General features: G+C 39.6%; 2 protein-coding genes and 1 pseudogene across 3 annotated transcripts; 1 reads left to right on the forward strand and 2 right to left on the reverse strand.

Moving 5' to 3' along the window:
* Positions 1-27746: 27746 nt before the first annotated feature.
* NDFIP2 (Nedd4 family interacting protein 2) lies at positions 27747-99598 on the reverse strand. Its single transcript, XM_080661740.1, has 8 exons — positions 99179-99598; positions 69861-70026; positions 65994-66127; positions 56935-57028; positions 48583-48707; positions 35075-35141; positions 32141-32246; positions 27747-30944 (listed from the first exon to the last, which is right to left on the reverse strand). Exons 1-7 carry the CDS (start codon positions 99455-99457, stop codon positions 32143-32145), a joined length of 969 nt encoding a protein of 322 aa, XP_080517866.1. The 5' UTR covers positions 99458-99598; the 3' UTR covers positions 27747-30944; positions 32141-32142.
* On the reverse strand, positions 78466-80335 carry LOC308243269 (speedy protein C-like; annotated as a pseudogene). Its single transcript has 2 exons — positions 80315-80335; positions 78466-79253 (listed from the first exon to the last, which is right to left on the reverse strand). The product of its transcript is annotated as a speedy protein C-like (transcript).
* LOC308244620 (large ribosomal subunit protein mL42-like) lies at positions 88862-89257 on the forward strand (the record flags this gene model as incomplete). The annotated part of the gene is made up of 1 exon (XM_080660765.1): positions 88862-89257. The coding sequence occupies one exon, from the start codon at positions 88862-88864 to the stop codon at positions 89255-89257; it is 396 nt and encodes a 131-aa protein (XP_080516891.1).
* Positions 99599-144179: the final 44581 nt, after the last annotated feature.

Below are 144179 nucleotides of genomic sequence, written 5' to 3' on the forward strand. Positions count from 1 at the left end.
GTTCAGGCAAAAAAAAGCGCCCAGCCTGTAGGCTCCCTCATCACAGAGCAGCGCCCAGCATGTGAGTGGCCTGAAGAAACAAAGGTGTGGATGTGGCGCTCGTCTTTAACAAAACCCTCAATAAAGGGACCAGAGAGTGAGTGTGGGTTGGCTAACAGGTGCACAAACTATTAGAGTCGGAAAGGACTTAGATATCGTCTACAGTCATCCTATTCATTTTACAGCCAAAGAAACTGATGTGATCTGTCTCTTGGCTTCCTTTCTCCTTTGCCTCAGTGAGATGCAGATGGTCTGTCCTGTCTCAGGCAGGAAGTCTCTGTCTGGCTGTCACCCTGAATCATTCAACTGGATCCTGGGGACGGGTAGGGATTTCTTCCCAGAAAGATGGCAACTCTAAAATCTACTTATTCAATAATTATTCTAGGGTACCTACTCTGTAAGTCATATGGGAGAAGCAAGAAATACAAACTCCTGTCCTTTGGAAACACACACTCCCAAATGGGAGATTTCACATTTAAACAATAAGTAATAAGTTAAACGGGAACATTTTTTTTTTAAAGTTCCTTGGGTTAAAACTAAAGACACAAACCAAGGCAGAAGAAAAAGAAACTGCACAACAGTTCCATTAGTGGCATTTAAAACAAGGGCAGGTTTTTGGTAAAAACAAAAATAAAAATATAAAACAGAAAAACAAGGCCACATACACACACACACATACAGGCACACATACACCTACTAATGGTGTTGAGAAACTACAAAAGTAGTAAAAACTTGAGAGGTCAAGATCCTTGAAAGAAGGAAAATTAGTTTAGAGGCAAGGCAGAAAGTGGCTGCTGACGGTCAGAGAAACAGAGCAAAACTTTGAGCAGTCTCATGGGACAGGAGAGTCAAAACTGGGAGTTCAAGACTATCAAGAGACCCAAGATGAGAGAAGCCAAGATCCTAGAGAAAAAGGAAATACAAGAAAACAGCCTGATAGTCCAAGCCACTTTTCCCCTTAAGAGTCATCCATTTGAGCCCTAGCTGGTTTGGCTCAGCGGATAAAGCATCGGCCTGTGGACCAAAGGGTCCCGGGTTCAATTCCAGTCAAGGGCACATACCTTGGTTGCAGGTTCTTCCCCTGGTCGGGGCACGTGCAGGGGGCAACCAATCAAGGTGCTTCTCTCACATCACTGTTTCTCTCTGTCTTTCCCTTTCTCTTCCACTCTCCCTCAATATCAATGGAAAAATATCCTCGAGTGAGGATTAACAAAACAAAACAAAAGTCATCCATTTGTCTGTGGTACACACCAAGACATAGAGGAGCTGAGCCAAGAAGAACCTGCTAAGAGGCTGAAACACTGTGCTGGGGAAACTTTTTAAAAAGGGGGTGGTCAGGGGTCACCAAAGTAGAGGTGCCCAGGCAAACACTCCAGGGTTCCATTTGAGACTTTCTACATCTTGGAAATAAGGGCAAACCCAAAATAGTCAAAGCCTTAGACTCAGACTCAAATCAGTTTGCTCCCTAATTGCATTAAGGTGGCCTGCTCCTCCACTAACTGCCTTCCAGATGCTAAATAATATTCTCTCTGGAAAAAAGAAGACCACCACCTAGATTTATACAATTTTTCTTACAGGAGGTCCAGCCTTCCCTGCAAGATTGTCGGACACACCCAGGGAGAGGATGAAGAGAAATACACATAATAGAACCAGACCCAGTTGTGAATCAGTTACTGAGATTATGAGACCCAAACTTTTAAAGAAGAGCTGACCCACCCCCCTCCCCACCAATACCACCACAGTTAGTTCATAAAGGATCACAGACAAACTTGGAATGCATGACATTAGAACTGGCTAGGAATCGTGCTAACTCAGAAATGCTGTGGTTCTGTGTGAGAGGCCTTTTGTAAAAGGAGAGGACTCAGACCATTGCCCGTATCTTTACCCCTTAGTGGTTGGTCACATAAAGCCAGTACCCAAACTCCTGCAGTGTTGAGCTGGTGCACAGTACCTGAATTTCTAAACAGTAAAGCTGAATTGCGTGAGGACAGAATACAGGGTGGGCTGGGTTAGTGGTCAGGTGAAGAACAGGAGGCCCAAAATATCACCTGAGTGTTTCCTATGAATTGCAGGGGGGATCAAATTCTGACACAGACTTTGGGAAAAAAGAAAATGGAGTCCCCACATAGACTTAATTAATACCCCTTTATTTTTATTAATCAGAGGTTAAGTAAGACCGTAAGACAGGGGGTTCTGAAAATGTTAGTTCCCCCTCGTACCTTTGCATGGCCCCTTGCTCGTGAAGTGGCAAATTAAAGCATAAAGGCCTTCCCGTTACCTAATTCAATGTACTGTCTTTGGTCTTCTCTCTCTCATTTCTGCTTCCTGGGCTCCCTCCATGGATACTGCATTTTATTCTCTTAACGTGCCCTGAAAGCTACACGCTGCCCCTCCCTTTCCCTAAGTCCTGGCACAAGACTGTTCCTGAGGTCACAGTTTCTGGGACCCAGACAATTGTGAAAGGAAACTAAGGGGACACCCCACTTTCTCCAATGGCAGCATCAAGCATGCTTCCGGCGAAGGGAGAGTGCTGCCCCTGACAAGTGCACGCGTGGAGTGAACATTCCCTCCACTGTACCAGGACCCATGGGACTGCTCTGGTCCCATCTGTGCTCTGTGGTTGCAAGCTGCAAACAGAGGAGAGGGTTTTCACCCTCTCTCTCCCTTCCCGTCATTACGTTTAGTGGTGAAGCAGTTAATGCGGCATTCCTCCTCTTGGCGCGGAGTGTTCATGTTTTATTGGCACCGTTTTATCCCCGGAGACAATAGCAGATTGTTTCTGGTGCGCGGAGAAGGATCTTGTTCTGGCAGGCAGGCTCTCAGTCAACACGCTCAACATCCTCTGCAAAGAACGTGCGCACGCCCTGTTCCAACCTGACTTTCAAGTGTCTTTCATAAAGACAATCATCCTAATCACAACCTGCAACTGCCTGAGGAACTTGCACAAAACTGAAACCAAAAATACTCTGAAGAGTCTGAGGGAGAAGCCAAGGAGAGAGAGGACGCCCCAAAGAGTTAAGGGAAGGAGGCCGCTGCTGAAATCCTTGGGCCAAAACGCTCCTGACCTCAGACTCTCTTCATGTTACCCGATTAGAAAAATCCCTTCTTTTCCTCATACCTCTGGCTTGGTTAATAGGCCTTAAAATGGCTATATTGGGTAATCTTCACTGCAGCAATCACCCATGATGAGGAGCTTTCCTGGCAGGAAGGGGAGGAATTTAAAATAAAGCAGAAATCCTTCGTGGGGCGTGAGAGTCTGTCCTAAGCCAGCAACCACCAGCTGAGGCCATAGTTCCTCTCCCACTCCCCAGTGGCCAATCCATTGTCTCTGACTGCCTGGGGAAAGCACCCCCTAGATCACCTCCAGGAACGCCAGGGCTGAGAGTGGGACAGCCTACTCAACAAGAAATCTGATTTACTAAGACCTTCGTCTAGTCCCAGTTCATAAAGCACAAAGCATGTTGGTCTACCATGTCTCAAAAATGTATGTGAGCCCTGGCTGGTTTGCTCAGTGGTTAGAGCGCCAGTCTATGGACCTAAGGCTCTTGGGTTGGATTCCCCATCACCTCTCACCTTAATACTTCTCTCTCCCACCTACCTCCTCCCCTCCCTTCCACTCTCTAGAAATCAATGGGAAAAAAATATCCTCAGGTGAAGATTTTAAAAAAAAGTATGTGAAGCCTGGCTGGTGTGGCTCAGTGGTTGAGCTTCCACCCATGAAACAGGAGGTCAAGATTTGATTCCTGGCCAGATTGCAGGTTCCACCCCAGTAGGGGGCATGCAGGAGGCAGCAGATCAATGATTCTCTCATCATTGATGTTTCTATCTATCTCTCCCTCTCCCTTCTGCTATGAAATCAATAAACATATATTTTAAAAAATGAAATCAATAAAAATATATTTTTTAAAATGTATGTGAAGACACATCTATATATATAGAAAGCCCAGCGACCTGAACAGTGGAACGACCAGAACGACCGGAAGACTGGTGGCTATGACAAGCACTGCGACAGTCAACTGGCCTGATCCATACCCCGATCAGCCTGCCCCCCTGCCCCCAGCCGGCCCGCCCCCTGATCGGCCCCCAACACCCCAATCTGGGGCGGGGCCGGCTGGCCAAACGCCCTCAGCCCCTCCCCCTGGCCAGCCCCACCCCCAATTGGCCCCCATCAGGTCAGGCCAGCCAGACCCCACCCGTGCACGAATTCGTGCACTGGGCCTCTAATTTTAAAGATAAGAACAAACTTAGCAAGGTAAAGCCACTTGTCAGGGGTTACAGGGCTAGTAAATGACAAAGCTGGTTATTAAAACAAACTTTCTGGACAAATCTGTCCAGAAAATTTTCAAATAATTTATAGAGATGCTCTGGCCTCAAGGAGGTGGAACATAACTCCCCACTCCTTACATGTGAGCTGTGCATAGTGACTTCCTTCCAAAGAACATGGCATGGACCCGTGGGGGTAATTCACAGTGGAGGAATGGAACAAACACAACCTCAGACAGCAAGCAAGGCCAGCATCAACAGTGGTAAGTCATGTTGACAGTGTGTACCCTTGATTTGATGTGGTAACAATGGCACTTTCCCTCTGTGACCTTCCTCCCCAAAACCCATAACCCCAGTCTAATATGAGAAAAACATCAGCAAAATTCCAATTGAGAGACATTCTACTAATACCTGATCCAGTACTCCTCAAACTGTCTAGGTCATTCATCAGTGAGGAGGAAAGTTTGAGAAACTGTCACACCTTCTAGAGGAGCCTATGAGACATGATGACTAGAAATAACTGATATTCTAGATGGAATCCTAGAACCTGAAAAGGACATTAAGTAAAATAATAAAATTTGAATAAATTATGGACTTTAAGTAATATGAAAGAGATTTTAGAGACAGGACAGGCAATCTATCTATATAATAGAGGAATATACAAATTAGCCAGGATGCTGTAACATCACAACTGAACAGCAGGGAACTGAGGTTGCATGGCACCTGGCTGGGGCAAGGGACCTCAGGCCGCGCCCCCCTCCCCAGAGCTGGTCCTGGAGACCTCATGCTGTGTCGCCCGCCCCAGTGCCAGGCCGGGGGACCTCAGGCCATGGCCACCGCCCAGCAGGACTTGATGGGGGACCTCAGGCTGCACCCCTCAGCCGGTGGGGCTTGACAGGGGACCTCAGGCCACACACCCCCACCCGGCACTGGGATGCGGAACCTGAGGCTGTGCCCCCCGCACTAAGGGGCTTGATGGGGGTGGGGCCAGTTGGGTCTAGGTCTCACCCAATGGGGGTGGGGTCAGCCAGGTCTGGGTTTCCTGCATTTTCGAAGCAGGTGCGGGTGGTGGGCGGGGACTTGACTCTAGGTCCCGCAGCAAGCCCCAGACTCTGACAGGAGGTAGATTTTCATATACATTTTACTAATTTTCTTTCATCTCTGACACTTCTATTATAGAGAAAGGGCAAATAGCAATATTAAAATATTTCCTCTAATTAATTCCCTTTTAATGTGCACGAATTTCATGCACCGGGCCACTAGTTAGGAAATAAGGGGGCGGTCCATGGGAGAGGAATGCATAGGTGAAGGCTTGGAGCCACCAGAATACTTATCTTACATTCACAGGGGACAGAGAAATGTTACAAAATAAGGGAAATAGGAAGACGGGAACACCAGGTGGGCTTTGAACTTTGGAACTGATACCCTGCAAAAGAGTGACCAAATAGGAAAGCATGGGGTCATAAAAGGGGGAGGGGGTCCAATTAGAAAGGGTCATGCTCAGAAGAGTTCTATAAACTGGAGACAAAGAGACTCAGAACAGGATTAGATTTTTTCACATTTGAGAGAGAGAGAGAGAGAGAGAGCAGGCTTTTCCCAGTTGGGGACCCCACCCCAGGGAGAGTTTGTGTATGCTTCCAATAAACTTCCACATTTTAGTTCTCAAATTTTATTCTTCAGACTTCATAGGACAAGAACCCACAAGGAGAGTCTGCACCCAACTCCACGTATCAATGATAATGTGTTAAGTGGTATATTAATTTTAACACATGTGTCCTACTAGTGTAAAATTTTGATAGGAGAAATTGGGCACTGGGTATATGAGAATGCTCTGTAGTACCTTCTCAATTTTTCTGTAAATCTAAAACTACTGTAGGCATTGGGAATAGCACCAGGTGTTAGATCAGTGGGGTCAGACCCGATCTGGGTTCAGCAACTTTGGTACTTGAGTGCTGGCTAGGAAAGAATTCAGAGCCAAGACTCAAACTATAAGAGAATATTTATTTGGTAAATCACAAGGGTAGAAAAGGTAATTGGTAGAAGAAATGGGCTTAGGAAACAAGTTATACAGGTAAAGGAAGGGCCCTGGGAGCTTGGGAGTGAGGAAGCTAATGGTAACAACCCTGAGGGAGGGGGGTCTGAGGGAAGTGAAAGGGAAAAGGAAAAGCTCAGGCATGCTCCCAGGAGGAAGAGCTCACTGGGTGCTCCATACTAAGGGTTTTAATGTTGGAGATTTTAGGGGAGGTACCAGGGGAAGTCTCAATAGAATATTCAGCAGCTTTTCATCCAAGTGTGTCCCTTCTGGGTCTAGGTCTCCACTGATTGATTGGCTGGCACCAGGGCAGGAGGTCATTATTCAGTACAGCTGGTCCGAAGGTCAGCCATGGCTGGTTTTGTTACTTTTCTGGGCCTGGAGCTGAAATACAACTGAGGCCTAGATGTTATCTTTACGGAGAAAAGGTCAAAGGTCCAAACCGCATGACCAGTGATATGCTAGGGGAAGAAAGGTCACCCTGGTGGCGAGGTCTCACCCTATAATTGTCCTTTGCTAGACACCCAGGGCTTTCATCCCTGGTGACCTTCTGTGCCTGGCCCATTGCCCTTGCTCTGCTCATGTCTGTCTAACTGCCTACCACAAAACTATTCAAAAATTAAAAGTTCATTTAACTAAAATATCAGGTTCTCTGGTCCAACCCATAACAACACTGCTCTACCTCTAATTAAGTAAGCATTTTTTTTTTTGCCTGAAATCCATTTAATGTCTAGCTCCCCTACCAGACACTAGATCCTAAGAAGGCAGAGACCATGCTTGATTCTGCTGGGCATTAGGCCCCGTAGCACTTTGCACACTGCCTGGCACATACATGTAGGTGCACAATAAATATTTATTTGCTGAATGACTGAAACTAAGTCCAAGGGTGTATAAAACTGTTTTTTTTTTAGCCCTCGTCAGTTTTGCTCAGTAGATAGAGAAGCAGCCTTCGGACTGAATGGTCCAAGGTTCAATTCCAGTCAAGGGCACATGCCAGGGTTTTGGGCTCTATCCCCAGTAGGGGGTGTGCAGGAGGCAGCGAATCAATGATTCTCTCTCATCATTGATGTTTCAATCTCTCCCTCTCTCTGAAATCAATATTATAATAATAATAATAATAATAATAAACAAAACTGGTTTGTTTAATTCAAAAATTCAATTCTAGGTAAGAAAGAATGCTAAAATATTTAAATTATCAAGGTAAGGAAATAAGATCTCAGAGCCTATTTCATTTGTTAAAGTGTTAATTCTAGTAGTGGGGTTGAACATGGACATTTACTAGTAATAACAAAGCATAAATTAGAGCAAGGTTACAAACATGAGTTGGAACCCATGTTACTAAGAAGAGGAACAGAAAAGTCAATGAACTTGAAGACACATACAACATGGTCTCACATGAAAAGTCAGTGTTGTCAGTGTATACTCACATGTGTAGGACCACAAGTTATCTTTTCACTCTCTTGGCTCCTTGGCTTTATTCAAAATACTGTGTACAGTCTGAGATTCCCTAGAGAGAAGACTAAATATCAAAATGATTACAGAATACACAATACCCCATGAGAAAAAGTTTAAAAGTTGAGAAAGTTTAGCCAGAAAGGGGAAAAGCTAATAAGTGACTTAATAACAATTACTTAATATATAACAAGTTTTTGTAATGAAAGAACTGACCACTTCTGTGGCTTCACAGAAAACCAGAGGAGAGAAAAATGAGCTTAAATTGCCATGAGGCTTTATTGCCATCGAAACTTCCTCTTTTGTATCCTAGATAGTTTGAAAATTAGAATGGTCAACCCTCTGGTCGACATGGCCTACCAGGAAAGAAAGGTGGCCTTCACGAAAAAGTCCTTTATACTCTTATCAATCTATCATTCTATTGTTTGTCTCTGTGTTGACTTTGAACATAAATAAAACAATGGTCACAATTCTTTCTTCCATCACTAACCAAACTATAACCTTCACCTGGACAGAAACTATTTCTGTTTTGTTCACCTCTTCCTTCAGCACCTAAATGTAGTGCCTGGCAGTTGGTGCTCAATAAATACTTGTTGAACAAACAAGTTACTAAGTAAATCACCCTAGAGTCATAAAAAGATAACCAATTATATTCTGCTTTTTTAGACTTATGAGAACATGAAGTAGAACAAGAACAAAAGAATGTTACTATCATTGATTTCTATTCAATCAGCCAAAAGAACTTAAATACTCTTTTTTTTAAAGCCTAGAAAAAGGCATTAACACAGTGCTTGACACATTAAAAGCCCTGTGGCAAAGGCATTTTCCAAAGAGGGCCACATTTAATATATAACCCACCTCACATGCTCTTCTTACAAAGTGCCATTGACATGCCTCCATTAGGGTCTATGTTTCCTTTCCTTGAACCTAGCCACATTTTGTAACTGTCCCAGATATTGCAAAAATGATGCTGTGTGACTTCTGAAGCTAAGCCATACAGGCAATATTTTGGTTGCTGCCCCTTTCTATGTTCCTGTTGTAGGATGCTTACTTTGAAACCCAGCCGCCATGTTGGGAAGAACCCCAAGCCACATGGAGAAGTCACATGTGGGGTGACACCAATATCAAGCACTAGATATGTGTATGAATGAGCATTCAGATGATTCCCGCCCCCAGGCTTCAAGTCTTCCACTTGGGGCCCCAGTCATCATTAAGCCATCTGTCCTGTGTTTCACCTGAATTTATCACCCACCAAATTGTAAAAGACAATCTATGATTATTGTTGTTTTAAACCACTAAGTTCGAGGTCATTCATTTCACAAAAATAGATAACAAATAGAAGTACTTAGTAAATGTTTAGTTTAATTACTTGAATATCTCTAGTTCAGCTGGACAAATTTGCTGAATGCCTGTCTGCTCTTATGTGTCTGGCTCCTGTAAGGCACTGAGAATGTACACAATTGACTAGCTCCCTGTAAAGGGAGTAAACACAAAGTAAACATTATTTTCAGAATAATATGATTTATCTTATTTATTATACTAGTGCAGTGGTCAGCAAACTGCGGCTCGCGAGCCACATGCGGCTTGCGAGCCGCGGTTTGCCGCTCTGTTGACTAATGAGTTTGCCGACCACTGGGATAAGGGCTTAATCACAAGGAACAACAACAGCCTATAATTATTGGAATCGAGCGTCTAGGTCAGTGGTCGGCAAACTCATTAGTCAACAGAGCGGCAAAGCACGGCTCACGAGCCGCATGTGGCTCGCGAGCCGCAGTTTGCCGACCACTGTACTAGTGGGTCCTGTCTGGCTCAAACTTGGATCTTAAATTGGGGAGCTGACAATGACTATGGTCATCTGTTTACTTGAACCGATCAACCTGTGGTTTTCTGGCTTTTCTTATGATAACGGGGACAAGAAATGCGGCTAAAGGAAGCAGGCGTTACATTCTCAGTGGGTTGAGGCTCCCAAGGAGAGGGGGAGAGATACAGAATGAGGGTGGGTAGCTATAACACACCCCAGGCTGGTTCTAAGTCTCTCTGAGAGGAGTACTAGTAGATTAAGAAGTAGAGAAACTTTCTGAAAGATCTTGTGAGACCCTCAGCACTATCAGGACTGTTTTAGTGGCCCAAGTGGTAAAGTATTCAAATATTATGTTACTGTATTAGTTAGTTTTCATTGAATTAATACATTCAAAGTTTGTTATTGTTGTCCTTATGGTAAAATATACAAAAAAATTACCATTTTAATCATGTTTAATGTACAGTTCAATACCATTAAGTACATTCACAATGTTGTACAACCATCTCCATCAATTATCTCCAGAACTTTTCATCATCCCAAACCAAAACTCCATACCCGTTAAACCCTAACTCCCTATTCCCCCTCCCCTCAAACCCCAGTAACTACCATTCTACTGTGTCTATAAATGGGGCTATTTGAAGTATTGATTTGATTTGTAAACTCGGGTGAAACCTGAAACTGGCCGCAAACACAGGGCAAGGAGAGACCTATGAACATGGTAGGTTCAATAAGTAGGAAACTTACAAGGCTTGTCTGGGGAGTCACAAAACTAGATCTCCACACCTGCTGTCAGAATCATCAAGGTTTATATAGAGGACTTAATGGGATTCAGTCACCTACACAGTCCAGATGGTGCCTGGACAACACATTGCTCTTTCAAGCTTGCGTCCTTAAAAATGGCTCCCGCTGTGGGAATGGTGAGCGATGTGTGCATTCCAAGGACAGGGGAGGGCTGAGGAGCCTCTGATTGGCAGTTCTTGGGTCAACTGGCAGTCATGTCCTCTCCATGACCTCCTCCAATACTAGGTACCTCATGAAAGTGGAATCATACACATTTCCTTTTGTGGCTGCCTTATTTCACTTAACGTAATGTTTTCCACGTCATGTTGTAGCATAGATCAGAATTTCATTCCTTTTTAAGGCTGAATAATATTTCATTATATGTATGTACAATATTTTCGTTATCCATTGATAGGAATTTGACCTTCTTCCACCTTTTGACTATGGTGAGTAATGCTGCTATGAACATGGGTGTGAAAGTAGCTCTGCGTCCCTGCTTCCCATTCTTTTGGGTGTATACAGAGAAGTGGGATTGCACTCTATGGTTGAAGACTTGGATCACTTTCTCAGAGGTTCCCTCAATTCCCCTGTATCTCCAACCTTTGCTCATATCCTCTCAGCAAATCCTATTCTGTCTTCTTGGTCCTTGCTGCAGGTGACTGAGCTGCTGGGACAAATCTTACAACCACACAGATTGGCTGGAGTACAAAAGTCACATGTCTCCAGCCTTAGCTGAGCCCATTAATTCTTCCATTGTCCTAGAACTCCATGGCCCACCCCTTCAGTGGCTCTTCCAAACATTCACCACACCCCTCAAGCTCCACAACCTTCCTGGGGTCTTTTTTATCAAGACCTCACTTCACTTCTTCTATCAAGCTTCCCCAACCTTGTGCCTTCATAATTTCTGCCCTAATCATTTATCCAGGACTCTCATTTATGTATGTAATATTTTTCTTTAAATAATTTTGTTTTATGTTTTTAATTTATTTATGAGTAAAAATATCCAGGAGGGGGAAACCAAGATGGCGGCATAGGTAAATACCTGAACTTGCTGCCGCGCACAACCACTTCAAAACTACAACTAAAAGACAAAATGGACGTCATCCAGAACCACAGGAAGGCTGGCTAAGTGGAAATTCTACAACTAGAAGGAGAGAAAAGCACACTGAGACTCAGAGGAGCTGCAGAAGTAAAGTCCAGAGGTACAGAGGCACACGCGTGGAGAGGGCTGGCAACTGAGTACACAGCTGTCTTTTTTGATCTGCAGGGAGACACAAGCTCCCGACTGCTCTGAACTCCAGTTCCAAGCGAGACTCTGGGGACCCAGACTGATACGGGGAGAAACTGGACTGTCTGGCAGCAGGTGGAACTCAAGGGCGGCTTTCTCTCAGAGGTGCTTGCAGTGATTACCAAGGGACACTGAGATCTGGGGGCCACTTAGGGCAGGGCTGATGGGAAGCCATTGCTGTTTGCTCTGCCCTGAGACTCCGCCCCATCCAAGCTGTGTGCAGAGCTTTTGTATATGAATGGCCTGGTCCTTTTAATTCTAAACTTACCTAACAAACTGCAGCTGAGTCAGAAAGACCCAAAAGAAGGCCCAAGGCCCCACAGCAGATTGCATTGCTTCACAGCTGGGCATCATCTGGGCATATCCAAAACCCAAACAAAGAGGAATCTGCAGATCTCTCCATAGCTCCTGCTGGATGGCCTCAGGCAGAGCCTAAATTAGCACCTCCTTGGAGATCCAAGAGCCAGTGTACCCAGGGGTCAGAGCGGGACCATCCAGATTACAACTCCTCAGATCCATAAGGGACACACTCAAGGGGCAGACTCAGTGAGCACCAAAGCCCCACTGAAGCAAGTCTTGCCCCATAAGGGTGCCTCCAGCACAGAAGTTCTCCCATCGTAGACACAGCTGATCATCACAGCCAACTGGCCTGGAGGTCAATTCCTCCCAGTGATACCAACAACAATCAAGGCTTAACTACAACAAGACTGTGTACACAGCCCACAAAGGGGTGCACCAAGAGCATCCACCTCAGGTAACTGGGGAGGCTGAGCCACTGGGCCTTATAGGACACCTACCACACAAAGCTACTCTATCAACTCAGGGAAGCAGCCAAAATGCGGAGACAAAGAAACAGGTCCCAAATGAAAGAAATGGAGAAAAGCAAACAACTGGATATAGAGTTCAAAACCATGGTTATAAGGTTTTTCAAGAATTTTCTAGAAAAGACCAATAAATTTAGTGAAACCCTCGAGGATATGAAAAAGGACCAACTAGAAATACACTGACTGAAATTAACAATAATATACAGAGATCCAACAGCAGACTAGAGGATCGCAAGAATCAAGTCAAAGATTTGAAATACAAAGAAGCAAACCAGAAAAGCAAAAAGAATCCAAAAATATGAAGATAGTGTAAGGAGCCCATGGGACAACTTCAAGCATACCAACATCCGAATTATGGGGGTGCCAGAAGAAGAGAGAGAGCAAAATCCTGAAAACCTATTTGAAGAAATAGTGACAGAAAACTTTTCCCACCTGGTGAAATAAATAGACTTACAAGTCCAGGAAGCACAGAGAACCCCAAACAAAAGGAATCCAAAGAGGACCACACCAAGACACATCATAATTAAAATGCCAAGAGCAAAAGACAAAGAGAGAATATTAAAAGTAGCAAGAGAAAAACAGTTAGTTACCTACAAGGGAGCACTCATAGGATTGTCAGCTGATTTCTCAACAGAAACTATGCAGGCCAGACGGGAGTGGCAAGAAATATTCAATGTGATGAATAGCAAGAACCTACAACCAAGATTACTCTACCCAGCAAAGCTATCATTCAGAATTGAAGGGCAGATAAAGAGCTTCACGGATAAGAAAAAGCTAAAGGAGTTCATCACCGCCAAACCAGTATTATATGAAATGCTGAAAGGTATTCTTAAAGAAGAGGAAAAAGAAGAAAAAGGTAAAGATAAAAATTATGAACAACAAATACATATCTATCAACAAGTGAATCTAAAAATCAAGTGAATAAAAAATCTGATGCACAGAATAAACTGGTGAATATAATAGAATCAGGGGTATAGAAAAGGAATGGACTGACAATCCTTGAGGGGAAAGGGGTGTGGGGGGTACGGGAAGAGACTGGACAAAAATCATACACCTATGGATGAGAACAGTGGGGAAGGGGTAAGGGCATTGAATGGGGTGGGAACCAGGTGGAGGGGAGCTATAGGGGGGAAAAGAGGAACAACTGTAATAATCTGAACAATAAAGATTAAAAAATATATATATCCAGGAGGTCCGTATTGTGCTATACAACATATTTTTCTATAACCATAGTAAACCACTTATATTATTACCATCAGTAAGTACACTATAATTTGAAAAACTGTGTTTTGTAACTGAGAAGATTAAAGGTATCAAGCAAATACCTGCTTAACCGAACCCTATAACCTGGCCTACCTCCATGCCCAGGTGATCCACCACCTGAAATCAACTCTACCACCCATTGTCCTGCTAGGAAACTTGAGCCACCAGGAGACTTGTCTCCTCTATTCTTCCATATCTTGACCTCTTCCAGCTCTCTGGCTCTCAGCTCTTGTACTAAGACTTCGTTGTCTATCCCTGTTTAAGTCTCCAGGCTCTTCTCCCATTACACCTTACCTCTAACTTTTTTGCTCAGCAACAATGAACTGCTTAAGCTTTTAACCTGTATTGCTTTCTCTCACTCAGCAACTATATTACTCCCCTGGGGAAGAGCTAATAAAGCGAGGGAGGGCAGTCAGGAGTTACACTAATTACATTCCCGCCAATATCCAAAGTAGGAGAGAAACTTCCTCCTCACCTTCCAACAGTACATTAAATTTTTTAAAAACAAAGAAAATTCTAGTTCACAAACATGTAAGATATTAGCATTATTGGAGAAATTGTCCTAGAATGTGAGGACCAGGGATTTGCCAATGCAGGTGAGTGGCTGAAGTTAATACACAGGACAGAGTTCATATTACAAGTAATTTATCTTCCGGAACTTTTTATATTTGGTTTGCTTCCTGACATCAGACAATGATAAACCAGGGTTATGTTAGCAAGGAAATGGTGAGAAAGGGAGAAGGGGGAAAAGGAAGAAAGGGAAGGAAGGAAGTGTGGTAGGAACAAAGAAGAGAAGGTGGGAGGGGTAGGAAGGAGGTAGTCACTGCTAACAAGCAGGTGTAAACAGTCCCAGACTTTTTCCATCCATCTTCCCTGACTCCTGCTCCCCAGAATTAAAAGGTTGTCAATTTCAGAATCTGGCACCTGAACAGGCAAGAGGTATTTATCTCTGTAGGACTTCTTTACATGTTCTTTCTTTAACTCTTCTCTGAGAAAAATTATTTTTTCTGGGGAAGATAGTTTGGGGTTGGAAAATATATATTTCTAGCTAATATTAAGGGGGAGCATGAAGCAACAGTCTAAGTAATCACTGCAAATACATTATACAGAAGCAAATACATTATAGGGAAGTGTCTGTGCAAGACTTTCATGGACAACCAATGAATCTCAGGGTCATTTATCCTGCACTAGCCAGAGAGCAGAACTCAGAGCAGTGGGATTGGAGACCTTGGGTGTTCTTTGGGCCTATATGAGCAGTAGGGTCTTTACCTAGAGCTCTTTGGTGCAAAAGAAGATTTTCTTTCATTTCAAAACAAACAAACAAACAAAACACAAGTTCATGTATTTGGGAGCTGCCACTGTAAAAGAGAGTGCCTATTTCAACTGGCCCATTCTCAATTATTGTGTGTGTGTGTGTGTGTGTGTGTGTGTGTGTGTGTGTGTTTACCAAGAAGATATTTGAAAATGGCAGCTGCTTCCTTTGGCAATCCATTGATAGGTAGTGTAACACTGAATAATCTTTGAGATAGCAGTTGAATTGTGGCTGCTAACATTTTCACTGAGCCCATCTCTAAAAACAATTGTTGGGAAGTTAGTTCTCTGTGGGACTTCCAACTGGAATATGAAGAGAATGAAAGGCTGTGAATAATGCAGAAATAAACCCACTGCTTGCACACTGGAGCTAGGATGGTCAGTAACCCCTGTGAGCAGGTAAGACTTACAACTCTTCTTTTTCCTGTTGTTGGCTTCTGATGGCCTGAGCAGCTTTGCTGTCAATTCTGGGGACATAGATAATTATGCCAGTGTATTAGACTGCTCCTAAATATCAGTAATTTATTTGTTTTTTTTAATCTTTATTGTTGAGTATTACAGATGTCCCCTTTTTTCCCCCCATTACCCCTCTGCACCCAGTTCCTGCCCTGCCCCAGACCTCCACCACCCTATTATCTGTGTCCATAGGTAATGCATATTTGTATGTAAGTTTTTTGTTTAATCTCTCCCCCGCCCCCCTTTAAGATTCATCAGTCTGTTCCATATTTCCATGCCTCTGATTTTATTTTATTCATCCATTTATTTTGTTCATTAGATTTCTTGTTTATTTTTATTTTAGATTTAATTGTTTATAGAAATGTATTTATTGACATTTTATTGTTCATATTTTTTCCTCTTCTTCTTCTTCCTCCTCCTCCTCCTCCTCCTCTTCCTCCTTCTCCTCTTCTTCTTCCTCTTCTTAAAGAATACCCTTCAACATTTCAGGTAATATTAGTTTGGTGGTCATGAACTCTTTTAGCTTTTTTTTGTCTGTGAAGCTCTTTATCTGGTCTTCAATTTGAAATGATAGCTTTGTTGGGTAGAATAATCTTGATTGCAAACCCTTGCTTTTCATCACTTGGAATATTTCTTGCCACTCCCTTCTGGCCTGCAAAGTTTCTGTTGAGAAATCAGCTGACAGTTGTATGGGTACTCCCTTGTAGGTAACTAACTGCTTTTCTCTTGATGTTTTATGATTCTCTCTTTGTCTTTAACCCTTGGCATTTTAATCATGATGTGTCTTGGTGTGGGCCTCTTTGGGTTCCTCTTGTTTGGGACTCCATGAGCTTCCTGGACTTGTAAACCTATTTCTTTCACTAGTTAGGGCAAGTTTTCTGTCATTATTTCTTCAAACAGGTTTTCAGTATTTTGACCTCTCTCTTTTCCTTCTGGCACCACCATAATGTGAATGCTGGTATGCTTGAAGTTGTCCCAGAGGCTCCTTACACCAAGCCTATCAAACTCAAAGGCTAACACAGGCCAAATAAACAAGGTTTAAGTTTATGTGGGCTGCAGAAAAACAAAAGCTTCAATTTTCATAGAAACATAGGTTTATTTTGATAGAGACATGGTGAATACAAAAGGCTGAAATAAATGAGTAAACATTAACATAAAATAATAGAACATTTTAATAAAAATTAATATTTTTTCTTCTCACTAAGATCCTTGAAAGTCTTACTAAGTCCCGTGAAGCTCTCATTAAGATCCTTGAGCATCCTTATAACCATTGTTTTGAACTCTGTAGTTTGTTTCCTTATATTTCATTTAGTTTTTTTTCCTAGAGATTTATTTTGTTCTTTCATTTGTGACATGTTTCTTTGTCTCTGCATTTTGGTTGCTTCCCTGTGTTTGTTTCTATGTATTAGGTGGAGCTGCTATGGCTCTTGGAATTGATAAAGTGGCTTTGTGTATTAGGTGTCCTGTATGGCTCAGCGGTTCAGCCTCTCAGTCACCTGAGCTGGGCACTCTAAGTGTGTCCAGTGGGTTGTGTGCACAGTCTTGTAGTTGAGCCTTGATTGCTGTTGGCAAGGAATTGACCCTCAAGCCAACTGGCTGTGAGAACCAGCTTCAACTATAGTGGAAGAGCTGCTGTGTAGGAGAGATCCCTATGGTTGTCTCTCATATGTCCCTGGATCCCTCCAAGCTGTTCCCCTAGTACTGGAGCTCAGAGGGAGCAGGAGCACGTAAGTTTGTGCACCAGCCTTTTAAAAGGAATTGCCTGGGTCTCCAGCAGCCTCCCTGTCACTCAGCCACAATCCCCACTGGTTTTTACAGCTCAAAGTTACGGGGACTTCTCTTTCCAGCTCTGGAGTGTGGGCTTGGGGTCTGATGTGGGGCTGGGACCCCTTGGTCCTCATGAGTGACCCCTGCAGACAAGATATCCCTCCCAATTAAAAACCCGTCACATGTAGGTGTCCAACCATTCCATGCCTCTATCCCTCCTACCAGTTTCAATGTACTTTCTTCTTTACTTTTCTAATTGTAGGACTTCCATTCATCCAGCTTTCAGGTGGTTCTGAATGATGGTTGCTCTGTATTTATTTGTAATTTTGATGTGGTTGTGGGAGGTGGTGAGTACAGGGGTTTACCTACCCTGCCATCTTGGTTCTCTAGACTTTCTTCTTGAAGCATAGTTCCTAAATATCAATAATTTAAAATCTGACTAATAATAACTAAGCAAATAGGAATTTATTTTTCTCATTGAACAAAAAGTTGAAGGTAGGCAGGTCCAGGCTTGGTGCAATATTCTGTAATGTCAGGGAAGATCAAGGCTCCTTCCTCCTCATCACTCTTTATTCTTAATCTATCAACTATTGCCTCAATAGCACATGTGTCACACAAACTCAAAGCAGGAAGAATTTGGGAAGAGGAAAGGAGGGGTTCTAAATGTATTAGTTTAGCAAGGAACAATGATTGCCACATCCTGGGACACATTTTTTTTGTTCTAAAACAAGGAAAAAAATTGTTTTCATTGATTTTACATATAAAATCAATGAAAAGAGAGTGGAAGGGAGAGGGAGAAACAGAGAAAGAGAAACAGCAATGTGAGGGAGACACATCGATTGGTTGCCTCCCACACTCTCCAACTGGGGCTGGGCTGGTGATTGAGCCTACAACCACAGTATGTGCCTTGACTGGAATCAAACTCAAGACCCTTCAGTCCATGGGCTGACACTCTAACCACTGAGGCAACATGGCTAGGGCGGGAAATTAATTTTATTTTATTTTTTTTTCTCAAATTTTTATTAAGGTATTATATGTGTACATATATTATCATTGCCCCCCCCACCCCACTCCCATACATGCCTCACCCCCCAATGTTTTGCATCCGTTGGTTACTCTAATATACATGCATATAAGTCCTTCAGTTGATCTCTTATTTCCCCCACCTCTCCCTAACCTTACTGCTGTAATTTGACAGTCTGTTTGATGTTTTACTGCCTCTGTATCTATCTTTTTGTTCATCAGTTTATAAATGTTTTTCATTATCCCCAAATGAGTGAGATCATGTGGTATTTTTCTTTCATTGACTGGCTTATTTCACTTAGCATAATGTTCTCTAATTCCATCCAGGTGCCTACAAAGGGTAGTAATTCCTTCTTTTTTATGGCAGCATAGTATTCCATTGTGTAGATGTACCATAGTTTTCTGATCCAGTCATCTGCTGACGGGCACCTAGGCTGTTTCCAAATCTTAGCTATTGTAAATTGTGCTGCTATGAACATAGGGGTGCATATATCCTTTCTGATTGGTGTTTCTGGTTTCTTAGGATATATTCCCAGGAGTGGGATTACTGGGTCAAATGGGAGTTCCATTTTCAGTTTTTTGAGGAAACTCCATACTGTTCTCCACAGTGGCTGCACCAGTCTGCATTCCCACCAGCAGTGCACGAGGGTTCCTTTTTCTCCGCATCCTCGCCAACACTTGTTGTTTGTTGATTTGTTGATGATAGCCATTCTGACAGGTGTGAGATGGTATCGCATTGTCGTTTTGATTTGCATCTCTCGGATAATTAGTGACTTTGAGCATGTTTTCATGTGTCTCTTGGCCTTCCTTCTGTCTTCTTTCAAAAAGATTCTATTTAGGTCTGTTGCCCATTTTTTTATTGGATCATTTATCTTCCTTTTATTAAGTTGTATAAGCTGCCTGTAGATGTTGGAGATAAAACCTTTATCAGTGATAACATTTGCAAATATGTTCTCCCATACAGTGGGGTTTCTTGTTGTTTTGTTGATGGTTTCTTTTGCTGTGCAAAAGCTTTTTATTTTGATGTAGTCCCATTTGTTTATTTTCTCTTTGGCTTCCATTGCCCTAGGGGCAGTATCACTGAAAAAGTTCTTTTGGCATATGTCTGAGATTTTGCTGCCTGTGGATTCCTCCAGTATTTTTATGGTTTCCCGTCTTATATTTAAGTCCTGTACCCATTTTGAGTTTATTTTTGTGTATGGTGTAAGTTGGTGATCTAGTTTCATTTTTTTGCATGTATCTGTCCAATTTTCCCAACACCATTTATTAAAGAGACTGTCTTGACTCCATTGTATGCTCATGCCTCCTTTGTCAAATATTAATTGCGCATATTGGTTTGGGTCGATATCTGGATTCTCTATTCTGTTCCATTGATCTATATGTCTGTTCTTGTGCCAGTACCAGGCTGTTTTGAGGACAGTGGCTTTGTAATACAGCTTGAAATCTGGTATTGAGATCCCTCCTACTTTATTCTTCTTTCTCAGGATTGCTGTGGCTATTCGGGGTCTTTTTTTATTCCAGATGAATTTTTGGAGAGTTCTTTCTAGGTCTGTGAAATACGCCATTGGTATTTTAATGGGGAGTGCATTGAATCTATAGATTGCTTTGGGTAGTATGGACATTTTAATGATGTTGATTCTACCAATCCATGAACATGGTATGTTCTTCCATCTGTTTACATCTTCCTCTATCTCTTTTTTCAGTGTCCTGTAGTTTTCCGCATATAGGTCTTTTACCTCCTTGGTTAGGTTTATTCCTAAGTATCTTAATTTTTTTGGTGCGATGGAAAATGGGATTGCTTTTTTAGTCTCTCTTTCTGTAAGTTCACTGTTGGTGTATAGAAATGCCATAGATTTCTTGGTGTTAATTTTGTATCCTGCTACATTGCCGAATTCATTTATTAAGTCTGTTAGTTTTTTGATGGAGTCTTTCGGGTTTTTTATGTACAATATCATGTCATCTGCAAATAAGGACAGCTTTACTTCTTCTTTTCCAATTTGGATGCCTTTTATTTCTTCTTCTTGTCTAATTGCAGTGGCTAATACTTCTAGTACTATGTCAAACAGGAGTGGTGAGAGTGGGCATCCCTGTTTTGTTCCTGTTCTTAGGGGAAATGGTTTTAGTTTTTGCCCATTGAGTGTGATGTTAGCTGTGGGTTTATCATATATAGCTTTTATGATGTTGAGGTATGATCCTTCTATTCCCACCTTGTTGAGAGTTTTTATCAAGAAAGGGTGTTGGATTTTGTCAAATGCTTTTTCTGCATCAATTGATATGACTATGTGATTTTTATCTCTCAATTTGTTTATGTGATGTATCACATTTATTGATTTGCGGATATTGAACCATCCTTGCATTCCTGGGATAAACCCTACTTGGTCATGGTGTATGATCTTTCTGATGTACTGCTGGATCCTATTTGCTAGAATTTTGTTGAGGATTTTGGCATCTACATTCATGAGGGATATTGGCCTGTAATTCTCCTTCATTGTGTTGTCTTTATCTGGTTTTGGTATTAGGGTGATGCTGGCTTCATAGAAGGAGCTTGGAAGTGTTCCTTCCTCTTGAATTTTTTGGAATAGTCTGAGGAGGATAGGTTTTAGTTCTTCCTTGAATGTTTGGTAGAACTCTCCTGTGAAGCCGTCTGGCCCCGGGCTTTTGTTTGCCGGAAGCTCTTTGATGACTGCTTCAATTTCTTCCATAGTTACTGGCCTATTGAGATGTTTAGATTCTTCCTGATTGAGTTTTGGAAGGTTATATTTTTCTAGGAATATGTCCATTTCCTCCAGGTTGTCCAGTTTGTTGGAATAGAGTTGTTCGTAGTATTTTTTAACAATCCTTTGTATTTCGGCGGGATCTGTTGTTATTTCACCTCTTTCATTTCTGATCTTGTTTATTTGGGTCCTCTCTCTTTGCTTCTTGGTGAGCCTGGCTAGAGGTTCATCAATCTTGTTTATCCTTTCAAAGAACCAGCTCTTGGTTTTGTTGATCTTTTGTATTGTTTCTTTGGTCTCTATGTCGTTTATCTCCACTCTGATCTTTATTATTTCCTTCCTTCTGCTTATACTGGGCTTTTCTTGTTGCTCTTTTTCTAACTCTTTGAGTTGTTGGGTTAGGTAATTTATTACCCCTGTTTCTTGTTTTTTGCAGTAGGTTTGTAGAGCTATGAACTTCCCTCTCAAGACTGCTTTCGCTGTGTCCCATAGATTTTGGATTGTAGTGTTTTCATTGTCATTTGTTGCCATGATGTTTTTTATTTCTTCTTTGATCTCTCTGGTAACCCAGTCATGGTTTAATAGCATGCCATTTAGTCTCCACGTGTTTGATTTCTTTGGGTTGTTTTTATTGTAGTTGATTTCCAGTTTTATGCCACTGTGGTCTGAGAAGATGCTTGATATGATTTCTATCTTCTTGAATTTGAAGAGACTTTGCCTATGTCCCAACATATGGTCTATCTTTGAAAATGACCCATGTGCACTTGAGAAGAATGTATATTCTGTGGCTTTGGGGTGAAATGTTCTGAAGATGTCAATTAATTCCATCTGGTCTAGTGAGTCATTTAGTATTGATGTTTCTTTGCTGATGTTTTGTTTAGAGGATTTGTCCAATGGTGATAGTGGGGTATTAAAGGGAAATTAATTTTAAACCCAGGATCATTTTGTCTTCTCTAAACCTACTCAGGCTGGATGTTGTCAATTCCAACCCCTTTCTTCCTAATAACCTGATTCCAGAGACCTTCTCACCAAAATTAAGCTATCCTATCTAATAATGAAATGGGGAAATGGGGAATGAAATGGGGAAAAAATAGATACAGAGGCAAAGAAGCATTGAACAGACTGTCAAACTACAGTGGGAAGGCAGAGGAGGTTGCGGGGGGGGGGGGGGGGCTGTAAGAGATCAACCGAAGGACTTGTACGCATGCATATAAGCATAACCAATGGATTAAAAACACTGGGGGGAGGGGCAGGTAAAGGCATGTACTGGGGGGAAGGGGAGGCCGGGGGAAGGTCAATGGGGAAGGAAAAAAAAAAAAGAGACATATGTACTACTATTTGTAATACTTCAAACAATTACAAAAAAAAGGTGAAAAAAAATATTAAGTAAAAAAAAATAATAATAAAAAAATAAAAAATAATAAAAGAGTAATATGCAAATTAATCATCACTCCACCCACAAGCCACGCCCACCTGTCATGCCCACCAGCCAATCAGGAGCGAATATGCAAATAAACCCAACCAAGATGGCTACGGCCACAGAGAGCAGGAGGGAGGCTTGGGTTTCCCTGGCAATGGAGGAAGCCCAGCTTTCAGCCTGCCCTTGCCAGCCTAGGCCTCCACTCAAGGCTACAAAGTTTCAATGATTGAAGGTACATAAATCCAAACAGAAATGGCGGCAGCCACGGAGCTGGAGAGAGCAGGAGGCTAGGGTTGCCCACGGAGATGGAGGAAGCCAAGCTTCTGTAGCCCTGACTGGCCCAGGCCTCCACTTAAGGCTACAAAGTTCCAATTATAGAAGATACATAAATCCCAACAGAAATGGCTGTCACCACAGAGCAAGCAGAAGGCTTGGCTCCGCTCCAGGCTACAAAGTTTCAATTGTAGAAGATAAATAAACCCCAGATACCAGGTCCTCCACTTGGGTCGCCAGGGGGCATGGCTGGCCTGCAAACCACCACAGGCCCCTTGCCCAGGCCACCCCACGCCCCAAGGGAACCCCTACCCTGATCCGGGACACCCTTCAGGGCAAACCAGCTGGCCCCCACCCGTGTACCAGGCCTCTATCTTATCTAATAAAAGAGTAATATGCAGATTGACCATCACTCCAACACACAAGATGGCTGCCCCCATGTGGTCAAAGATCCTGCCCCCATGTGGACACAAGATGGCCACCACAAGATGGCCAGCAGGGGAGGGCAGTTGGGAAGGACCAGGCCTTCAAGGGAGGGCAGTTGTGGGCAATCAGGCCAGCAGGGGAGGGCAGTTAGGGGTGACCAAGCTGGCAGAAGAGGGAAGTTTGGGGCAACCAGGTCTGCAGGGAAAGGCAGTTGGGAGGAACCCAGGCCTGCAGGGGAGAGCAGTTGGGGGTGACCAGGCCTGCAGGGGAGGGCAGTTAGGGGTGACCAGGCCTGCAGAGGAGAGCTGTTAGAGGTGACCAGGCCTGCAGGGGAGGGCAGTTAGGGGTGACCAGGCCTGCAGGGGAGGGCAGTTAGGGGCAAACAGGCTGGCAGGGGAGCAGTTAGGCATCAATCAGGCTGGCAGGGGAGTGGTTAGGGGGTGATCAGGCTGGCAGGCAGAAGCAGTTAGAGGCAATCAGGAAGGCAGGCAGGCAAGCAGTTGGGAGCCAGCAGTCCTGGATTATGAGAGGGATGTCCAACTGACCGATAGGCCCGATCCCGGTGGGCTTAAATGGGCAGTCGGACATCCCTTGAGGGGTCCCAGATTGGAGAGGATGCAGGCTGGGCTGAGGGACACACACACCCGCCCCCCCCCCCCTGCCCCCATGCATGAATTTCGAGCACCGGGCCTCTAGTAAGATCATAAAGCAGGACACTTAAATGCTGCAAATATCAGATCCTGATATAGCCCAGCTCCCAAAGGCCCTTATCTAGAGACTAAAGAACCAAGGAAATAAATGTTGGTTTCTCAGGAGAAATAAACTACATTTGCAAGAAGAAATAGTACTCTCTCCTGAGAGCTGTCTCTTGGGATACAGAGAAAATGGCACCATCTCCAACATTGTACCTGGGACCAGAAGTCATCATAAAACAGGATCATACTAGTAAGAAATTATGTGGAAAGAGTCTGTAAAAGCATACAACAAATTGTTAACAGGTAATCAATTTGGGAGTAGTACATGGGAGATCTTTGTATTTGAAGAAGAGGGTGCTTATGCCACTATTGACTTCTGAAGTTAATAGTATTGGCAGTGGCAAACTGAGTGGCTCAAAATGACATGAAAAATCTTGGACTTGATTTTTAAAGGTGCTTACTATGTGTAAGGCATGTTGGAAGCTATGAAGTAGACATGGATCCTGTCCTCAAGCAGAAGTGATGAATCATGAATGCGATTACTGTGACACACAGTTGAAAAAAGAGGCTCAGATGAAGTGTCATGAGAATTAGAAAATTACTTCCTTTTGAGGAGGATCAAAGAAGGCAAGAGATGGAAAAATATGAATGTTTAAACATACTTTGACATTTCTATTTTTTAAGACCTAGTGCTAATGTCACCTGTTTAGTGAAGAATGCCCTGGTTCTCCCAGGGTCCAATTGCTTGCTCACAAGATTTTTGTTCCTACCTAACACTAGCACATTTTCCTGTTTATAAATCTTCCTCTGTTAGACTATGAGTGAAAGGGCAGAATGCATTTTAAGTATCCAGTTCACACAGAGACCATCACTAGCACCAAACCCATTCATCTCATCCATCCATCCACTTAATTTTTTGAGTTCTGTGCTAGGTGTTGGGGAGGCATGCAAAGTTGAGTATCTACCACTGAGGATAGTAACACAAAAATCAATAATGACAGTGCCTTGACAAAAATCATACATAGGGCTATGGGACCAGAGGACCAGAATCAGAGTAAGAGAATGAGAAAGGCTTCTCAAAAGACCTGGCATTTAAGCTCTTTTAGAGGGAGGAAAGAGGAAGAGAGTAGGAGAGGAATACCATATGGAGGCAAGAGCATCACCCTTATGAACTATAAATAGGCACTCAAAAATATTTAATTGACCAAAATTATGATCAAGGTGGAGTCTAGGGGACTTAACTCCCATCTAAGTATTTCCCTTTCACAGTAACAGACATTTTAAAAAACAAATCCAAGATGAAGACCCCATGATTATAATTACTGGAGAAGTAATTTGGCCTAGAATCAGAAACAACCTGTCTAGTAACTTATTTTCTGATCACTTCCCAACCAGAATTTCTCTGCCCTGAGCAAAAGCAATGAGTCAACAATCATTTCATCAATTTGTAGTTAAATTCTAAGGAACTGGTCTCCAGGCCCTCCAAGTTTCAACCAGGAGAGATCTGTGTAAGCTTTCGCTCTTCCTACAGCTGGAATGCTTTATTGCTGGGTAAACAGACTACTCCCTCCCTTCATATCAGTTGTCATCTAAGCAACTTTTGCTTTATTTCCACTTGCGGCAGAGAAGATGTAGGGAGCCAAGGCTAGGTCAACATGATCCTAATATAATCATGCTTTTCAAAGGGGCTGGCAGATACAATGCCCACATCAGGCACGGGCTTATTCCAAGTCCTGGAGGCACCTGCTTAACACTAACAGGCAGCCTGGTCAGGAAACACACTCAGCAAAGATGTAATAATAATGCTAACTTTTTCCTTTCATTAATCTCACCTAATCCTCAGGTACATATGGTGCTTCCAAACAAACAGGTGAGGAAACTGAGGCTTTGGTTCAGCAAATTGCCTGAACTTGCGAGAGAGTTGAAATTTGAGTCCAGGGTTAATTTGGCTCCAAAACCCAGTCTTTCTGTTACACATAGCTGCCTCTCTTAATAATCCATAGGCTCCTCAAGACTAGAGAAGGGAAGACGCTACTGGAAAATTATATTTTTTCAGGCAATGAAAAATCAGCTATGATAATACAATTCTGCTTGCTCTGCAAGATTATGGATAAAAGAACTGCCTTCTCCACACAGACAGTTCCACTGTCACCATGCCCACACGGCCCTGGTTACCCTGACCTGCAGAGGCATGTTATGTGTATAAAAGCATGAAGAGGCCCAGAAGGGCTCTCATTCAGAGGTCACAAAGCAGGAACTCATGAAATGCTCACCAACTCTTTAAGATGTGCTTTATGTGTCTTTTCCTTTCCCTGCAAGAAGGCTAACTGATCCTAACACCTGTAACTTTCTATCATTGTGTATACCAGGAGCTAGATGTAGAGAGGGCACAATGATGAGAAAGGTATCAGCTGTACTAAGACCCAAATCCCAGAATTCCAAACTAACTAGGAGAAGCAAATGTGCTGTCGTGGGGCATATGTATTGCATTGGAACTTCGGGAAATGGAAGCTGAACTGTCACTTTCCCCCTAACTCCCAGTTGATTATAATGCACCATCTTGAATAACAATCATAGCTCTAGAGAGATCCTAAGAATCATTCCATCAATCATCCATCCCAGGAGGTCTCATAGGACTAAGAAGATGTAAAACTTTGATGTCTTTTAAAAGTTCGTAACTCGCAATGTACTGATGCTACATAGCCTGCTCATCATTTTAAAAATCTGGATTTAGGAAGTAATTCTTCATACTTGTTTCATCACCATCTATTATATCAGGATGAGTTGTTCACCAATGCTTGCTAGCAATTGAGTCTTCAAGTCTTCTTTCTAAAGGAATAAGCTGTGAATTAAAATTTTAGAGCCCAAGTCCCATGGAGTGAAAAGCCAACCAAATTATTAGGCAGGAATTCAGATGTCTGGAAAACTAAGTTTGATGCTAAAGGAATAATAAATATATTTCCACATATATAAGGTATTTATGCACATGTACTGTTTGTTCTTGCACCTCTGAAGAGTTCATGCTTTCCAACAAGATTACTTACAACTTTTTGTATTCTAAGAACAGAGGCTGCCCTCCAAATTTCTTCTGAGCTTTGGCAAACTTTTGTTTTACTTGCTGATTGCTATGATCCTGGTAAGGCTAAAAGAAAAAAACTACGTTCTAAGGAAGGACAGCCTATACCCCTTCTTGTGTCACTGAAGGTAAAGTGTTGGTATAATTAAAACAAACACAAAAGGTGTGGGGAAGTAATGTTTCTTTTTATAAGGATGAGAGATAGGGAAGCAACTTCTAAGATTCTGTGAACCAGAAGTGTGTGATTACAGTTTACTATAACCTAAGCTATTAAAAGGGTAATACCCCATCTCTCTTCCATTTAGCTAATGGATTTTTTTTAAACTGGTTTTCGTGAAAACCAAGTGGGATTTTTAGAAGCAGGTATCTCAATCTCTCAAAACAAAATAAAAATGAAAGCTAGCCTGAAGAAAAAAAGCTTAAAACAAGCAAACATGTTGAGTTCAAGACAAACATTACCTTTTAAATTTTTATGAAGTATAAAATGAGTATTTCTTTTTTTAAAACCTGGGGGAAGTTTTCATACTTTAAATTTCATGTCCCAAATAAGAAAACAAGTCCCAAAGCAGATCTTACCTATGGTGACCACTGATCTACTGCAAAGTAGAAATGAACATAACTTTCACAAAGTTGATTTTCTTGTATTTATTAAAATTAAACTGCAATCTATGTCTTAACATATAAATTACAGAGACAAGTTAATGTTGCACACTCCAACCTAATTTCATGCAAGTTGTTTTCCTCGCAAATCTTGTGTGGTCTGCCATATAAATATTTCAGTGAGGCCAACGTGGTGATAATTTATTGTGAATCAAGCTGATTTCAAAAGGACACATCAACAGGTTCATATTTCCACATCATTAGAACTTTATTAATAAGCAAAACACATCAGCATATTTTATATATGGGCAAGGACATTCCTATAGTAAATGGCACAATATCAACTAACAGTTGAATTTTATCAAGAATGAGGTTTTAAAAAACAATACACTAATATTCCACATGACTATTTGAAGAATTCAATAATAAACAATTAAAATAACATTTAACAGCAGTTTAAAAATATAAAGCTCATTGTTTCCTATTTATCATAAGCTGGAATCACTCAAATACAATAATTCCTATTTTAAAAAAAAGATACTACACATGTTCTACAAACTGGACAAATGATTTGGCTAGGAAAGGCCATAACAATAATTGTCTTCTGCCCTAATACTCCAGTTTCTTCTCTCAAAAGGCAAGGGGTTTAGATGGTCACTTCTCGGTCCAGTATAGTTATATATATAAGGTGATCATATAATTTATCCTCCAAATTAGGACAATTTGAGAGTGAGAAGATGTCCTATTTAAGATGAGAAAATGGAAATAACCAGGACTGTTCTGAGAGAGCTCAGGAAATATGTCACTCTAGTTAAATACAGTATCAAATGCACTATCATTATTTTTGTGCTTTGGGGGACAGTATAGACCAGTTGAAAAAAATTAAATTAAGGAACCTTGAATTTTTCTGCAAATGGACTTTAGATTCCACTCTTCCTGTTAGAAGAGGTTTTACTGGAAATATTATTGTTTAAACAGGTTGAAAATCATAAACAATCTCAAAGGCATTGGATATATCTTATAGACTCAAAAAAAGGGGGCTAGATATTAGTATTTTTTCCTAGTAATTTTCATTTTTACTGAGTATAATAGGATTTGTCTTTACTTTTAAATTTCTAAAATCTATCCTTAACAAAGAAAAATATGTTTTATCTTAATATTAGTTTATTTCATAATCTCATAAAAATGGATTATCTGGCCATAACTAGCTTATTCAAATATAACAGAAATTTAATAAAACTTTTCATCAACTTCCAAGCCCAAGTTCACATTCATTCAAAAATTTAGACACCCTAACAAGGTTTTGATTTTTAATCTTTAAGGCAGAGTACAAAGGTGGATGTGTCCCCAAAACACACCAGCAACTGTTCTATCCAAGCTCACAGGAAATGAAGTGAAATGTGCAGGATTTGATAAATCTGAAAGGGGGTGTAAAGGTTTTAAAAAATAATATCCTGGTTCCTCCGAATGGGTGATGAGATTTAAGCCTACCACTGAATTGTACCAGTTATAGAAAATTAGACAACCTACACACTTGAATCTTATGATTTGGTGAAACAAAAATCAAAACAAAGAGTGAAGTTTTGATATTGATCAAAAGTGACATATACATATTCAGAAACCAAGTATCTGAGCTAATAATTTAAAATTAGCATGCAGCATAGCTTAATTTCATTTAAAAATTATTAAAATAACAAAGTATAGATCTATAGGAAATTAATATAAGGGATCTAGCATGAGTTTACATTTCTTATTAGTATGTTCTAATTTTAATTAATTTCCAAATCAGGCAACTAAATTAAATATTATTTTCTTTATCCCATGCTATTGTTCTATTTCAAGGGGTGTAACACAGGTACTTAAATCAATAATACAATTCTATGCAGGGGAGGGGACTGAATGAGGGCAAACAAAAAATAGGCTCAATTAGCAAAAACAAAAATGTATGTTTTATTATCAAAGACAATAAAATCAGAAAATACAGATAAATACAAAAGAAATTATAAAGCAGTCTTTTTTTTTTTTCAGAAATGGAAAATGTCCCTGAATAGTTTTAGGTGTATCTTTTTGTAGTAGTCATGTCTAATAATAAACAATCAATTGTATGCATATGTTCTATTTACCTGTATTAAATGATTTTTAAGTTTAAGAGTATATAATTCCCATTATTTTTAATGTTGACATTCAAAAGCAAAGATATAACTAAAAATAAAAATAAATGAGGCACAAAATTATTTGCAAAATGTAGTAGCTTATGAATGTAAAGTAGTTTCCAGTTGTAATAATGGTGACATACACACTCACACAACACACAAGCACACCTCCACACCCCCATATTCCACAGACACATTTCTATACTTGAAGACATATTTTGCATATCAGGATATGATTTTTACAATCACAAAGCAAGAAGCTATTAATAGTACAAGTTTTTACTTGCTAAATTTAACAAACTAAACATCTAAAAATTATTACAATGATACTGAAAGATACTTTTATTGGCTTTTTAAAAGACAAATGCAAATGAGAATCTTATTCAAAAATTAATTTTCAAAAATGTCTTAAATGAAATAAAATAAATATCTAATACAATCGTTTCCTATAAGAATCTCTAAGATGGTCAATGCTAAAAAACCAAGCTTCTCATCTGAGAATCCCTAAAATTGGCTTGCCCCTTAAATTTTTTTTCTTATAAAGGACATGTGGAATACCCATATTTTCTTAAAATTTGTCCTAAAACAAACTCTATCTTTAACATCCAAATTTTCTCTATATATTAAGTTCACTTATTTTAAAATTAATGAAAAGATATCTAGACACAATTTTCTAAGAAAACAATGCAGAAAGTAGTTTATGCATCTTTATTTACAGAAAGAGCTTTGCTAAATAATGATGTAAAAATCATGTTCAAAAATCTGACACAACCTTTCTAATAATCAGCACTGCAGGTTTCAAAAAAAAACTTTATATTTACCAAAGGATGTTTCATGTGTAGTTACTAAATGAATCCGAGAGCCAGAAACTAAAGCATTTGACATGGTTAATAATTTCATTTTTATTATACTAAAAGTCAGATCAGAAGTCAATGGCATTTACATGCTAGAAGACTGTTTATCACTCAACTCTTTGAAATACATCAAACACTGATTAACAAAATGTGACTGTACTTTACTGCTACAACTTTATGGTGTCTTTCAAGTATATGCAAATCTTTTGAAGGGGCACAGATACAACTGCACAAAACAAATGAAATATAAATATTTAAGAGAATGAACAGAAGTGGCTTTTAAGCATAAACCACCCTGTCATCCAATTTTGAAGCTCTTTTAACTAATTTGTCTTCTGTTATTAGTAGTCTTCTATCCTATTAAAGTTGTAGGTTTACAGGATGATCTGGAAATTTCACATTGATGTAAGAAAGGAATGTCTGGTTGATGCAGTCTAGAGACAAAGAAAGAATGTCTTAAAATGTATTACGTTGCATTTATCTAAATGATAATACAGTAAAAACCCATTTATAACAGTACTATATCAAGTATACAATGTTCTTTTGATAAAAATAACATAGAGTAGCATTTATCAAAATATATTCTAAAGATTAGGAGACCATCTAGAAAACTTTTATATTTTAGACTCTTGAAAATGCAAACAAAATAATCATACTGAATACTCACAGAACATTATTTAAATTTGTAAAATTACTCTGCCTTTTACAGACAAAACTGACAAATTCTTAATGTCACTGTGTGCAAAAACATTTTACTGATTAAAGAGAAAATACAACATCTTTGAAAGGGAGATCTTAATGGAACATTTAAAATGATACATTAATATGATCCAGAAATACAGTTGTATCCATTGTACTCTCCAGCAGAAATAAGTGAAGTATGGTAGCTTACATAAAACTCATTTAAGTTAAAAATAAATTTTAAGCAACCAAATCACAAACCACACAATTTATTAAAAGATTATACTTAATATATAGCAACTTGGAAACATTTTGTACTTGTAGATAAATCTAGAAGGTATTTTAGCAGATATTTTGCTTATGCAGTTAAAATACCTTAAAACACCTCTGCTCATTTCTTTATATTTCCTTTTATTCAAGTTGTAGCCTTCATTATTGATACAAACTGTTGTGCATTAAGAAAACAGTAACAGAGCTCGTAGTTTTTTCATACAACTTTAATTCCTTGATCCAGTTTGTTACGATCAGTGCATGGGAAATTGCTTTTCAATCACAGATTTGCTTTTTGTTCTTTTAACCAGATGTCTATGTGAATTTCACATTGTTTTATGCAAAATGCCCATCCCTTCTGTGTAAGTGCTTTGTCATGTTTTGTTTCAAGCCTTCAAATTTTGTGCTGGAGGTTATTTCATTCATATCCTGTGGTCAAAGTTTCAGTTTGTTCATTATATATTTAAAAAATTAAATTTATTAAATTCAAGTTTACAAATCTAAATTATCTTTAAGAGTTCACAACACATTAAATATAAATAAGCTGATTGTTTAACAGAATATTTAATATGCTATATTTTAGTAAAAAACATGAGTACATATTAAACATTGAGTATGTATCTGGGGAATATAAATAAATAAAGGGAATAAAAAGAGTTAATATATTAATAGGTCTTACCTCTATAATAAGAAGAAATATCTTGTTCTATGAGCAGCTGCCATACTTTCAGACATGTTTCTGACTTTCAGATAATTAACAAATCCCCTGAAGAAAAGGAGCAGGCCTGAGGTTGAAATAATACAAATATATTATGTTCTTATACAGAAGGGTGGCATGATATATTTAAAATAGACAATTATAAACAAGATCCTCTTGGCTTAAGAAACTTATCTGTAGAATTTCATTCATTCCATAGTATATTTAACATTATAATAACTCCATCATCAGGAAATACGATAAAATTTTACTGCCACCTAAAAATTATTTCAACTTATTAATCCTAAATATATCTAAAGTAAAACTTAAAGTAAAGCAAATCCAGCCATGAAAATCCAGAATTACACAAAAATATAAATTTATTAATTGACTTCTTTAAATCGCAAAGTTACCTAATGTACTTAAACTTATTCAACTTATAAAAATCCTATTTTACCAAATTTTCAATTAATGTAGCTACTAAACAAACTAAGACATATTTACTGATATAAAATAGTGTTCAAGAGAGAATGTAATGATAACAATTGTGGGATAACAATAATAAGCCTGTCTAGCAATATTAAGTGTCTGTCATCGGTGAAATCTATATTTAAAGATATGTGCATTATGTAAATAACTTTAAATACTAGTGCTTATTTTTTAAGTAATAAAAGATTAATTTATAATAAAAATTAAGATAAGAATCAGGAAAGAAGACTCGGGAAGCAGCACTCCAGTAATTTCATATCTATCTCAGTGTTCTCTTCAGTAAAACGGTATTTTTAAATAATAACCACTTAATCATAGGTATCTTAATAATTAATTTTAAAAAACACTTGTGAAATGCTTTAAAGTTTCAGATGAAAAATGTTAGTTAAGTATAAAAAGCAGTAACATTATTAGTAGACTTAAGTCTTTGATATACTTAAGCATACAATTCTAAGAAAAACATTAACTCCAGTAAATTTTTAACCAGGTAATCGTGGGGTCAAAAACAAAAACAGAAGACATGTATGCATGCAACCTTCCTCTAAAGGAGGAAGAGTTTGTTAGTTTAAAATGCAAAGTCCCAAACTAAATTTGTGCTCTAACTCCAAGTAATCAAAGCCCTAAAAAAAAACAAACGAATGGTAAGATAGAATAGATATACAAACAATGACTTAATCAAGTGGTGTAAATTTCAGCTAAATCTGATCCCATCTGCTTCCTACATCCTAACTCCATCCATTTGTGACTCTCACTCTGAATCCACTGCATGTCCTTCCAGATGCTGTTCAAAGATAATGGACATTGTGATACAAATGTAAAAGTATTATTGAAAAATGTAAACCGAAATTATTTGTGAAATCCCTTTTTTGGCTATGAAGCTGCTATTTCTAATACATATTTTGTTCTGGTCAAGCATTTTCTAAAATAAGCCAATCCATACCTAGAAACCATTCAGCAGCTATTGTTTTTGAGTTCTACAAAGTGCTCAACATTCTTGAGTATAAGTGAGAGCAACATTTTTATCATGGAGTAAATTTTCACATTTAAAGGCTAGATCATGACTCTGATGTGCAACTGGGGTTGTCCTCTGCACTCCACTCTGCCCCACAGTTGTTTTCCTAAGATTTCTCAATCTCTTAATCTATAATAATAAAGCGTAATATGCTAATTAGACCAGACGTCCTTCTGGACGTCCTTCCGACGAAGCTGGGGCTGTGAGGGAAGCCTGGGTCCCGGGTGCCTGCTGGTGGCTGGAGGGAAGCCCGGGTCCCGGGTGCCAGAGGGAAGCTGGTGCTGGCAGCCGGGGGAAGGAAGGCCTACTCTTGCACGAATTTCGTGCATCAGGCCTCTAGTAATATATAAAGCAAATATACTCAATTAATATGCTTAACAACATAATAAACTTAATACATTTTTTTCACTTTTAAGTAAGAAACTCAATAAAAACAACACACAGAATTTAGGCAGTCAAAATATAACTAACAACATAAAAAACAGTCTGAAACCTGTATGAGCCTTACTTCCCAACAAAATCACAACACTAGAATAATAACTTCACTATAATTATTAGAGAAAAAATCCAGGATCTTTAGTGACCTTAACTGACCACTAAGAAGTTATGTCCCAAAAGATCCTAAAGATCCAATAGCAGGACTAAATAAAATCTCAAGGAGAAGACTGCCACCTACTGAAATGCTATTATTTTCTGGTACAATTATTCTATTACAGAAATGTGGGCTTTTAAACCTAAGTAGAAACAAAATGTACACTTCATATCGGTAAATGAATTTGAAATGCGGGTTAAAGGTATAATGTGATTTTAAGATTAAATTAATTATACATCATGAAAAACACAGGAGAACAAAAATTGGATGTCCAAAATTCATCAATATGAATAAAAGACATGCCTTGTAAGGAGCCAACTCAAAAGAAGTACAGTGATCATTAGGCATGAAACCTTTCCTTATGTCTAGCTGATTAATGACTAATGCAGAGTACATTTCAGAAGTATAAAGAATGTGTCAGTGATCCAAAAATAACAGGATAGAACATCCAACTATCCCACTTTCAACATTTCCTAAGATCATTAAAAGAAATTATATATGTATATTTTCCAAGATAAATACTGAAGGCAATTATTTTTAACCATATTAGGATTTCAGGTTTTGTAGCATTCAATTGTCATTAAACCAGTGAGTCTTTAAATTGAATGGTTCTGAATTTTCCATATAAGAAACCTGGAGTACTATGTAGAATTATATGAATAGCTGACATGATGAAGTAAGTGTTTGGACATGAGAAATTTACAGTAGATTTATTTCCATATAATTTGTAACACAATGTATTTACACCTTAAAGTTTTAGGAAATACCAAAGTTAAACTAAATACAAATTAATTGAAGTAAAATACATTAAGAATAAACTTACCAAGTACAAGGAATATCCACCAAAGCCAATATTGTCCATTGAAATATCCAGTAAAATAATCAGAAAACTATGGAGTGAACATAAATATATTCATCATGTCTGTGTACTTAAATGTGAAAATCATAGATTAGTCTCAGTTTCAGAATGATTTATCTCAAATAATCTTTAGCACTTAAAAGCAGCATAAAAAGAAAATTAAAGAAAAAATACTTAATGACATACATATAAAATTATCTGAAAAAAAGCCTTTAATATGTAACAAACACATATAAAATGTTTTGTAAAAAAATCAATTTTCATCTGCTTATAAGAAAAAAAAGGTAAATGCTATATATCTGAATACAACGTTTTCTCATTAAAGAGTTCATGTCAGATCCTTTTTCATAATCTTTCAAAGCCATGACTACCATCCCAAATACACTACAGCAATCCGATACTTTAGATATTAGCACCAAAGCCACATTAGTTTAATCTTATCAGATAGATATGTTCTGTTGACCTCTAAAAGGAAGAGCTTTTGACCCTCTGTACACCCCCTACTGCTAATTACTGCCAAGAATACTAGGCACAGAAAGACCCCCAACTCATTAGTCTTTTTATTTTCAAACTGATGTGCCAGCTTTCAGTTCCCAACAGTGAGCTGTGAACAGCTAAATGACCCTTGAAGTGGCATTTCAACAGTTCCTATTAGTGGCTATGGTAGGCAGTTTTAGTCTCTCTAAAATGAGAATATGAACAGGCAGTTGGAAGGCAGGGTTTGATGATACTGGACATGGGTACTTTTCCTTGATTAGACTCTAATCATCAAGATTTATTATTTAAAAGCTTTTTAAAACTTCAATCTAATTTTCTTCAGGGCTACTTCAGACAATTCTTCCCTATTATCCTTTAGCATCTGAACACTTAAAATAACTGTTTTTTAAATCTGTTTTTTAAAGCCTTTTAAGTACTTTTACAGGAAATATTTATAATTTATAATTTATAAATGAACCATGATATAAATTCTCAGCTTAGAGTTTCAGAAATTTCAAAGGTTAAAAATTTACTAGTATGCCGAAACCGGTTTGGCTCAGTGGATAGAGCGTCGGCCTGCGGACTGAAGGGTCCCAGGTTCGATTCCGGTGAAGGGCATGTACCTTGGTTGCAGGCACATCCCCAGCGGGGGGTGTGCAGGAGGCAGCTGATCGATGTTTCTCTCTCATCGATGTTTCTAACTCTCTATCTCTCTCTCTTCCTCTCAGTAAAAAATCAATAAAATATATTTAAAAAAAAAATTTACTAGTATCATTAAAGATACAAATCCCACATACTCCAATACCTCTAAAATATGTACTATGAAGGGAGAACTAGAAAATTGGGAAAATATAGCACTAAATTACTTTTAATAAAGTAATAATTAGAAATAAAAAGTTTTTATACAGATTTTATAGGCTAAGAAAAAGAAGTAAAGAACCAACGCAATTATTTTTAACTTTCTAATTTTAAAACATATTTAATATATAATGTTACATAACAAGAGGCAACCAGGAAATTAGAACAATGTCATTCTTCACCCAAAATATTTACCTAAAGCTATTTTTTATTTACTCTCAAGAAAAGAATATAATTACCTTCACCTTAAAGTCAAAGAAACTCACTATGTAAAAAAGATAAATAAGCTTTTGGGCTCATTACTGAGTTATCAAAATGTTTTAAAACACTACAAATTATAGGGTTGAGTCAAGCTGTTGTTAATAAAAAAAAAAAAAAGAAGTAGGCCTGGTTGGTGTGGCTCAGTGGGTTAAGCGTCATCCCATGCACGGAACAGTCACCTGTTCACTTCCTGGTCAGGGTGAATACGAGAGGCAGCCAATTAATGTTTCTCTCTCCGATATTATTTTCTGTCTCTCTGTCTCTCCCCCCGCCCCTTTCCACTCTCTCTAAAAATCAATGGAAAAAATATCCACGGATGAGAATTAACAAAATGAATGAATAATGAATGAATGAGTGAATGAACAAATGAAATAATAAAAACATCAAAAGGCTTAGATAGAAATAATGTCAGAATCTTGGACAAAAGATACAATAAATCTGAAGTTCATGGCAACTCAGAAATAAAAAAGAAGGCAGCAGTATTACTTAGAAATTACTTATTGTCTAATAAAAGGAAACACCCAAGCTTTTTGGGAGAAAAACCTTTCTCCTAGCACTGACCTCTAAAGGGAATTTATTGCTTGAAGCACTATAATAAAAGTAAAGTACAGAGGCATTACAGAATTAGAAGAGACACTGAATTGAGAACAAGCTGGAAAATGCAGTACTCGATTCCTCCCACAACCACATCAAAAGTACAACTAAACTACTGAACAACCATCATTCATAGCTGCTTAAAATCTAGCAGAATGGAAGTCCTACAACTAAGAATATAAAGAAGAGCCACATGGAGAATGGTAGGAGGAGTAGAGACATGAACGGGCTGGTGGCAGATAAAAATCAGGAGGGATATCTCAGCTGTGGAGGTCCCCCATAAAGAAAGAGGGGTCCCAACCCCACACCAGACCTCCCAGTCCAGGGTTCCAGTACTAGGAAGAGAAATCCCCATAATTTCTCACTGTAAAAATCAGTGTGGATTGAGGCTGAATAAGATGGAGGGCTGCTGGAGTCCCAGGCAGTTTCTCCTAAAGAGCCTGTGTACAGGTGCATGCACTTACTCGGACTCACTCAGATTCACTCACTCTAAGCTCCACCACTAGGGCAGCAGCTTGAAAGGCACCAGGGATATATGGGAAGGAACTGAACTATCTGAAATCAAGGTGTGAGCTTAAGGGGCAGCTTTCTCCCAGATAAAAGTGTGAGCAGAGGCCACTGTTCCTTTTCTGAGCCCTTCTGCCAAAGAGTTGGCAAGCAGGAGCCATATCTGAGTCTCCAGCAACCTGGCTCACCCTGCCCCCAACCCCACCCCCACCCCCAGGATTCCCTGAGAGCCCACCATACCCAACTTGCAGGCCCATCAGCTGTTTCCACTGACTTTTCCATATGAATGGCCTGTCTTGGTGAGCCTCATACCTCTCGCTAAGTGGCCCCATGCTCAGCACTTGTGGCAGACGACCTTAGTTTGCAGTTTAGGACTCACCTGGGCACCTCCAAGCCCAATACAAGTAGCAGTCATCTGCAGATCACTTTGTAGCTCATGCTGGGAGACCCCTGGGCAGACCACAGTGGCTGACCCTGGCCTGCACCTCCCAGGAGACCCCAGAACCAGCACACCCAGTGGACAACTTCAGACCACGTTGAAGCACCACCCAACTGTGGTAGGCAGTTAGACAGACATGAGCACAGCAAGGATGATGAGCCAGGCACAGGTCACCAGGGTGGAAAGCCCTGGGTGCCTAGCAAAAGACAATTTGAAGGGTGGGACCTCACCCCCAGGGTGACCTTTCCTCCCCTAGAATATCACTGGTCATGCAGTTTGGACCCCCTAACCTTTCCTCCCTAGAGATAACATTTAGATCTCAGTTGTATTTCAGCTCCAGGCCCAGAAAAGCAACAAAACCAGACCAGAAACCCCATGGCTGACCTAAGGACCAGCTGCATTGAATAATGACCCCTGCCCTGGAGCAGACCAATCAAAAAGTGAAGACCTAGCCAGGGGTCCTCAAACTTTTTAAACAGGGGGCCAGTTCACTGTCCCTCAGACCGTTGGAGGGCCGGATTATAGTTTTAAAAAAAAAAACTATGAACAAATTCCTATGCGCACTGTGGGCCCGGGACAAGTCGGCTGCTAAGCAGGACAGGCAGCGGCACCCGGCGGGCCGGATAAATGTCCTCGGCGGGCTGCATGTGGCCCGCGGGCCGTAGTTTGAGGACCCCTGAGTCCTAGACCCTGAAAGGACACACCTGAAAAGCTGCTGAATATTCTGTTAAAATATTCTCCTGGGACCTCCCCAAGAATTACCCTTAAAACCCTTAGAATGGAGCACCCAGTGAGCTCTCCCTCCAGGGAACAAGCCCAAGCCTTTTCCTTTTCCATCTCCACCCACAGGCTTGTTACCATTAGCTTCCTCATTCCCAAGCTCCTAGAACCCTTCCTTTGCCTCTATAACTTATTTCCTAAGCCCATTTCTTCTATGAATTATTTCTTCCACTTCTGTGACATTATAAATAATGTTCTCTTATAGTTTGAGTCTTGGCTCTTAATTCTTCCCAGCCAGAACTCAAGTACCGAGGTTGCTGAACCCAGGTCCGGTCCAACCCCACCAGTTTAATACCTGGTGCCATTCCTGCTGGCTACAAAACTACCACCTCCACAAGTGACACACTCAAGGATCAGACTCAGCAGGCACTAGAGCACTGCTAAAGTAAATCCTGCTCCATGTGGTGGGCCCCTGCGCAGCTTATCCTCCACAGTGGTCAGAGGTCAGTGGCCGAAGCCAGTCCTTACAGCCAATCAGACTAGGGGTAAATCCCTTCCATTAAGGTGCCAACAGCAATCAAGGCTCAACTACAACAGGAGGGTATACACAGCCCATGTTGGGGGCAGGGAGGGGTGCCCCCATAGAACCCAGCTTGGGTGAAGGAGGAGGCTGTTCCACTGGACCCTATAGGTCCCCTACTACATTAAGCCACTCTATGAAGCCTGGGAGACACAATGGCTCTACAGGGAGGCTGCCAAAATGATACAACGAAACATGTCCAAAGTGAAAGAACAGAACCAATCTCCAAAAAAAGAACTAAACAAAATAGAGACAAGCAATCTACTAGATGCAGAGTTCAAAACACTAGTTATAAGGACACTCAATGAACTTAGGGGAAAAGTAGATGAACTCAGAGAGAACTTTAACAGCATAAAAAAGGCCATGGAGCATGCTCTCCCTCTCGGAAGTATGCCTGCACATTTCCCTTCACCCTCTTCTTCCCCCCAGGTGCATTACCTTTGCCTTTCTCTCTCCCAAGCTCCAAGGGCCCTTCTTCTGCCTCTGTAACTTATTTCCTAAGCCTACACAGCCCAACTGGCTCACTTTCCTACCTCTGTAACTTTCTAAATAAACATCATCTTGTAATTTGGGCGTGGGAGGTGGGGGCAGAACATGGAAACCATAAAAGAACCAGTCAGAAATGAAGGATACACCAACTGAAATTAAGATTACAGGGAATCAATAGTAGACTAGATGCAGCCAAAAATCAAAACAGTGATTTGAAATATAAGGAAGCAAATATACCCAATCAGAATAGCAAAATGAAAAAAGAATCCAAAAATATGAAAATAGTGTAAGGAGCTTCTGGAACAACTTCAAGCATGTCAACATTCGTATTATAGGGGTGTGAGAAGAAGAGAGAGAGCAAGAAATTGTAAATCTATTTTAGAAAAGAATGGTTTAAAACTTCCCTAACCAGGTGAAGGAAATAGCCATACAAGTTCACAAAATGCAGAGAGTCCAAAACAAGATGAACTCAAAGAGAACTACACATCATAATTAAAATGCCAAAGATTAAAGACAAAAAGAGAATCTTAAAACCATCAAGAGACAATCAGTTAGTTACCTACAAGGGAGCTCCCATAAGACTGTCAGCTAATTTCTCAACAGAAACTTTGCAGGTATGAAGGAATTGCCAAGAAATGCTCCATCTGATGAAAAGCAAGGGCTTGCAACCAAGATTATTCTATCCAGCAAAGCTATCATTTAGAATAAAAAAACAGATAGAGTTTCTCAGGCAAGAAAAAGCTAAAGGAATTCACCACCACCAAACCAGCATTACATGAAATGTTAGAGTCTTCTTGAAAAAGAAGAAGAATATGAACAATAAAATGGCAACACATATCTATCAAAAATTAAGCCTAAAAAACAAAATAAACAAACAGAACAGAAACAGACTCATAGATACTGAGAACATTTTGTTGGCTACCAGATGGGAGGGGGGTTTGGGGAATGGTTGAAAAAATTGAAAGGTTTAAGATGTACAAATTAGAGAAACCAAGATGGCGGCATAGGTAAACACCTGAACTTGCAGCCTCGCCCAACCACTTCAAAACTACAACTAAAAGACAAAACAGACATCATCCAGAACCACAGGAAGGGTGGCTAAGTGGAAATTCTACAACTAGAAGGGAAGAGAAAAGCACACTGAGAGACAGAGGAGCTGCGAAAGTAAAGGCAGAGGTACGGAGGCGTGCGCACGGAGAGGGCTGGCAAATGAGTACCCAGCTGGCTTTTTCAAGCCAGAGGGAGACACAAGCTCCCGACTGCTCTGAACTCCAGCTCCGGGCAAGACTCTGGGGACCCAGACTCATAAGGGGAGAAACTGGACTCTCTGGCCATGGGCAGAACTCGAGGGCGACTTTCTCTAAGAGGTGCTTGCAGTGATTACCAAGGGACACTGAGACCCGGGGGCCTCTTAGGGCGGGGCTGACAGGAAGCCATTGCTGTTTGATCCGCCCTGAGACTCTACCCATCCAAGCTGTGTGCAGAGGCTTTTGCATATGAATGGTCTGGTCCTTTGAAATCTAAACTTACCTAACAAACTGCAGCTGAGTCAGAGAGAGACTCAAAACATCCAAAGGAAGGTCCAAGGCCCTGCAGCAGCTTGAATTGCTTTACACCTGGGCCTCATCTGGGCACCTCAAAAACCCAAACAAAGAGAGGAATCTGCAGATCTCTCTGAAAATCCTACTGGGTGGCCTCAGGCAGAGGCTAAATTAGCACCTCCTTGGAGATGCAAGAGCCAGTGTACCCAGGGGTCAGAGCGGGACCATCCAGATTACAACTCCACAGATCCATAAGGGACATACTCAGAGTCAGACTCAGTGAGCACCAAAGTCCCACTGAAGCAAGTCTTGCCTCATAAGGGTGTCTCCAGCACAGAAGTTCTCCCATCGTAGACACAGCTGATCATCACAGCCAATTGGCCTGGAGGTCAATTCCTCCCAGTGATACCAACAACAATCAAGGCTTAACTACAATAAGACTGTGCACAGAGCCCACAAAAGGGTGCACCAAGAGTGTCCACCTCAAGTAACTGGGAGGCTGACCCACTGGGCCCTATAGGACACCTAGCACACAAAGCCACTCTATCAACTCAGGGAAGCAGCCAAAATGTGGAGACAAAGAAACAGATCACAAATGAAAGAAATGGAGGAAAGCAAACGACTAGATATAGAGTTCAAAACCACAGTTATAAGGTTTTTCAAGAATTTTCTAGAAAAGGCCGATTAATTTAGTGAGACCCTCGAGGATATGAAAAAGGACCAACTAGAAATTAAACATACACTGACTGAAATAAAAAATAATATACAGAGATCCAACAGCAGACTAGAGGATCGCAAGAATCAAATCAAAAGATCTGAAATACAAAGAAGCAAAAAACACCCAACCGGAAAAGCAAAAAGCAAAAAGAATCCAAAAATATGAAGATAGTATAAGGAGCCTGTGGGACAACTTCAAGCATACCAACATCCGAATTATGGGGGTGCCAGAAGAAGAGAGAGCAAGATTCTGAAAACCTATTTGAAGAAATAATGACAGAAAACTTCCCCACCTGGTGAAAGAAAAAGACTTACAAGTCCAGGAAGCACAGAGAACTCCAAATAAGAGGAACACAAAGAGGACCACACCAAGACACATCATAATTAAAATGCCAAGAGCAAAAGACAAAGAGAGAATATTAAAAGCAGCAAGAGAAAAACAGTTAGTTACCTACAAGGGAGCACCCATAGGATTGTCAGCTGATTTCTCAACAGAAACTATGCAGGCCAGACGGGAGTGGCAAGAAATATTCAAAGTGATGAATAGCAAGAACCTACAACCAAGATTACTCTACCCAGCAAAGCTATCATTCAGAATTGAAGGGCAGATAAAGAGCTTCACAGATAAGAAAAAGCTAAAGGAGTTCATCACCGCCAAACCAGTATTATATGAAATGCTGAGAGGAGGAGGAGGAGGAGGAGGAGGAGGAGGAGGAGGAGAAAGAAGAAGAAGAAGAAGAAGAAGAAGAAGAAGAAGGTGGTAAAGATAAAAATTATGAACAACAAATACAGATCTATCAACAAGTGAATCTAAAAATCAAGTGAATAAAAAATCTGATGAACAGAATAATCTGGTGAATATAATAGAATCAGGGGCATAGAAAGGGGGTGGACTGACAATCCTCAGGGTGGGGAAGGGGTGTGGGGGGTTCAGGAAGAGACTGGACAAAAATCATACACCTATGGATGAGGACAGTTGGGGGGTGGGGGGGGTAAGGTTATGGGGTGGGGTGGGAACCAGGTGGAGGGAAGCTATGAGGGAACAAAAGAGGAACAACTGTAATAATCTGAACAATAAAGATTAAAAAAAAAAAGAAGTTACCAAATAGTTATGGGGATAAACAGTATAGCATAGGGAATACATATAGTCAGTAATTCTATATAATAAAAAGGTTATTATGCAAATTGACCATCACTCCAACACACAAGATGGCCGCCCCCATGTGGACACAAGATGGCCAGCAGGGGAGGGCAGTGGTGGGCAATCAGGCCAGCAGGGGAGGGCAGTTGGGAGGGACCAGGCCACCAGGGGAGGACAGTTAGGGGCAATTGGACCGGCAGGGGAGCAGTTAGGCGTCGATCAGGCTGGCAGGGGAATGGTTAGGGGGTGATGAGGCTGGCAGGCAGAAGTGGTTAGGAGCAATCAGGCAGGCAGGCAGGCAAGCCACTGGGAGCCAGCAGTCCTGGATTGTGAGAGGGATGTCCGACTGCCCGTTTAGGCCCGATCCCGGTGGGATCAGGCCTAAACGGGCAGTCAGTCATCCCTTGAGGGGTCCCAGATTGGAGAGGGTGCAGGCTGGGCTGAGGGACACACCCCCTCCCCCCGTTCACAAATATCGTGCACCGGGCCTCTAGTATTCTAATAACTATGTATAGTATCAGATGGCTAAGAGGTCTATTGGAATGATCACTTAGTAAGTTATATAATGTCTAATCACTGGGGTATACACCTGAAACTAATATAACATTGTATGTTAACTTCAACTGAAATAAAAATGTTTTTTTTATTAAAAAAAAAAAAATGAGAGCCGAAACCGGTTTGGCTCAGTGGCTAGAGCGTCGGCCTGCGGACTGAAGGGTCCCGGGTTCGATTCCGGTCAAGGGCATGTACCTTGGTTGCGGGCACATCCCCAGTGGGGGGTGTGCAGGAGGCAGCTGATCGATGTTTCTCTCTCATCGATGTTTCTAGCTCTCTGTCCCTCTCCCTTCCTCTCTGTAAAATATCAATAAAATATATTTAAAAAAAAAAAAAATGAGAGAACAAACTAGATTCTAACCCACCTACAAACTGTAGGAAATTAAGCAAGCTATTAGACTCTTTTCATTCTTAGTTTCATCATTAATAAAATTGTTAGATTGTCACCAGCATCATTGAGAGGCTTAATTTAGTGCTTGTAACAAATTATGCCTGGAACATATTAAAGTACTCAATGAATGACAGCTTTTATTATTTCATATAAAAGATTTTTAAAATTTTCTTTTTGATTACAGTTTACATTCATATTATTTTGTATTAGTTTCAGATATACAGCATAGTGGTTAGACAATCATCCTATATAATAAAGAGGTAATATGCAAATTAACCCTCACATCCTCACAAGATGGCTGCCTACTACTGAACAAGCAGGCTGCGTGGGGCGACCAGGCCAGCAGGAGGGTTAGTGAGGGACAACCAAACAACTGAACAAGCAGGCTGCGTGGAGCGACCAGGCCAGCAGGGGGGTTAGTAAGGGACGACCAAATGACTGAACAGCAGGCTGCGTGGGTCGACCAGGCCAGCAGGGGGGCCATGAGGGGTGACCAAGCCGGCAGGGGGGGTGCTTTTGGGGGTTACTAGTCCGGTGGGGGGGGGCAGTTGGAGGCAACCAGTCCGGTGGGGGGGGGGCGCAGTGAGGGGCGACCTGGCTGGCAGCGGGGGGGGGCAGTTAGAGGCAACCAGGCCGGCAGCGGGGGACAATTAGGGGTAATAGGCTGGCATGCAGAAGCAGTGAGAGGCGATCAGCCTGGCAGGGGGGGCCAGTTAGGGGTGACCAGGCAGGCAGGCAGGTGAGCGATTAGGAGCCAGCGGTCCAGGATTGTGAGAGGGATGTCTGACTGCTGGTTTAGGCCCGATCCCAGGATGGCCGTCAGACATCCCCCAAGAGGTCCCGGATTAGAGAGGGTGCAGACTGGGCTGAGGGGCTTCCCAGTCTATATATATAAAAGCCTAATATGCTAAGTGTTTGACTGTTCGACTATTCAACCAGTCACTATGACGCGCACTGACCACCAGGGGGTAGACGCTCCAACCCGTAGGTTACCCTGCTGCTGGGGTCTGGCTGATCGGGACTGGACCAGATGGGCCGGAAACGTCCTGTATCCCTCCTGCGGTCCCTCCCCAGCCTGGACACGCCCTGAAGCCTTCCTACAGTCCCTCCCCAGCCAGCCAACTTCCCACGATCCCTCCCCGGCCAGCTGGCCCTCATCAGCCCCGATCAGGACTGAGCAAGACAGGCCCCAATCTGGACATGCTCTGGAGCCCTCCCGCAGCCCCTCCTCAGCCCCGATCATGCACTGGTGGGGTCCCTCAGCATGGCCTGATCCCTCTCACAATCTGGGACCCCTTGGGGGATGTTAGAGAGCTGGTTTTGGCCCGATCCCCACAGGCCAGGCTGAGGGACCCCATCGGTGCACAAATCCGTGAACTGGGCCTCTAGTATACTTGATAAAGTGATACAAAAGATTTAAAAAAATATTCTTCTTATATCATTTCTCAGTTGATATAAGTTATATCAGTTGAGAAATGATATAAGAAGAATATTTTTTTAAATCTTTTGTATCACTTTATCAAGTGATACAATATACTAAAGGTATAATATTAACCTTAGCTCAGTAAAGGTATTTTGAAGGAAAATTAAATAGTTCTGGTGATGAAACTTGATGCTAATACATACCTTACAGAACTCTGAGAAACTCCAGTCTTTGAATTTAAGTTCCCCACCTTATCTCATAGAGTTCTATGAGAGAATTAGGACCTAATGCCCTAAAGGTATAGGTTGCATATAATGGACTAATTTCTTTTTGGGTTTTTTTGTTTGTTTGTTTGTTTTTTTCTAATCCTCACCCAAGGATATTTTTCCATTGATTTTTAGATAGAGTGGAAGTGAGAGGGAAAGACAGAGAGAAATATCAACGTAAGAGATACACATTGATTGGTTGCCTCCTGCATGAGCCCCAGGAGCTGGGGAGGAGTCTGCAACCAAGGTACATGCCCTTGACCAGAAGTGAACCCAGGACCCTTCGGTCCACAGGCTAATGCTCTATCCATTGAGCCAAACTGGCCAGGGCTGGGCTAATTTCTTTTTTATGAATCTATAATGATATTAACAATTTGCCAGCTTTAGCTGAAATGAGAAAAATGTCCTCAAGTTATTTTCTGAGTTTTGTAACTTAGATGAGAAATACCGTTTGAATAATAGTTAACTAATTTTATTACTAATATAACCAAGTTTGGACTTATCTAGCTCCAACTCTTGTTTTTTTCATAATAACTTCTGCAAGGATAGGGATTGTCACTTTATCTCTGTATGTGTCATAACACCTAACAGATTTATGCTCTAGGTTGGAACTCACTTTACATTTTTTTAAAAATGAAACTAGAAGAAAAATCTGCCAGAAGGCTATTCTTACAATGGTTCAAATTTTAATCATCTTAGAAGAAGCCAATCCACAGGTCCCAACTAAGAGTCAACTTATTAATAAACAAAACTGTAATTTGGTCTTAACAGGAAAAGGGTCTGATAAGATTACTGAAACCCTGAAAAGTGATAAAATAGGTTTTAAAATAATGAAGAAACACATTAAATCCATAGTTTAAATATTTTTGTAGTGAGTAATGTCTTAATCAATTTGATAATGTAGGTGCATAATTGAAGTGTCTGAAACACTTAAGACCAGCTGACATATTAGGTTTGTAATTCTACTGAAAATCTGAGGATTTGATTCATTCAATTAGAAATCAATGTTTAAATAAATATGATTAATAGAAAGTATATGTTTTATTGATTGCATTTAAACGTGTGGTAACTTTTAAAAAGACTTACTAAAACAATAAATAAAGGTACTTTTGATAATTTTCCTGGGCCTTATCCTAAGGAAACCAGGAAAAAAGCTTTGTAAAAAGGAGCCAAAAGGGCAAAAGTAAAGCTTTGAAAAAGGAGCCTTCAAGAGGCAAAAGTAAAGAATTGGTGGGAGATTATGATAACAATAGTACTAGAAAAGTTCCTGAGATAGGAGAAAGAAAAGGAGGTATCCTTGCTCTCTCCCTACACGCTATCTTGTACATAAGAGTTAGATAGAGGTTGATTTCCAGGAACAACAGGAAAATGAGAAGACTTAGCAGGAATATACAGGAGAAAAAATGAGCTCTGATAGACAACACTTTAAAAGCCTATAATTTTACTTTTGAGCTCTTACATTATTAAAAAAGCATGAAGAACATGAAGATATTTAAATCCATGATAATTTTACTAACTAATAGAAATTGTTATGTTTTAACTGACTTAGAAATGCCTGTACTATATCACAATAGTGGTAGCCATGATATGACTCAGAACATATATTTGTACTGCAACTAGGCAAGGGACCTTAATTATATTATTTCCACACCTCACAAAAATTCTGAAAGGCAGCTATTATCAACCTATATGAAGAAACTAAAGCTCAGAAGAATTTAAAAACTTAAAGTTAGCACCCTGATATAAAAAAGATGAGGCCCAAACAAGTTTTTCTGTTTTCAAAGTTCTTTCCATATACAGTAGTCCCCCTTTATCATCAGGGGAGATGTCTGTCTCAAGACCTCCAGTGGTTACCTAAACTGTGGATAGTACTGAACCCTACATATACTATGCTTTTTTACTATACATACATACCTATGATAAAGTTTAATTTATAAATTAGGCACAGTAAAAGATTAACAACATAAAATAGAACAATTATAACAATATAGTATAATAAAAATTATGTGAATGTGCTTGCTTGCTCTCTCTCAAAATATCTGAAATTTTCCACTTAATATTTTCAGACCATGGCTGACCACAAATAACACAAACCAAAGAAAGCAAAACTGCAGATGAGGGGACTACTGTACCAGCAAGCTCTCATATAAATACAGTTATAAATTTTCACACCACAGAGATCACTATAATAATGTCTAGAACAGGGGTGGGCAAACTTTTTGACTCGAGGGCCACAATGGGTTCTTAAACTGGACCGGAGGGCCGGAACAAAAGCATGGATGGAGTGTTTGTGTGAACTAATATAAATTCAAAGTAAAGGAGCGGAGGGGAGAGCAAGAGAACCGGATAGAACAGCCGGATCCGGCCCGCAGGTCGTAGTTTGCCCACGGCTGGTCTAGAAGAATAGTCTTAAAATAATTGAATTCATATGCATAAAATTTATGAACTACACAAGACATTTCATATATTTTAATTTTAAAGATAAAAATGATAAACATTATGAAGACACTCACCCTGACAATAAGGATCCATTTGATCAATGAAAGGCCAAATCCACAGATGGCACCATACCTTCCAGCAATGGTATTGGTGATACAGAAGGATAAACAAAATCCAAGCCAGTTGAAAATAAATGCCACTAAAAGCAAGAGAAACAGTTATTTTAAAAACTATACTTTGGAAACAAATTAACAGAGATTGATATTAACAGTACTTCATTGCTCAATGGGAATAGCAATTCCTTTTTCTTTTTGAACTCTGTACCAATTAAGCCTTCTTTATAGATTATAGTTTACCTTTTGCAAATGTAAGTTATTTACCAGACATTAACAAATGAGTAAGCTTGGTTTCTTGTTAGTTTAATCAATAAGAATCAATTCCTTAAAGCTTGGAATGGGTGAAATATTTTTATACCAGATAAAAAAAACCAGGTCACAATGTAGCTTCCATGAGATCCCACCCAAGAAGCCCAGCCTCAGCAATCAGTCAACCAATCAGCCAATATTAAAACTGAGCCAAATAAATTATCAAAGATGGTTCCCAGAACAGATATCATTCACTGCCTCTTCCTCCTCTCTAACAAAACCTGTTGTACTCCTCCACAGGAACCCACCCACCTTTACAGACTCCTTATGGAAGACAGGATCCCACACTTAACCCCAAAAGGTGGGTCCCAAGTAGTATGGGGCAAAATCACAGGAGGACAAAACTCCTTTCCAATTATTTTTTTTTTTTAAATAGGACTTTTGAAAAACATTCCTTGGTTCTTAAGAACATAGCAAGGGAAAGGAGGATAGAATACAGGTTAAGTAACAGTGGCTCTAAATTGATCCCTTTTGGAGCTGGGTGATGGATACATGGAGATTTATTATACTATTGCCTACTTTTATGTAAAAAAAAAAAAAAAGAAGAAGAAGAAGAAGAAGAAATGGTCCCTCCTCTTCCTCTGGATGTTTGGACATATCTTGAACAGCTGCTGGGATCTCTTATCAGCCTGAGGATTAAACTCTCACTCCAAGTTGGGGAGAGTGAAGAAAAGCAGAGCCACAACACTGATACTTCTGTGCCTTCAGACTGCTCATCCATGCTCTTCTTGTCTTGGGTGATAATCTCCTATTTAAAACAATTGAGTAGTGGTTTTCTATTACTTGTAACTGAAACCATTCTGACGTAGGTGAATAAGTTTTGAAATAAGGGACCCATATTTGAGTCTCAGTATACTCACTTACTAGATATGTGACCTTAGACTCACTGCTGACTTCTGTGAGCCACAGTTCTTTGATATGTAAGTACCTACTTCACAAGGTTGATTAAAGGATTAAGTGACATAATGAATGTAAAGAACTTAGCACAGTACAGAACCTCACACATGCAGTTGCTGAAGTGTTAGCTATCATTACTAGCCATATAAAATATCTTCACCTTACAGAGTAGGTCCCATCTTTTATGTAGAAAAAAATTTCAGGAGACACTATTGGAAATAAAGCTTATTTAACATTCTACTTTTTCTTTTTTAAAACCTAGATATTGATCAGTATTTTGTTATCCTCCATATCTGTGCTATCCAATGCCACCAGCCACACTGCTTCTTACTTGTGCCCCAGGAACATATCCTCCTCTATAAAAGAGGTTATTTAAATTTAAATTAAAACTAAATAAAATTAAAAATTTAGTTCCTCCATTGCAACAGCCACATTTCACGTGCTCAAGAGTCACATGTGGCTTGCAGCTACCATATTGTTGGGCTGATATATAGAATATTTCATTTCCACTATTAGAATATCCTATTAGACGTAACTGGTCTGTATCTAATTGGCTAATATCTGTGGTAGCTGTAGGGGAAAACAAAAAAACACTTAACCAATCAAAAATAATTTTATATCTATTTAAAATAAAGAATTTATATCAATGAATAGCAGCAGAGATTTCCTACAGATTGTCTACATATGCCACATATGTGTTAGTGACAGGCTGAGATATTTCTCTCCTCAGGCCTCAGGACAGGCGGGTGAGGGCTAGGGCAGAGGACAGACTGCTACCAGTCTTGACCACCTTCTTCCTTTATCCCAGTGTGCTGTAAACATGCTATCATTTTGTAAGCATGCCATGTTGTTAAAACATAGGACGCATTGATGGAGAAAATCCAAAACAGCAAAATATTTCAAAAGTATATTTTTACATTTGAGTATATATTCAAACACTGTCCAATTAGTTTCTTCAAATCAGACTTACCCATATCTATTATACATATTGCACCCACACTAGGAATAACATCCAAAAGTACAAAATAGTATTTACTTAAGCATCATGTTTTCTTTTTGGTATCTGTGCTCAGATATAATACCTTATTATGGACTGAATTGTGCCTCTTCAAAGAATTTGTATATTGAAGCCCTAACCCTCAATGTGACTATATTTAGAGACAAGGGCTTCAGGGCGGTAATTAAGATTAAACAAGGTTATAGGGGTAGAGCCCTGATCTGATAGGGTTGGTGTCTAGAGAGCTCTTTCACCACATACATGTAGAGGACAGGCCATGCGAGGACACATCAAGAAGATAGCCATCTGCAAGCCAAAAAGAGAATCTGCACCAGAAACCAAATTTTCTGGCACCCTGATCTTGAACTTCTAGCCTTCAAAACTCGGAGAAAATTAATTTCCATTTGTAAGACACCCAGTGTGCAATATTTGACCCAACAGACAAATATAGTACATAACTTAACCATCTTTAACTGGTTTAAGCACTAGGAAAACAGTGACCAATTGAGCATAGACTGATTCACTTTTATGCCCCTTAGCCTGTAAGACAGGAAGTAAAGCAGGATAGGTTTTTAAGGACAGAATCATTTCTGGATTCAATTCTGGATCCTCTATGACATGTCAGAGTTGGCAAAAAAAGAGAATTTCATAACTGTACACTAAACCGTAGACATGTAAAATCTGCAAAAGAAACAACATGTAGTAGAGGCAAGAGAACATATTGGACATGCCTAGGAAAGAAGACAATACTTTTCCTTCAACTCTATGTCATTCATGCATGTTTCCCTGTAAACCTAGGGTAAAATATGGAAGCTTACAGGGCATAGGGCAGCTATTCCCCATATAACAAGGCCCACGGTAAAACCCAAAAAAGCAACAACCTTAGGTAGCCTATATTCCTTAGTTAAGGTTTGGGGAAGCAAGCAGCAGGGAAGCAAGGCAATAAACTCAGGAAAGTTGGTAAAGAATGCTTACTGTTGCTCCGATTACACTTCTCCACATTCACCTTCAGCGTGCCCTTCTTTGTAAGAAAGCAAATCAGGCAGGTTTGGACAGATTAATGACATTTGAAAATCATTTTAAATCATATTACTTATTATAACTAAAAGGTGAGTTCTCAGGTAAGAATGGGGAAGGAGAACATTATCACCACCTTCACTTAATAGAACACTATAATTTATGACATTTCATATATTTTCACTCCTTTGTTCCTCACATTAGCTTTTTAAGAAGGGCAAGGTCAAGTTAATTCCACTGTACAGAAGGACAAATTGAGACTCAGAACAGTTAAGCTGCACATGAAGTCAAAAGCAAGTAAGTGATATAGCCAGGATTGAAACATCCAAGTCTTTCACCTATATTCTGTTTCTTTTTACCACCTATACCTTCCACCTACCCAAAACGGTTATCAGGATAACCTAGAAAGTAATATTGTATGCTACAGTTTAGCCATTAAAAGTATAGAAAGACTATACTTTTAATTTTCAGCAGCCATAAGATAGTTATTAATTAAAAAGGGGAAAACAGTAACTTTATAGAGAAGAGAGCTGGCAGACATCACCTTAATCTGATGAGAGTTAAGTATCACCAGTAGTAACACATATCTAGATTATTCCTTCCTGTTGAGATGCACTGAGAAGGGCGCAACATTTCTGTGGTGTTTTTGCAAAGAGAGAAAGAGACACACACACACACACACACACACACACACACACACACACACACACACACACACACACCACCTAACTGGTATTCTTCAAAAGAATCAGTCATAAGAAACAAGAGAAAAGATTAAGAAACTCTTCCAGATTAAAGCAGACTTAGGAAACATGGCAACTAAAAATAATGTGTAATCCTAGATTAGATTCTGGATCAGGCAAAGGGCATTAATGAGACAGTTGGCAAAATCTGAATAAGATCTGTAAACCAGTTAGTATTTCATAAATATTAATTACCAAATATTGATTATTGAACTGAAGTCATGTAAAATGTTAAGACTTGGAAAAGCTGAATAAAAGTTAGGAACTGCACTATTTTTACAACCTTTTTCCTAAGTTTTAAAGTATTTCGAAATAAAAAAAATTAAAAACAACTTGATACTTGCTTTGAAAGTAAACAAATGAAAATCATAGATGATAAATATGCATATTTGATAAATATTGAGAACTTATTAATATTTTGATCAAAGAAAAATTTTCATCACATATAAATACACCAGGTTTCTAAGACAATAGGTTCTCAAAGAATAATGAATTTCACTATACTTAATTTTGAACTACACAGGGATAAATTTCTGTCTTATCTAGGCTCTCTCTTTAAACTATCAGCCATTTAGAAAGACATGATTCAGCAATATATTAAGAAATTGTTTTAGCTCTGAACAGTGTGGCTGTTAGTTGGGTGTCGTCCCATGGACCAAAAGGTTGTTGGTTCGATTTACGGTCAGGACACATGGGGTTGCAGACTCCATCCCTGGTAGGGGGGTGCAGGAGGCAGCCGATCGATGTCTTGCTCTCACATCAATGTTTCTCTCTCCCTCTCCCATGCTCTCTCTAAAAGGTAATAAAAAATATATTTTTAAACAGACATTGTTTTAAGGTATTTCCACTAAATTATAGAGAATTTAATTAAAAACTTTTTCTTCAACTAATTCAAATAAAATTTAAATATAACGAATTCAATAAAATTTAATACTTCATAAATATTGTGAGTTTTTAAAGATATAATTGCAATGCTTAAATGTTCTCTCTCTGGATTCACTTACAATGTGTAATGTCATCTAAAACCAATTAAAAAAACCCACAGCTTTGCATGCACAAAACAAATCATTAATATGCTGTTTTTCGTATGTGTGGTGTTCAGACAACCCCTTTAATAACTGTAACTTTTATGACTTGTCCATGGAGGGGCTCAAAAGAATTTACTAAGTAATGATGTTCAACATCATTAATTGTTAAGGAAATGCAAATAAAAACCACAATGACATACCACCACACATCTACTGGAATGCCTTTTTTTTTTTTTTTTTTTTTTTAATGTTAAAACTAAATGTCAGTCAGGATCAGAGCAACAGGCACTCTCATTCCCTGCTGGTGGGAATGCAAAATGGTTTATCCACTTTGGAAGATAATGGTAATTTCTTACAAGTCAGAATTTACATTGCGAAACACTCTTCTAATTCTTTTTAAGGTACAATTAACTTAATATTTCTTTAGTTATGTGGTCCTCATGTCTAAAATGGAAATAATTATTAATATAGCACATTAAAGTGAAGATTCACACATGACACAAAAGGCTCAACCTTAGAAGAAACAATTTCTAGATAGAGCCCAATACATTCTTAAGTAATAGAGTTCAGGATCATTTCCACAGACTGTCAATTATCCAGTGAACAAAATCTTAATTTCTAGTTTCTAACTGATAAATAACTTACTTCCTTTCTGTTAAAGAGAAAACTTGTTAAATATAAGATCAGAGGAAGTTAGGCGTGTAAAAGGCATTTTGCAGTGACACTTCAAGGGATTGTAGAAGCTAGAACATTATCAGGGGATACAAATATTTCTTTATTTACATTTTCAGAACATGAACATGCAATTATCTTACCATATTTAAGGGTAAAACTTTTTATAGGGTTTCATGTGGTAAAAGAAAGAAATGTAGCCATTGAAAACAGAGATAGCAAGAATTAAACCAACAAAAGATTTTAACTGAAATGTTATAATTGATATTTACTGTAATTTTACTTGTACAACTTATAGAACCTAAAATGCTTAAGTTATAAACCACACTAGCCCTAGCTGGTTTGGCTCAGTGGATAGAGCATCGGCCTGCGGACTGAAAGGTCCCAGGTTCAATTCCAGTCAAGGGCACATGACCGGTTGCGGGCTCAATCCCCAGTAGGGGGCGTGCAGGAGGCAGCCAAATAATGATTCTCATCATTGAAGTTTCTATCTCTTCCTCTCCCTCTCTCTCTGAAATCAATTAAAAAAAATATTTAAACCACACTAAAGAAAATCTATTTCTAAAACCTTAGAAATAGACAATAGTACAATCTAGATAACTGCTAGATAGTTTAAGCATGGAAAATATAGCAAGTTGCAATTTGTAAAATAGCCACTAGATGGTAGTGAACACAAATAAATCTATGCTCTTTAAAGCAAATAAGCTCAAGCTCTGGCCTACAGCCACCAGAAAAAAATATGTAAGGAAATAAAGATAAATAATTTATAATTTAACTTTATAGTATTAGTGCAATATTTGTAGACTATGAAATAGTATAAAAATATAAACTGTAGAAACATAATTCAGTAAAAATTTAAAACTAGTCAGATAATTTCCATTATGTATATTAATATAAATACTTACATTTACATTAATTAATATATCACTAGTGGCCAAAAATAAAGTCAATCAAGTGTCTAGGTTATCATGCATTTACATCACTGTTACATTAGTAAAATGTTTTCAAATTCAAAAACTAAAAAGAAGAGTATGATTTAGTGAACTACAGAAATGGAGAAATAATAATTAAGCTCTGAGTCAAATAATTAGATAGTGTCAAATAACATGTTTTCATTCCTAAAAAACACAGAGTACAATAAAATTCTTTCTTTTCTAATTAAGGAATCAATGTTTACATGACTCATAATCAAAATATGTAGGAAGTGTACTATCAATTTAAAGGATTATTAGCTGAACTAAAATAAGAAAACAAGGTTCACTAAACTAGCAGTGAAAAATAGTAGTTATTTGTAGCTAAAGTGTTCATTTCCTTTGCATAATATCTAACATCATATTTAACTAGAAATTGTTAACTAAAACCATGAGATTTAAATATTGTATTATATTAGCTGGTGCCTATCTGAATATAATTTAATAGATTTGAAGAGAAAAATATAACTGCCCACCCATTCACCCACCCATTTCTGAGTGATTATCTACTTCTTCAGAAGATGGGAAAAAAGGAAGCAAGAACCCTGGCTGATGTGGCTCAATTGGATGGGTGTCGTCACCGGTTCAATTCCCACTCAGGGCACATGCCCGGGTTTCGGGCTTGATCCCTGGTAGCGTGGGTGCAGGAGGCAGCCAATCAGTGTTTCACTGTCACATCAATGTTTGTCTCTCTCTCTCTCTCTCTTTCTTCCTCTCTCTCTAAAAGTCAATTTAAAAGATATATGTATTTTAAAAAAATAGAGGAGGTCAGTAATTTTTCAGATTCAAAAGTAATTCAATTCAGAAAGTATGTATTTTCTATTTTTAAAGTTAAATGTGGTACTCTAAGTAAGTAAACTACTTCTGGGTTTTATTATCAAAATAAATCATGAATTAAAATGAATTATATTAGCATTCTATCAAAGAAGGTATAAAAACTTGATCATCTAACTAAGCTGAGGGCAGAAATTAACCATATATAGACTACATGAATATCAGGTTTCCAAAACTTATTTTAGCAATTTAATGTTTTGAGTTTTATAATCTTATTTACTGTTTACACAGTGCCAATTAGAAACTGAAATAATAAAGACTATAACACAGTTTTCCCACAAGTATCTTAAATTTACTTTATAAGTTAAATATTAATTTTGCAAGATGTTACAAAATGTAACTTATATTTCTGGGCTTCTAGCTACTCACCACTCCCTTCAAATAAGACTTACACTTTCATACTTTTGTGTCTCAAATCACAAGGCTCTAGCTCCCCAGAATATTTCTTTTTCCAACTTCTCTTCCGGTTTAAAGACACTCAAATGGAAGTCCTTTGCCTCAAAAGCAGAATTTACAGTTTCATTCTACATGCTCCTACAATATTGAATGGACATGCAGCATTTCTCATATAAAACTATATTTAACTTAAAGATGCTTATATATCTCTATACAGTCAGCATCTAGCATGATGACTACAATACAGTTATGATAAGTATTTAATAAATTCTAGAGTTTGTACTGTAACATTTGATCACACTTAGCTAGTATCAGAAACAATTTACATTTTAAAAAAGGTAGACACATGCTAACAATATTTGCCTTTTTTCACTGTCGGTTATTTTAAAAATACATAGCCAATATATGCAAAAAACTAAAAAGTTTGGAAAGGAAAGATCACTTACTGAAAAACGCCAGCATAAAAATCCCATCATTACCCACTCTGAGCTGATCTGCATCACTAAAGTCATCTCTTGGTGAGCACTCTTCCTCCTGAATCTGTAAAACATAAGACATTAGAACACACTAAAATAATTACAACTTTATTACCTTGAATATAAAAATAAGAATTTAAATAAAATCTAATATTCTCAATTTGTTGTATAGAAAAAACAGATGAGTACAATGTCTAGCAAGTGTTCATTTTTCATGGGCACCCTTGAAAAGAGTAATTTCAAGGACAAACACAAAAAAGATAAAAGTTGAATAACACTGGATTAATGAAAATTATATTAAGAAAGATAGACGTGACATTGTTGCATTAGTATCAAGTGGAAAACAGGACCCTTAAACATCAATAATGGCAATATTTATCAAAAACAAAATTGTACATACCCTTTTACATACATTCCAGCTCTTCAAATACATTGTACAGATACACACACAAACTCGCGCTTATAAGAAACTAGAGGCCCGGTGCACGAAATTCGTGCACGGGGGTGTGTGTCCCTCAGCCCAGCCTGCACCCTCTCCAATCTGGGACCCCTCGAGGGAAGTTCGGTGGGATCGGGCCTAAATGGGCAGTCGGACATCCCTCTCACAATCCAGGACTGCTGGCTCCCAACTGCTCGCCTGCCTGCCTTCCTGATTGCCCCTAACCGCTTCTGCCTGCCAGCCTGATCACCCCCTAAACCAGGGGTGGGCAAACTTTTTGACTCGAGGGCCACAATGGGTTCTTAAACTGGACCGGAGGGCCGGAACAAAAGCATGGATGGAGTGTTTGTGTGAACTAATATAAATTCAAAGTAAAGGAGCGGAGGGGAGAGCAAGAGAACCCTCCGCTCATCCGGCCCATGGTCCGTAGTTTGCCCACGGCTGCCCTAAACACTCCCCTGCCAGCCTGATTGATGCCTAACTGCTCCCCTGCCAGCCTGTTTTCCCCTAACTGCCCTCCCCTGCAGGCCTGGTCACCCCTAACTGCCCTCCCCTGCAGGCCTTGTCCCCCCCAACTACTCTCCCCTGCAGGCCTGGGTCCCTCCCAACTGCCTTTCCCTGCAGGCCAGGTTGCCCTCAACTTCCCTCCTCTGCCAGCTTGGTCACCCCAACTGCCCTCCCCTGCAGGCTTGATCGCCCCCAACTGCCCTCCCTTGCAGGCCTGGTCCCTCCCAACTGTCCTCCCTTGCTGGCCATCTTGTGGTGGCCATCTTGTGTCCACATGGGGGCAGGATCTTTGACCACATGGGGGCAGCCATCTTGTGTGTTGGAGTGATGGTCAATCTGCATATTACTCTTTTATTAGGTAGGATAGAGGCCTGGTGCATGAGTGGGGGCCAGCTGGTTTGCCCTGAAGGGTGTCCCGGATCAGGATGGGGGTTCCCTTGAGGCGTGGGGTGCCCTGGGTGAGGGGCCTGTGGTGGTTTGCAGGCCAGCCATGCCCCCCAGCAACCCAAGAGGAGGCCCTGGTATCTGGGGTTTATTTATCTTCTACAATTGAAACTTTGAAGCCTGGAGCGGAGCCAAGCCTTCTGCTTGCTCCTTGGCAGCAGCCATTTCTATTGGGATTTATGTATCTTCTATAATTGAAACTTTGTAGCCTTAAGTGGAGGCCTGGGCCGGCCAGGGTGTGTGGAAAGCTTGGCTTCCTCTATCACCAGGGGCAACCTTAGCCTCCTGCTCTTTCCAGCTCTCTGGCTGCCGCCATTTCTGTTTGGGTTTATGTATCTTCTATCATTGAAACTTTGTAGCCTTGAGTGGAGGCCTAGGCCGGCAAGGGCAGGCAGAAAGCTTGGCTTCCTCCATTGCCGGGGAAACCCAAGCCTCCCTCCTGCTCTCTGTGGCTGTAGCCATCTTGGTTGGGTTTATTTGCATATTCGTTCCTGACTGGCTGGTGGGCATGGCTTGTGGGCGTGGTTTGTTGGTGTAGCGGAGTGATGGTTAATTTACATATTACTCTTTTATTAGATAGGATGTATTAAAGACTAAAGGCTCGGTGCACGAAATTCGTGTACTGTGGCGGGGGGGGGGGGGGGGGGTCCCTCAGCCTAGCCTGCACCCTCTCCAATCTGGGATCCCTCGAGGGATGTCTGACTGCCAGTTTAGGCCCGATCCCTCTCACAATCCGGGACTGCTGGCTCCCAACTGCTTGCCTGCCTGCCAGCCTGATCACCCTGTAACCACTCCCCTGCCAGCCTGACTGACAGCTAACTGCTCCCCTGCCGACCCAACTGTCCCCAACTGCCCTCCCCTGCTGGCCTGGTCGCCCCCAACTGCCCTCCCCTGCAGGTCTGTTCCCCCCCCACTGCCCTCCCCTGCCAGCCTGGTCCCTGTCAACTGCCCTCCCCTGCAGGCCTGGTCACCCTTAACTGCCTTCTCCTGCAGGCCCAGTCGCCCCTAACTGCCCTCCCCTGCAAGCCTGGTTGCTCCCAACTGCCCTCCCCTGTCGGCCTGGTCGCCCCCAACTGCCCTCCCCTGCTGGCCTGGTCCTCCCCCCACAACTGCCCTCCCCTGCCGGCCCGGTCGCCCCTAACTGCCCTCCCCTGCCAGCCCGGTCGCCCCTAACTGCCCTCCCCTGCAGGCCTGGTCTCCCACAAATGCCCTCCCCTGCCGGCCATCTTGTGGCAACCATCTTTGACCACGTGGGGGTGGCCATCTTGCGTGAGGGTGTGAGGGTCAATTTGCATATTACCTCTTTATTATATAGGATAATTCACTGCAGCAATGTTAATAAAAGCAAAAGATTAGGCACAATATAAGTGCCCATCAATAATGGACTATTGTCAGAGATAATTCTCCATGAGTTTCTCATGTTTCTGCATGTCTTCCAGGTAGGGGCACTGCTTGCCTTTCTTCTGTACTATCTTTTTCAAGGATCTTTATATATATAGTCGGCTGCCCCGAAAGAGGACGATTGTGTCTCTCTCCAGAGCAAAGGTGTGGGCATGCTTAGTTAACATTAGAAAATACTGGGTTCCCTACATTCAGGGTTCCACACTGTGTGTGGAGGTATCATGTGGCCATCTTTGAGTTGCCCTGTGGGAACTAAAGCTCAAGAAACTGGTGTGAGAAAATGCTAATACTCTGGCTAAAACCACTGATGTGAATAATCACGTTTTTGTCTCTGACCTGAGAGCAGTCTCGTGTCTTCTGCCAACATTCCCAAAATTGACAAGCTAATCAGGTAGTTTGCCAAGTATGGTAAAATCTCAGATGATTCACAATTCTTGACAGACCAATTATGTAAATTACTGAATATCTGATGAAATTTTAAAAGTAATGTAAATTTTTTAAATAAATAAAAAAGAATAAAAGTTCTTAGTATTCTCTTAACAATCTCTAAAATATATTAAATGAAAATCATGTGTATAGTACAATGCCTTTTGTGTACAAAAATATACTAAAATATTAATGTATTTGCTTGTAAATGTAGAGAACTTGTCTGAAAGTATGTACAAGACTGTTATCACTGACTGTCTAATATTCAACAAATATGATGAAATACCCCTTCTACACAAGACTTAGCTTCCTGGTATTAGGGATACATGAGTGTACATAAAACAAAGATGCTTGCCTTTCTGGAGCCTATACTCCAGTAAGGGGAGTTAGACAACAAACAAAGACATAATAAATAAGTTATTTATATATCATTAAAAGGTGTAAATGTTCTACACAAAAGGGGGAAGGATGGTTTAGGAATGCTTGAGGTTACGGGTTACAGTATTAAATATGGTGGTCAAGAAGCCTCGTTGAGATGGCACTTGAGCAAAGACTTAAAGGAGATATAAGAGTTAACTATGTAAATATCTCACAGAAAAGTGTTTCAGACAAAGAGATAAGCAGTGCTTCACAAGGACCTTATAGGATCATACCTGGCATGCTAGAAAATAGCAAGGAAGTAGTTCCTTGCTATTAAGAGAGAAATAGGAAGAAATTAGGTCAGTAAGTCCACTGAAGGACTTTATATATTTTACTGAGTGAATTGAGTGGTCTTACTGAGTTATGATCAAATGAGTGGCATGACCTGATATACATATACATTATCTCCATGTTACAGATACATAACCTCAGCTGGGTGTTGATATATCAATTTTGTTTTAGTACACAGAGAGGATCAGAGAAGCTAAGTGACCTGCCCAGGATCACATAATTAGTTAGATCAAGACAGGAGTTGAGTCCAGGACACTGATGTTCTTTCCATTCAATCATGATAGTCTCACTACATAGGTTGCTTTCATGAAACAAAAAGACTTTTAAAACCATGTTTCTCATTATTTGGGCAAAAAGATTCGTTAAACTCTGCATTTATATCCTAGGCTATCCTTTATGGTAAATGTAATGAATGGCAACAACTGAATACATACTAATGAAATTTTATATAATTCCAAGTTAACTTAAGAAATAAATATTCAAGTGCAATATGAGCAACCCCTGGGGGAAAAAACTGTCAATATCATGGCAAGAATGTAAATATTTCATACTCTTTTGAAACACTAGTCCAGAGATTTTTACATCACTTTATTTATTTATTTATTTATTTATTTATTTATTTATTTAAAATATATGTTTGTTGATTTCAAAGAGGGAGAAAGAGACAGAACATCGATGAGAATCATTCATCAACTGCCTCCTGCACACCCCCTACTGGGGATCAAGCCTGCAACCCAGGAATGTGCCCTGACTGGGAATCGAACCATGACCTCCTGGTTCATAGGTGGAAGCTGAGCTACACAGGCTGGGCAGAACATCATTTATAAAAAGACAGAAGACATATGCATGCCCAAAGATGTTCCTTACAAGGTTAACACCAAAAAACACATGCATACACATGCACGCACACGCACACACTCATACACACAAGACACACATTTTTAAACAATCTAATTTTCCCTGGAGAGAAACGGCCACTAACTTATAGTATACTACAGGCCCAGTGCACAAAATTTGTGTACTCGGGGCAGTCCTGCAGCCCAGCCTGCACCCTCTCGCAGTCCAGAAGCCCTCAGGGGATGTCTGACTGCTGGCTTAGGGAACGGGCCTAAGCCGGCAGTTGGACATCCTTAGCACAGCTGTGGAAGAGGGAGAGGCTCCTGCTACCACTGCTGTGCTCACCAGCCATGAGCCTGGCTTCTGGCTGAGCAGTGCTCCCCCTGTGGGAGTGCACTGACCACCAGGGGGCAGCTCCTGCGTTGAGCATCTGCCCTCTGGTGGTCAGTGCGCATCATAGCAACCGGTCATTTCGCCGTCGGGCCAAAACTGGCTCTCCGACATCCCCCAAGGGGTCCCAGATTGTGAGAGGGTGCAGGCCAGGTTGAGGGACCCTACTGGTGCACGATCGGGGTCAGAGAGGGATACGGGAGGTTGACCAGCCGGGGAGGGACTGCGGGAGGGCTCCAGGGTATGTCCGGCCCATCTCGCTCAGTCCTGATCGGCCGGACTCCAGCAGCAAGCTAACCTACCAGTCGGAGCATCTGTCCCCTAATGGTCAGTGCACATCATAGCAAGCTGTTAAGAGGCCTTAGCATACATTAGCATATTATGCTTTAATTGGTTGCACAGACAACCAGACAACCGGACACTTAGCATATTAGGCTTTTATTATATAGGATTGATTCCATGGAATGTTATTCAACCACTAAAATAACAGAAACATTTAAATAGAATGTTTAAAAAATAAAAGATGGTGTCTGTGAAATAACTTCAACTGTAACTATGTTTAATGCTGATTTATAAATCCCAAAATAGGTAAAATATTTTAAAATGAAGAACAACTCTGGTATTTTCTTCTTAATTTCCCACATTGGCAAATGTAAAGAAAGCATTCATTAACTAACTGTCATTTATTAAGTACCAAACATGTCCCAAATGATAGATAGGTGCTGGAATCATAAATATAAGGTCCTTGTCCTGGATTTGCTCACAATTTATCAAATGCTAGTTTTTATGTCAAAAGACAAGATACTGACACACAATTTAAAACACGTCCCTGGCCAGCATGGCTCAGTGGTTGAGCATCAACCTATGAACTAGGAGGTCATGGTTCGATTCCCAATCAGAGCATTCTCTCTCATCACTGATGTTTCTATCTCTCTCTCCACCTCCCTTCTTCTCTGAAATCAAATAAAAATATATTTTTAAAAATAAAAAATAAAACACATTACAAAAAAATCCAAACCCTACCCACGACAGGGTTATAAAATGAGACTAGCTGATAAACAAGAACAAGCCATGTTCTACAAGTTTTATAAAGTGAATTATTTGGAATTCAAATATTTTTCATAGAAATATTAAAAATAAATTTTCATAAATCTTTTAATTTTCCATATGATACATGCAACCCTATACATAAGAAATAGAAAATAGTGTTTCCAAGTCTCCTGGCCACCTACATTCTCCCAAGAAGAATAGATTCAAGAAACAGGCTTCAGGTCACCCAGCTGAGATTCATTTACAAGTGAATATACAGACATACCTCATTTTACTGTACTTTGCTTTATTGCATTTCACAAATGTTGAATGGAAGGCAAGATGCTTCACCAACAAAAAGATTACAACTTGCTTTATTGCAATACTTGCTTTATCGCTGTGGTCTGGAACTGAACTCGCATTATCTCCAAGGTATGCCTATACTCAAAACTAATTAGACCTTTTAAAAAAAAATCTGAATCAAGTATAGAAATACATACTAGAGCACTGACCAGGTTGCTCAGTTGGTTAGAGTGTCATCCCGATACATCAAAGTTGTGGATTCGATCTCCTCTCAGTCAGGGCACACACAAGAAGCAACCAATGAATGCATAAATAAGTGGAACAACAAATTGATGTTTATTTTTCTCTCTTTCCCCCTTCCTCATTCTCTAAAATCAATCAATCCATAAAAAAAAGAATAAAAAGAAATATAATCATATTATGTAGAAAAAAAAGTGATGGAGCACTGGGTTAGAAACTGATGAATTTAAGCCCAAGCCGATTTTACTCAGTGGATAAAGCGTCGGCCTGCGGACTGAAGGGTCTCGGGTTCGATTCTGGTCAAGGGCACATACCTCGGTTACAGGCTCCCGACCCTGGTGGGGGGCATGTGGGAGGCAACCAACCGATGTGAGTCTCTCACATCGGTGTTTCTCTCTGTCTCTCCCTCTCCCTTCCATTCTCTCTAAAAATATCCTCAGTTGAGGATTAAAAAAAATGAAGAAACTGATGAATTTAAAAGATTATTTATAAACATTTAAGTACGTCTCCTGTACAATTTTATTTTGCTTTCCATGAAATTTTCCACAATCCTCACAGGTAGAGTTATATTAAAAGCAGTTGAAAACAGAAAACTTCTCTTTATAAACATGTTTCCAATTCAGGCTGGAATCAAATACTTTCTAAAACAGGTACTGGAAATGATAGTGGAAGATTAGAATAGTAAAACTCTTTGGAGTTTTTTCTTCAATAGGTAAAATCACCTTATGCTTTTCTCGAAGCACAGAGAACAAGACTTAATGCTTCCTACTTTCTCTTTAGAGAAATGCTACTGCATGGAAATTAGGGCAGTAAAGACACAAAGTTCATGACACCCTTTAAGGACATTTGTATTTCCAAGGTCTTTAGGGAGACACTACCTGAGAAAAGGAGTTACTGTCTCTCTACTTCACTGAGAGTGTGTGCATGTATACAAATACACGTACAAACATCTATGTACTAAGCAACCTATAGTTGATTTTGATAGAAACTCCACACTTCATATATCCTCTTTTTTATGATTCTCTCCTCCCAGCATAAAAAAATCCCTATTGACTGAGCTATATTTATGCACCACCTTAATAGAGACTTACTTTCTCCCTAAGAGAGAAAAGGAATAAATATTAAATTTGTGGTTTACTGTCTTTACTTATGTGCCCAAAGCTATTTATGTTGACATTTAACTCTGTGTGTGTTGGAGGATGGGAGTGGGAGCAGGTATGGAAAGAGTTCTAGCTAATGAAAGAAATCCATCCAGTAAAATGCTCATTACCAGAGAATCTACTTGCTGGGCTCTGGCCTAAAGGCAGCAAGAGGAAAATGATATTCATAGAAACGCCTTTTTCTCTCTCTAGCTTCACTGGGTGAAGTTATTTTTTTCTGTCTTTTTCCTGAACAAAATGGGATGAATTTAGGGATCTGAAATAACATCCCAAAGTCTGAAGCAAAAAAAGGGCAACAAACCCTAGTCCTACTTGCAGCCAAACTAAAATGTAAATAATTTCTGCCTTTACCTGGCTGTAGAAGATCATACATGTATATCTTTACTGGCCACTACTTTTACCAAAACAATAAATAACATTTATGTATATCATTGATTATCTCTATTACTAAGATAGGAAGATGAGAGAGAACGGGCAGGTAGAATCTTTCAAAATTTTAGGGTGGGATGTGTTAAAAGTACAAAATAAAAGTGAATTGGGGGAAAAAGTGAATTGACAACATAATTTAAAGGCCTTGTTAGTTATTTCTCTGTGTTTTTTAACCTACCTTGAGTTCATTCATAGTCACTAGACTGATTATGCTAATATACAAAATATGAATAATAAAAAAAGATAATTTGAATACAGTGATGGACCATGGACTGTAAACTATATAAGGAAGGAAATAAAGACATCAACAGTGACAAGGTTGATGGACTTGAGGTCTAAGTGAAAAGGAACAACAACTAGGGTGAGTCAGAAGGATGGGAGGTTAAGGCCAGTGCATGAGATGCCTAAAATCAAGAATGTGCAAGTGATAATTGTATGGGTAAAGATAAGGTCTAGGATGACCACAACGTAAGATGGGATAAAGGGGAAGATCAAAAGAAACAGAAATTGAAATGAGGAGGTCAAGGAATGAAGAAGGTAAATTAACTAGGAGAGTACCTAGTTCACTAAAAATGACACATATAAGTAGTAGTAAAATATTACAAATATACACAGGCACCAACACTCAAATACAGACCACTATTTTGATATTACTAAATGGACATATCAATTCATAAAAATAATATTCTCAAAAGGAAATAAAACTTCCTTACTCTTTGGGATGTTTCTGCTGCTGCAGCAGCCATTGCAGCAGCTTTTGCCTTCTCAGCTTCATCATACGTAGGAAGAGAGGTAGCAACACTGTATGGAGGTGGCACAGGATAAAACTCACTATATACTTCTGCATCTGAAGAAAAGGAATTTTAAAAGGATAACCATTAAAAGGAACTATTTTATATAATTTTATAGCAAAATACATAATTTAATAATTTACAATAGGCAGGCCACTAAAGATTATTATTGCTATTGTAGTCCTATGTTATAAGCTATAAAACACAGAAATTACTACTATAATCATATGTTTTTTAGTCCTATATTTATTATAAAGAGAATGGACTAATAAATATTATCTAAAGGCTCATACATAAAACAGAAACCCTAAGAATAAGATTTTGAAAAGGAGTACAAGATAAGAGAAGTAAGCAACACTGCTATGCTCAAAGAATTAATTTATTTGCCCAAATAATCTCACAGGCAAAACTATGAGAATTAATAATAATGATTGCTACATAACTCCAATAAGTGTGAGGTAGTTTGGTACACAGCATAGCAATGGTAGTCACAACAAAAGGATTGCAATTTCCACTTTTAGTATCTTTCCATCATTCAGAAATAGACATCTTCAGGATTTTCTTCCTTCAAGATTACCATCAAATAGGTTAAAAAAAAAATCTAGGGTAGCAAATTCACTGCACTATATACTCTGGAAACTTGTAAAATAATGAAGCAAAGTAAGCCCATATAGATTTTAGAAAGCAGTCATTAAATCTTATAGCCAAAGACAAATAAATCAACATAAAACTATGCATCAAACTGGGCGCTGAACAAGCATGTTGATCAAATAACATTATATACAAACTACAGGGCCGGTGCATGAAATTCGTGCACGGGGGGGGGGGGGGGGGGGGGGGGACGGAGGGCAGGGGGGCGTCCCTCAGCCCAGCCTGCACCCTCTCAAATTTGGGACCCCTTGAGGGATATCCAACTGCCCGTTTAGGCCCGATCCCAGTGGGATCGGGCCTAAACAGGCAATCGGACATCCCTCTCACAATCCAGGACTGCTGGTTCCCAACCACTCACTTGCTTGCCTGCCTGCCTGATTGCCCCTAACCACTTCTGCCTGCCAGCCTGATCACCCCCTAACCACTCTCCTGCCAGCCTGATAAACGCCTAACTGCTCCGCTGCCAGCCCGATTGCCCCTAACTGCCCTCCCCTGTAGGCCTGATCACCCCCAACTGCCCTACCCTGCTGGCCAGGTAACCCCTAACTGCCCTTCCTTGCCAGCCTGGTCCCCCCCAACTGCCCTCCTCTGCAGGCCTGGTCCCCCCCAACTGCCCTCCCCTACAGGCCTGGTCCCCCCCCCCCCGCCCTCCCCTACAGGCCTGGTCACCCCTAACTGCCCTCCCCTGCAGGCCTGGTCCCCCTCAACTGCCCTCCCCTGCAGGCCTGGTTCCTCCCAAGTGCCCTCCTCTGCTGGCACAGTCAACCCTAACTGCCCTCCCCTGCAGGCCTGATTGCTCCCAACTGCCCTCCCCTGCAAGCCTGGTCCCCTCCCATCTCCCCTCCCGTATAGGCCTGGGTCCCCCCCCCAACTGCCCTCCCCTGCAGGCCTGGTCCCCCCTAACTGCCCTCCCCTGCTGGCCTGATCGCCCACAACTGCCCTCCCTTGCAGGCCTGGTCCCTCCCAACTGCCCTCCTCTGCTGGCCCGGTCACCCCTAACTGCCCTCCTCCGCTGGCCTGATCACCCACAACTGCCCTCCCTTGCAGGCCTGGTCCCTCCCAACTGCCCTCCTCTGCTGGCCTGATCGCCCCTAACTGCCCTCCCCTGTTGGCCATCTTGTGGTGGCCATCTTGTGTCCACATGGGGGCAGCCATCTTTGACCAAATGGGGAAAGCCATCTTGTGTGTTGGAATAATGGTCAATTTGCATATTAGTTTTTTTTTTTTTTTTAGATAGGACCAGAGGCCTGGTACACAAAATTTGTGCACTGGAAGGGGGGGGGTCCCTCAACCTGGCCTGTGCCCTCTCACAGTCCACAAGCCCCACGATCAATCACCCCAAAGAGGTAGGCCCCGCCCACCTGGCCAGGGCTCCTTCATGGATTGCCCCAAAGAGGTAGGCCCTGCCCACCCGACCAGGGCTCCACAAAGGATCACCCCCACAGAGGGAGGCCCCGCCCACTCACTGCAGCATTGCTGTGGGGTAGCCTGGGCCTCCCTCTTTGGGACAATTGATAGTGCCCCCGCAGAGGGAGGCCCCGGCCCACCTGCCGGTCGGTGGCCTCAGCCTCCCTCTTTGGGGTGATCATGGAGCCCCCTGATTGATCAATCGCCCTGCTAGCTGATGGCCTAGGCCTCCCTCTGCAGGGCAATCATGCGACTGATCTCACCCCACAGAGGGAGGCCCCACCCACCCACCACAGCCCACCAGTCGGTGGCCTGGGCCTCCCTCTTTGGGACGATCGTGGAGCCCCCCAAATGATCGATCGCCCAGCCAGACAGTGGCCTGGGCCTCCCCCTGCAGGGCAATCATGGGACGATAGCCAGGCCGCCAACCAATTGCATCACACCCGCCTTGGCTGGCCTGGCGCCAGTGAGTGTCATAACGTGGTCGTCCAGAAGGTCATCCAGAAAGTCGTTCGGCTGTCCGGTCTAATTAGCATATTATGGTTTTATTATTATAGACGATAGAAGAAGTAAGCCTTTATTAATTTAACCAGTGAGAACATCTTTTAGAGATGATTTTCACTCACTATATAAAAAAAGTAAATAAATTTGATGTAAAAAATACCGGTCTTTTTACACATCCCATATATGGTCTAAATAAAATTTGGACAAGCAAAATTGATAACCAGAGAAAGCTAGATGACACTAATTATAGAACATGAGAGATAAGAAAGATGAAATACTCAATGAAAGATTTTTTACATTAAAATGTTTTTCAACTGATTTTTTAAATATTTAATAAAGAATATATAAAATACTTAGGTTATTTATAATTGTATACAAAATCATACTTAAAACACTGCAATAATTAAATTAGTGTGCCTGGGAAAATGCAAATTGTAGCCAGAGAAACAGATGAGGGTAGTTCTTTAGAATGACCTGAAAGGGTAAGATGAACAGTAGCAAGTAGGAGTCACTGCCTTATGTCTAAGAATTATTACCATGTGTATGGAATAACATTATGTATACCCTAACCTCTGTTAACACATTCCACATTCTCACTCACACTTATCATTAATAACACCTTGTTTTATGACTGTTAGTATATACACACACATATGTGTGTATATACGTGTATATTTATATATGCATGTGTGTGTATATGTTTGTTCATTTCTTCTAAAAGTACAAGCTAGTCGGTTGGGAACAGATCCCAGTTAAGCATAAAAAAGTTTAAATAGCTACATTTTTCAATTAAATTTTAAAAAGAACAATATGAGATAAGTAATGTATGAAGTAAATATTTTACAAACTTGGGAAAACAGTTGTTTTTTTTTAATCATAAAACCAAAAAGTTCATTACCAGACATGATAATTACATGAAGCCATAATGGTAAAAAACAAGTGAGTAAAAAACATGAGCTATTAAAAACATTAGTTTTTTCATAATAAAAATAATAATACTGCTCATCTGGTGTGACTCAGTGGTTGAGTGTTGACCTTTGAACCAGGAGGTCACGGTTTGATTCCAGGTCAGGGCCGGGTTGTGGGCTTGATCCCCACTAGGAGGTGTGCAGGAGGCAACTGATCAATGAGTCTCTGATCATTGATGTTTCTATCTCTCTTTCCCTCTCCCTTCCTCTCTGAAATCAATAAAAATATATTTAAAACAAACAAAAAACACAACAATACCTGAAGTTGTAGGTACTTCCACAGTAATACTGCTATAAGGTGGAGGAGAAGAGTCAGTTTCAAATACTAATGCTGAAGGAGCAGTCTGCACAATCTGTGGTGCTGGGTTTGAAGTTGATGGCTGCACGATAGCAGATGATTCTGAATTATCCTCTTCATTGTAAAGCTAAAAAAAACAAAGAAAAGAAGAAATATTGAAGTGATTCTTTTTTTAATCTTAATTTTTAAAGATAATTTCAGTCATAGGGTCACTTTTTAGCTATAAAGAAAGTAAAATAGTATTTAAAAAGAAGAACAAACATTTTAAGAGACCTAATCAGTCTCTAACAGCTTTAGAATTTTTATAGTTTCTTTAGAATAAAGATGAAGTTCAAACTGTTAAGAATTTATGAAGAGAAAATAGTCATGCTTTTTAAGAAAAATAGATAGATAATGGGGCAAGAAAGTGATTAAAAATAGATTAAGTTTATATTGCCAGACTAGACTGTTTTTCTGAGCTTCAGACCTGTATATCCATTCATTTAATTCATTTCTTACATAAAATTAATCATAACCACAAACAAAAAAGGGCTCTGGGCTATATATGTTCAATTTTTTATTTCCCAAACTACACTGCCTAGCTAAGTTCTGCATATTGTACAGATATTAGCTTAAAATTAAGTTCTCAGGAAAGCTTTTCTTATCTCCCAAAAGCAGATCAGGGTTCTCTGATGTAATTTTAAAGACCATGTTCCTCAGAGCATGTATCACAATAGTAATTATTTATGTAATCGTTCATTTACAGTCTCCTTTCCCAGCTAAAGTGAGAGCTTGACAAAAGTGGAGGTTATATATGTCTTGTTAAACACTGAAAATAAAAGTAAGCTCCCAAGTATTTGAATTCAGCCTTGGTTAAAATTAAAAGAAAATACAATAGAGGTCACCAGTCACAATGGTATAAAATGGAAAGCCTTGAGAGAGACTAACCTTGTTAACCCAAGTATTTGACATTTCTAACAGCAAGTATTACTTAGTAAGGGAAAGGAGAAAGAGCATACTCATATCCCAAAGACCTCCAAGAACAAAAAGCCAAACAGATGAAGTAAATATCTTAAATAATTTTATATTTTCAAAAGAATTCAATTTCTGGTTAAATACCTTTTTTATATAATAAAACATAAATGTAAATATGTTAGATCCTAAAGGAAGATCTGATTTTAACAAAAATTGCTGATCTCAGAGTCCTCAAAAGAAAAAAGAAAGAAAAAAAGACAGGAGAGAAAAATATTTGAGTGTGCGTTGTGGGCACCTTGTCATACTTTTATCTAAGGTTGTCAGTCTCCACTTATCTTCTCAAAGTCTCCTCATAACCTATCAATCTAGCTCACATCAATTTAGCTTGAGACCATATGTATGCCATAAATGTCTATATATTTTATCACAGGAAATTGTTCAGTCTCACCTTTTCTGGTTTTATACTAAAATATGTTTCACATGTAACACATTTTAAATTTACTTTTAAAAGATTGCATTTTTCGCCCGACCGGTGTGGCTCAGTAGTTGAGCATCAACCTATGAACCAGGAAGTCATGGTTCAATTCTGGTCAGGTCACATGCCCGGGTTGTGGGCTCGATCCCCAGTGTGGGGTGTGCAGAAGGAATGATTCTCATTCATCACTGATGTTTCTCTTTCTTTCTCTTTCTCTCTCTCTCTCTCTCTCTCCCCCCCCTTCCCTCTCTGAAATCAATAAAAAAAATATATATTTTTACAAAAGATTGTATTTTTCAGTCTGGCCACTAACTTGGGTTTTCATCACTCTACAATGCAAAACTTGTTCAGATATATTTATTAGTGACTATGCTGTGGGCTTAAGCAGTTAGGTTATCTATGGTAGACATGTGACTGTTTTCCTAAAAATCCCTTCCACCCCTCTTTCATTATAGATTCACTATGTAGGGGTTCAGAAGAAGCCACCCCAAGATATGCCTCTGTGCTATGAGAATTATTTTGAGCTAAAGGCAGTCAAGACCCTGCAGACCCAAAGGAAACTTCTGAGTGTTCACTATCTAGAAGAATTTAAATTAGGAGCCTAGCCCAGGATAAGAATTATCTCTAGAAATGACTTTTTACCTGTGGAGATAGCAGGGCAAACTGAACAATGTGCTCTCCCTACAATTACCTTCTGAAGTGCAATACCTCATTCCTAGCTCAGAATGACTTATATCCTTCAATTACCCTTACTGTCTGTAAACCTCTCATGTATGTGGGTTCTCTGACTCCCTCATATATAAAGGGCTACCATACATATATATATGTAATTAAATTTGGTTATTTTCTCTTGTTAATCTATCTCATGTTTATTTGATTAGACCAGGAAAAGAACCTTGAGTATAAAGTTTTTTCCTCCCCCACAACAGTAATTTGGGTGAGACTGAAGCCACTTGACTCCAGGACTAGGCCTTGACTATCTACATCAGTCAGGATAATTCACTTTTTGGCACAGCAACTTGTTCCCAACCAGCATAGCCCTCCTTCTGGGCAGGGTGCCTGAGTCAAAGATGAGCAATAAAACAAGCTAAGATGATCTACTTAGAGGATATCTAGTGGATGATGGAGAATAGGTGACTGGCAAAAAAAAAAACAATAAAGTTGGGAGAGAGATGAGACCCTCTCTTCCTTCCTCAACACAGCTGAGGAAACACCAAGCACTTTTTAATATTTGTTTAAATTAATACAGATGAATAATTCCATGACAAATGTGCCTTTCATCAGATTATGGTTTATCACAAATAATAATGCAGAGTCATTCCAGATTAAAACTTCCGTAAGTGGCTTGGAGACCATAATTTAGAAATTCCACTGGAGAAAATGCTCTTAAGTACTTTTCAAAAGCAGAAGAAATTTTAGTGATAAAGTTTTAATTTATAAAAACTCTGAGTTTTTTAAATAGTCCAATGTTCTGGACTATCTAACATAGGCATTGATAAACAATGATAAAGGCGAGTTGTAATGAAAGGTTTTATTCCTTTCTGTTTCCTTAATCAAGTAAGAACACTTTCACAGATTCTTCAGAAAGTTTCTGATCTGCATGCACCAAAATTAGTCAGCAAAGGTGGTAGCGGATAAAGTTTAAAAAGAAAATTTGGCTAAGAATTATATTTCATAATAAAGAACTGAGATCTCAGAGTAAAAAAAAATCAAAATAGATATCATCAGACTTAAATAAGCCCCCTTAACATCAATCAAAATTTGAACTTCAAGAGATTTTAAAAACAACTATTCAGGCATAGGAATGGAAAACAAGAGCTAATAAATTCTCATTGCAACCATTTTCTTAGAGGAAACTACAAGTTGCAAATTTGTGCTTCACGAGGCCCTGAAGGCTTAGGAACCCTGGCAAACTCTGATTAGACTTGGGAATGTTTCTATCTTCCCAATCAGATCATAAGCTTCTGAAATTTAGGAAGTATGCTTTATTCATACTGGTATCCCCCAGAAACAGGCAGCAGAGTTTAGGGCATAAACTTAACATTAAATGCACAGTTCCCACCCGGTCTGTTGTGGCTCAACCTATGAAATAGGAGGTCATGGTTCGATTCCCTGACAGGACTCATGTCGGGGTTGTGGGCTCAATCCCCAGTGTGGGATGTGCAGAAGACAGCCAATCAATGATTCTCTCTCTCATCACTGAGGATTAAAAATATAAGTTCAACACCTGAAACAAATACAGCAAAATGCTAACATCTATAATCTATACTAATAAAAGGGTAATAAGCTAATTAGACTGGATGTCTTCCGAATGTCCATCCAGACAAAGCCACAGCGGCTGCGAGGGCCAAAGGCCTGCGGGATGGGAGAGGCGCCGCTGTGTGAGCAGAGCGGAGGCAACACTGCTACTACTACTGCTACTGCCACTGCCACTGCCGCCACCGCCACCCCTTTTGCAGAGGCAGTGCGGGAGAGGTGGAGGCACAGGAGAGGCCGAGGCGCAGGCCCGTCCACCACGGGGGGGCCCCTTCCACAGAGGCAGCAGGGAGCGGGCCTAAGCCGCAGTCTGGCCTCCCTCTGCAGGAGGCGACCTGACCGATCATGGGAAGGCACTGCCCCCATCACCCCACTGCTGCTGCCACTGCGGGCAGCAGCGGCTGCCAGCCCTCGGCCCTCTCTTCTTAGCACTGGCCTCGTCCCCCGCCCACTGGTGGGTGGGGGGGCGATCTAGAGCCAGGCCAGCTGGGGGAGGTTGAGGTACAGCCTCTGCGGAGGCATATCGCCGGGACTGGGCCCATGCCGCTGCCTCTGTGGCTACCTCTGCAAAAGGGGCAGCACTGGGACCTGGACTGCGCAGCCCCCTCTCCTGCTGTGACAGGGGACAGGCCAGGCTGAGGGACCCCCACCCAGTGCACAATTTTTTGTGCACCAGGCCTCTAGTCTCCATGATAAATATAGAACTTTTACATTATTTTCTGTACTCTCTTTATGCTTGAAATATTTCATAGTTTTAATATTTTTTTTGAAGTTGGGCTAGCCAACTTGTCTTCCATAAGTCCTTGGAAGAAACTACTCCAAGATGAAAACCAAGCAATCAGAAAATTGATAAAATAAAAAGCAAATAAAGAGAAAAACAAAAGATATGGTGGTTATCACAGAATGCTTTTAAATACAGAACTAAAGACTAATAGCAGCTTGCAAACAGAGAGCAAATATTACCTACCCTGAAAAAGTAAAAATATAAACAATGTAAAAATTAAGAACTACTACCTTGGCCGGTTTGCTCAATGGTTAGAGTACCTGAGGACCAAAGGGTCCAGGTTCAATTCCCAGTCAAGGAAGAGCATGTACCTGGGTTGCAGGCCCCATCCAGGCCCAGGTTGGGACCAGTGCAGGAGGCAACTGATCCATGTGTCTCTCTCACATAGATGATTCTCTCTCTCTCTCTCTCTCTCTCCCCCCGCCTTCTTTCCACTCTAAAAAAATAAATAAAAATACAAGCACACAATGGAAAAATATCCTCAGGTGAGGATTAGATGTAGAGATAGCATGTCTATCATATATATATATATATATATATATATATATATATATATATATATAAAAATCAGGAACTGGGGAAAGAAGAGATGAAAGAAAGTACTAGTACCATTCACCTCATCTTTCACAGCAGGCATTTAATATCTAAAATTAAAACATGCAGTTTTAAAACTTAATCAAATTTACTGGTTTTTATACTCTTTCCTTAATTTTAGTGAAATCCCAGAGAACCTAATAGCTCTTCGATATAAAAATAAATAAATAAATAAAACCCTTTATCTAGAATTCAGCAGTTTTTTAAGGTATTTTCCTTGCTATTAAATAAAATCATATTTCATATTTTCATTTTTAAAAATAGCATAAACAGCATTATCCAATTCTTATAACCTTATTACTATCTATAAGCACAAATGGAATAATGTTCAACAAATGAAAACAAATTATTTCTTGATAAGATTTTTGTACCTAGATTGCTTTTCTTTGTACTTATACACTCTGTATTTTAAAAAAATAAGTATGTATCACTTTTATAAAAATAAAAAACACACTTTAGCCTAGTAATTACAAAAACACTCACACTTTAGCCTAGTAATTCTCATTTTAAGACTACCCTCAAAGAAACTAATCAGAAAATTAGAACAGGATTCCTTTATAGAAATGTTCATCATAGTGTTATAACAATGGAAAATGGGAAACAATCTATTCTAGTGATTTTTAACCTTTTTCATCCCATGATGCACATAAAATTCCAGGGCACACCAAAAAATATATTTTTTGCCCATCTGACAAAAATAAATAAATGTAATTTTGATTCATTCACACCGGACGCCTATTGTTGTACTACTGTTGTCATTTTTTTACTTGACAATCTAAGGGAAAAGAGGTAGGTGCCCCTAACTAGTCAGTTATTACATGTTTTAAACATTCCAAGGCACACTGGTTGAAAATTCATCTAAAATAGAACAAAATCACAGTATCAATATAATAGAATATTATATGGACATTTAAGAAGGTGTTTGGAAAGTATACTTAATGAATAAGGAAATGCTCATGATACAGTGTAACAAAATCATGTGTAAATCATGTGTTATTCCAATTTTAAATAACACAAAATGTTAAATTTCAAAATGACAATAGACAAAATGGGTAGCATTACAAGTCGTTTGTTATTTTCTTGGTGTGTTTTTTTTTTAACTTTTCTGTATTTTTTCTAAGTTTTCTATAACAGAGATGAAAATAGAAAACAATTTTTGTTCTTAATGTAAAAGACAATGTGATATGTTAAAAATATTTTTATCTATGCTTAAAGGTAAGTCTGTAAGTAAGAAAACTGACATTTGTAAAACTTCTCAGTGATACTAAAAAAATCATTACCGACTCCACATCTATTCAATAACCTTTAAAATCATTATCATCTTTACAAGAAAAGAGTCAGGTATATAAACCCAGATATGATCATGTTCTTTATTTCCCATTAATCAATTAACAGTATTAATACATAAAGTAACACCAGCATGTATCCATTTTAGTGTGATTATTTTTTAATGAAATTCATTTTAGCGGCCAAAAAGATTCCAAGGGGCCTTTTGTCTCTTTCCCATCTAATATGAGTTTTATTCATGGTGCCCTTTTGCCTTAACTAATTGCTAATCACAGTATACTAGTACATTTGTCAACATAATCTCCAAAGGCAATTTGTTTTCACATTATACTATCTATTCCTTAGGACTCTACTTGTAAGGATAGCATTGTGAGCAACATGTCACTAATGTTCCAAATGCTTTATTCGAAAACCCAGCTGATGAAGGACTCTGCAAACTTTCCACAAACAACTGTGAGAAAATGCTCATGAAGCACCCAGTACAGCAGCAGTAAGCTACTGTGGCAATAAATGTGGTGGTGGTCAGTTTTCTTCCACTGCAGCCCTGTTTATAAGTGTAAACAGTGCTCCCCAATTTTCAAACTAAACTCTAGAAATTGGATACTTTCACAATATTTAAATGTTATATGGTAGTAAAATGCAAAAATGATAGGGACATGTCACAAGGACATAGGAACAGATGGAAGAGGCTCTCCCACTGGTCAAATCTGGAATGATCTAACCCTCAAAAATAAATGATGATGCCGAAACCGGTTTGGCTCAGTGGATAGAGCGTCAGCCTGCGGACTGAAAGGTCCCAGGTTCGATTCCGGTCAAGGGCACGTACCTTGGTTGTGAGCACATCCCCAGTGGGAGGTGTGCAGGAGGCAGCTGATCAATGTTTCTCTCTCATCGATGTTTCTAACTCTATCCCTCTCCCTTCCTCTCTGTAAAAAATCAATGAAATATATTTAATAAATAAATAAATAAATAAATAAATAAATAAATAAATAATGATAATTTAAGATTATAATCAATAAAATAAAATAAAAATCCATGAATTTATACTGATATAAACTAGCGGCCCGGTGCATGAAATTCGTGCACGGGTGAGGGGGCAGTCCCTCAGCCTGGCCTGCACCCTCTCGCAATCCAGGACCGCTGACTCCTAACCGCTCGCCTGCCTGCCTGCCTGCCTGATCGCCCCTAACCACTGCTTGCCTGCCTGATCACCCCCAACTGCTCGCCTGCCTGCCTGATCGCCCCTAACTGCCTCTGCCTTGGCCCCTGCCACCGTGGCTTCGTCTGGAAGGACGTCTGGAAGGTCATTCGGCTGACTGGTCTAATTAGCATATTATGCTTTTATTATTATAGATACATTATAGATACATTACAGGCAAGGGAAAGTTCTTCCTTATAGAATTCTAAATAATAAATGCAGAACAAATGACAGAATTGGGAAATTGCCATTTGACAACCATCATAGTTATAATTCTGTTAGGTAATAATAACATATGAATTCTAAGCTCAATGGGAGAAAATATAACATTTTCAAAGAACATTTGTGGGATATACTACAAAATAACTGACGTGAACCTGTCCAAAATATTGATGTCATGAAAGACAAAATGATTAAAAAACTGTTCCAGATTAAAAGAAACTTAGACTAAGAGACATGATAACTAAGCACAATATCTAATCATGAACTAGATTCTGACCTTAAAAAAAAAAAAAGGGTTTTCTTTGCTATTAAAGGCATTAGTAGAAACTGATGAAATATGTTTATAGTATTGTTTCAATGTTATTGGTTTGGATAATTGCACTGTAGTTTGTAAGAGAATGTCTTTGTTTTTAGAAAATATACACTGCAATATTTAGATGTAGAGATCACATGTCAAATGTTTCAGAAAAAATATAGTGTGTATGTATATAAAGAAAGATAGTTTATACATAGAATATCACAAAGCAAATGTGATAAAATGTCAACATTTGAGGAAACTGGGTGAATGCTATAAAGGAATTATTTTCTTCTTTTTTTTTTTTAATATAAAAAATTTTACAGTGAACTGAGTTTATTAGAGGGAGCCAGAGACAGAGTGGGTAGCAGGTCAGGAGGAGGGCTTGGGCAGCACTGCCGGCCGAGGGTCAACAAGACAGGAGGCCAGGGGGCCACAGGCAGTAGAGGTCAGTTAGCGGGCAGGCAGGCTAGCTGTTCTTCACCCTGCGAGCGTCCCCACCTAGGGCACTGGCAGCAGCTTCCGGAGTATATGAAGGGTGTAGGTGCCTGGCTCCAGATGCAGCTGGGAGGGCAGGACCATGAGGAAGCCCCCACCCCAGGGGTCTTCAGCCCCTGAGAGACAGGCATGGGAAGGAGAGCCACACCACTCAGGGTTTGGGGAAGGACTCTTGGGTAAGACAGGCAAGGGGCGGGGTTGGTGGGAGTAGAGGCTATGGAGAGGGGGCGAGCCACAGAGGGAGCAGCAGGGTGGTGAGAAGCCGGGGCCCTGGGGTAGAGTGATCCGGCTTTGGCCTTTGAGTAGCTCCTGTGAGCCCCGCCGTGCTGGGGGCACCACTCCCGAGTCCAGGCCCAGTGGGACGGCTCGGTGGCCATGACCTTCTCACAGCACCAGCGGCTCACTAAAGCCCGGAAGCCCATCCTTGCCCACAGCTTATCCCTCTGACGCAGGACATCTGCCACCTGACTATGCCAATCCTCATCCAGGGCCCATGGGAAAATCATACATTTGGCTTCCGCTAGGTCCTCCTCCCTATCATGTGCAAGGTACAGTGCCAAGAACAGGTTGCTGCAGGTGTACTTGCTGAGCTTCAGGTTGGTGCGCCAGATGTAGACCAGCACCATGGCCAGGAGATACTTATCTGAAATCTGGAAACAGGGATCTCTGGTGAGGAATTCCTGAAGGAAGCTGTGCTCCAGAAGGTGGAGGAAGGCCTGGAGCTCCAGGTGCTGGCGGGAAGGGAGAGGCCCACTGCCCCCATCCTGACGGCTCCAGCCCCACAGCCTCACCTGGATAGCAACCTCATGGGCAGGTTCTCAGGCTCTGTTCATCTCATAGGGGGTAGGAGCGGGTGGGAACAGGTGGGAACAGGTGGGAACAGGTGGGAGCAGGTGGGGGCAGGTGGGGTGGGGATGGGTGACCGGAGCTCAGGGATTACCTACAGCATGTATAAAGGAATTCTTTATAATATTTTCCCCACACCTTTCTATAAGTCTAAAATTATCTTAAAATAAAGTTAAAGAAAAAACAAAAAGTTATAAGGAAATAAAAAAATATATTGTATAAAATGAAAGATTAACTTAAACTCTATAATCCAGCTTCTAATGATTTCCACTCTATTGCTTAGAAGCCCTATATGATCATTAAAAACCTCTAATACCTTCAGTCACTTTACAAAATGACTTTTCCACTTTTAATCTAAATCCAGTTTTCCATGATAGCACTACATTCCTCAAAGGCCTCTCAAAGAAGAATGTTAATCCTTGCCCAAAGTCCCCCTTATCTGGGAACAAGAAGGAAAATTTTCTTGAATATTGCCAGTACTAGATCAAGAACCTCTCAAGTTCACACATCTATACAACCTGCCAGATGCTTTCACAACCTGATTGTATTTACAAGGTTCCAAACGTTCCCCAGGGAGTAAGACAAGCCAGCTCTATACCCCCAATATTGTCTCCTCTACCTTAAATCCTACTCTAATACAAGATAAACCAACTTAACACCTCAACTATAAAACAGGAAGAGTAATAATACCCAGAGTTGAGTGGTCCAGTAACTACATCAGATCTTCCATGACCTCATCTAGAACTGCTTCTACTAGAAGATAATAGATTTATACACTTTACTTCCTGGTCACAACTTCCTCCTGGCTTTTACCTCATTCCCTTGCTTCCACTTATGTCTATTCTTTGGGCCTTCCATTTGCTGCCACCTGGTTACTTTCTATCCTATGTAACCTAGACCAGCGGTCACCAACCTTTCGGACCTCATGGACCACCAGTGGTCCACGGACCACCGGTTGGCGACCACTGGCCTAGACTATAAAGTGAAAAACTTGCATGACACTCACCCTCAATTTCCTAGTTCCCATATCTTCTGCCACACCTACCCCATTGAGATCCAATCTGAGACATTCTAACTGTCTACTCTTTCCTGGTCAAGAATGAAAACACATCACATAACTGTGTAGATCGATGCCAGTACAAATTTAGTTTCTGATCCCAGCAGGGCTGTCAGAACCAGTCATCACTATGGCAGGTTTTTCAGCTCCACCACTCTCCTATTCCCCACTTCCAATCATGGAACCCTCAGTTAAAATCTTTGCTTCCTATTTCACAGAGGAAAACAGGTTTTCAAGCAAAAATTCCTCCAATTTATCTCCCTCTGCATCTCTAAATTTATCATTATGGCATCCATCCTAACTTATATTCTTTGCTCTGAAATGCCAGACAACTGTATGGAGAAGATCCTGCCTCCCAAAAGATTGTTTTTCCTTTAAATAACATCTTTCCTTTTCTCCACTTTCTTTCTACCCACATATACATTCTATTCATGCCTTACTTAAAAAAGAAAAAAACCTACCCCCAGCTAAAATAATAAACTTTCTCTAGTGTTTTTCAAACTATTTCCATCTCTCCCCCTTTCCTTCAGTGACAAATATCCTAAGAGGGGAAAAAGAAAAAGGTATTATCATTCTGTGGACTTCCAATGCTCATTTCCTCTCTAATCCATTACCATCTGGCTTTCACTCAAACAGGTCTTGCTAAGAATATTGATCCTCTACTTGTTAAATCCAAAAACCTTTTTTTCAGTCCTTACTCCAAAAATCTTTAATACATTCAACACAGTTGACTGTATTCTAACTGGTTTTTCTTTAACTTCCAGAGAACTATTCCTTTCTGCTTCTCCTCCTACCTTTCACTATTCATTCTGCTTCTTTTTATAGGGGCCTTAATTTTCCTCTGCCATCTTGTCTTAGCTAACACTGAATCCAGAACTGGGGAGACTACCTCTAACACATAGACTGGATAGAAGATAAATGCTGTGTGATTGGTTTCATTTGCAAGGGCATAAGACAACTAACTCCAAGTAATATTGCTAAAGTTATTATTACAAGCATTCATCATTTAAAAAATTAGTATGGTGTACTGTCTTATTTGATTTCATTCTTTAGATGATTAGGTAGTTGGTACATGAATAACTGGAAAAGAAGATATTTGATGCCAAAAGATCAAAATTTAAGGTACAAATCTACCACCTCCTAGCTACATAAACTTGATTGGGTCTTCCAGCTTCACCTTCTTCCTGTGATTCATTCATTCAGTCAGTTATCAATCAGTCACTCAACAAATTTTACGTAATGACTATTATGTTCAAGGTACTATATTGGGTGCAGGAAATAGGTACAAATTCAAACTCATCAATCTCTAGTACTTCTAGCTTCTAGCAACTAGGACCTCTGAGGTAAGGGCTACAACGTGGGAAATAAAGGAAAATAGAAGTTTACTTATTCTATCATAGGTAAACCAAGGGGCCAAGACCAGCAAGACCCAGGCTTGAAACACCAACTTTCTTCAAAGAAAGTTTCATTCTTTCCCAGCAAACAGAGAGAAGCTAAGAACAGAATCCTCAAGCAAAACTAACTACTACTGAGTAATATCAATTACTAAGACATGTTGTTGTTGATGATTCATCCAGGAAGCATAGCAAATGCCAAGAGCCACTGCAGGCAACAGTTAAAGGGCTCATCCACCAAAGTATTATATGTCAAAACAAACCCTCAAAAGTTGGCTGATAAAAATATAAACATAATCTGAATAATTTCATAAGAGCAGAAGTCAAATACACACACACATACTCACATTCTCTCTCAAAAAGTTAGCAAACATGTGCTAAATTTAAATAAGTAAATATATTTATTCTTATATACATATTTCTTTATTCCTGTATAAATTCTTATTCTCATATTACAATGATCACTATAATGCCACATTTCTAAAAGTACTAGTCAATACAAAAACACTACCAAGGTTTTCCACAAAACAACATGACTGTCATTTTCCAGTAAAAATTGACATGTGAATTCCATTACTGCATTGATTTGCACTAGAAGTACAGACGCACAAGACAAAAATATAACTTGTGCCTTTGAAGGAACCAGAGAGAAGAGGTAGTTTTTGTTAGTACTCAAATTCCAATTGTTAGCACACATAATAAAACAAATTTACCAAGTAGTTTTGGAAAAGAAAAAACCCTGGTAATCTAAATTTTTAACTTTACATTTTGAAAGACAATTCTGCTTTAAAGAGAATACTTTAGTTAGCATAATTAAAACACTGATAAAGACTTGAAAGTATTGTGTTACACATTAATTTTGCTTTTAACAAGGTCAATGAAAAAAGCACCGTTTATTAAAAAAAGAAAAAAGCACCGTGTAGGAAAATGTTGTGTACAAAAAAATAAAAATACTGGCACAACTATTTCTGAGACTACTATTCAATCACTAAAATGGAGCTAAGAATAAGAAGCATGCTGGTTAAGTATAGAGTTGTTGGAATACACTTTTCTATATTCAACCTAAGCTCCAGCACTTATTCATTTTTACTAGTATCATCTACAAAGTGGGGTCTATTTTCTCACCTGGTTTTTGTAGAGTACAAAAATGAACACCTGTACATACTCAAAATAATGCCTGACATAGTTAAAGCCCATTAAATGTTAGTAGTTGTGTTTTTTTAAAAGCACTTTATAGCCCTAGCTGGTTTGGCTCAGTGGACAGAGCATCAGCCTGTGGACTGAAGGGTCCAGGGTTTGATTCCAGTCAAGGGCACATGCCCAGGTTGTGGGCTTGATCCCCAGTGTGTGGTGTGCAGGAGGCAGCCGATCAATGATTCTCTCTCATCATGGATGTTTCTATCTCTCTCTTCCTCTCCCTTCCTCTCTGAAATCAATAAAAATATATTTTAAATAAATAAATAAATAAATAGCACTTTATACATATCAACTACTTTAGTTCCTAGAACAATCCTTTGAGGTAAGATGGAACAAACTTTAAATAATTGAATTGACACACCTAATTAGGGGCAAAGACTCAAACTCAGGTTTTACTGTCACTAAATTCAGGCTCTTTCTATTTCAAGATGCCTCCAATAATAATTTATAGGCAGTAATCTACCCTGGCACAAGATTACCTTTATGCTACTTCTAATATTGTGGTTCGGGAGGCAACCAATCAATGTCTCTCTCTCACTGATGTTTCTCTCTCTGTCTCTCCCCCTCCCTTCCACTCTTTTTAAAAATCAATGGAAAAAGATCTTCGGTTGAGTATTAACAACAATAACAAAAATCTACAGTTGCGGTTTGGCTCAGTGGATAGAGCGTCGGCCTGTGGACTGAAAGGTCCCAGGTTCGATTCCGGTCAAGGGCATGTACCTTGGTTGCGGCCACATCCCCAGTAGGGAGTGTGCAGGAGGCAGCTGATTGATGTTTCACTCTCACCAATGTTTCTAACTCTATCCCTCTCCCTTCCTCTCTGTAAAAAAATCAATAAAATATATTTTTTTTAAAAATCTACAGTTGCCTCAAGTTCCAGAGAGTGTAGGCCCCCTACAGTCTAACCCTCCCACTAACAGCAACTATAAACCTAGAACTAAATACAAAAAAATAAAAACAACCTGAGCATTCTGAATTAAAAAACAAATAGGGATGTAGAGGGAATTTAAAATTTGAAGAAGCAACCTGTACAGATGAGAGTTTCCCCATTTTTTTTTTCTTTTTGCAGTTTTACTCTGAGGCAGAACCATAGTTGTGGAAAGGCATCGTGGCTTAGGTTGCTAAAACCCCACTATAAATCATGCTATTTCTAGCCAGACAAAGCATAGAATGCAGCCTGGGAAAGCCAGAAAGTGAGGGGAAATCTCTAACTCTCAAATAATGCATATGTAGATCTTACACAAAACAGATTATAAAGGACTAAGAAATTAAGTTTAGATTTGAACCACTGAACAGTGTATGAAACAGTATTTGCAATCTAAATCTGAGTTGACTGCTTCTAAAACAAAATATTCTCCATAGGACCATAGCACAACACTCAGAAGATCCAGAATAAAACCCAATATTACTACAAATACAAAATACTATGAAATATAAACCATTCTCCAGGGAAAATGCAATCAAGAGATGCCAATTCCCAAGATGACTCAAATTATAGTTACCATACAAGAATTTTAAAGCAGCTATTATTGCTGTTGTAGGAAGTAAAGCAAGATTACCTTGAAATTAATAAAATGGCAGGGAATCTCAGCAGAGAATATAAACAAACAAACAAAAAAGACAGAAATTTTGGAATAAAAAAAAAATCCAATGATTGGGATCCATAGCACAATGAAGATGACAGAGAAAAGAACCAGTAAATTAATTTTTTAAATTTTTTTTATTGACTGACTTTAGAGAGAGGAAGAGAAAGAGAGACATTTGTTGTTCCACTTATTTATGCATTCACTGGCTGATTCTTATATGTGCCCTGATCAGGGACTGAACCCCAAACATTGGCATACTGGGATGACATTCTAACCAACTGAGCTACCCGGCCAGGGTGAGAGAGCCAGTGAATTTAAATTGATTTTAAGAATTTATCCATTCTAGCCCTAACTGGTTTGGCTCTGTGGATAGAGCGTCGGCCTGGGGACTGAAGGGTCCCAGGTTCGATTCCGGTCAAGGGCATGTACCTTGGTTGTGGGCACATCCCCAGTGGGAAGTGTGCAGGAGGCAGTTGATCGATGTTTCTAACTCTAATTCCTCTCCCTTCCTCTCTGTAAAAAATCAATAAAATATATTTTTTAAAAAAAGAATTTATCCATTCTAAAGAACAGAAAAGAATTGAAAATTAAATAAACAAACAAATGGACTTTTTAAAAATTTTCAAGTTCTAAAAAACATGTAATTTGAGGCTCAAAGGAAACAAAAAAAAAAGGAGACTAGAATAGGAAAACAAATTTGAAGAAATAATGTCCACAACTCTTCAAAGGGATGAAGTAAATATATAAAGTCAACCTCAGTAAGGCTAAAACAGAATAAATTCAAAGAAAACCATTCCTATACACAACATAATACAATTTCTAAAAATCTAAAGATGAAGTTATTGAAAGCAGCCTCAGAAAACCAATATATTACATGCAGAGAAACAATGATTCAAATAACTACAGGTTTTGCAGCAGAAACCATGGTTGTCAGGAGAAAATGGAACAACATCTTAAAAGGCTGAGAAAGAAAAACTCAGCCAAAAATTCTATATCCAAAATATATATCTATATACTGCAGGAATAAAGGTAAAATAAAGACATTTCAGATGAAAGTAAGATAAGAGAATTTATTAACAGCCGATCTACACTTTAAGAAATGGTAAAGGAAGTTCCTTAGGCTAAAACATTTATTTTTTTTTTGTTTCTTTTTTTTATTTTGTTTTTCTTTTTTTTTGGGGGGGGGGGCGCGGTTTGAAATATTTAATAAAGAGAAACTTCAGGAATGAGGAGAGCATAGGGGGTGATAAATGTTTAAATAAAAAAAAATTTCCTCTTAAGTTTTTAAAAATATGTGTCACTAAACCAAAAATTGTAACATTGTCAGGGTTTTCAATGAATGTATATATAATACATATAACATCAAGGTTGGTTACAAAGTTCTACATATATGACACTAATGTTATATATACATACCTAACTTTTCACTAGTTATCATCTTAAAGGAAGCAAAAAATAATATAAAGAGAAATAATCTAAAAAAGGCAATGGAAACTTCAAAAGGGGCACTGAAAAAAAAATTTTTAATCAAATGATCCATAAAAACACAGAAAAGGGTGAAAAGAGGAACTACAACAGCAACAACAACAAAATACAACCAGAAAACAAATAATATCATGGCAAAAAAACAATCATATCACACCAAGAAAGACATACTTAAAGGATTCAGACAGGTTGTAAGTAAACAGATAGAAAGAGAGATGCCATGCAAAAAAAATAAATAAATAAGGCTGGAATGGCTATATTGATATTAAATAAAATAGACCTGAGGACAAAGAGCACTACCAGAGATAAAGAGGGGGTATTTCATAATAAGAGAGCCTCAAAATTTAGGAAGCAAGAAATTGAGAGGGAGATAACTCTAAAATCACAGCAGATTTTTACGTCCCTTACTCAGTAACTAATAGACCAACACAAAAACAAATAGCAGTAAAAAAAAAAAAAAAAAAAAAAAAAAAAAAAACAAGTAACAGTAAAGACATAGAAGATCAGAACAATACTATGAACCAACTTATGTGACATTTTCTAGAATACTATATCCAACAATGGAAGAGTACCAGGTATACAAATTTTAAATGCACACAGTACATTAGCAAGATAAATATATTGGACCACAAAACAAGTCTCAATAAATTTAAAAGAAATGAGATTACAGTGAATAGTATTCTCTTATCACAAAATAATTAAATTTGAAATTTTAAAAGTATTATCTAAGAAAATCCCAACTAAATAAACATTTAACACATTTCTAAATAATGTATGGTTCAAAGAAGAAATCATAAGAAAAATTAGAAAACATCTGTACTAAATAACAAAAATATAAAATATCCAACTTTGCAGGACATAGAAAAAACACTGTTAGAGCAATGCTTACACTAGGGAAAAAATGTTACATTAGAAAAAAAGGTCTAAAGTCAATGACCAAAGGTTCCACCAATAGAAGCTAGAAAATAAAAGGTACAATAAACCAGAAAGAAAGAAAGGAAATAGTAAATAAATGAGGTAAAAGCAGAAGTTAGTAAAATAGAATACAGAGATATTTAACAAAGCCAAATGATGTTTCTTTGAAAAGATCAACGAAATTGAAAAATATTATAGGCACTAGACTATCAAAGAAAAAAACTGAGAAAGCAAATCTCAAAGTGAAAGGGGGGTTATTATCTGACCTACAGACATTAAAATGAAAATAAGAGATTAAGAACTTGATGCCAACAAATTCAATAACTTAATTTAATTTTTTACCTCTAGGCATCTTTTCTTAAGAAACCTACTGAAAATATCTCCCACTACAATTGGGAATAAACCAAAAACGGAGGAAGGAAGATTAGAGTTCAAGAAATAGAGACTCCACTTTCTTGATGAAGGAAGGTCTCGGTATGACAGTTGTGCATCAGGCCTACAGAACAAACAGTACAGATAGAAACAGGAGGATGGAGGGCCTAGGAAGAATGTCTTCGAAGAACAAAATAAAAGAACTAATAATTATATGACACATTTGACCATGCAAAAATATAGCTGAAGAGCAAATTTTGAAAAATTACGAGGCTATGCAAAGAATTAACAATAGATACAAAGAAAAATAAAGACTTAAAAATTAGGCAACTTCATGAAAAATTTAAAAAGTTACACACATTACCTGACTCAGTTGTGAACAGTACTTTCACAGTCATAAAATGTAAATACTAATTTCCGATTTAACCAAAGATTAGATGTTTTTCATACATTTAATCCTCACAATAATACTATGAGGTAAGGACCTGTACTATCCTTACTTTAAAGATGAGGAAGCTATGACATAGAGAGGTTAAGTACTTGGCCCAAGGTTATAGGGCTTACAAGTGAGGAGCCAACATTTGAACCCAAGAGATGAGACTACGAAGATCATAATCTGGGAAGGGAAAGCAGGACATGAAAGAAACAAAAGTAAAATTAATAAATCAACAAGTAGCTTAATATACATACATGTTAAAAATAGAGTTAAAGCAGTTTAAAGAGTGCTTTCTTTTGAGGAGAAAGATTTGGAGGACAATGGGGATGAAAAAGGGAACTGCTATTTCTCATTACTTATCTTTTGGTACTCTAACTTTTTAAACTGTATACCTGCATTAATTTTTTAAAAATATGCCGGTGAAAGAAAAGTTGTCCACAAAAGCTGAATTCAGTCCACTCAGTTATTGCTGAGTTATGGGTTCTGGACAACCAGCTAGGTCCACTTATTAGCAACATGATTACCAGACTCATGCTATACCATCCATACTCTTGTCTGGCATCATTATGAATAAAATAAAGTTAACTATAATGGAAGTTCTATTTCCCAGGATCTTTGATATATTTTAACTCAACTGGTATACTTAGAAGTAATAAAATAAAATTTGTCCCTCAAGCTTCGCTGCATAACCTTAAGCAGATTATCCCTTGGACAATCTGCTATAAAATTAAAAGGCTGCAGAAAATGACTACTACTCCCACAACATGTGGAAACAGTTTTTCCTTCTTTCCATAGGTAGACCAAATAACCTAACCATGGTTAAAAAGTTTGCAACTGCAAGCGACCAAGCAGATGAGGAATTATGCAAAAATACCAGAACTCATCAAAACAGATTCCTTGGCACTACACTAAAAGCAAAATACAAACCCTAATACTGGACATCAAGAATATCAACACTGTGGGACCCAGCTCAAGGCAAGATGGCGAGCTTGCCAGGAGCTGCTGAAAAGGGATGAAAATAGATATGCCTAGAAGCAAATTTTAAAAGCATTTAGCTGCATTTTCTCTTCAAATCTTTTTCCATACCGCCTGATAAACATCTTGATTCACCATGGCAGTATCAGCAGTGAAATGGGCAATATCAAACAGAACTATCTTGAAACATTTATTTCCAATTCAAAATGGAACTTTATATTATGTCTGTCATAAACCCACATATTCTTCTCTTCCAGATTACTATAATTGCAAAATAGAGCTTGCTTTGACATCTGATGGTAGGGGGATAGTTTGCTATAATCTTTCTGTGGACATTCCACATGAACACATAAAACCCTATCCCTGGCCAGATCATGTGCATGATTATGAAGAAAGACAGTATCAAGTAACAAAAACGAGATTAGAAGAAAAAGATGAACAGTATGAGCAAGGACCCATGATAGAACTTAGCAAAACGTTCTTTACTACTAAGCACCGTTGGTATCCTCGTGGCAGTATCACAGATGTCTGAGAAACTGAATCCTCCAAAAGACAGATCATATTGAGGTTTTCAGTAATCAAAGAGAAATGCTATCCTGTGTCTTATTTGCCATTTGGGAAAATGCAATCAGGTATATTCACTACTATATTATATAGTAAAATAATAATAAAATGTCTTTTCATCTTAAAAAAAAAAAAGAGTATCAACATTGTATAAGTTAGGCAAAACATAGTTACTTTTACATAATAGTAATCTAGGAAACTGTTCATTTTATAAACATAATATACCAGTAACCTCATGCACACTCCTGAAATCTTTCGGAAAAGGCATTCATTTATTTCTTCAATAGTATTATTTACTAGGCTCCTTTAATGGGCTGGCAACTATACTAAACACTATTATAAACAAGACAGGTCTAAGCCCTACTTCCCACTGCGTTTACAAAATACATTCCATGGAATAAGGACTATGATAGGGATAAGTGTACAGTGTTAAAAGAACACAGAACTTGGTACTAAAGGATGGGAAATGGCGGTGGAGAGACAGGAGAGGAAAAGAACATCTAAACAGACCTAAATAAAGAACAGATATTAGTCCTGGAGAAACAAGAAAATGAGAATACTATGTTCAAAAGCCAGAAGGCAAGAGAGATCATGGTTTGAAGTGGTGGGTGGAGAAGGGTTAGACAAGAGAACAAAAAGTATTATAGTTCAAAAGAAAAAAATAGTATTTATAGCACCCTGCCTGGTGTGGCTCAGGTGGTTGGGCATCATCCAGTACAACAAAAGTTTCCCGGTTCTATTCTGGTCAAGGCACATGCCTGGGTTCCAGGGGCTCAATCTCTGGCAGGAGGCAGTCAATCAATGTTTTGCTCTCACATCAAAGTTTCTCTCTCACCCTTCCTCTTCCTCTAAAAAAAAATTAACTAAAAAAAGTATATATAGCTCATGTGCAGTGCAATAACAAATCAAGCAGTGATGAGGTAAGCAGATGCTCATTTATTCTCTAAAGGTTACAAAAACTTAAAAGGGTCTCAAGTATTATTTCATATCCCTTCCCCTTTTGAGGAAACCACAAAAAAAGTCATGCTGATATAAATGTAAGTCCCACCCAAGTGAGAACAAATATTCTATAAAAACATTTGTTCTATAAAAACACTCACTATTGGATTTCTTCCATCCAACATTCAACAGTCCTTAGAGCCTCAAAATTAGTAATGGGGTAAAGCTATTCAGTTTATTTCCTTAGTCTCAAAGCCTCTGCCAAACAGCACAATTTCTTTACATGGTGTAATGGGTAATGTAATGGGTAATTTTGGAAAAACATCATAGACAATTTAAACCAGAGCACATTTCTAAACTTTCAAAATGTTAATTATTCATGTTCAAACAAATCCTAAAAGCAAGCAAGTCAAAACTTTGAAATAATCTGATAGTAAGTCTTAGAGTACTGCAACATTTCCCAACTTGCACTTGGAATGTCTTTAACAAGAATTTTACCCACACATTAATTTCAGCTAAGTGATCAAACTTTTGAAGAAACCATAACAACATGGCATGAAAACATAGACATAGGATTATTTACAATCACATGGTAGGTAGCCTAGTCTTAATTACAATGTCTTGTCAGTAAATTTACATTTAATACATGTAAGCAGAGTGTATTCCATAGTTATTTAAACAAGATTAAATGTGCTCATATGTCTAAAGCACTTAGTTCTCAGCATATTCCTGACATAATGCAAAGTCATTATTGTTCTATTACTGCTAGATTAGCATTGATAAAATGTATTATTTATTCCATCAACCTGCTTCATTTTCTTAAACCACTTATTTGTCTACCTCTCCTCCACCAAAGTATGTGACATGAGACAGGAACTTAACTGTCTTGTTCACCAGTACCTAGAACTTGGCACACAGAAATATTTCATAAATTATTATATATTAAGTGAACAAATTAGTCATAGGACCTTTGCTCCACAGTTAATGATATCTAAAAACTTCTCCCGCCCTAACCGGTTTGGCTCAGTGGATAGAACGTCGGCCTGCGGACTGAAAGGTCCCAGCTTCGATTCCAGTCAAGGGCATGTACCTTGGTTGCAGGCACATCCCCAGTAGGAGGTGTGCAGGAGGCAGCTGATTGATATTTCTCTCTCACCGATGTTTCTCTCTATCCCTCTCCCTTCCTCTCTGTGAAAAATCAATAAAATATATTTTTAAAAAAATAAAAATAAAAATAAATTAAAAAAATAAAAACTTCTCCCATACCTTACTTACCCATAAATTTGACAAGAGGCACTCAATACATAAAATAAGCATATTAACTATCTATAATGTTATATTTTCATGATATAATGCCAATGTATTTAGTTGTTAGTGGACAAATATTATACCATTACTACATCTTGTACTGCTCAAATATGCCTGTGATGGCTATCATTTGATTCAGCATCATTAACGTGAACTAATGTAGTAGTATTCATCCATATAATTTTTTTAATGAGCTGAACTCAATCAATCAAATCAATGACATACTTACAATTAATACCACCACACACAGAAATAGCCAGAGAAACTTTAATCTGGGGTCCATTCCAAAACAAATTACCCTGGCAACACAAGTTAACATAATACTAGTCTTCAAACTGTGGAAGCTTAGTATAAAACACCTCTGGAGTGTGAATTTCCTCAACTACAGTTTTTTAAAACCTATTTTAAAAAATTAAATAAAAATCAGACATTCACAGAACCCTGTAGCACCTGTGAGAAAGAACACCAGTTTAGAAGTAGAAAGACACACAAAAAAGATAATTCAGTATAACAAGTTCTCTAATATGGTGAGTCTCAATTTTTCCTCTACCTTGACATTGATGACAGATGCCTCCCTCTTCCAATTACAGTTTTGTAGGAGTTTTTAAAGAATAGGATTTTATGAGGCAAACAATCTAGAAGGGTGTGGTACAGAACTTTAAATGAGAAATAAGTAGGAAAAAAAAACACCCACAGGAATGTGAGAGAGAATACACTATGGTTGGAGAATAAGGAGGTCCTGCTAGACTCCATCAGTTAGTGCATAAAAATTAAGGGGGTGGGGGGATAAGAATTGCTAAGATATGGCACTGTACAAAAAAAAAAAAAAAAAAGATATGGCACTGTAAAATATAGGAAGGTCAATTCAAGGAACATGTATGTTCAGAACAGAAATTTATACCTCAAAAATCCAGTAAACCTATCAGAATGGCTAAAATGAAAAATACTGACTATATTAAAATTTTGGAAAGGTGGTAAAACAACCAAAACTTTCATTCAGTATTGGTGGAAGTGAAAAATGATACAACTACTTTGGGGAAAAGTCTAGTGGTTTCTATAAAATTAAATATATGCTTACCCTATTGCCCAAATAATCTACACAAGAGAAATAAAAAATATGTCCACAAAAAATTTGAGTAAGAATATTTCTAACAGTTTTATCCATAATAGCCAAAAACCTGAAACAATCCAACTGTCTATCAACAGAGCAATGGATAAACATTGTAGTATAGTTATACAATTTATACAATAAAATACAGTACTATTCAGCAATAAAAAGAGATAAGCTACTGATATACACAATAACATGATCAATCTCCAAAACTTCACGCAGGGTGAAAGAAACTTTGCAGACAATATGCTGTATGCTTCTAGTATATACAAAACTAATTTGAAGTGGGGAAAAAAAACACACCAGAATAAAGATCATGTGAGGGGTAGAAATTAAAAGAAAGGGGTCATGAGGGAACGTTCCGGATGACAGTAATGCTCTGTATGGGGGAATCCGTAAACTTTTTCTGTAAGGGGCAGAATAACAAATATTGATTCAGGCTTTGTGGGCTCTGGTTCAAATACTCATCCCTGCCATTGTAAATGAGTGGATATGGCTGTGTAAAACTTTATTTACAAAAACAAAAGTTGGAACTTAGTTTGCTAATACCTTCTCTATATTTTGGAAGTCGTTTAGGTTACCCAGGTGTATGCATGTGTCAAACTTATCCAACTGGCCATGTAAGATTTATGCATTTCATTATACGTCAATTTTACCCTAAAGAATTAAAGAACCATAAAGAAATATTAAACTCTAGCCTAATGATAAGCATTCAGTTTACAGTGAGGTACACTTATACCTGAAGCTTATTTTGAAAGCATCAAAAAATAAGAGGAATTGACAGATACACAGTAACACAACTATACAAACTGTGTGTAACTGTAGACCCTTCTTGGTAAGTGTATAATTCTTTCAACTTTTCTATATATTTGAAAGACTTAATATTAAATGTAGGGGAAGGATGATTCAATAAGAGGTAATATGGATCATGCAGTGTAAATGAAAGATACACTGGAGGATGGTCAGATGACATAGAAAGCGTCAAATTTAAGAAGTACAATATAAGTTCACCAAGAAAAGGAAAGTCAAAGAAGAGTAAAAAGTTTCTTCATATCAGGAATATGAAAGGAGTTTCAAGGAAAAAGTTCAAAGTGTCAATATAACAATAATAAAGCAAAACAAGAGCTGAAAAGTATCCTATCTAATAAAAGAGTAATATACAAATTGACCGTACCTCTGCTACACCCTCAAGCCACGCCCACCAGCCAATCAGGAGCGAGTATGCAAATTAACCCAACCAAGATGGCTGCAGCCACGGAGCAAACAGGAGGCTTGGGTTTCCCTGGCAATGGAGGAAGCCAAGCTTCCTGCACACCCTGGCCGGCCCAGGCCTGCTCAAGGCTAAAGTTTCAATTATAGAAGATAAATAAGTCCCAACAAAAATGGCTGCGGCCACGGAGCGAGCAGGAAGCTTGGGTTTCCCCAGAGATGGAGGAAGCCAAACTTCCTGGCCGGCCCTGGCCTCCGCTCAAGGCTACAAAGTTTCAATTATAGAAGGTAAATAAATCCCAGATACCAGGGCCTCCACTTGGGTCGCTGGGGGGCGTGGTCAGCCTGCAAACCACCAGAGGCCCTCGCCCAGGCCACCCCATGCTCCTAGGGAACCCCCACCCTGATCCAGGACACCTTTCAGGGCAAACCAGCTGGCCCCCATCTGTGCACAAGGCCTCTATCCTATTTAATAAAAGAGTAAAATGCAAATTGACTGTCACTCCAACACACAAGATGGCTGCCCCCATGTGGACACAAGCTAGCCGCCACGAGATGGCCAGCAGGGGAGGGCAATTGGGAGGGATCAGGCCAGCAGGGGAGGGAAGTTGTGGGCAATCAGGCCAGCAGGAGAGGGCAGTTGGGAGGGACCAGGCCTGCAAAGGAAGGCAGTTGGGGGTGATCAAGCCTGCAGGGGAGGGCAGTTAGCGGTGACCAGGCCAGCAGAGGAGGGAAGTTGGGGGCAACCGGGCCTGCAGGGAAGGGCAGTTGGGGGGGACCCAGGCCTGCAGGGGAGAGCAGTTAGGGGGGACCAGGCCTACAGGGGAGGGCAGTTAGGCGCAATCAGGCTGGCAGGGGAGCAGTTAGGCATCAATCAGGCTGGCAGGGGAGTAGTTAGGGGGTGATCAGGCTGGCAGGCAGAAGCGGTTAGGGGCAATAAGGAAGGCAGGCAGGCGAGCAGTTGGGAGCCAGCAGTCCTGGGTTGTGAGAGGGATGTCCGACTGCCCCTTTAGGCCCAATCCTACCGGAATCAGGCCTAAACGGGCAGTCAGACATCCTTCGAGGGGTCCCAGATTGGAGAAGGTGCAGGCTGGGCTGAGGGACACACCCCCTCTCCCCCCCCCCCCCCCGTGCATGAATTTCGTGCACTGGGCCTCTAGTCTATTATATTGAGCTGTAAGCATTGATATGTAAAAGAGGTGTGGTAAGAATATAAACCAGATAAAGAAGATTCATAAATTCAAAGGAGACAAATAAGTGAAAATCAAAGGAACTGCGCTGTGCCAAAAAAAGGCAATAACTAGAGAGCAAAATACAGTAAAAGGCTGCAATATTTCTTTAAAATGGAAAAGAAAATTACTGCCCCTTAAAAATCAACATTTATTATTTCATCCAGAGTATGTTCTATTGGGCAAGGCAGTCTACCATGGGCCTGAGGGTCCCTGCACATTCTTGTTGAGTGTGACAGACTGCAAAGCTTATCCATTTTCTGCTACTGAGTGGATTATTGTAATAAGTCACCTACGCAAAAAGGTTACAACATGTAACTGCCCTCCCAGGGAAAGGTGAACTAATTTGTTGTTTGCTACACTGTTTTTTGCTTGCTAAAAAGTGCTAGACCCTTGCTCCTGAGTTCTTCAGATGTGAACCATCAGTGCATGCATTTAGACCCATCACCCTCAGGGGTCCTGTGGCAAGGAAAACCTACACAAATATGCTGATGATGATGCAGCTTGCTGTGCTATGAGTAATAATGTCATTTATTTCTGACGTGGACAGTCTCCTGTTTTCTGCCAGCAACCAAGAAACTTTAACCTATTAATTTATTAGCTTGTAAGTACAGTAAAATAAAATCTTAAGATTTTTTCAGTCTTGATATGAACAAAAAACAAGTTGATATTCAGGTTGCTAAATAAGAGACACAAAAATGATCATCAGCAAAAATTGAAATATTTTTAATATTTTATAGTTTATTTACTTGACATTGAATATGAATATATTTATTTTTCATGTACCAGTCTCTATATTATGTATATAGTGTAGATTTATAGTATATATAACATATACATACATATATAGTAGTATATTACATTATATAATTCATAATAATCCTAATGAAGCAAGGGCTCACAAATTGTAAAAAACACATTCTAAATATAAGCCCAGATGACTTTAACACGTTTTTTTAACCATTAATTTTTCAACCTCCTTCCCAGCTGATTTATCAAGGGTAACTAATTCTCCAGGTAAAAGAGCAAAGTATCTAGATCTTTATAATATGAACACTTCATTGTGTTCATAGAAAACTAACATTTTGGAAATGTTAATATAATCTTAAAATTTTCTTTCAAAATCTGTGGCCAAGGTTTAGGCTATGTTAAACAAATCCAAACCATCATACTTCAGAATTTCTCATGGTTTTAAAATGCAAATATATGTTTTATTATGTTAACATATGTTACAAATCTCCTAAGACTATTTTCATCATCTGGAATACAGTTTGGGAAACTACTGCTACAATATACAGTGCCAATTTAACTTTTACACAGAATACTTTAGAAATCTTAGCAGTTAGCTTGTTACAGGCACATAATCCTTTAAAATACAGAACATCAAAGTAGAATGTGGCCTCACAGCTTCAAGCCATGTCAACGACTTCATAGTTTGGCAACATTGCTCATTTCCTACTATACAAAACTGAATTTCCCATAACACAATGAAACTACCTATCATACCTGACTTTTTCTGAAATTAGACAGGTAACAATCAAGGCTTTTTGTAGCTCTACACTGTTATCCTCTGCTTTGCTTAACAAAATTCAGACCCATTTAACATTGGAAGGGAAGAGACCACGGAAAAAAGTTTCCACATAAAACGTGTGCATTGGTTAATGGTAGTAAGTCATTTTGATGGTCCTGGGCATCTATGCTAACTCTCCAATATGGAATGCCAAATTTTAACTCTATCAATAAGTGATACATTAATATTGCATACCTCACCTCTAAGCATGCTTGCCTGTCTCCAACTTTACAACTTAAATTGTTTATTACTCAAGTTTATTAATCTTTCCAGAATTTAAAAAAAAAAAAAAAAAAAACTGAGTTAAAGGCAGCCACACAAGTTGTGTTCATCATATAAGCCACAACTACAGATTGGTCCCTAGATAATAGTCTACTGGAAACCAATTCAGCTGCTTCTCTGGCATACACCTAGTTACAGTTATTGATCAGGCCGTTTTTAACAAAACCAGATGAAACTACTATGTAGTAACAGGAATTAAAATCCAAATTTAAACTATGCTAAGATTCTCAACACTTAGCCTTCAAGGAAAACAAATAGATGCCCTATCTACTTAAAGTGACTAGTATCTTTAAAACTGATTTTTGCCCTCTACTCTGAGGGAATGCCACCACCCATTCAAAGTCTATGTAGGACATATCTCCAGTTTGAAAACAAAACACACACAATATGATATTGTCCACTTATTTTGAAAGGTGGTGTAGAGGGAATAAAAGCCTTAAAATTGAAAAAGCGAATTTCAATACTTTGGTGTTAGAAACTTTAAAAACTAATAGTTAAGTAAAGTTTTAACTAGTTATAATCACTGAAAGCAAATGTGACAATATAATAAATTATTTTAAGGCACAGCTACATCAGTTAAAAATGTTTTGAGTAGTGACTTGTGCATGAGAACATGATTAATTCTGATAAGCAAAATCCCCAAACAGAAAGAATTCAAATCAGCTAATGCCATTAAGGAAAACAAATAGGAACAGGAAAGAAACAAGATTACAAAAAAAAAAAAAAAAAAAAATGTCCCACTGGCAATAGGACTCAGTATTTACCTACTGCATTTTATTTTTGTTAATGTCTGCAAAAATAAGAATGCCTTTTAAAAAAATAAAACCACCAAACCCATATACACTGACAATTTGAAAAATGCCTTACATTTTGGCATCAATATTTTCCAAACTGTCCTGAAAAAAAAAAAAAGATAAATTTCCAAATTATTCAGTATATGGATCATTTGGAGGTTTTACAAGATGTAAACCAGATGAAATGGAAGTATCATGAGCTTTTATCTTAGAAAAATGCAAACTTACATACACTTAGATTTCATCTTTCAGTAGCCTTCATATTTCTCAAAATGCACTTAACTGAAATTCTTAGTTCACAACTAACTTTCACATGTGCAAATAGATTTGAAAGGTGAAATCTCCACTAACATATACATTTGTAAAATGTCCAGAGTACTATTCAATTGCACCATAAGCGTATTAATGTTTTTCTCCATTCTCAGTAAAATAGGTTTAACGAAATAAATTACTATCTCAAAGTTTACAGAATAACATGCTACGTAGCTGCAACAAAATAGTCAACTATTGCTAGGTCCATTTTTTAAATAGGGTTTACAATAAGAATCTCCAATGATACTACCAGAATACTAAAGGGAAAACTATATTAGACATGACACTGAAAATGGAACACTTTTCACTCATTTCAACACACAAAGGTTTATAAGGTTCAACTGGAAAACCGTGTACTCAATGAAAAATATTTTTTTCTAACAAGATTATCACTTTTCTAGTAAAACTCCCTGTTTCCCCACCCGCAAACACATACACACGTACGTACATACATACATACATACATACATACATACATACATAATACGGGGATAGAAAAAAGAATACAGTCACTTTTAATACTAACAATATGAAAAAGGACAAAATGACAAGGTTAACTAGAGCTCAGAGACCAGATCCGCATCACGACTGCTCTCCACAGTTGCACAATTTTAAACCCACCATGTTTTGCCAGGTCCCCATCTGACCGCACCCCGTAATGCTGACATCCCCCCCCCCTCCGCCCCCACTCCACTTATGACGCCGATCACCTTCCCAGCAGGTACGTGAGCTCAGTGCCATTCCAGCAGACAATCAAGTGGAATGTCTCACAGATGGCTGGGTCAGGAAATGAGGAAATGATCGAGGAAGCGAGAAAATATATATGAGAGATATGTTCAAATGGAGGGGATGTTTACAGCGGTGCATAGGGTGGTGGTGAGGAGTTGGGAGCTACGATAGGAGACGAGTCCGGAGGGAAGGGTCTCCAAGGAGGGCAGAGACAGGCTCCACAGGAGACGTGAAAGAAGCAGGTCCGGCCAGAAGAGAAAAGAGGAAAAGCCAGCACGGGACGTCCCCTCCGGGAATAATCCGAGGGAGGGAACTCCGGAGGCCACGGCTGGAGACAGTCCCCTGGCCATCCGCGGCGCAGGAGGCCGGGCGGGGGCGGGGGCGGGGGCGGGGGCCAGGAACTCACCACCTGGTAGCGGCCAGTCCCGAGCTGGTGATGATCCATCCTGCTCGGTTCGGGATCCGGCTTCGGAGCCGGAGAGTCCCCTAGGTGCTCAGCCCACCCCGTAGACGACGTCGCCGCAGGGGCCCTTCCGCCTCGGTTTCTGCTGTCGCGGTCACCCGGTCGGACCGCCTCACTTCCTGTCGCTGCCACAGCAGCCGCAGAGACCTCCGCGTCAGCAGCCGCTCGGCGAGGCTCCCAGGCGCCGCGCGCGCTACTGAGCATGCTCTGCCGGCCGCGCATGCTCGCTGGGGACTGCGGCAACCCAGCGGCGCGCGAGTGGCGGGGGCGTTGGCTGGGTGGGAGGAGATGGAAAATAAGACAAGTCTGGGCGCTGTCTAGGTTGTCAGCCTGTCCCGAGTGGGCGATGGCAAAAGGAGCGGGTGGGGTGAGGGGGGGAAGGTGTCGCGGTCCTTGATTGGTCTCTTCGCGCAGGCTGGTGCACAATCACGCCACGCAGAAACAGAAGGGAGGGAACGCGTTCCTAGAACACCTGAGGACATGCCTCCCATTTACCAACACTTCCCCTTATTACTCACCCAGCCTGGGAGAGTGCAGGGAGGTCCATCTCTAGGATATTTTTAAGCACTCATTCAAAATCACTGCTGAGGCCCCCACCGGCTTGGCTTGTCATGGTTGGATTCCTGTTAAGGACACATGCCCAGGTTGCCTGCTGGATCCCCAGTGGGGGGCGTTCATTGATGTTTGTCTCTCTCCCTTCCTATGAAATCAATAAAAATATGCTTAAACAAATCATTAGTGAGATAAGAGATATCTTGAAAATATTTTGTTTTCCTCTTGGTAGGAAAAGATTTTTTAAGAATCTAGCAAGGACTCTTCAGCCATACTCATATATCTCACCAAGGAAAGAGGCCTCTAGTCCTAAATATAAGACAATCCTATCTAATAAAAGAGTAATATGCAAATTGACTGTCACTCCAACACACAAGATGGCTGCTCCCATGTGGTCAAAGATAGCCTGCCCCATGTGGACACAAGATGGTCACCACAAGATGGCCTTCAGGAGAGGGCAGTTGGGAGGGATCAGGCCTGCAAGGGAGGGCAGTTGGGGGCAATCAAGCCTGCAGGAAAGGGCAGTTGGGGGGGACCCAGGCCTGCAGGACAGGGACTTAGGGGTGACCAGGCCTGCAGGGGAGGGCAGTTAGGGGAAAACAGGCTGGCAGGGGAGCAGTTAGGCATCAATCAGGCTGGCAGGGGAGTGGTTAGGGGGTGATCACGTTGGCAGGCAGAAGCGGTTAGGGGCAATCAGGAAGGCAGGCAGGCGAGCAGTTGGGAGCCAGCAGTCCTGGATTGTGAGAGGGATATCCCAGATTGGAGAGGGTGCAGGCTGGGCTGAGGGACACACACCCCCACCCCCACCCCAGTGCACGAATTTCGTGTACTGGGCATCTAGTATTAAAATAAGATAGGACTATTTTGTGGTCACACATCAACAGTTCCCAAGAATTTAACAGCAAGGAATCACTTTGTAACAATGTAAGACGCTCTCAGTATCATATTAACAATACATGGTCTATGTTGACATAAGAAATGTGCAAACTTGTGGAGAATTTTTATAAGAGTTTATCTGAGCAGGCCTGACAACATATGCTGGGGAGCAAGATCTCAAATGCTCTTAAAATAATAGTGTGGGTGTTGTTGTTTTTTTAACATTAAATCTTTATTGTTGAAAGTATTACATATGTCCCCTTTTTTCCCCCATTGACCCCTTCTAGCCTGCCCCCTTCCTCCGCCCCACCCAGGCCTTAAGGAGGGGACATAAAGAAGGTTGGAGAAAGCAAGGTGGGGATTGGATTATAGGATATTTAACAAAATTATATGCTCTCTTAAGGGTTAATACCCCCTTTAAAGGGTATTACTTTTTGTTGTTGTTGTTGTTGTTAATCCTCACCTGAGAATATTTTTCCATTGATTTTTAAAGAGAGTGGAAGGGAGGGGAATGGAAGAGAGAAACAAGGCTGTGTCAGACATATCATTGATAAGCCTGCGACCAAATACGTGCTCTTGACTGGAATCAAACCTGGGATCCGGGCAGAGGCTCTATCCACTGAACCAAACTGGCTAGGGCTGAAGGGTATTTAACAGGTGTGTTAACCTAGATTCACAAGAACAATGGACAGGGCTGGCTTAAAACCTTTCACTAAAATTATATGCCTGGGGCATGACTACCCCACATGACCTGCCCAGTTAGGAATTTATGATAAGATCACCCTGTGAGGTTACTTTCCATAGAACCCCTTTTTTCATCCACACCAAGATATTTTCAAGATATCTCTTATCTCACTAATAATTTGTTTTAAGCATATTTTTATTGATTTCAGAGGAAGGGAGAGAGACAGAAACATCAATGAATGCCCCCCCACTGTGTATGTATCTCCCGCAGGGCACAGAGCATGTTTCTCCATGGAGCAGAAGAGTATGATGGGCAATGTAAAGTATCTTTTAACCCAAAGACCTGCTTTCTATAGTCTGAAAACTGTGATCCTACATGATCTGGCCCAGTTATCTTTTTTACTTTAAATAACTACTGAATGACCAAAGGGGATTCCTGGAATAAAGAAGGCCAGTGGATGAGCCTGATTGGCTAAGTAAAATAGGAAAAATACATTAAAGACAAACTTATTGCGAAATCAACAACTAAAAATATCTAAGCCTTCCTTGTAGTTTTTTTTTTTCATAGCGTTCATCAGTTCTTCCTATGTTTGCCATCTTAACACATCTGGTGGTTGAGAGCATTAATAAGCTAACAATATTAAGAGATAATGATACCATATTTAAATTTAAGCTTGCTTTCTTTTGAGCTAACTTAATGTATTTTTAATTCTAAGATAAACATATGACATTTCCTTGTATTACTGTACAAGAGCTCACCCTCACAATTTCACCCCAAATGGTATCACCTTTCAATGATCAAAACAATAGCCACTCATAAAAAATATATTAAGAAAAATAAAAAAGAGCATATATCATTTTGGAAAAAAATCCACACCAGCCAATTTCAGCAAAATGAAACTAGATTCCTACATTGCTTATGGTCTATACAGTACATTTAGAACTTACTTTTATATGTACTTTCATTTTCATTAATCATTTATATGTCCATTTGTTTTTCAAATAGACTGCTGCTCAGGGTAGCGGCCATTTTTTTACACCTAGCTCCTCACACAGAACGGTACTGAGAACATAGTGGTGAAAAACGGACGTGGCCAAAAGCAGACATGCTGAATCCTGTTAGACTTATGGACTCTCTCAATGTTACCCTCCTCCCAAGTTTTGTGAATGTTTTGCTAATCGGTTGACAAAATTCAACTGGAAAGCATTTTCCACCCCCCACTGGAGAAGGAAGAGGAAGGAGAAAGAGAAGTAGAATAACAGCTAACAGGTATTGAGCCCTTCCCAAGTCAGAGATTGCATGTGTGGCATCATTTCATCCTCATAACAACTCCATGATGTCGGCACAATTAGAATCCTTGTCTAACAAATCAGGAAACTGAGGCATTGAGGGTTCAGAAATCTGTCCAAAGCCCAATCACTCGTAATTGCTGACACTCCAGAACCTTCACTATGTTGAGCACTATGCTATAATACACTCCCCTTATCCTCCCCCCCAAACACCCTTGTTTTTCTGTCCATCACTACTGTGAAATTTGTGATGCATCAGAAAGAGCCCATCTGGCTTTCTTTAATTCTTCTTGATTTTTATGAAATAAATGATTCTCATTATCCCCAAGAGCCATTCCGAGCTCACTTTGCCCATTTCACAACTAAGGCAGTTTGACCTGTTATGAGCCATCACAAGCACAGGCCCTGAGTTGTCCCACTGGGAGCAACTTGTTTGGGATGAAATGGGAGTAACAATATTCTTATCATTTTAGAGGCCTTAAGCAACATCTAATATTTTAAATCCCTAATCTGGTGGTTCTAGTTACCTAAGGAATTGATGGTCATGTACCACTATATATTACCCAGGTGGAGTTTTAGAATTCTAGTGCACTTTGCTAACAGCTCTTATTCTAGCTTAATTAATTTTCATCTCCAAATACACAGCCACCAAAATGTTACTAGTGTCATACTACAGTACTGGGGTAGATATAAAGATAAGCAGCCTGGATTCCCTGTCAAGAAAGCACTCTCTGCCCAGCAGCAAGGATATGATGAACAACGAACTCCAGCTCTTTTGTAGGGGTTTCCTTTAGCTTCCAATAGAGGTCATGCTATTTTCAGGGTGGCACTTGGCCATTGACTGAACAGGTGGTGGTATAGGCCTAGCTACTTTTGCCTGACACTGGACCTCTGTAAGGGCCAATCTTTTCTTCAGATCTCCCTGCTGAACTGGCAGATGCTTTTTCAGATCTGCAGTATATTGTGACAATTTTTCCTGCCCAAACCTTTTTACTTTCACAAATGTTAACTTCCCTATAAATATCTCAAATTCATAACTTTATATCAGCATCTGCTTCCTAGAGAATCCAACCTAGACAAGTACCAAGATGTAAAGTGATAGAACATTGTTAATATTATCAAAATTGCGTTAAATGACTACAACTGTTCTTTCACATCTTCAGAAAAATCCTCAGTATCTTCCATTGTTACTATTTTCTTGTGTGACATTGTGTATCATACCTACAAGATTTCTTCACCACTGGGCAGGGGGCGGGGGAATGGGGAGGCAGGGAAGGAGGAGATTGAGAAAAAAAGAGAAAGAGCTCATGTTTACAGACAACAGTGTGGTGATTGTGGAGGTGGAAGGAGGTGGAAGAGGGTATGGGAGGGTAAATGGTGATGGGGAAAAAAATAAAAGAAAATAAAGGAAAAAAATATATTATCATAGCAACCCTTCCATTAGTGCAGGATTGAATAATTGGGGCTATAGCTAACCAAGCTGACAGAGAAAACTATCACATGCTTATTTAAATACTGCAAACTGAAAATACATACAATGTCTGTAGATTTGATTTTGAAAATGAAATGTATTTAACAAACACTGCCTTTATAATTATTCAAAGTGTGCATATATATATGTGTGTGTGTGTGTGTGTGTGTGTGTGCGTGTGTGATACATATATATATCTTATAGTTAATCATCACCTGAGGATATTTTTTCCATTGATTTTTAGAGAGAGTGGAAGGGTAGGGGAGAGAAAGAGAGAGAGAGAGAAGAGAGAGAGAGAGAGAGAGAGAGAGAGAGAGAGAGAGAGAGAGAGAGAGAGAGAACACACCTATTGGTTGCACACGCCAGCACACGCCCCAACTGGGGATAGAACCTGCAACACAGGTATGTATGTGCCCTTGACTGGGAATCAAACCAAGACCCTTCCGTGTGTGGGCTGATGCTCTAGCCACTGAGTCACACTGGCCAAGGCATAGGCTTTATATTTTATATGTACATTTATATAGAGGAGCATCACCAGGCAACAATGAGAAAATACTTGCCCTAACTGGTTTGGCTCAGTGGATAGTGTCGGCCTGTGGACTGAAGGGTCCCAGGTTCAATTCCTGTCAAGGGCATGTACCTTGGTTGCAGGCACATTCCCAATAGGGGGTGTGCAGGAGGCAGCTGATTGATGTTTCTCTCTTATCTATGTTTCTAACTCTCTATCCTTCTCCCTTCCTCTCTGTAAAAAATCAATAAAATATATTTTTTTAAAAAGAAAATACTTGAATTCTGAAAAACCACATCTCAGTCCTAACAACATTTTTATTTACATTTTAATTATTCCTTTTTTGGTCAAGAGTAACAAATGTGAGCAAATCAATAGCTATTTTGCTTTAGGGACTACATATTTTTAACTGGGCTAATCATTAGTTATTGAAATGGCTTTGCTTTACCTTGAGTACAGAAGGCTATTTTCACTGATTTTTTTGTTTGTTTGTTTTTTAATTTGAAAGCACATTTATTAAACCTGGGGACAGTGAAACAAGGAAAGGCCTAGGATAGAAGAAGCAACAGGAGAGAGACTAGGTGGGTAGAATCAGGGAAAAGGGAGCCTTGGGGACAGGTTCAGGGGATTAGCCTGAGATGAGCTGTCCTTGCCCTTTGCTTCCCAGGTTGCAAATCATGTGGGGTCCTTTTGAGTTTATGAGATGCACACCTGTTGGGGAAATAGAGAGGGAAAGGCACGGGAGTGCTACAGGAGGGAGAGTGGGTCCTTTGACCATTCTAAAGCAGAATATTATGTGGTGTTATGTCTCCTTTTTTCTGTCACAAAAGGGCAGGGCTGGCACTGAGTATATTGCCTATTATAACAGGTTTCTCTTGACTAACTAGTGTATGATCATCAGGTAAGGAAACAAACACTTGTGCATGTGGGTGTGGGTGTGTGTATAAAATACTGGGAGAGAAAAATATCTCCTACACTGTCAAGGTTTTCTTAACACGTTAATGATCATTTGTTATCTTTTTTCCCATAATAGAAATCAGGCCTAATTTGTTAAACAATATTGTTGCTGTAAGAAATGTCCAAAACTGTAAAGAATTTAGGAGTTTACTTGACTCAAACTAATAATTGGCTGGAAATAAGATCTCAAATGTATCCGAGAAGAACAGTTTTGCAGTTTCTTTTATTTGTTTGAAATTAAGGAGGGAAGTAAGGAAGATTACATTAAAGTGGAAGAAAAAGGGCAGCAGATTGGATTACAGGATAGTTAACAAGATTATGTGCTCTCTTGAGGGTTGTGAATAGAAAAAGGGGCTACATACTAAACTTGACAAAGTCAGGGGAGGCCTGCATGTTTTTATTGACTTTTTTTTTTTAGAGAGAGAAGAAGGGGAAGAGAGAGGGAGAGAAAAAAGAGAGACAGAGAGAGACAGAGACAGAGAGAGATCTATTTAAGAGGGAAAAAACCTCAATCAGTTGCCTCTCCTACACCCCCCAACCAAAATTGAACCTGAAATCTCTTTGGTGTACAGTTCAACGCTCCAACCAACTGACTCACCCAGCCAGGGCTAGGATGAAATTCTTTACAGCTCAATCACAAAGAATCCTGTAGTAATAAGATCAATGTCCAATAAGCAGTGTTAAGGTAAGAACATCTGACAAACCTGTAGAGAATTTTTATAAAAATTTATTTGAGCCAAACAATGGATAGGCCCAGAGCAAGACTTCAACAGACTGAGAAAATGTTTCTCAGAATGGCCGTTTGCAGCTTTTTTAATGCATTTTGAATTAAATAACAAAAAAAAGGAAGATTACATGAAGATAGGGGAAAAGCAAGGTGGAGCTTGGATTACAAGATAGTTAACAAAATTATGTGCTCTTTCAAGGGTAGTTTCAGTTCTTTCAAAGGCGTTAAACTAGGTGGTTTTGCTTCTGAGGGGTCTGAAAGGGGGCATATTAAAAGAAGTATTAACCTAAATGCACAGAAAAAAATGGACAGGGCTTGCTTAAGGTAAAGATCAATCTTTTACTCAAGAAGCTGTATGCCTGAAAAATGACTACTCAGATGACCAGGGAATGGAGAAAGAGACAAAGACAGAAAGAGAAACATCCATCGGTTGCCTGTCGTATGAGCCCTGACCAGGGATAGAACCCATATCCTGGGTATATGCCCTGCCTGAAAATTAAACCTGAAACCTTTTGGTGTATGGGATGGCATTCCAACCAACTGAGCCACCCTGGCCAGGGCCATAAATTAGTATTGACCAATTTATAGTTTTGACTTGGTATACATGGAATTATTTTACATGTATACTTTTGAGTAAGATTCTTTTGTTTAACTTTATGTTTGTAAGATTTATTGGTGTTGTTGAGTATAGCCGTAGTTAGTTCATTTTTGTTGGTATGTAGTAATTGTGATCCTATAATCCATTCCCTGACTTGTTTTCTCCTACCTCCACGTAATCTCTCCTTAATTTCAAATGCATAAAAGAAGCTGGAAACTGTTCTCTGGAGCATTTAAGATCTTGCTCTCTGGCATATGTAGTCAGAGTGGCTCAAATGAACTTATAAAACTTCTCTACAGGTTTGGACATTTCTTATATCAACATACTCCTTTTTGTACCATATTTTTAAAACCTGATGGACCAAACCTATGGTATGGTACCATACCATAGTTTTAAAACCTGATGGACATTTGAGTTGTCTGTAGGACTTTTGTATTAGTTTCCCAGGGCTGCTGTAACAAAGAGCCACAAAGTGAGTGGCGTGAGCAACAGGAATTTATTAACTCTCAGTTCTGGAGACTAGAAGTCAGAGACAAGGGTTGGTTCCTTTGGAGGGATGTAAGGAAGAATCTGTTCCATGCCTCTTCCCTAGCTTCTGGTGGTTTTCTGGAAATCTTTGGCATTCCTTGGCTTTAGAAGGATTACCCTGTTCTCTGCCTTCATCTTCACATGGCATTCTCCCTGTGTGCATGTCTGTTCCAAATTTTCCATTTCTAAAAGTCACTAAAGCCCTAGCTGGTTTGGCTCAGTGGATAGAGCATTGGCCTGTGGACTAAAGGGTCCTGGTTCGATTCAGGTCGGGGCACACACCCAGGTTGCAGGCTCAATCCCCAGCAGGGGGTGTGAAGGAGGCAGCAGATCAATGATTTTTCTCTCATCATTGATGTTTCTCTCTCCCTCTGCCTTCCTCTCTGAAGTCAATAAAAATATATTTTAAAAAATTAATAACAAATAAAAGGTCACTAGTCATAGCAGATTAGGGCCCCACCCTACTTCAGTATGACCTAATCTTATTTAATAAAAGTCTAGGTGGCGTCATGCACGATGTCATCACAAGATGGCCACCACAAGATGACCAGCAGGGGATGGCAGTTGTAGGCAATCAGGCTGGCAGGGGAGGGCAGTTGGGGATGATCAGGCCAGCAGGGGAGGGCAGTTGGGAGCGAGATCAGGCCGGCAGGGGAGGACAGTTGGGGGCGACCAGGCCTGCAGGGGAGGGCAGTTAGGGGCAACCAGGCCTGCAGGGGAGGGCAGTTGGGGGTGACCAGGCCTGCGGGGGCAGGCAGTTGGGGGCCATCAGGCCAGCGGGGGAGGGCAGTTGGGGGCCATCAGGCTGGCAGGGGAGGGTAGTTGGGGGTGAGATCAGGCCAGCAGGGGAGGGCAGTTGGGGGCAACCAAGCCAGCAGGGGAGGGCAGTTGGGGGTGACCAGGCCTGCAGGGTAGGGCAGTTGGGGATGATCAGGCTTGCAGGGGAGGGCAGTTGGGGGAGATCGGGCCAGCAAGGGAGCGGTTAGGGGGCAATCAGGCAGGCAGGCATGTGAGCGGTTAGGAGCCAGCAGTCCCAGATTGTGAGAGGGATGTCCCCCAAGGGGTCCCAGATTGGAGAGGGTGCAGGCCGGGCTGAGGGACACCCACACCCCCATGCACGAATTTCGTGCACCGGGCCTCTAGTCTTAAATAATAACATCAGAGAGTTTGCAATGTCATTTTAAAGAGTTCAGTTTTATGGAGTCCCAATGATTTTTCTCTTCAAGAAAAAAATGAAGTTTTATGTATCAGACAAATAAAAATCATATATTTAAGGAATATGGGCTTAATAACTTATTGCAAGCAAAAGCTTCTTCAGACTCAACTAAGACCAATGTAATTCTCAGGGTGAGCATCTGAGAATATAAATGACCAAACTTCTCTGGAGAATTTTTAATGAACTTTTATAAAATCTAGATTTAGATTGTCTCTAATATAAAATATTAATGTAAACCAGAAAGAATGTTCAAATATGCTTTATAATTTTAATAATAAACATTTTTCTGATTATAGAAATTTTGAACATACAGAAAAATATACAAAAACATATTTAAACTTCTTTCCTAAATATAGTTTTTGGGGGCCCAGAGAAGTGAACATAGTGAATAATTCTCTATATTTGATTTTTTTAACCTTATAATACAATATCCTACATTGGTTTATTTCCAAAGTGATGAAAAATTCTTTATTAACACATTGCAAGAGAGGAAAATAGCAAAGTAATCAAGAATGTGGACTTAAGCCATATTTCTGGATTCAAATCCCAGTCCCAGCAGTTACTAACATAAAATTGAGTCAGTTACTATTTCTCTGTGTCTTAGTTTCTTTTTATTTTTTAATTTATTTTATTGATTTCAGAGAAGAAGGGACAGGGAGAGAGATAGAAACATCAATGATGAGAGAAAATCATTGATCAGCTGCCTCCTATACACCCCACACTGGGGATCGAGCCCACAATCTGGACATGTGTCCTGACCAGGAATCAAACCGTGACCTCCTGGTTCATAAGTTGATGCTCAACCATTGAGCCATGCTGGCTGGACTGTGTCTTAGATTCTTTATTGAAAAATGGGAATATTAATAGTGTACCTATCTGATAGGGTTGGTATAAGGATTAAATGTGTTAATCTTAACACATTAAATACATATAAAATTACTGAATAGATATAACATGCTTTAATAGTGCCTCAGATACTGAGCATTCCAGTAGGCGTAGTAATAGTAGTAGCTATTAAAAATCCTTAATATGGGCCCAGCTGGTGTGGCTCAGTGGTTGAGTTTTGACCTATGAACCAGGAGGTCATGGTTTGATTCCTGGTCAAGGCACATGCCTGTGTTGCAGGCTCGATCCCCAGCATGGGGCATGCAGGAGGCAGCCTATCAATGATTCTCTCTCATCATTGATGTTTCTATCTCTCTCTCCCTCTCCCTTCCTCTCTGAAATCAATAAAAACATATATATTTTTTAAAATCCTTAATATGGTACTCTGCTGAGATATTAAAACAAGGCACATGATAATTGACTAACTACACTTAAAATCTGTAACATTATTTATAGGCAAATTATTTATAATGCTACCTCAGTTTAACATTTAACATCTATAACGTATAGCAGATCAAGTAGTATGATTTCTAACTCAAATTTTTAATTTATTGATTAACTTTATGATTTTATTTTTCACTTGTCAGAGGGATATATATCTTCACTGAAAAACATAACTTGTCAGATCTTCTAATGGACAGTGTTTAAAAATATAAATGAAAATCAATAAAATGTAACTTCCATTACCCAGTCCTACTAAGCACTTGCTCATATAGCTAGGGCAATAGCCATATGTGGCTAGTGGCTACCATATTGGACAGAGTAGACATAGAAGGTGTCCATCACTGCAGAAAGTTCTATTGGATAGAGCTGTATTATGGTCTGTAGGCAGAGAGTGGCATGATTTGATTATGCATCAATTCAAGAGCAATGTGCTTTTTGCTTCAGTTTCATTCAACTAATTATGCAATATTTAGTAATTTAATTCTTAAAAATGATATAAATTTAATATTACTTGAGATCAATCATCTATGTAAGAATCAAAGGCAAGAAAAGCAATATGTGAGTGTGATATACACATTTCACTTTTTTTTCTGAATTAACTAAAAAGCTCCTCTCACCGTACTTAACAAATGTTATTATTTATTTAAAAAATATTTTTATTGATTTAGGAGAAACAGGAGAGAGAGAGAGAGAGAGAGAGAGAGAGAGAGAGAGAGAGAGAGAGAGAGAGAGAGACATTGATGTGAGAGAGAAACATCAATTCATTGCCTCCTGTATGCACCCCAACCAGGGATCAAACCGAAACCTGGGTATGTGCCCTGACCAGGAATGGAACTGGAGACCTTTCATTGCACAGAATGATGCTCAACCAATTGAGCCACACCAGTCAGAGCAATGTTATCTTTTTAAGTAATAATTTAACAGATTAAACAAGGCTTTAAAAACTTTTTATAAGTAAAAAAATCACAATTTGCTCAAAAATAGAGACTAATATAATAAACCTCCCCGAATCCATCACCCAGTTTCAACAATTACCAATTGATAGCCAATCTTTTTTCATCTATAACCTACCTGCTCTTACCCCCTACCCTCTACTGAATTAGTTTGAAGCAAATTATTTTGTCTTTAAACATTTTAGTAGGCATCTATAAAAGATAAGAACACTTTTTAAAATATAATCACAATATCCATTATCATAGCTAAAAAAATAATCTACCTATCAGTAATTCTTAATATTATCAAATACGTAATCCTTAAACAAACAAAAGAAACCAGTTCATTTTTCTGACTTTTACATCAAATTTCAAGGTTGGAAAGCACATGTGATATTGTCATCAATTCAAGGTCACCGATTATTTTGTGTCAGAAATGCTATAGATCAATATTCAGAAAATGAGAGCAGTATGTTTTACCTATTAATTGCTAACAACAAAACAAAGCTTTATAAATAGACTAAAAAATAATCAATAGAAACAAAAGTACATAGGCTATCAAATTATTCAAAGTAGGCCAAATAATCCTAATAATATAAACAAGTTACTACCTCAGACCCATTAAGGTGGTTTCTATCCAAAATCAGGAAATAAGTGTTGGTGAGGATATAAAGAAATTGGAACCCTTCTGCACCTTTGATGGACATGTAAAATGGTACAGCCACTGTGGAAAGCAGTATGATGGTTCTTCAAAAAATTAAAAATAGAACTATCATATGATTCAGCAATTCCATTTCTGGGTCGTATTCAAAAGAATTGAAAGTAGGGTTTCAAAGAGGCCAGTACACTAATGTTCAGGCAGCATTATTCCAAATAGCTCAAACATGGAAGCAACTCAAGTGTCCATGGAAAGAGGAATAGATAAGCAAAATGTGGTATATAAATGCAATGGAATATTATATGCCTTAAAAAAAAAGCAAATTCTAACAGTGGCTACAACATGTATGAACATTGAGGACATTGTGCTAAGTGAAATAAGCCAGTCACAAAAAAAAGACAAATACTGTATGATTCCACTTAAATTAGGTACTTAGATGTGTGGCTTATGACCTAATAGTTAAAGTTAAGGTTGAAGTTTACTATGAAAATGCTCTTCATTTATTAATATTTATTTGTAAGCAAGACTTACTGTCAGCAACAAACAGGGCCATGAATACATGCTCATACATGGCAAAAACTACAAGCAAGATTGATTAGCATGTAACTGCTGAGCTGCTTTTTTCCTATACCTTCTTCTACCCCATTTCCAGAAACATCCCCCTTCACCTGACTCAGTTTCAGTATTTCCTAGTACTGAGTCATACATTAGTTTTGTTATCCAGATCTGAAAAATCTTAATTGTTTCTCTTACATTACCCTAAACCCGTGGTTGGCAAACTGCAGCTCGCGAGCCACATGCGGCTCTTTGGCCCATTGAGTGTGGCTCTTCCACAAAATACCACGGCCTGGGCGAGTCTATTTTGAAGAAGTGAAGTTAGAAGAAGTTTAAGTTTAAAAAATGTGGCTCTCAAAAGAAATTTTAATCGTTGTACTGTTGATATTTGGCTCTGTAGACTAATGAGTTTGCCGACCACTGCCCTAAACCATATTTTTAGCTAATGATTTACCTAATGATAATATCATTAACTAAAAATACGGTAAACAACTGTCCCTATTTGGCCAGAACTGAAGATTTCCCAGGATTTGGGATTTTTCAGTGCTAACACTGGGACCGTCCCACACAAACTAGGATGGTTGGTCCTCTGCCTTGACCATGGTAGATTCTTTTAAGCCAGGGATGTCTCTATGTTGATTATTAAGCTTTAATTCTCCTAGGGAAATTATAATTTTTCTCCTCAAAACAAAATCTCTTCATTACTTAAATTATATCTCTCTTTTATATAAAAGGTAATAATTTATAAAGAAAATGGTACATTTTTCATATCTTAGGCCATATCACACTTTAGTTCTTAGAACATTCTCACTGGAAAAGTATGTCAATTATAAGATCATATTTTTTTCTAGGCTAATTATTAGTGATGCCATTTTTTAATTAATTAATTTTATTTGAGAGAGAGAGAAACATTAGTTTGCTGTTCAACTTATTTATGCATTCCTTGGTTGATTCTTGTATGTGTCCTGATTGGGGATTGAGTCCACAACTCATCAACTGAGTTACCTGGCCCAGGCTGTGATGCCACTGTTAAAAGACTGGGTCAAGAAAATAGTTGATCCTTATATATACAGTCTGACTTTATCTCTTATATGCCAATTTAGAAATATCCTGTGATCCATGAATAATACAGAATGACACAACACATGTATGTATTTGTATGTATTTGTTCTGAAGGCAGAAGGAAATGCAAAATAAAAATGACTGGCAACCTGTCTTACTTTCAGAACTCAAAATCTTAGTTTTGTGCCTTAAAGTGAATTATCCTCATACAAATTTCAAGAAACCTTGTATTCCACTGGTTGAAGTAAATCCTTATCACAGGACAAAAACAAAGACAACAATAATTTTGGTGTAGTGCTTATATCAATTAAACCCTTCATTATAATGGCAATGTTAGGGTCCTAATTTACAGTTATAAAAGAGGCTAGCTAGCTGCCAAACTAATATTGGTTCTCTTTATTTTTATTATTTTTTGCCTCTGAGTAGGGACATTAACTTGATTTTTAAAATTTATTTATTTATTTATTTATTACTTAATCCCTTTGCCTTTTTCACCCAGGATTCTCTTCTTCTTACTTAATAACAAAAGTTTAATTTTATTTCAGGTAGCAATATGACCAGTTAAAAGTCTGTTTTTCACAGCCTCCATTGCAGCTAGACATGGAATTTAGAAAGACTCCTGGAGAAAGGGACAGCCAGCTTGCATGAACCCTTTTTACTTTCTTTTGTTTCTTGCTGGGATGTCAAACAAGGAATTTATTGGATTGGCAGTAATAGTAAAAGTTATTGAGTGCTTACTCTCTGCCAATTTATGAAATATTTTCTAAATATTATGTTATTTAATCCTCATTAAAACTTTATGAAGTAGGTATTGTGCATACTCCATTTTTCAAATAAAGAAACTAAGCTCAGGAATGTTGCTACTTACTCAAGGTCACAAACAGAAAGTGGTTGTATTGGAACTCAAAGTTAGACTTTGGGTGGTGAGCATGCAATAGAGTATACAGATATATTCAATTATAATATTGTACACCTAAAATTTATATAAAGTTATTAACCAATGTTACCTCATTACATTTAATAATTTAAAAAAAAAAAAACAACAGGTTGTCATGAGAGCCCTGGCTCTATATTTTTCAAAGGTGAAAGGAATACAATCCTAGTAACAGAATGCAAAGATTTTATAATTTTTAATACATCAGTCCTTCATTTGTGAAATTATCAGGGTTTATTATGAGCTTTGTAGTAATGAATATGACATATATCCCATTTTTATAGATCCTAGTTTAGGGGAAACGAATCATCTAAATATTCTGAGGAATATTAATAATCCTAAGGAAATTATGAAACAGGAAAGGTTTTTCTTCAGAGCACTCAAATCCTCTTGGGGATTGAGTCAACAACATTTTATTAATTTGTAGCAAGACTTTTCTCACCTTTGGTTATAGGCAGAGCTGTTATAGGATTCTACAAGGCTTAGTTCACATCAGTAGTCATTCCTGATTTATAAACTTATTTCCATGATTTTTCTGGCAGATGGCAGTAAAATGTCTTGAGAAAGTGGGTGTTTTTTTTTTTGTTTTTTTTTTCTAACTTGCACAAAAACACAATTTGGGCTAGTGGCAAGGCTGGTTTTGTGCTTCTGCTCCTCTACTCTGGGCAACCTAACTTGTAATATACTACTCAAAGCACCCCAATAGCCCTCCAAGGGCCCTAGCCCCCCTCATATCCTAACCTTAACCCAACAAGCTATGTCCCAGAGAACTTCCAATGTCCTGGGATTAACTCTGTCATCTTCATTCAAGGTCTTGCTATCATTTAGCAGTCAAGATAAGGAAGTTCATAGGCTAAATTATAATAAAAATGGAAATCAGTCTTTGTTCTTGGTTTTCTCTCTTGTCAAAACATATTTGGACATTCAAAGTCATAATTCATAGAAGTTTGTGTGTGTGTGTGTGTGTGTGTGTGTGTGTGTACATGTAAGAAAAAAGAGGGAGAGAGAAATTAAGTAAAGTAATAACCTTTTAAAGATATAGTATTCTTACTATGATTACCATAATCCCTTGCTCATCTCCATCTCCTATCCCAGATGAAACTCTTTTTAATGTTTACCTTTTCCCCTGGTATTTACCTTCATATGTCTAAGTAATCTGTTTATACTGGTGTGTCTTATTTATCAATTTCAAATTTATTTTTTAATGTCCCATAATGGTAAATTAAGATTTATATTTCTTCTACTACCAATACCACTTTGTTTATATCTGTCACTCTCCCAAGATAGTTATAATGCAACTAGAGGCCCAGTGTACGAAATTCATGCACAGGTAAGGTCCTTAGCAGCTGCTGGCTGCCGACCAGGGCCTCCCTTAACCCTGGCAGCCTGCCACTGCCGGTAGGGTGGGGCCGACCAGAGGGGAGGGGCTCTGGGTGGTTGGCCAGCTGGCCCCGCCCCCAGGTCAAACTCCAGGTCCAGGGGACAATTTGCATATTAGGCTTTTATTATATAGGATTTTTTGTTAAATTGGTATTCAGAGTTACGTTTGCATGTCTGTGTAAATGTTGACAGTTCAGAGTCATGTTCTTTCCTGTAAAACACTATTTGTCCTAGAATTAATAATTGCCACATTTTGTCATTTCTTAACATTAATAACAGCCTCATTTTATAATTTCTCATGAAAAATTTTATACATGTTCCATCATATCTCTCAAATACCAGTATTTTTCAGTGCTCAAACATAATCAGATAATTTATTAATTCTATTTTTTTTCCCAGAGGCTGCCCTCAACTTCTTCTCAAATCTTGATTGATTGATTGTGGGTTTGTTGCACAGCTATCATTTAGGGTGTCCTTTCACTATTACGCTGGGACTTTCCTTTGCCTCCTACCTATGTCAAATCGCTTCCGTTCTGTGGTCCCTGAAGCTTGCGATCAGAGGTACTCTCTCATCTGTTGTAGTATATTCTTCAGTAGTTTCCTACAAAAGTTATACATTTGAATTATCATTTGTCTTCAAATGTTTTTCTTTATCCTCATACTTAACCATTAATTCGTCTAAGAGAAATCATTGTCTGGGGTGGGAGGTGGAAGAGGGAATTTGGGGACGGGGGGATAAATGGTGGTGAAAGGAGACTTGACTTGGGGTGATGAACACACAATATAGTGTACAGATGATGTATTGACAAACTTGTACACCAAAAACTGTATAATTTCATTAACTAGTGTCACCCCAATAAATTCAATAAAAGGGGAAAAAAAGAAAAGAAAATCATTGTCTCAAAAATGTTTGAAGAATGGCTTCATTTTCTTCTAGGATGCTAAATTGCTTCTAACCAGTCGGATGCCATGCAGTTTCTATTCCCTGAATGTGAACTGATTTGAAAGACACTTTCAATATTCTTTCATCCCTCATGTTCTGTAATATTATGACTATATGCCTTGGTGTGGATCTCTTTTCATTTATTCTGCTGACACTTAATGGGGTCCTTTCAATCTGAAGACTCGTGGCTTCAGTTCCAGGAAATTTTATTGTTCTCTTTTTCTGCAACTCCTCTTTCTTCAAAAGTTCTCCTACATTAATTCCTAGAATCTATATTACATTTTCTTTACTTGTCTTTTTCTTTCTCCTTTTATCTTATTTTCTGAGAATTTTTTCATCTCTTATTATCTACCATGTTGTTTTTTTAAAATATATTTTTATTAATTTCAGAGAGGAAAGGGGAGGGAGAGAGAGGTAGAAACATCAATGATGAGAGAGAATTATTGATCGATCGACTGCCTCCTGCATTCCCTCCACTGGGGATCGAGCCCGCAACCGAGGCATGTGCCCTGACCAGGAATCAAACTGTGACCTCTTGGTTCAGAGGTCAACGCTCAAGCACTGAGCCAAGCTGGCAGGACCATATTGTTGATTTTTAAGAGCTCTTCTTTGTCATTTCATTCTGTTTTTGTTTTTATTTTTTAGGTGAGGAAAAAGTGAAGATATGGAACATATGAAATGGAGTCGTTTTCACCGAGCTGCTAAAATAATCAACATATGAAGTTTGAGGCATTTGGAAAGACTTCACCCTTGTTTAACTAGCCTGGGAACTTCAACTTTTTTGAAATTTCCAGTCCTGTGTCAATGCCTGGATATACATCTGGACCTCCAGGTAACCTTCTAATTATCCCCTGAAGGACTTATGTACCCAGTGATTACCCTCTGAAATATTTACATATACATCCAACCAGACATCCATTATCCAGACCAGTCTAGGACTGACCAGACTTACTGGCACCCATCTTCCAGAACACCTGGAATGAATCATCCTGACTGCCTGACATCTGACTGATAACTATCCTGGACCAATCCTAGGGCTAAGAATGCAGGACTGATACTTCTCAAGAATGTACCTTTTATTATAAGAAGTTTTAAACTTTTCTTTTTACTTTGGAAAACATCTGGGGTTTTGCCTAGCTGGGTATCCCATTTGCAAGCTCCAAGACCCTTGAACAAATCTCTATTATTTATTTCCAACAAAGCCTCCAGACTCTTTTTTTTTTCAGTTCATTTAACATAGAGACGCAATATTTTACAGGAGGTTAGGTCTGCACAAGATATTAGTATTTGGAGATCAAGTCAAGAAAAGATGGTTGGCAACCTCCTTTGGAGAAATATGAGGAACGAATACACTTACATGCTTTCAAAGATGATCACCGGGAATAAGGTAGGATCAGACTTCTTACATCTCAAAGAAGTTTCAGAACTGCCCTGTTTAAATCTATGGAACAACGATTTTTAAAATTCAGATACAACTCAAATAGGTCACAGCAGGCATTAGACAATCTAATGGATTGAGAGTGATTTTGAGCAAAATAAGTCTTTCTTATTATTGAGCTCTCACCAATACCAAAAGATAAATTCAGATTTCATTTTGTCTTCTAATTTTCTGGCTTACAGGATTTCTTAGGTTCAGAAGCAACACAGGTGCTTCACAGAGATGATAGGTATTTACTCAGCTTGTTTTGATATTATGCACAATAATAATTGAGGTCCACGCATTTATCTTTTGGAATGATTTCCCTTGGTTTCTTTCTTGTTTATGAGCCTTCCTTGTAACTGGGCTGAACTTACATTTTGTAGTTTTCTGACTTTTTTGGTTTTTAGGTCTTTCCTAAAAGACCAACCAAGAAGCCAAAAATCTTGGCACATTATCTAACTGTCAAATTAGACTCTCTCTCTCTCTCTCTCTCTCTCTCTCTCTCTCTCTCTCTCTCTCTCTCTCTCTCTCTCTCTTTCTCATTATTCTTAAGATAATCTAACTCTATTAACTTCCCTTTATGAAGTTCTAGAACAGTTTGGATCCAGACTAACATCACAGCATACAATAGAATTGCCTTTAATGCGAAAATCAGAAGTGACTGGAGTGTTGTTTAAGAAGAATAAAGGAGAAACAGTCTGACCTTTTCTTTCTAAGACAATGGAGGCTGGCATGTACTGACTATTCAGACACAGCTCTCAGGCCTGCCTCTAGCAGTGGCTGAGCCATTTCCTCCTACTCTGGAACAGTCACTGCCCTGAGTCACTGCCCTGCTGTTGCCAGGTGCTTGTTTGCTAAGTAGTAACACACTACACCCCCACTTCCCCACACAGAGTTCTGGGGAATTGCCCCAATTTTCAGCTCTGCTGAGGTGGTTTGTGACTCATCCTCTTTTTTCTTTAGTGACCTTTTAAAGAGATAGGAATAACCCCTATTTTTATTTTATTTTAATCATTTCTCTCATAGGTCTCTCTTTATTTATTTGAACACAAACTATAATGAAGTCTAAAATCAATAACTTTGTTTTGAACACCATTTATATAACTGGCTTTCTATTCTATTTTCTCAGTCAAAATATTTTCTTTCCAGTGGGAGGAAAAATAGTGCAGGAAGAGCTTATTTCTTATGGGAAGTCGACTATATTTCCTGTTAAACATAATCAATAATTGTCCAAATTAAGATATAGAACTGCAATCTTAGGAGTTCTACTTAGGGTCTGTTTACTTTTAGCTTTACATACAATACCTCTCCTGGAATGACAAGTATTGTCAGTGCAAGCAGAGTTGAAGCCACTAACCTTTGCATTAGTCTGTAATGTCAAGTGATGATTTTAAAGAATCTTAATTCCAGTATGTATATTTTATATATTTCTTTGTTTTGTTGTTATGGTTTAAAACTGTTATAATTACATATTCTTCACTTTTTTGTTTATTTGTTTTTAAATTTTTATTTTATTTTATTTTTAAATATATTTTATTGGTATTTTACAGAGAGGAAGGGAGAGGGATAGAGAGTTAGAAACATCGATGAGAGAGAAACATTGATCAGCTGCCTCCTGCACACCTCCCACTGGAGATGTGCCCGCAACCAAGGTACATGCCCTTGACTGGAATCAAACCCGGGACCCTTCAGTCCGCAGGCCGACGCTCTATCCACTGAGCCAAACCGGTTTCGGCTAAATTTTTATTTTTTTATTTGAAAGAGGAAGGGGAAGAGAAAGAGAGAGAGAAACATCTATTTGTTGTTTCACTCACTTATGCATTCATTGGTTGATTCTTGTATGTGCCATGACCAGGGATCGAACACTCAACCTTGGCATATTGAGAAGATGCTTTAATCAACCAAGCTACCCAGCCATGCCTCCTTCTTTTATTTTTTTAGAGTTGAAAATTCCCTTATCAATATTTTGTTAAAATTTTTGGCATGCTCATTAGCCATTTATTCTCCTATAAAGTGGAGAAACACATGTGGAAGATATGTTTTTGTATATGTACTTAATTTCTATCACTAGCTCTGGAGTCAACTGGATTAGAAAATTTTAAGCAGCCCAATTTTGTTGGAACATAAGGTGTGAAGGTGGGAATGGCAGGAGATGATGTAAGAGAGAAGTGTTAAAGAGCTTAAATTTTGTTATTTTAGAGTATGTCATAGGTTTGGAGAAAAAGACTGGGTGTAATCTAATTTTAGCAAATCTAAAATCTAAATTACATCAATTTTCCTAAAGTCAAGAAACAATATTTTTAAAAATTTAGAGGAAAAAAATATAAGGCTCCTCTATAGTTCAAGAGGGCTTAAAACCCCCAAAATATATTTCTCATTACATAATTCAAAGGACACTAGTAATCATACTTACACTATGTAGATACTCTACACCAAGGATGTCAAACTCAAAGGCTAACACGGGCCAAATAAACGAGGCATGCAGTCTGCGGGCCACGAGTTTGACATGTTCACTCAACACTATAGTGTTGTTGTTTTAGTATATGCATGAGTGAATGGGAGATATCAAAAGAAATAAGATGATTCACAGGGAATTTTCTGGTAAGCTCACATTTAAATTATATATATACTAGAGGCCCAGCGCGTGATTGAAATCATGCGAGGAGGCACCCCGCCTCCTGCCTCCTCGCACGGCCACCCTCACACGCCTTGCTGCACACACAGCCTCCTGCTGATCAGTTGTTATGGTGTGACAGCGTGACGACCATTAGTATATTAGCTCTTTTTTATATAGGACTAGAGGCCTGGTGCACAAGATTCATGCACTGGGGGTGGGGGTTCCCCAGCCCGGCCTGCACCCTCCTGCAGTCCAGGACCCCTCAGGGGATGTCCACCTGCTGGGGGGATCGAGCCTAAGCCGGTAGTCAGACATCGCTCTTGCAGTCCGGGGCTCTCGAAGTCCAGGGCCCCTTGCTCCTTACCACCCGCCTGCAGTGGAAGTGGGAGAGAGTCCTGCCATTGCTGCTGCACTCACCAGCTGTGAGCCTGGCTTCTGGCTGAGTTGAGCAGTGCTCCCCCTGTGACAGCACACTGACCACCAGGGGGCAGCTCCTGTGTTGAGCATCTGCCTCCTGGCGGTCAGAGCGCATCATAGCTACCATCCAGTCATCTGGTCATCTGGTCACTTAGGCTTTTATATATATAGATAGTTTCTGAATGTGATATTATCCATACACACACATATATGTATGTATGTATATCCATATAGTGGAAATAAAAAGCAAATAACAAAGGACAGTGTCAAAGGGCAGCAATATGCCTAAAGAATGAACTAAGATTGTTTTTTAAATACTATTCATAGCAAGTTGTTTTCTTTTTTTTTCCTTCCTCCTTGCTTCCCTCCCTCCCCCATTCTTTTCTTCCTTCCTTTTCTGTTTCCTTTTCAAAACTTCTATAGTCTCTCCCAAAGCATTGGGAAGGGCCTGAGGGACCCTAAAGCTTAAGCTTAAATTTGTCTTTGCTCCATTGGGGAACTTTCTTTGTCATGACAGGACAATCACAAAGCCATTGTCACCACCCAAACACAATCTCTGAGGATCTCAAGAAGCCACATTCTCTGCTCATCTGAGTCACAGTACATGAAAAGATGATTTGAATGACATTTTTCTCAATTCTCCAAAGATGATTACATAATTAGTACCACTATATCTAGATACACAGGAAAGAAGTTCATTCACTCCATACAATAGCTACCTTAGTGTAATAAAACCTACTTCTCTCTCAGTTGAGAAAGGCTGCCCTGGCTTCATATCTTCTGTTATTTTTTGTTTTTGTTAATCCTCACCTGAGGATACATTTTCCTTTGATTTTAGAGAGAGTAGAAGGAAGGAGGAAAGTCAGAGAGAGAGGAACATCAATATGAGACAGATTCATCCATTGGTTGCCTCCTGCACACACCCCAACCGGGGCTAGTGATCAAGCCTGCAACCAAGTTAAGTGCCCTGACTGGAATTGAACCTGCAACCCCTCAGTTCGCAGCCGAACACTAACCGCTGAGACAAACCACCTAGGGCTCTTCTGTTATTGTTTGCTGAAAATATATCACTGGAAGTTACACAATAAAATTTATAAGATAAATATGTCAGAGTGCTCACTTTTGGTCTCTTCAAGGCTAATTTCTATGAGACTAAGTTATCACTCTAGATTATGATTCCAGGAATAGAGCTTACTCAGAGTGGACACATATAGGCAGATATGCTCCTCTGGTTATTATCAGAGAAGTAATATCAATAATTAGGTCCAAGAGGCAAAGTTGAGGTCATAAACAGAAAGTGAGGAAAAACATCAGGAACCATGGTGGTCAGAAAGGAGATATGAAATCTAAACATGACTGGTGTGCTGACAACACAGTGAAAGCATACTCATTTCTATGCTGTTCTAATATTTTCCCTCAAGGAGAACAATCTTTTTTTTTTTTAAATTAATCTTCATTGTTGGTATTATTAGAGAGGTCCCTCTTTTTTTCCCCCCATAGCTTCCCTCCACCCAGTTCCCACACTGCCCCAGGCCCTCTACACCCTATGGCAGGGGTCCTCAAACTTTTTAAACAGGGGGCCAGTTCACTGTCCCTCAGACCGTTGGAGGGCCGGACTATAGTTTTAAAAAAAAACTATGAACAAATTCCTATGTGCACTGCGGGCCCGGGACGAGTCAGCTGCTAAGCAGGACAGGCAGCGGCACCCGGCGGGCCGGATAAATGTCTTCGGCGGGCCGCATGTGGCCCACGGGCCATGGTTTGAGGACGCCTGCCCTATTGTCTGTATCCATAGGTAATGCATACATCATGCATATAAGATCTTTATCTAATCTCTTCCCGCATTCCCACAACCCCTTCCCTCTGAGAATCGTCAGTCTGTTCCATTTTTGTGCCCCTGATTCTATTCCATTCACCAGTTTATTTTTTTAAAATAAATCTTTATTCAGATTATTACAATTGTTTCTCCTTTTTCCCCCCATAGCTCCCCTCCACCCGGTTCCCACCCCACCTTCTGCCCTTACCTCCCCCACCCACTGTCCTGATCCATAGGTGTATGATTTTTGTCCAGTCTCTTCCTGAACCCCCCATACCCCTTTCCCCCTGAGAATTATCAGTCCACTCCCTTTCTATGCCCCTGATTCTATTATATTCACCAGATTATTCTGTTCCTCAGGTTTTTGATTCACTTGATTTTTAGGTTCACTTGTTGATAGATATGTATTTGTTGTTCATAATTTTTATCTTTACTTTTTTCTTCTTCCTCTTCTTTAAGAATATTTTTCAGCATTTCATATAATACTGGTTTGGTGGTGATGAACTCCTTTAGCTTTTTCTTATCTGTGAAGCTCTTTATCTGCCCTTCAATTCTGAATGATAGCTTTGCTGGGTAGAGTAGTCTTGGTTGTAGGTTCTTGCTATTCATCACATTGAAAATTTCTTGCCACTCCCGTCTGGCTTGCATAGTTTCTGTTGAGAAATCAGCTGACAGTCATATGGGTGCTCCCTTGTAGGTAATTAACTGTTTTTCTCTTGCTTCTTTTAATATTCTCTCTTTGTCTTTTGCTCTTGGCATTTTAATTATGATGTGTCTTGGTGTGGTCCTCTTTGGATTCCTTTTGTTTGGGGTTCTGTGCCCTTCCTGGACTTGTAAGTCTATTTCTTTCACCAGGTGGGGGAAGTTTTCGGTCATTATTTCTTCAAATAGGTTTTCAGTATCTTGCTCTCTCTCTTCTTCTGGCACTCCCATAATTCTGATGTTGGTACGCTTGAAGTTGTCCCAGAGTCTTCTTACACTATCTTCAACTTTTTGGATTTTTTTTTTCTTTTTACTTTTTCGGTTGAGAGATTTTGCTTCTTTGTATTTCAATTCTTTGACTTGATTCTTGTGTTCCTCTAGTCTGTTGTTGGGTCTCTGTATAATATTTTTTATTTCAGTCAGTGTATGTTTAATTTCTAGTTGGTCCTTTTTCATAACTTCGAGGGTCTCGTTATATTTATCGGCCTTTTCTAGGATATTCTTGAAAAGCCTTATAACCGTGGTTTTGAATTCTATATCCAGTCATTTGTTTTCCTCCATTTCTTTCGTTTGTGATCTGTTTCTTTGACGCCGCATTTTCACTGCTTCCCTGAGTTGGTAGGGGAAATTTGTGTGCTAGGTTTCCTATATGGCCCAGTGGGTCGGCCTCCCCAGTTAACCTGAGGTGGACACTCTTGGTGCACCCCTTTGTGGACTGTGTGTACAGCCTTGTTGTAATGAAGTCTTGATTGTTGTTGGTATCACTGGGAGGAATTGACCTCCAGGCCAGTTGGCTGTAAGGATCAGCTGTGTCTATGCTGGGAGAAGTTCGGTGCTGGAGACAGCCTTATGGGATTAGACTTGCCAAATTGCAATAGCCTCTGTGCTCAGCTTGGATAGGGTGTAGTCTCAGGGCGGAGCAGACAGTCTTGGCTTCCCTTCAGCCTTGCCCTTGCGCGCACTGGTAGACCTCTGCCTTCCCCAGCTCCCGAGTCTCTGCCCGAGAGTCCAGACTCCCCCTACAAGAGCGTGGGTCCCCAGGGGCTCGCCTGGAACTGGGGTTCAGCGCAGTCAGAACTGGGGCTCAATGCAGTCAGGAGCCGCTGACTCCCTTCACTAGGGAAAGCCTGTGGCAACCTCCGCTGCATTTGTGCGCACTGGCACTCACGCGCCTTCAGACATCTGCCTTCCCCGGCTCCCGAGTCTCCGCCCAAGAGTCCAGACTCCCCCCACAAGAGCGTGGGTCCCCAGGGGCTTGCCTGGAACTGGGGTTCAGTGCAGTCAGAACTGGGCCCCAGTGCAGTCAGGATCCTCTGACTCCCTTCCACTAGGGAAAGCCTGTGGCAACCTCCGCTGCCTTTGTGCGTACTGGCACTCACGCGCCTTCAGACCTCTGCCTTCCCCGGCTCCCGAGTCTCCGCCCGAGAGTCCAAACTCCCCCCGTAAGAGCGTGGGTCCCCAGAGGCTCGCCCGGAACTGTGGTTCAGTGCAGTCAGAACTGAGGTTCAGTGCGGTCGGGGGCTTCCTTCCCCCTTCCACCAGAGAAAGTCAGCCAGGCTCTCAGCCGCCCTTCCTCTCTGCAAGCACAAAGACCCTTTGCCGTACCTCCAATTCTCTGTGAGCTTTTCTCTTTCCTTCTAGTTGTAGAATTTTCACTCAGCCAGCTTTCCTGTGGTTCTGGATGGTATCCGTTCTGTCTTTTAGTTGTAGTTTTGAAATCGTTGTGCGAGGCAGCAGTTTAGGTGCTTACCTATGCCGCCATCTTGGTTTCTCTCTCTCTCTCTCTCATCATTGATGTTTCTATCTCTCTCTCCCCATCCTTCTACTCACTGCCGACCCCTCTTACTCCATCAGGCCGCCGAGGGCCGGGTGAAGGAGCTTCCAAACGCCCTCCTCCGCCTTGGGTCCGGCGGCCCGCTCAGGACCCGCTCCTCCACACTGGGCACCACCACCCCACCAGTTTATTTTGTTCATCAGATTTTTTATTTGTTTGATTTTTAGATTCAATTGTTGATAGATATGTATTGCCACTTCGTTGTTCATATTTTATCTTTACCTTTTTCTTCTTCTTCCTCTTCTTAAAGAATACAGCACTTCATATAATACTGGTTTGGTAGTGATGAACTCCTTTAGCTTTTTCTTTTCTTTGAAGCTCTTTATCTGACCTTCAATTCTGAATGATAGCTTTGCTCGGTAGAGTAATCTTGATTGTAGGTTCTTGCTATTCGTCACTTTGAACATTTCTTGCCACTCCCGTCTGGCCTGCATAGTTTCTGTTGAGAAATCAGCTGACAGTTGTATGGGCACTCCCTTGCAGGTAACTAACAGCTTTTCTCTTGCTGTTTTTAATATTCTCTCTTTGTCTTTTGCCCTGGGCATATTAATTAGGATGTGTCTTGATGTGGTCCTCTTTGTGTTCCTCTTATTTGGAGTTCTCTGTGCTTCCTGGACTTGTAAGTCTATTTCTTTCACCAGGTAGGGGAAGTTTTCTGTCATTATTTTTTCAAATAGGTTTTCAATATCTTGCTCTCTCTCTTCTTCTGGAACCCTCATAAGTCGGATGTTGGTACGCTTGAAGTTGTCCCAGAGGCTCCTTACACTATCTTCATATTTTTGGATTCTTTTTTCTTTTTGCTCTTCCAGTTGGGTGTTTTATGCTTCCTCATATTTCAAATCATTGATTTCATGCTCAGGATCCTCTAGTCTACTGTTGAATCCCTGTATATTATTCTTTATTTCAGTCAGTGTATGCTTAATTTCTGACTGGTTCTTTTCCATTTTTTTGACATTCTCACTAAGATCCTTGAAAGTCTCACTAAGTCCCTTGGAGGCTCTAGAAGATTCTTGAATAACCTTATAACCATGGTTTTGAACTCTATATCCAGTAGTTTGCTTTTTTCCATTTCTTTTATTTGTGACATTTTTCTTTATCTCTGCATTTTGGTTGCTTCTCTGTGTTTATTTCCATGTATTGGGTAGAGCTGTTAAGTCTCCTTGAGTTGATAGAGTGTCCTTGTGTAATAGGTGTCCTATAGGGCCCAGTAGCTCAGCCTCCCCAATCACCTGAGGTGGACACTCTAGGTGCACCCCTTTGTGGGCTGTGTGCACAGTCTTGTTGTAGTTGAGCCTTGGTTGCTGTTGGTGTCACTGGGAGGAATTGACCTCCAGGCCAATTGGCTGTGGGGACCAGCTGTGACTACAGTGGGATAGCTGCTGTGCAGGAGACACCCTTACAGAGCAGAACTTGCTTCATTGGGGCTTTGGTGCTCACTGAGTCTGCCCCTTGAATGTATTGCTTATGGATGTGAAGAGTTGTAACCTGGTATGGTCTCACACTGACCACTGGTACACTGGCTCTTGGATCTCCAAGGAGGTCCAAAGTTGGCCACTGCCTGAGGCCACCCAGCAGGAGCTACAGAGAGATTTGCAGATTCCTCCTCTTTGTATTGGGTTGGGAAGTGCCCGGACAAGGCTCAGCTGTAAAGCAAGGTAGGCTGGTGCTGGTGCCAGGTCATGGGCCTTTTATTGACAGATTTGGGGCTTCCTAACCCAGCTGCAGCTTGTTTGATAGGCTTTTAGCCTGAGAAAGGGCAGGCCATTCATATGCAAAAGCCACTGCACACAGCTTGGGTAGGGTTGTAAATTGGGTTGGCGGGGGGAGGGGGGGGGTGTCTCAGGGAATCACCAGGGTGGAGCAAAGAGATATGGCTGCCAGTCAGCCCTGCACCAGGGAGGTCCCAGCACAGGAACAATGACCACTGCTAGAACCTCCTGGGGAGGTCCCAGCATGGGAACAATGACCACTGCGAGCACTTCCATCTGGAAGAAAGCCACCCCTGAGTTCCTGCCCTGATGCCAGACAGTCCAGTTTCTCCTCGTATGTGTTCCCCAGAGCCTCACCCTGGTGCTGGAGCTCAGAGGAAGCAGGAGCTTGTAAATTCAGTTTTAAGAGGAACAGCTGGGTCTCCAGCAGCTTCTGTGTCACTGAGCCCCAATACATACTGGTTTTTACAACCTGTAGTTCTTACTGCCCATAGGGACTTCTTTGCCCAGCTCTGGGACTGGGCATCTGCTGTGGGGGTGGGACCCCGTGCTCCTCCACAGAGGTGATCTCCCTTATGATTAAAAAAGCGGCACATGTGGGTGCCAGACCAGCCCATTTTGCGCCTCTGCACCTCCTACCAGTCTCAGTGTGCTTTCTTCTTTACTTCTCTAGTTCTACTACTTCCATTCAGCCAGCTTTCCAGTGGTTCTGGATGACGGTTGTTCTGTATTTTAGTTGTAATTTTGATGTGGTTGTGGGAAGCAGGGAGTACAGGCATTTGCCTATGCTGCCATCTTGGATTCTCCTGAGAACAATCTTTTGATGGGTAATCATGAAATGAATATTAGTAAACAACAGCAAACTACAATTAAAGAAGGGTTTTCAAAGAACTTGCCAATCTTATAAATGAGATGAAGTCTCTTAAGTTCCATGTCAGTTGTAGGACATAAGGTACCTATATAATAAAAGGGTAATATGCAAATTGTCCCCTCAACCTGGAGTTCAACCGGAGTTTGACCAGGGGGCAGGGCCTGCCCGCCAACCACCCAGGGCCCCTCCCCCCGGGCGGGCCCCACCCCCAATCGTCCCCCCACACCCCAATCAGGGGTAGGGCCGGCCGACCAACCTCCTGCATCCCCCTCCCCCCACAGCTGGCCTGGCCCGATCAACCCTGATCAGGGTGGGCCGGCCGGACCTCACCCATGCACAAATTTGTGCACTGAGCCTCCGGTAGTTACATATTAGCTATGATGTGGGAGCACTCATCTGAGAAGGACTCTTAAAAAAGGGAATGCTTGAGCCCTGACCAGGTAGCTCAGTTGGTTAGAGCATCATCCAGATATACCAAGGTTGCAGGTTTGATCTCGGGTCAGGGCACTTATGAGAATCAACCAATGAATGTGTAAATAAGTGAAACAGCAAATCGATGTTTCTCTCTTTCTCTCAAATCAATAAATAAAATGGGGTGGGTGGAAGGGCTATGTTTGAGATGAATCTCAGATGAACAGAACATTGCAGGTGGACAAGACTGGGTAAGAAAGGCAAAGTTGTGTGAATAAGAACTTGCATGGGTAACAGTGATGCTTGAGTAGCTGTGAAAGATGGATTCTGGGCAGGCATAAAAGAAAGAGTATACAACATTCAGAAGAGATAAGACAATTCCACAAATTCTAAATTCCACAATTCCACAAATTCTCCAAGGAGAATTCTAAATTGGATTATTAAAGAACGCTTCATGTCTTTTTAGTTCCCAGCATGGATTACCTTGAAAAGATCAACACATTCTAAACTTACCTCTCCAGATCCCATAACCTAATTCATTACTGGTAGTAGCAAAGAGTGTCTTGTACGCTTACAAGAGGGGGATGAAAGGCAAGGAGAAGAGGGGCATTGACTGAGGGGCTGAAGTGAAAATCAGTATAACATTACACTGGGGATTAAAGCAGCCTAGGGAAAGGCATAGCTATGGGAGATGTTAAGGCCAGATGTTTGAGGAAAGAAAAATTTTAAAATGTGCCAAGTTTAAAAAATATTAGAAAAGTAGTTATAGAAATTGAAGGCAGAATACAGTACCAATAATATTGATCCCAAGATAATAATAGCAGGTGCAAACAGTTTGGGATTAAATTGGAGGAAAGGGAGAGAAATGGAAGATGATAGAGGAACTAGGTCCTGAATGGCTGCCATAAACATTGATTCTTAAATTGTGGACCCCAGCCGAAACCGGTTTGGCTCAGTGGATAGAGCGTCGGCCTGCGGACTGAAAGGTCCCGGGTTCGATTCCGGTCAAGGGCATGTACCTTGGTTGCGGGCACATCCTCAGTGGGAGGTGTGCAGGAGGCAGCTGATCGATGTTTCTCTCTCATCGATGTTTCTAGCTCTCTATCCCTCTCCCTTCCTCTCTGTGAAATATCAATAAAATATATTTAAAAAAAAAAAAAATTGTGGACCCCAGATGAACATCGCATGAGAATTTGTTAGAAATACAGATTCGCAGGCACTGCCCTAGACATAGTGAATCAGAAACACTTAGGTGGGATCCAGCAATCTTTGTTTTAACAAGCCCGCCAGGTGATTCTGGCAAATGCTGAAGTTTAAGAACCGCTTCCCTAGTAGGTCAGCTAGAGTTTGCAGCTTGCTTTAATGGAATAGGAAGCTCAGTCTAACTCCAAGGGTTAAATTCTATCTTGATTTTTACATGCTAAAGGTTATTTAAAAAGCCATCCCCAATTTTTGCAGTGTTTCGATTTCAGGGGTCAGTCATAAACCCTTTTGTTAAAAAGATCTGCTGCAGAAAAGAATATAATTTTTCTCTAACCACCAAGAGTTACAATGAGCTTTTTATAGCTCTGAAAATAAAAGACCAAAAAGAGAAAGCTTAGTGAACCTGCTGCTGTTTCATTTGTAACAAGTGATAAAATTTATAAACCATCATATATTTCACTGTAGCTATTATATAATGACTCTAGGCAATTATTTACAATAATGCTTCACAAAATCTTAATACACTCAAGTACAAAGGTTCCTATGGTGTATTTCTTTTTCTTTCTTTTTTTTTTTTAAATATACTTTATTGATTTTTTACAGAGAGGAAGGGAGAGGGACAGAAAGTTAGAAACATCGATGAGAGAGAGAAACATCGATCAGCTGCCTCCTGCACACCCCCTACTGGGGATGTGCCCGCAACCAAGGTACATGCCCTTGACCGGAATCAAACCTGGGACCTTTCAGTTCGCAGGCCGATGCTCTATCCACTGAGCCAAACCGGTTAGGGCACCTATGGTGTATTTCATAATAGACAATATCAGGTTCCATAGCACATCCTCTTCTTTTTGGGGACAGAAAGCACACTATAAAACAAAATACAATCTGATTTAGGACACTGATTCCCCTCATGGTAAATCCAATGAGCAAACTGTTATTTAATTGATAAAAAACAAATTATTTCCTTCTCAAAGGATTTGTGAGTCAGGGTCCAGTAGACAGAAACCACACCAGTTATTTGAAAAGGAAAAGTTTAATATAAAGAATCATTAAATAGTAGAAGGTGGTCATTTACCAAAACAAGTCCAGAAATGTCAGGTATTTTAAAAAAAAGCAGCTACTATCTGTATGTAGGCTGTGAAAACAGAGACATAAAGAAACTAAATACCAGGAGAAGGCTGCCTTTCTCTCCCCCCTCCCCCCAGGCTGAGAGTCTGACCTCTTCAAAGAGGAAGCAGCTACCATAGTAACACATAGCCTGTGGGTGGCCGAAGAAGTTTCCCCGAGTACAGGTTGGCGATAGTCAGTAGAAGAGGCCCACCATAGCTGGAGGCTGTGAGTGGGCTGGAGCTGGTTTAGAAGTGGCACACCATTGCAAGAAGGTGTAGGCAGGCAGGCCAGAGCCAGTCAGATTTGGCTTCTGGTAGGGAGACCATGGTCTCAGGGCCATGGCTGGAGTTCATCTGCTAATCTCCTGCTCTGAATAGTAATATCTAATAACTGGAATCTGGAAGAGAAGTGTCTTTCTACTGCTATTACCTGAAGGGTCACACCAGTGCCCCCTACTGGCCAAGTCTAACATTCCCCTAATGGAAGAATAAGACATGTTTTCAGAGTACAGATGTGGTATCACAAAGCAGGACAAAGAATTGTGGGTTTGAAGCTGAGAAGACAATAAATTGAAAATGACACAGTCCACTCTTTGGCTATTCAGCTTCCATATACACTTTTCTACATGAATTTAGACTTCCAGTCACAAAACAGCTCAAGTTTTCCACCCAACATGAGATGAAGCTATTCTTCATACATGTGAAGAAGTTCTCACCCACTTCCCAAAATGGGAACCACACAGTTCTAAGGGTTATTGTAATCACTGTATTGTAATTCAGCCATAGACCCACTGAATACTCTGTTATCTAAAGGTTAAATTATAAATTTAACCTTCAAAAACTTGTATGTAAAATAATAAATGAAAGAGAGAAGAATATCACTAATATATACAAATAAATGAATACACAAAGCAAGCAAATAGAAAATATACAAAGTTACTACAGTCCTTGTTTCTGCAATTGGCCATAAGGTTGTAGTTGATATTTATGACTTTTTTTTCTTCTACTACTCTTTCCATATTTTCCTTGTTCTCAGGAAAAACATCAGCCGGTTAGGGCTCTTTACCTTATAGAATGTTTCAAAATTAATTCCTGAAGAGTCTGTATTCCTAATAATCTTGTCTTTTATTTAGTTATTTTTGGTTGCTTAACATTCCATTAATTTTAGAGCATAAAAGTACTAAGATGTAGAAATCCCTAGGTTCTAGACATAGTACTCCTTACCTCCATGCATAGTAGCAAGCCAATTTCCCCTTACTAACCAACCAGTAGAGTAACATTTTTTTCCTTCTTTTGGTTTAGTGGCGTAACACCTTCAAATAACCAGCTGACAATCTTATTTTCTAATTCAATAGGACCATTATTTTGTCTTCTGATAAACATTCTCTCTTGGAACTAAGACCTCCAAACCAGTGGAGCTCAATGCTAGGACATGAAGCAAAAATTCTGCAAATGGGAGGTGAGGTATAGTGTAAGAGAAGTCACACCTATTTCTACCCCTTGATTCCTATTATCATGTTATGGGGGAGAGAGCACATACAATCGTCTCTGATTTAAAGTGTATATACTGTATTCTGTAAGATAGCTTCAAAAATGTTTTTTCCTTAAAAACTGGAACCACAGCTGGTTTGGCTCAGTGGATACAGCGTCGACCTGTGGACTGAAGGGTCTCAGGTTTGATTCCAGTCAGGGGTGCATGCCTGGGTTTCGGGTTCGATACCCAGTAGGGAGCCTCCAGGAAGCAGCCAATCAATGATTCTCTCTCATCATTGATGTTTCTAACTCTCTCTCCCTCTCCCTTTCTCTCTGAAATCAATAAAAATATATTGGGGGAAAAACTAGAACCACAATTAATTTTTAGTAGGCAACTTACTAATCAATTAAGCTAACTGCTTCTGGGCATCTGCTTTCATAATTTTTCTAAAAGAAAGGACTTATATATTTGTTTTTGGAGCAGATAATGAAATGGCTTATCCAGTGTGACTTGAACCACAGTGGAACATTTGACAAATGGATCATGATAAACTTATGGACCATTTAGGGCAGTGGTCACCAACCGGTGGTCCGTGGACCACTGGTGGTCCATGAGGTCCGAAAGGTTGGTGACCATTGGTTTAAGGAAACCTTTGGAGCAGCGGTCGCCAACCAGTGACCACGGGTGTCCATGAGGTCCGAAAGGTTGGTGACTGCTGATTTAGGGGAATATTGGTTGATTGGGTAGCTTGATTAGAAAATGGTTGAACAAGGAGAAAAAAAAAATAACAACAAAAAAGAAAAGAAAAGAAATATAGAAAGAAAATGGTTGAACACCAGTTCTCAAAAGATTCACAGGTCAATGTCACTTGGGTGGGACATGACTAGCATATCAAAGCAAAAGAGTATCCTTAGCTCACTAATGCATCCCACTCTGATAAATAGCATGGAACATAATATAATATTGAGGGCATACTCTTCAAATCTGTGATAACACAATATTGGAAGGGATATAGAATAAATTGAATGAGTCATGATATTAAAATATTTAGAACTTAAATTTGGAACTTAATTGAATAAGATTAAACTTAACAAGGAATCAATACAAATACTAATAAGCTTTTATGAAGTTAGACAAGCTGATTTAAAGTTCATATAGAAAAATAAAAGGCCAAGAAAAACCAGGAAAGCACTGAAAAAAAAACCACTATGACAGGAAACTAACCTAACCCAAAATTAAAAAACATAGTTCATACAAATATTTTATAATTAAAACAGTGTGGTACTGGCACACCAGTAGACAAGTAGGCCAGTGAGATAAAATAAAATAGCCAGAATTTGATTCAAAATAATTTTCTCTATCTTTTTGTTAGATCCGAAAATCTGATAGAAATTCTAGTATATGAGAAAGTTAACTATTCAAATCACTGGGTTAAAGATGGACTTTTTAATACATGGTGCTGGGGACAATTTGGTAGCCACTTAGAAAAAAATAAAATTAGATTAATATCTCATACACAAAAATAAATTTCTAATGGATTAGGAATCTAAACGCAAATTTAAAAAATCATGAAAATACTAAAAAAAAATTAAAAAGGTGAATTCCTCTTTACCCTTGGAACTTAGTGCCTCTGATTTTGAGTCATGAAAGACTTTCTAATGACTCAAAATCAGAGTCACTAAGAAAATAATAAATTTGATTACATAAAAATATTAAAAGTTTGCATCACAAAAACACATTAGCAAAGGCTAAGTATATTGGATAAACTGAGGGAAATATTGATCACATACTGTATAAGACAGACAAAGGACTAATAATCTTAATATTTAGCAACTCTTAAAATTGAGAGATAGTAGGTAAGCAATGCTTACTAAGGTATTTATAGCATTAAATATTTATATTAGAAAGGAAGAAAAGTCTCAGATCAATACCATAAGTTTCCAATTTAGGAACTAGCAAAAAAAAAAAAAAATAAAAGAGAGAGAGAAAGAGAGAGAGAGAGAGAAAGAGAAATAAACTCAAAGCAAGAATAATGAAAGAAATAATAAAGATTAGAGCATAAATCAATGAAGTTGAGAACAGAAAAACAATAAAGTCAGTGAAACAAAAGGTGGTTCTTTGGGAAAAAAAGTGAAATTGATAAACCTCTAGTAAGACTGAATAAGTGACACAAAAATACTAACACAAGGAATATAAGAGAGGATATTGCTATACACAATAAAAGGATAATACAGAATACTATAAACAATCATATGCACATAAATTTAATAACTCATATGCACCTAATATAAAAAGGAAAACCACAAACTTCCAAAATTTATATAAGCTGAAATACATAACTTTAATAGTCTTATTACTATTCAAGAAATGAATTCATAATTTAAAATCTTCTGAAAAAGAAATAACCAGTCCAGATTTTTCACTAGATAATTCTACTAAACACTTAAAGAAGAAATAAAAGGAATATACTTCCAGAAAATAGAAGAGAAAACTTATCAATTCATTTTATTTTATTTTTAAATATGTTTTGTTGATTTTAAAGAGGAAGGAAGAGAGAGAGAGAGAGAGAGAGAGAAACATCTATGTGGATGTGAGGGAGAAACATGGATAAGTTGCCTCCCTACACACCAGGGACCAAACCCACAACCTAGGAATCGAACCAGCTATATTCTGATGCACAGGATGACACTCAAACAACTGAGCCACATTGGCCAGGGTTCATTTTATGAGGCCAGTATTACTCTTATACCAAATCCAGATAAAGACATTATAAGAAAAGGAAACTACAGACTTATACTATCAAAAACATAGACATTAAAATCATCAACAAGCATGCTCTCCCTCCAGGAGCACTCCCAATGAGCCAAAGCAGCCCCACCTAGGCTCTCTCCTGTTGCTTCTTCTGTAATAAGTCCTTCCTTGTTTCACTGTCCCCAGTTTTAATAAATGTACTCTCAAAATCAAATATATAAAAATAAAATAAAAATTTTGACAAAATATCTTATATAATAAAAGCCTAGGTGGTGTCGTGCAACATCATCACAAGATGGCCACGCTCACATTGTCTCAAGATGGCCACCACAAAGATGGCTGCCCCCCCATCATCACAACTGGCCACCACAAGATGGCTACCCCCATGTTGTCACAAGATGGCCACCACAAGATGGCCACCACAAGGTGGTCACCACAAGATGGCCAGCAAGGGAGGGCAGTTGTGGACTATCAGGCCGGCAGAGGAGGGCAGTTAGGAGCGAGATCAGGCCAGAGGGGAGGGCAGTTGGGGGTGATCGGGCTGGCAGGGGAGCAATTAGGCGTCAATTGGGCCAGCAGGGGAGTGGTTAGGGGGCGATCAAGCAGGCAGGCAGGTGAGCGGTTAGGAGCCAGCAATCTCAAATTGTAAAAGGGATGTCCCAGATTGGAGAGGGTGCAGGCCAGGCTGAGGGACACCCCCCTCCCATGCACAAATTTCATGCACCAGGCCTCTAGTTGGCTAATAAGATCCAATAACATATAAAAAGAATAATATATCACAACCAAGTGGGGTATATGCCAGGAATGCAGGGCTGGTTGGTTCAGTAACAGAAGTTCAATCATTGTAATTCACCATATCAATAGTCTAATGGAAAAAAATCATTGACAAAGTTCAACATCTATTAATGATCTTAAAAATCTCAACACAAGAATAGACAGGAACTTCCTCAACCTGATAAAAGACATCTACAGAAAGTCTATAGCTAACCTCTAAGTTGAACAGCTTCAATCCAATATAAAAAATGTATATTTAATATCTATAATAATAAAAGCATAATATGGAAATCGATCAGATGGCCTAACAGCAGAAGGAATGTCCAGAAGACCTTCCAGACAAACTGCCGGACAAAGCCAGAGCTGCAAGGGCCGAGGCAGCCAGGGCTACGAAGGCCTACTCTTGCACAAATTTCATGCATTGGGCCTCTAGTGTATATATATTTGAGAGACACATACTCAAGGGTAAAATTTAATATATATATATTAAATATATATTTTTTCATAGGCAAGATTTTATAAAGTTGATATAAAGGCTTTCTCTAATAGATGACATGGATCACATATTTGCATACATAGTATATGAAGAGGACACTCTTTCCCTTCTTTCCATTTTCTCAGGATATTATAACATTATCTTCTGGTGATTCTAATGTTTTTTGGTTAAAAAAAAGCCAGAATTCTAAATTGTGGTGTGTTCTATTTTTTTTATCTTTTACAAGGCAGAAGTTTATTGTAAAAGTGAAATGGCTTTAATTATAACTATAACAAAGACAAGTAGTCCTGCTGAAAACATCCTCAGGTTTTCTTTCTTTCTTTTTTTTTTTAATAAATCTTTATTGTTCAGATTATTACAATTGTTTCTCCTTTTTCCCCCCATAGCTCCCCTCCACCCGGTTCCCACCCCACCTTCTGCCCTTACCTCCCCCCACATTGTCCTCATCCATAGGTGTACGATTTTTGTCCAGTCTCTTCTTGCACCCCCCCACACCCCTTCCCCCCTGAGAATTACCAGTCCACTCCCTTTCTATGCCCCTGATTCTATTATATTCACCAGTTTATTCTGTTCCTCAGATTTTTAATTCACTTGATTTTTAGGTTCACTTGTTGATAGATATGTATTTGTTGTTCATAATTTTTCTCTTTACTTTTTTCTTCTTCCTCTTCTTTAAGAATATTTTTCAGCATTTCATATAATACTGGTTTGGTGGTGATGAACTCCTTTAGCTTTTTCTTATCTGTGAAGCTCTTTATCTGACCTTCCATTCTGAATAATAGCTTTGCTGGGTAGAGTAGTCTTGATTGTAGGTTCTTGCTGTTCATCACTTTGAATATTTCTTGCCACTCCCGTCTGGCCTGCATAGTTTCTGTTGAGAAACTGGCTGACAATCATATGGGTGCTCCTTTGTAGGTAACTAACTGTTTTTCTCTTGCTGCTTTTAATATTCTCTCTTTGTCTTTTGCTCTTGGCATTTTAATTATGATGTGTCTTGGTGTGGTCCTCTTTGGATTCCTTTTGTTTGGGGTTCTGTGCGCTTCCTGAACTTGTAAGTCTATTTCTTTCACCAGGTCGGGGAAGTTTTCTGTCATTATTTCTTCCAATAGGTTTTCAGTATCTTGCTCTCTCTCTTCTTCTGGCACACCCACAATTCTGATGTTGGTACGCTTGAAGTTGTCCCAGAGTCTTCTTACACTATCTTCAACTTTTTGGATTCTTTTTTCTTTTTTTTGCTTTTCCAGTTGAGTGTTTTTTGCTTCTTTGTATTTCAAATCTTTGACCTGATTCTTGTGTTCCTCTAGTCTGCTGTTGGGTCTCCGTATAATATTTTTTATTTCAGTCAGTGTATGTTTAATTTCTAGTTGGTCCTTTTTCATATCTTCGAGGGTCTCGTTATATTTATCGGCCTTTTCTAGGATATTCTTGAAGAGCCTTATTACCGTGGTTTTGAATTCTATATCCAGTCGTTTGTTTTCCTCCATTTCTTTTGTTTGTGATCTGTTTTTTTGTCTCCCCATTTTTCACTGCTTCTCTGAGTTGGTAGAGTAGCTTTGTGTGCTAGGTTTCCTATATGGCCCAGTGGGTCGGCCTCCCCAGTTAACCTGAGGTGGACACTCTTGGTGCACCCCTTTGTGGACTGTGTGTACAGCCTTGTTGTAGTTAAGTCTTGATTGTTGTTGGTATCACTGGGAGGAATTGACCTCCAGGCCAGTTGGCTGTAAGGATCAGCTGTGTCTATGCTGGGAGAAGTTCAGTGCTGGAGACAGCCTTATAGGATTAGCCTTGCCAGATTGCAAAAGCCTCTGTTCTCAGCTTGGAAGGGATGGAATCTCAGGGCGGGGCAGACAGTCTTGGCTTCCCGTCAGCCCTGCCCTTGTGCGAGTCTCCAGACCTCCGCCCTCCGCAGTTCCCGAGTTTCCACCCTACAGTCCAGACTTCCCCTGGTAAGAGCGTGGGTCCCCAGGGGCTCGCCCGGAACTGTGGTTCAGTGCAGTCAGAAATGGGGTTCAGTGCAGTCAGGAGCCCCCGACTCCCTTCCACCAGGGACAGCCTGTGGTAACCTCCGCAGTCAGTCCCTGTGCACACTCGCGCCTCCAGACCCCTGCCGCCGCAGCTCCCCTGAGTCTCCGAGTTTCCGAGTCTCTGGGTGCCTTTCTCTCTACCTGACAGTCCAAACTCCCCCTGTATGAGCCTGGGTCCACAGGGTTTCGCCCGGAACTGAGGTTCAGTGCAGTCGGAACTGGGGTTCAGTGCAGTCGGGGGCTTCCTTCCCCCTCCTGCCAGAGAAAGCCAGCAAGGCACTCCGCCGCCCTTCCTCTCTGTGCGCGCGTGTCTCCGTACCTCAGCTCTTTGCCGCTCCTTCTCCGTGAGCTTTCCTCTTTCCTTCTAGTTGTAGAATTTGCACTCAGCCAGCTTTCCTGTGGTTCTGGATGGTGTCCGTTCTGTCTTTTAGTTGTAGTTTTGAAATTGTTGTGCGGGGCTGCAGTTTAGGTGCTTACCTATGTCGCCATCTTGGTTTCTCCTCAGGTTTTTTTTCTTACTTATATTGCATTCAAAGTAATTTTATAATTTAGTTTATATGCTTGAAAGGTAATATAATTATCTTACAACATATGATGTACTATAATTCCAAATTCTTACCTGAAACATTGTTAAATGTGCCCCTTATAAAAGGGATATCAATGAAAAGGTCCATATTTATTTTAATCAGAGAGGTCTATATTGTATTTATTGAAGAGTTTGGGAAATGGAAGCTCAATTTATCTCACAGCCTCATTAATATTTGCTTCTGCCCAGATGGAATGTTAACATAGCTTATAACAACTACTAAATTATAATTAGCATAGATAATTAAATTTCCAAACAAATGACTAGAAAAAGAGTGATTCTATAATTCTTACTTTAAAATAATTTAAGTACTTATTTTTGTTTCCTTTAAGTATGTAAACTTGATAAGGATTAAAATTGATAAGACCAACATGAAGGAGTGTTATGGGCTAAATTGTGTGCCTCCAAAATTCATGTTGAAGTCCTAACCTCTAGTACTTTATTGGAGATAGACCACACAAATAGGTAACTGAGGTCATATGGTGGGCCCTAATCTAATATGACTGGTGTCCCTTATAAGAGATTAGGACATAGACATGTATACAGAAGAAAAACCATGTGAGGATACAGAGAGAAGGCAGACATCTGCAAGCCAAGGAGATAGGCTTCAGGGGAAACTAAACCTGCTGACACCTTGATCTTAGACTTCTAACCTTCAGAACTGTGAAAAATAAAATTACGTTGTTTAAGTCACCCATTCTGTGTTACTTTGTTGCAAGGAGTTTTTTAATATATTTTTCAACGTGTGTTGAGAAATGCCTGCTGTGTGCTAGACATTGTTTTAAGAAACAGCTGTTTCACTAAAGAAGTTTAGAATATACAGGTTTAAGACAACTATGATAGATCCTATATTCTCTAGTAAGTAGAACAATATATGTACATAAATTGTTCTATAAACAAAGGAGAAAATTGAGCATTCTCTTCATAATGTCTAAAATCTTATAGTGGTTTTTTTTTGACAATAATACATAAAATCCCACAATAACATGTAAAAGCAGTTTAATCAGGAAAAAATATCAATGGAAAACATTTTTTATGTTCAACAGCACTATTGCAAGTACAAAAGCAAAAATAGTAAAACATACTACATTTAACTGAATGTCCTAATGATCTCCAAACAGGTTCTCATTAACAACTGACTACCCACTGAAAGAAAATAATTTGAGGCCAGAGGACTGATAACTGGAACTGAGCAGAGAACAGGGTCCACACACCAATGGAGCTAGAATCCAAACTGTGTTGTCCCGATTCTACTGTTCTTACAAAACAGGAGTGGCTCTTGTGTTTGTGATTGTTCTGAGGAATAATTATAGAGTATTTCTCTCCAGTAAGAAGTTTCAACACTTACACAACTGCTTTTTCCACTAAACAAACAAACAAACCCCACTGTATTATTAGCTAAAAAATGGTATGTTGATAAATGAGAGTTTTGTCTGTTTTCTGTGGTTTGGTACAAACTGTATGATCTGTTCCAACCCACACATCTTCATAACCCATCTCTATCACTGAATAATTGAAAGTTAGCCTCACATTTAAGCACTTACTGCATTGTCTTCTCATGCATTCTTAATACTATTATTGCTAATAAGTTTATAATGCACTCCCTTATGATAGAAATAAATAATGAATCAAAGGTGCTAAACTCTGGGAATATGAGCTGTCAGCTTTCTTTTCCTCCCTAAATATTGAGTTCATTACTTTGATCACTTGGGACAGTAGCTAGGGATATCCCATCCTCTGTTGGACATTCAATAAGCATTTGGGGGAAACTCTTTCTGGAAATGAGTTAATTAATTTTATTATAAAGGGACAGAAACAAATTTCCATGTTTATAGTACTTGCTAAGAAATACTTGCCAAGACATAGGTATTACTGAAAACGATATGAAGTGTTCTTGGGTTTTGTCTATAATTTTTATGATTAATATTAACCAGATTAACTTCATTCATTCATTCAGACTTGCGAAATGCCTACTGTAGGAGTCTATGTCTAAGTTCCCTAGAAGCAGATCTCTTGATGGTGATTCTTGTTGAAAGGATTAGTTGGGGGAGTGACTGCAGAAGAACAAGAATGAGGGAGGCAGGACAGTACAGCGGAAAGAAACTTAGCAAGGCCACCAACTTTAGTCTAATCCCACAGGAAATTCTGGTCCATCTTGAGGAAAGGGGACCAACTTTTGTGCCCCATGTCAATTATCGAATAGGGGCTATAAACCTCAGGATGTGGCCGATCCAGTGTCCTGTTCTGCTGAGGGAAGAGAACAATTCTCGTAGATGGGACAGCTGTGAGTTGCTAACAATAGATACTCATTACATCTAGGGGATGAACAGACCAGCCATATGGGGGAATGGGCATCAACATAGTACAGTAGATGACTGTTTTTGATATAGTCATGATTTATTTAATTTTTGACATAGGAAGTAACTTAGAGATTAGATAGCAAATTACCACTCATTTTCCACCTAAGGAAAACTGAGGCTCAGAAATAATGTTAAAAGTGCCCAGTTTGGCATAATATGGATTAAAGCACAAATCTGACTTCTAGCAGTTACCTTTTTTTTTTTTTTTTAAATATATTTTATTGATATTTCACAGAGAGGAAGGGAGAGGGATAGAGAGCTAGAAACATCGATGAGAGAGAAACATCGATCAGCTGCCTCCTGCACACCTCCCACTGAGGATGTGCCCACAACCAAGGTACATGCCCTTGACCGGAATCGAACCCGGGACCTTTCAGTCTGCAGGCCGACGCTCTATCCACTGAGCCAAACCGGTTTCGGCTAGCAGTGTTACCTTTTATTATATCCTGTAGGAACCCTAATCAGAGTACGCCGAATGTTCAAGGCCAATTTGCCATACACAGGTGTAAAAAGCAAGGACACAGCAATCTTACTGTATGCACTGTGCAGGTGTATCTTTCTATAACCCAAATAGTGATGTCACTATTTGGCAAGAAGCCTCTTTTGTCTAAGTTAGTATAAAGATGTGTTACTGACCAGCAGGTGGCTGGCTCCTGTGTTTGCTACCATATTAGCAAGGGCTGCTTTGTGCGGCTACTTTGAAGAACTGCTTTGTTAGCAATGGCTACTTAGTCTGCAATAAAGACTCTCCTATATGCCTACGACTGCTCCTATCGTCTTCTTTGTCTAATACCAGGTGTCCACAGGGGTATAGCCCCTAGCAGAGAAGGATATGCACTCAACATATCCTAATTGCTAATTGCAGAAATTTTTCTAGGTAACTGAAACCTTATCTCTAATATGTTTGTTTCAGGGAACTGAAGATCCTGATATCATTTTAGGACTTAATGAGTTATCATAATAGGAAAGAGATAACTGCTCACAAACACATAACTGGACTTTGCCTGCTTGCAGTGATGTAAGAAAAAAAATCCGGCACCTAAATTTAGATGAGAATAAAAAAGTTAAAAGGCAGCCCCAAACTGGAGATAAAAATAAGAAAGAAGAGATCAATTTCTGCCTATCACAAGTGACGATGAGGCAGAAAAACCTTGGGCTGGACTAATGCCTAGAAATGAAAGAGCAGAAACAGATATCTCATCACCAGATATTATTTTAACAGCACTAAGTATTTTGACCACATTTTGTGAGGAAGAACCTTGAAAGAAACTGAATTAGAATTCTATTTTTGAGTCTTTAGACTCAATATAGACAAAACCAGAATTGTCCTTTTTCTCTTAAAACATCCCGGCTTTATAGATGTATTTATGTTGTCTTTAGGCATTCTGTAACTATACCAAATAGGCAAAATGTGAGAGTTATAAATTCTGTTTAAATTATTTATCTGTTTATATTGTAAGTTCTTGACCTGGAGTCTTTGGATGCCGAAAAGGCCCATGGATAGAATTCACAGCATGCTTGCATTTGATGGGTAAAATAATATGCATATTTTTCTTCAGTAACATTTAAATGAAATTTAGAAAATTCTTTAAGTATAAATGTTAGCAAAAATCTTAGTACTTGTGACCTTGTAACCAGTAGAAATCCCAGATATTTTCAAATCACAGTGAAGTTGTGGCAGATATTATAAAATATCATTTATGTTCATCAATCTCTCAAAAATACTTCAGTATCAGTTCTTAGCCTCTCTTTCCACAGACACTCTTGCACTAGAGCTAGCCAACTTCAATGCAACTCTGGGCCTTCAAATGGTAGATCTATATAACCTCACTAGAGGCCCGGTGCATGAAAATTCATGCACTGGAGTGGGGGTCCTTCAGCCCGGCCTGCCCCGTCTCATAGTCCGGGGGCCCTCAGGGGCGGGAGGCAACCCGGCGATCAGGGAAAGGTGACACCCCCATCACACCTCTGCTGCTGCCACTGCCGGCAGTGCAAGCCTCTGCCGGCCCTGGTTACCTGAGCCTCAGGCAGCCCTGGGCGGCTGGGCAGCTGCCATCTGAGGCTTGCCTGCATCTTGGGCCAGCTCTGAGCAGCTGGGGGGCTGAGGGACCTGGGGGACTCCAGAAGCAGGTATGTGAAGCTGCCGGACCTGCCTGGGGGCAGGCCCGGCCGTGCCGTGTGCCTGCCACCCCGGCAGGGCTGAGGGGACTGGGTGCTGCCATCTTGTGGCTGTGGGCGCCGCCATCTTTGAGGGTGTGGCAGTCAATTAGCATATTCCTTCCTTATTTGCTATGGGCGCCTCCATCTTTGTGAAGGCATGATGTCAATTAGCATATTCCCTCTTTATTAAATAGGATAATAGAAATTTAACTCAAACAGCTTTAGAGAATTTTGGTGTTCCTTGAGAGAATCTATCCATTTCTTGTTAAGCAAGCTAAGGGAACTTTAGTTAAATTTATGATAATATATTTTGGAGAATATGGATTACCAACACTTGTAACCAAAAAAATAAACACTGGAAGTCAACTGGATATCTTACATGATATGTACAAAGCCATCAAAAAAAGTTTATCATTATTATTCATGCTAAGCAACAACAGCCATCACACTGATAAGTGTTATAAAAATAAAATTTAACTTTGGCTTGCCTATATTTTAAATCTATTGCTATTTAGCATATTTTTAAAAGCTTGTATATTATTATATTACAAAAATATTTTATAATTATTTCAATATAATTTATTTTCTTTGTAATCCTATGTATTCTATGTATTCAAAATATTATTCTTAATAGGAGTCCAGGCTTTATCAGCCTGCCAAAGAGGCTCATGACATAAAAGAAGGGTAAGAGCCCGGCTGGTGTTGTTCAGTGGTTGAGTGCTGACCTATGAACCAGGAGGTCATGGTTCGATTCTTGGTTGGGGCATATGCCTGGGTTGCGGGTTCCATCCCCAGTATGGGGCGTGCAGGAGATAGCCAATCAATTATTCTCTCTCATTATTGATGTTTCTCTCTCTCTCTTTCTCTCTCCCTTCCTTCCTCTCTGAAATCAATAAAAAATTATAAAATAAAGAAGGTTAAGAACCCTTGATTTAGACATGTTATTTGTTATTTATATAAATCTTGATGTTGTTGCTGGCTTTTGCTTCTGTGTTCTGGCTCAAATAATT

Source organism: Plecotus auritus (assembly GCF_963455305.1).
Source record: "Plecotus auritus genome assembly, chromosome: 3".
Classification (NCBI taxonomy): domain Eukaryota; kingdom Metazoa; phylum Chordata; class Mammalia; order Chiroptera; family Vespertilionidae; genus Plecotus; species Plecotus auritus.

Excerpts from the sequence above, each read along its gene's own strand:
- NDFIP2 (XM_080661740.1), bottom strand. The coding sequence starts at position 99,457 with ATGCGCGGCCGGCAGAGCATGCTCAGTAGCGCGCGCGGCGCCTGGGAG. Across the intron at positions 70,027-99,178 it reads GGACTGGCCGCTACCAGGTG|CTTTACAATGAAGAGGATAA; the intron begins GTGAGTTCCTGG and ends TGTTTTTTTTAG. Across the intron at positions 32,247-35,074 it reads GTGGATATTCCTTGTACTTG|GCCTGCTCCTTTTCTTCAGG; the intron begins GTAAGTTTATTC and ends TTTCAACCTCAG.